This window comes from Molossus molossus, unplaced genomic scaffold (genome assembly GCF_014108415.1).
Source record: "Molossus molossus isolate mMolMol1 unplaced genomic scaffold, mMolMol1.p scaffold_m16_p_2, whole genome shotgun sequence".
Lineage (NCBI taxonomy): Eukaryota > Metazoa > Chordata > Mammalia > Chiroptera > Molossidae > Molossus > Molossus molossus.
Window position 1 is genome coordinate 75,951,352 of NW_023425355.1, and position 144,179 is coordinate 76,095,530.

A 144,179-nucleotide genomic window follows, 5' to 3' on the forward strand; every position below is an offset into this window, starting at 1 on the left:
CCAAGCTGCTTTTGGTTGCCTGTTCCTGACGATTTGTCTTTATTTTTGTTGTAATTCCTGTTTGGTCCTGGGAGATAGTCTGTGTAGCTTCCATTCACTCCGCCTCCATTTTTTCTCTCTCCATATTTGACTCTTAAGGAAGAATACATCCCTCCTTTCCTAGGTGAAACACTACCACCACCACCTTCAATAGGTGTTTTTGTGCCCTTCCCTCTTCTAGAATTTAAGTTGTTAATTCTTATTTTTTTTCACCCTCTTCCCTTCCCCCTTCAAATTCCTCTTCCTCTAGCATCCTTCTCTTGGCAAACACACTTAATTCTCTTAATTAATGCTTAATTCTCTCTCAGGCTAAAAACACTTTTCTGCTTCTCTGACACTTCTTCACAATATCTGGTTCTCCTCTCTTTCCAGGGGCATAGAGTCTGCACTTTCCACTCCCTTGCAGTTAGGTAGACTCATGGGACTAGTTCTGTGCAATGAATTGTGAGCAGAAGTAATGTGTAATTTTGAGGCAGATGCTTAGAAGAGTAGATGTGAAATTTCTATGGATTTTTTCCTTAAAGCAGCAACTAAGAAGACCTTCTGGTCCAGAAGACATGGTAGCAAAATGATTGAAGCCTTGTCAGCCAAGTTAAATAGGACTTCCCTACTGGCTTATGATGGTCATACACTATGAATGAGAAGTCAGTATTTCTCACTGAAAAATGGGTCAAAAACACTGAGATTTGGTGGTTGTTAGTACAATATTTTCTATCCCATTCTGATCAGTAATCTTCTTTCTCTTCCACTTTACAGTACTACCAATTTTCTTCAAAAAAAAAAAAAAATCTAGTAAGTGGTTCTCAAATGTTCCTATACAAAAGAAACACCTGGAGTGCTTTTTAAGAAATCAGATTTCTAGCCCTGGCCGGTTTGACTCAGTGGTTGGAGCATTGGCCTGCAGATCAGAGAGCCCCAGGTTCAGTTCCTGCTAGACCCTAGCAGCAAGGGGCACATACAAAAGAAAACAGAAATCAGATTTCTAAAAGATCTCTTATCTTTTGAGATGACATGGAGGGACCTGTAGACTGTTGTGCTAAGAAAAATATGCCAATCAAAAAACAAAACAAAACAAAACAAAAAAAACACCAAATATCACATTTGTTGATATTTATTTGTGTCATTTATTTGTGGAATATATTGAACAAAATAAGCTGATGAACAAAATAGAGCCAGAGACATGGAAGTAGGAAACAGACTGAAATCTGAGAGGAAAAAGAGGTGAGAGGGCAGGAAGAGATAAACCAAAAAATTTATGTGCATAAGCCCAGGCTCATGGTGGCACAGCCTGCCCAGGCTCATGGAAGCTCTTGCATGGCATGAGCACCAGCTTGGGAGCCTGGCACCCCCCCACAGCAACAATGACTGGGTGGGAGTAGAGCCTTAGCCCTAACAGGCATTAGCAGCTCTTATAAGCAGATGAAACCCATCCCCAGCAGCATCAGCAAAGCCTGATCAGGAATGGTGCCCCAGCCCAAGCAGCAGAGCTATGGCAGCTGAGACCTGCCCCTAAAAACTGCAGCAACAGAGTTAGAGTGGCAACGCTTCTCCCAGCAGAAGCAAAATTCCAGGTGTGGAGCATCCTCAATCCCTAACAGCAGTAAAGAATTGGGACCTGAGAGCACCTCCTGGCAGCAGCAGCAGCAGTAGCAGTGTGAACCAATAGCAGACATTTGCCCCAGCAGCAACTGATCAGGAGCTGAACCCCACCAGGCAGCAGGGTACCCAAACAGCACACCAGTGGAACCCACACACACCAGCAGAATACCAGAGGGACCCACATACCTCAGCAGCATGCCAGTGGAACCCATGAACCCTACCAGCATACCAGAGGGACCCATGAAACCCAGCAGTGTGTCAGTGGAACCAACACACCCCAACTATGTACTAGCAGAACCCCCACACACCCCAGAAACATACCAGTGGGACCCACGCACCCCAGCTGTGCACCAGATGGACCCACAGACCCTAGGTAGCAGCAGCACATATCAGCAGCTGACACTCATCCCCAGCAGCATCAGCAGAAGCTGATCAGGTGTGGTGCCCCAGCCCAAGCAGCAGCAAGTCTTGGGGAGCTGAGATGTGCACAACAGACCAATACCAGCCGCCAGGTGTCAACCCTCCAGGACCCACAGCAGACAAGAGGAGCCATACAGCAAAACAGGCTGGAAAGCACAGCAGCCTTAGTTAATACACACCGACCTGCCTATACACTTTAACATCCCTCATCAGGCTCAGAATTACCAGATTGCTAAAATGGTGAGACAATGAAAGAACACACAAATAAAAAGAGAGAGAGAGAGAGAGAGAGAGAGAGAGAGAGAGGAATCACCAGAAAAGAAACTACAGGAGCTAGAAGAAAGCAACTTGTCAGATAAAGAATTCAAAGCAATGATTATAAGGATTCACAAACAATTTGGTGAGAACAACAAGCAACTTAATAAGAATAATGAAGAGCTCACTGGGAAATACTTCAGCTTAAAAAAAGAGGTAGAAGCTACGCTTAAAAATCAAGAGGAAAAAAAAAGAATGACATAAATGTTATGAAAAATATGTTAGAAGGATTCAACAGTAGACTAGAAGAAGCTGAAGACCAAATCAGTGACTTAGAAGACAAGGTAAAACAAACAAACAAACAACAACAACAAAAAACACAATAGAGCAGAAAATGAAAAAAAAAAATTAAAAGCAGGAGGAGAGTTTAAAGGAGTGGTGGAACAATACAAAATGTAACAACATTCGCATTATAGGTGTACTGGAAGGAGAAGAATCAGAGAAAGGAATAGAAAACCTGTTTGAGGAAATAATAACAGAAAACATCCCTAAACTGGTGAAGGTAAAAGTCATACAAGGCCAGGAAACACAGAGAGTCTCAAGCAAGATGAACCCCAAAAGACCCACAGGTAGACAAACCATAATAAAAATGGCAAACATTAAAGACAAGAAATAATCTTAGAGGAAGCAATAGAGAGACAGAGTTACCTACAAAGGAGCTCCCATTAGACGGAAAGCTGACTTCTTAATAAAAACACTGAAGGCCAGAAGACAGTGGCATGAAGTGTACAAAGTAATATAAGGCAAGGGTCTGAATCCAAGACTACCCTATCCAGCAAGACTATCATTCAAAATTGAAGGAGAAATAAAGAGTTCCACAGACAAAAAAAAAAAAAAAGCTAAAGGAATTTACCACCACCCAACCAGCACTGCAAGAAATGCTGAAGTGACTCTTGTAAGAAGAAGAAGAAACAGAGAGAGAGAGAGAGGAACACAGGCATAAAATAAAAATGGCAACTAATAACTATCTATCAATAATAACCTTAAATGTAAATGGCTTAAATACTCAAAGCAAAAGACATAGGGTAGCTGATTGGATAAGAAAACATGACCCATATATATGTTGTGTAGGAGAGACCCACCTCACAACAAAAGACTCACACAGGATGAAAGTAAAGCAATTGAAAAAAATTTTCCAGGCAAATGGAAATGAAAAAAAAAAAAAAAAAAAAGAAAAAGCTGTTGTAGCAATACTCATATCTGACAAGATAGACGTCAAAACAAGGACCATAATAAGAGTTAAAAAAGGTCACTACATAGTTTTAAAAGTATCAATTCAACAAGAAGATATAACCCTGGAGAACATATATGCACCAAATATTGGAGCACCCAAGTATATTTAAAAACATCTGGAGGGTTTCAAGGGAGAGATCAATAGCAATACTACTATAGTGGGTGATTTTAACACCTCACTTACACCATGGGATAGATTTTTCAGACAAAAACTTAATATGGACAAAGAGTCCTTAAATGATGACCTAGATCAGTTGGGCTTAATTGATATTTACAGAACATTTTACCCCAAAGCTGCAAAATATACATTCTTCTCAAGTGCACATAGGACCTTCTCAAAGATAGACCACATGTTAGAAAACAAAGTAAGTCTCTACAAATTCAATAAGATTGAAATCATGTCGAGCATCTTCACAGATAACCATGACGTGAAACTAGAACTCAATTACAACAAAACATTCAAACACTTGGAGGTTAAATAACATGTTATTAAACAATAAATTGGTTACCAATGAGATTAAGGAAGAAATTTAAAAATTTGTGAAAACCAATGAAAACAAACATACAACACAAAGTCTATGTGACACAGTGTAAGCAGTCCTGAGAGTTTAGTTCATAGCACTACGGGCCTACCTCATGAAACAAGAAAATTTTGTAATTGGTTCTCTAACCCTACAACTTAAAGAACTAGAAAGAAAACAAAAATAAAATGCAGAGCAAGTAGAAGAAAAGAAATAGTAGAGGTCAGAGCAGAAATAAATGACACAGAAACTAAAAAAAAAAAAAAATCTTCAAAAGATCAATATAACAAAAAGGTGGTTCTTTGAAAAGATAAACAATAGCAATGGACCTTTAGCCAGACTCACCAAGAAACAAAAAGAGAAAACCTAAACAAACAAAATCAGAAATGAAAGAGAAGTAAAAACTGACACCACAGAAATACAAAGGATGATCAAAACATACTATGAACAATTATACGCCAAAAAATTGGACAATCTAGGTAAAATGAAAAAATTCCTAGAAAACCACAGTCTCTCGAAACTAAATCAGGAAGAGATAGAAAACCTGAACAGACCAATAACAACAAAGAAAATTGAAGACGTAATACAAAAACTCCCAACAAACAAAAGCCCAGGCCGGGATGGCTTTACTGGGGAGTTTTACCGAATATTCAAAGAAGACCTAATACCCATTCTCCTCAAACTATTTCAAAAAGTACAAGATGAGAAATGTCCAAACTTATTTTATGAGGCCAGCATAATCCTAATTCCAAAACTGAATAAAGACATTCCAAAGAAAGAAAACTAAAGGCCAATATCTCTGATAAACCCATATGCCGAATTCCTTAACAAAATATTAGCAAATCAAATCCAGCAATACATTAAAAAAATTACTCACCATGACCAAGTGGGATTCATCCCAGGGATGCAAGGGTGGTACAATATTCGCAAATCAATAAATGTTATACACCACATAAACAAAATAAAAGATAAAAACCATATGAGCATATCAATAGATGCATAAATTGCATTCAACAAAATCCAGTACCCATTTCCAATAAAAATGGTCAGCAATGTGGGAATAGAGTGACCATAACTCAACACAATAAAGGCCATGTATAAAAGACCTATAGCCAACAACATACTCATAGACAAAAACTAAAAATATTTCCCTAAAGAACAAGAATAAGAAAAGAATGTCCACTTTCATCACTCTTATTTAACTGAGTACTGGAAGTATTAGCCACCGCAATTAGACATGAAGACAAAATAAAAGGGATCTAAATAGAAGAAAGAAGTAAAATGGTCATTATATGCAGATGACATGATATTGAACATAAAAAACTCTATAAATTCCATAAAAAACTACTAGAAATAATAAATTAATTTGGCAAAATAGCAGGATACAAAATTAATGTCAAGAAATCAATGGCATTATTATACACCAATGATGCACTCACAGAAAGAGAAACTAAAAAACCATTCCATTTACCACCATGGCAAAAAATATTAAGACAGCTAGGAATAAACCTAATGAGAGAAGTAAAGGATCTCTTCACAGAAAACTACAGGTCATTGAAAAAATAAATAGAGGAAGATTTTTAAAAAATGGAAGCATATATTATTTTCATGGGTTGGAAGAATTAATATCATAAAAATGGCCATACTACCCAAAGCTATCTACAGATTTAATGCAATTTCTATCAAAATACCAAAAATATCTTTCAAAGAACTAGATCAAGTACTCCAAAAGTATATATGGAACCAAAAAGTCCCCAAATAGCGACAGCAATCTTGGAATAAAATAACAAAGTTGGAGGGATAACATTATGAGATCTCAGGTTATACTACAAAGCCACTGTACTCAAAACACCCTGGTACTGGCACAAGAACAGACACATAGATCAATGGAACAGAATAGGGAACCCAGAAATTGACATAAGAAAATAGGCTCAACTAATATTTGACAAAAATTGCAACAGCATACAGTGGGGTCAAGACAGCCTCTTCAATAAACGGTGTTGGCAAAATTGGACAGCTACATACAAAAAAAAAAAAAAAAAAAAAAAAAGGAAGCTAGACAACCAATTTACACCAACACAAGAATAAACTCAAAATAAAAAAAGACTTAAATGTGACTTGTGAATCTATAAAAATCCAAGAAGAAACTGTAGGCAACAAAATTTCAGACATCATACACAGCAGAATTTTCACAGATATAGCAACTAATGCAAGAAAAACAAAGGAAAAAAATGAATACATGGGATTACAATAAACTAAAAAACTTCTGCACAGCAAAAGAACAACCTCCAAAATGGAAAGGAAACCCACTCTATGGGAGAGCATCATTGCCAATGATACATCAGATAAGGGATTAATTTTCAAAATATAGAGAGTACTCACAAAAGTCAAGAAAAGAAAGATAAAGAACCCAATTGAAAAAGGGGTAGAGGAACTAAGTAGACACCTCTCTAAACAGCACATACAAATGGTCAAGAGACAAATGAAAAAATGCTTAACATCACTAATCATCAGAGAGATGCAAATTACAAAACTGGTATCTGTGAGTAAAAATATAGAAATATTGAAAGCCAACCAAGTGGAAATAAATTATGACATAGCAGAAATAAAGAACATATTGGAAGAACTAACCAGCAGAGTAGAAGAAGCTGAGGACAGGATCAGTGAATTAGAAAACAGGGTATAAATAATCAACCAATCAGAAAACCAAAAAGAAAAAACAATTAAACAACAGGAAGACCGCTTAAGAGAACTGTGGGACAACTGGAAACGTAATAATATTCGGATCATAGGAGTCCCCAAAGAGGAAGAAAATGGGCAAGGGCTAGAAAATATATTTGAAGAAATAGTGACAGAAAACTTTCCTAACTTGGTGAAGGAAGAAGGCATTCAAGTTCAAGAAGCACAGAGAGCTCCAAGTAAGAAGAACTCAAACAGGCCAACACCAAGTCACATAGTAATATAAATGTCAAAAATTAAAGAAAAATAGAGAATCCTAAAGGCAGCAAGAGATATGCAACAGGTTACCTACAAAGGAAACCCCATAAGACTCTCAGCTGACTTCTCAACAGAAACACTAAAGGCCAGAAGGGAGTGGCATGAAGTAATTAAGGTCATGAAAAAAAAGGATCTGAATCCAAGAGTACTCTACCCAACAAGGCTATCATGCAAAATGGAAGGTCAAATAAAGAGCTTTCCAGACCAAAAAAAAAAAAAAAAGGCTAAGGAAATATATTAACAACAAACCTGCACTGCAAGATATGCTAAAAAGACTGCTGTAATTAGTAGAAGAAATAGAAAGAAAAATAGAACTACACTAAACAAAAATGGCAATAAATAAGTACATATTATTGTCACGTTAAATGTGAATGGTTTGAATGCTCCTATAAAAATACACAGAGTAGCTGACTCGATAAGAAAGCATGACTCACATATATGTTGTTTACAAGATACCCACCTCACAACAAAAGACTCACATAGTTTGAAAGTGAAGGGATGAAAAAAATCTTTCAAGGAAATGGAAAGCAAAAAAAAGCTGGGGTAGCAATACTCATATCTGATAAAGTAGATTGCAAAATGAGGACCATAACTAGAGATAAAGAAGGCCACTACATAATATTGAAAGGATCTATCCAACAGGAAGATATTACCTTGGTAAACATATTTTCACCCAATGTAGGAGCACCATCATATATTAAAAATCTTTTGGAGGAATTCAAAGGAGAAATCAACAGCAATAAAATCATACCAGGGGGCTTCAACACCCCACTCACATAACTGGATAGATCATCTAGAAAAAAATTAGCAAGGAAACACAGACTCTAAATGAATCACTACACCAAATAGATTTCATAGATATCTACAGAGAATTGCACCCAAAACTTAAGAATTCACATTCTTCTCAAGTGCACATGGAACATTCTCAAAGATAGACCACATGTTAGGGCACATATTAAGTCTCTACAAGTTCAAGAAGATTGAAATCATATCAAGCATCTTCTCAGATAACAATGGTATAAAACTAGAAATCAATTGCAACAAGAACATGCAAAGACATTTGAAAACATGGAGGTTAAATAGCATGTTATTGAACTATAAATGGGTTACCATGGAGATCAAGTAAGAAATTAAAAACTTTCTGGAAACCAATGAAAATGGACACACAAAATTAATGGAATGCAGTTGTGAGAGGGAAGTTCATGGCACTACAGGCCTACCTCAAGAAGCAAGAAAACTTTCTAGTAGACTATATAACCTCACAACTTAAAGAACTAGAAGGCAAACAAAAAGAAAACCCCAGAGCAAGTAGAAGGAAGGAAATAGTAAAGATCAGAGCAGAAATAAATGACATGGAGACCAAAAAAACAATTCAAAGGGTCAATGAATCAAAGAGCTGGTTCTTTGAAGAGACAAACAAGATTGATGGACGCTTAGCTAGACTCACCAAGAAACAAAGGGCGACATCCTAAACATACAAAATCAGAAATGAAAGAGGAGAAATAATAACTAATACCACAGAAATACAAAGGATTGTTAACAAATATTATGAACAATTATACGGCAACAGATGCAACAATCTAAGCAAAATGGACATGTTTCTCGAAACACATAGTCTCCCAAAACTGAAACGGAAAGAGATAGAAAACTTGAACAGACCAATAACAACAGAAGAAACTGAAGATGTAATCAAGACTCTCCCAGCAAAAAAAAGCCCAGGCCCAGGTGGGTTCACGGGGTGTTTTACCGATCATTCAAAGAAGAACTAACACCCATTCTCCTCAAACTGTTTCTTTTTTTTTTTAATCCTCGCCCGAGGACATTTTTTCCATTTTTTGTTCCGGTAGAGTGGGAGGGAGAGAGGAAGAGAGAGAAAGAGAGAAACATCGACGTGAAAGGGACACATCGAGTGGCTGCCACCCGCACGACCAACCAGGGCCGGGGACAAACTACAACCGAGGTATATGCCCTTAGCGGGAACCAAACCCGGGTCTCTCTGGACCGCAGGCCGATGCTCTAACCGCTGAGCCAAACCGGCCAGGGCTCCTCAAACTGTTTCAAAAAATTCAATTAGGAGGGAGAATTTCAAACTCATTTTATGAGGCCAGCATAATTTTAATTCCAAAACCAGAAAAATACACTACAAAGAAAAAAACACTACAGATCAATATCCCTGATGAACGTCGATACCAAAATACTGAATAAAGTAATAGTAAATCGAATCCAGGAATACATCAAAAAAATTATTCATTATGACCAAGTGGAATTAATCCTAGAGATGCAAGGCTGGTACAATATTCACAAAGCAATAAATGTGATACACCACATAAACAAAATAAAAAATAAATATCATATGATCATATCAATAGACTATAAAAAAGAATTCGACAAAATCCAAAACCCATTTCTGATAAAAATGCTTAGCAATCTGGGAATACAGGGATCGTATCTCGACATAATAAAGGCCATATATGAAAGACCTATAGCCAACATCATATGCAATGGGCAGAAACTAAAAGCATTTCCCTTAAGAACAGGAACAAGACAAGGATGCTCACGTTTGCCACTCTTATTTAACATAGTATTGGAAGTCTTAGCCACAGCAATCAGACAGAAAGAATAAATAAAAAAGATCCAAATTGGAAATGAGGAACTGAAACTGTCATTATTTGCAGATGATATGAAACTATATGTAGAAAACCCCAAAGAATCCATTAAAAATTTACTGGACTTAATAAATGAATTTGGCAAAGTAGTAGGATACAAAATTAATGTCAAGAAATTGATGGCATTCTTATATACTAATGATGAATTCACAGAAAGAGAAACTAAAAAAAACAATCCCATTTACCATCATGGCAAAAATATTATCATACCTAGGAATAAACTTAAGCAAAGAAATAAAGGACCTATTCGCAGAAAACTACAGGTCATTGAGAAAGGAAATAGAGGAAGATATAAAACAACAGAAGCACATACCTTGTTCATGTATTGGAAGAATTAACATTATTAAAATGTCCATACTACCTCAAGCAATTTATGGATTCAATGCAATCCCCATCAAAATACCAACAACAGATTTCACAGAACTAGAACAAATACTTCAAAAGTTTATATGGAACCAAAAAAAGACCCCAAATAGCTACAGCAATCTTGAAAAAGTAGAACAAAGTTGGAGGGATCCCATTATCAGATTTCAGGTTATACTCAAAATGGATAAAAGACTTAAATGTGACTCATGAATCCATAAAAATCCTAGAAGAAACTGTAGGCAACAAAATTTCTGACACCATACACAGCAGAATTTTCACTGATACATCATCTAAGGTAACAGAAACAAAGGAGAAAATGAACACATGGGATTACATAGAACTAAAAAAACTTCTGCACAGCAAAAGAAACAACCACCAAAATGGAAAGGCAACCTACTCTATGGGAGAGCATAATTGCCAATGATACAATAGATAAGGGGTTAATTTGCAAAATATAGAGAGGGCTTATACAGCTCAACAAAAGAAAGACAAAGAAACCAATAAAAAATGGGCAGATGAACTAAATAGACACTTCTCCAAACAGGACATACAAATGGCTAAGAGACATATGAAGAAATGCTCAACATCACTAATCATCAGAGAGATGCAAATTAAAACAACTATGAGGTATCACCTCACACCTTTCAGAATGGCCACCATCAACAAATCATCAAACAACAAGTGTTGGCGAGGGTGTGGAGAAAAGGGGACTCTAATACACTGCTGGTGGAAATGCAGACTGGTGCAGCCGCTATGGAAAACAATATGGTGCTACCTCAAAAAATTAAATATTGAACTGCCATTTGACCCAATTATCCCACTTCTAGGAATATATCCTAAGAAACCTGAAACACCAATCAGAAAGAATATATGTACCCCCATGTTCATATCACTATTTACAGTAGCTAAATCTGGAAACAGTCCAAATGTCCATCAGTAGACAAATAGATAAAAAATCTGTGGTATATATACACAATGGAATATTATACAGCTGTAAGAAAGAAAGATCTCTTATCCTTTGAGAGGACATGGAGAGACCTGGAATGTATTATCCTAAGCCAAGCAAGCCAAGCAGAGAAAGACAAATATCACATGATCTCACTTATTTCTGGAATATGATGAATTAAAGAAACTGATAAACAAAATAGACCCAAGTCATAGAAGTAGGGTATAGACTGACAATACTCAGAAGGAGGAGGGGAGGGAAGAGAGAAACCACAGAACTTTTATGCATGTATGCATGACCAATGGACGTAGATAGCGGGGGATGGGGAGTAAGCTGTCAATGGGAGAATCTGTAACAAAATAAATCTATAAAATAAAAAATATAAATAAGAATGTATATGCATATATGCACAACCAATGGACACAGACAGCAGTGTGGTGAAGGTGAGGGGGAGTTGGGTAGGGGTGTCAATTGGAGAAAAGAAGGGTAATCTGTAATAAAACATTAATTAATTTCTTAATCATTTAATGAAAATAAATAATAAAGAAAGATGATTTCTATGCCAAAGACCTGATTAATCTAAATATAATTCTGGGTCTGAGACCTGGAAATCCACATTTTAATTGTCTTCCCAGTTGACTCTGATTTTGCCATTCAGCATGAAGGAACTCCTCATAGTCTGCACTTCCTCACCTCCCATTTACTCATCAACATTTCATAACCTGGTTTCTTCATCCCTTATTTCTTATCATAGGCCATGGAAGACTTCCAGAATCTTCTAATTTCAAAACCATTCAGTCTCTGTTCTACCCAAGTTCTCTGTAGCATTGGCACTGTTATCTGCCACTCCATTTTTTTTGAAATTCTCTCCTCCCTTGGTTTTCATAACAGGACACTACTGTTATTCTTGTTCCAATTCTATGACCAATACATTTTTGCTCTTTCTTATTTCCTTTCTTTTTTCATGCTCAGTAGAAGTGATCCTATTCCTTTGACTTTAGTCTTCTGCTTTTCTCTCCATTATATACTCTCTTCCTCTATTAGTGTGCTAGAACTGACATAACAAATTTCTACAAACTAAGTGGCTTAAACAACAGAAATTTGTCTCACTTCTAGAGGTAAGAATCTGAGGTCAAGGTGTCAGCAGGATTGGTTCCTTCTGAGGCTGTGAGGCAAGGAAGTGTACCAGGCCTCTCTATCTGGCTTGTAGGTGGCTGTCTTTTCCCCACATCTCTTTATATCATATTTCTTCTATGTGAAGGTAGCAGAACATGATACCCCAAAATATGCATCTTTTGCAAAAGGAATTTCTAGAGATTGCTATTTTTAAGAAACACTGGCCCTGGCTGGTTTGACTCAGCTATAGAGCATTGGCCCTTGGACCAATGAGTCCTGGGCTTAATTCCAGTCAAGGGCATGTACCTTGGTTGCAGTTCATCCCTGGCCCTGGTCGGTGTCGTACAAGAGGCAACCAGTCGTTGTGTCTCTCTAAAATTAATGTTTCTCTCTCTCTCCTATCCTCTCTCCCACTCTATCTGAAGATAAGTAGAAAAATATCCTCAGGTGAGGATTAACAAAAAGAAAAAAAAAAAAAAGAAGAAAAAGAAACACCAGACAGGGAAGAATCTCTAAAAACCAAGTAGAACCCTCTTTTGTAAAAGACATTTACATTTATGAGAGAAATATCTCTCTTGGTACCAGGAAGAGGAGGATGACTAAATCTCTAGAGCTTTGCCTGATTACCTTCCATAATTGACTGCCCTTGCCCTAACATCTTCTTTTGTCTTTACCTGTAGATGGTATTTAAGGTATGACTTTGGCCATTTCAGATATTAGTTCACTTTTCTGGGTATCTTCCTTATATACAGGAAGTATACAGGTTATTAAACTTCTGTTTGTTTTTCTTCTATTAATATGTCTTTTATTACATGGAGGTCTCATTCAAGAAACTAGAAGGACAGAGGGGAAATTATTTTTCCTCCCCAACTTATGCATGTCTGTTTCTATGTCAAATTTTTCCTTTTTATGAGAACGTAAGTCATATTGGATTAGGTCCCACTCTAATGACTGCATTTTAACTTGATTTTCCTCTGTAAAGATCCTATCTCCAAATAAGGTCACATTCTAAGGTATTGGAAGTTTGGGCTTCACCCATGAATTTAGAGAGAAAACAATACAACCCATGACACTCCCTCAGTGATTTAGTCTATTTAGTGGCTTGAACAATCACTTTGGTAAGTGTGACCCATCAGTCTTAGCTTTGACCTATCTCCCAGTCACTGATTTTAAAAAGTAGTATTGTAAACCCATGATTTCTCAGTTATACATTGAACAAGCAAAGTTCTTCTCTATACAGTGGTAACCAAAACTCATTATACAAATAGCTGCAAGGGAAGGTAGAATGTATAGAGGTAGGGCGAGTATAGGTATTTATAATAACCTATGACAATGGGATCTACACTATCCTTTTGGGTGTCTCCAGTTAGATGTTCAATCAGAACCACAAACTCAACATGTTCAAAATCAAGCAAATCTCTTTCAAATCAATAATTCCAGTGATTTCTGATAGTGACTCTATTCAATTATTTACCCAAACTTGCAAAGTTGCTGTCATCTTTGTTTCTTCTCCCTTTATTCCCAACAGTCAATCATCACCAAGTCAGAACCAATTTAGCTCTCCAATATGTCTGTCAGTCCTGTCTCCTCTACTCTCTTCCCACTGCCACCAGAGTAGGTCAGACCCACATCATCTCTACCTAGACCAATGCAATGGTCTAACTGTCTTCTACCCTTCCAAGATATTCTAACTAGTACTATACAATGTTAGTACTATCCAACTAGCATTCTAAGTAATAGCTGCTGTAGTTAGCATTGGAGTCTACCACAACATATCTTTACAACCTCATTTCTTGTCACTTCACTTTATTTTCTCCTACTTTATTGGCACTATACCTTGAGTATGACCTATGTTTTTCTATCTTTTTTTATGCTTTCATTACTAAGACGAGACACTTCATATTTCCTGAGCACATGGAATATAATACCTATCTCTAGACCTACCTGACTCTAATATGAATTTTCCATACTTGAGTATTTTTATACTCAAATAAGAATTTAAATACAGCTCAGGAAATATTTGTAGAATTGAAATGTGTGGTGTTCTATGTTTCACAAAGGATATTATATCATTAATCATCAAATTAACCATTCAACATAGGTAATGCATTTGGCAGGCATCTACTAATCCCACTCATATGCCAAAACACACAACTCTTCATAGTTGTTAGCACTTGGCTAAACTAAATGAACCAGGAAATGGGGAAATACAGCTATTCTAGAGCTTTAAGAGTATACCCCTTACCCAGTGAAATATTTCAGGCCATGCAGAGGAAGGCACCAGTTTCAATCCCCTACATCTTGTTCCTCTCTCTATTTGCTCCTTTATGCTTCCCTGGCTTCCAGCTAGTATTGCTCTTCCAGTGTGGTGACCTGCTTGATCAATCTTGTGGCTCTTGAATCTCCTGCTTTCCTTTCCAGATATAAATTTATTTCTTCTTCCATACTAAGAATGTTCTGAGACACTTCCAAAATACCATTAGGCTTGGCCCAAGAAACATAAGACTAGGAAGAGCATAGTGCCATCCTTTTTCAGGAGGGATCGTATATCTAAGGAGCTGTTTTTGAATTTTGTGTTCAAGTTTAATAGCAGTAACTGAAAACCTCCTCCTGTCTTGTTTTACCTTGAGCAGTATAGCTTGCAAATGCCTGGGTGTACCATCTTCCGTCAATTATTCCTGAAATCCTGGGTTCTGTTGTGGAGGTTGTCAGGACCAAAGTTTTGTAGGAAAATCTCCTCTAAAACCACCATATTTATTGACTACAGAGGGACTGTGTGTTGATTTCCCCCATTGTTTGTGACGTCCTTGTCACCTCCCAGCATAAAGCTCCTTGTTGGTACATATTCTAGTCTGAAAAGAGAAAACATTATGTGCTTTCCACCATTCTCACCTGCTGAAAATCCTGTCACGCTTTTATGCTTCTGAGATGAGTGGTAGACAGGTTTTGTCTAAAGGGCTTCAGGACACTAATCCAAATAAATAGAAGATCTGGTATCAATGTGTTTGCTCTGCTTCTCTCTTCACAGTTCCTGAACAAAAACTACAGGACTATGAGGAAAATGTTTACATGTAAATTCCATGAATATCTAAGGAGCACCAATTCAGTGCTAAGTACAGGGAATCCAGAAGTTGCCTCTCTCAAGTAACTCACAGTACAGGAGGGAAGAGCCAAGTCATATTTTCTTGTTTTATTATGATCACTCAAAGCATGTATTTCTCACATTAGGGAGACCCCTGTTTAACCTTTCCTCATCAGCTTCTGCCTTTTTTTCATGCAAGAGAAAATAAGAATTTAATTAGTAACATTTGCATGTATAGTCAGTGGGCAGAAGATAAAATATTTTTATGGCAGTGGTTTATTCTAGCCTCTCTCTCTCTCTCTTTTTTTTGCAGAAATTATTTAACCACAGACAATATTCTATCCACAGGAGGATTTGTTCCATTTTCTATTTTCCTTGTCTTGTGGAAACACTCTCACCAGGTAACATGAACTTGAAAAGTTTCCACCTTCAAAGAGAGATCACTTCCACACATTGTGAGGAGAGCAGAGGTAAAGGTGAGGCCATGCTGATAAAGAAATACAAAGGACAGTCTTGGTACTTGTCCCATGCTGGAAAGTGGGGGTCAGAAAGGACTTCTTATAGGTAATGCTAGAGACAAATCTGAAGGATTGAGGAAGCAGGAGGGGAGTGAGTCAGGCTAAGAGGACCATGGTGAAAGAAGGCCTCATTCTAGGCAGAGCAGATAGTAAAAGCAATGGCATGACGGGAAGAAGACAGCACTGAGGTTACTGGACTACCAGCAAGAGGTGGGAGATGAGGCTGGCACAATAGAATGAGTTAAGTCACCATTGAGCTAGCTTCACTTCCTTGACAAATAGGAACAACAAAATGTCTACAAATTATCTACCTCTGGCATTTGGGAAACCTCTTCAGTGACTGAAAATGATTTCTCCCCATGTTGCTATAAAGAATTTTCCTTTGTCCTCTAACTGTATAGTAATACATTGGATAGAGATTAATTTCCAAAAAGTATAAAGTACTCATAGAAATTATCAAAAGGAAGACAAACAATCCAATTAAAAATGGGCAGAAGACCTGAATAGACACTTCTCAAAAGGGGACAATCAAATGGCTAAGAGAATGTAAAAAAAAATGCTCAACATCACTAATCATGAGAGAGATGCAAATTAAAACATCTATGAAGTATCTATCACCTCACATCTGCCAGAATAACTACTATCAACAAATCATCAAACAACAATTGCTGGCAAGGATGTGGAAAAAAGGGGACTCTAGAACACTGCTGGTGGGAATGCAGACTCGTGCAGCCACTATAGAAAACAATATGGTGTTTCCTCAAAAAAATTAAAAATGGAACTGCCATTTGACCCAGTGATCTCACTTCTAGGAATAAATCCTAAGAAGCCTGAAACACCAATTAGAAAGAATATATGTACCCCTATGTTCATAGCAGCATTATTTACAATAGCTAAGATCTGGAAATAGGCCAAGTGTCTATCAGTAGACGAATGGATAAAAAAGCTGTGGTACTTTTACATAGTGGAATACTATGCAACTGTAAGGAAGAAAGGTCTCTTACCCTTTGTGATGACATGGAGAGATCTGGAGAGTGTTATGCTAAGTGAAATAAGCTTGTTAGAAAAGACAAATATCACATGATCTCATTTATATGTGGAATCTAGTAAATAAAATTGACTGACAAGCCAAATCGATTCAGAGACGTGGAAGTAGGGAACAGACTAACAAACCTCAGAGAGATGGGTGGGGGTATCGGGAAAAGATAAACCAAATAACTTATATGCATATATGCATAACCAATGGATACAGACAGCAGTGCAGTGAAGGTAGAATGGGGGGGACAGGAGTGGGGAGGAGGGTGCCAAATGGGGAAAAAAACGAGGGACATTTGTAATACAGTCAACATTAAAATAATAATAATTAATAATTATATCTCAAGTATCCTGGGTGCCCATGTCATTTGGGAGCATCTTTTAATTCCTGCCGATATGGCAGGTCCTCGAATAATGTCTTGTTATAGGGCTGTTGAGATGCCATAGGAACCTAACTCTTGTTTATATCAATTAGTCTATGGTAAAACTGGTTTTGTTATGTTGTTTCACAGAAAGTCATAGAACCATCCTCAGACTCTCACTTCCAGAGTCCTACTATTTGATGTGGTATCTCTGCTGACCATTTAATATCTAGATTCTTTCCAGCCAGATTACTGAGCTAACATTTAGTTTTTATTTATATTGTGCTTACTGTAAGACAGATGTTTTACATGCATTATCTTATGTAATCCTCACAAATACCATATGAGGTACATACTAATTCTATTTCATGGGTGTCAAGAAGATGAATAAATTACCCAAGAATTTGAGCCCTTGGCCTATCTCCAGAGCTCTGGTTTGTTGTATCTCACCATATTGACTCTCCAATTTTAAAAAGGAGAGTGGCTAATAGGGTTAAAAAGTAAAGAGGGGTTGACCAGAGTGGGTAAGAAGTTGTCTTTGGATTTCATCATTATGAAATCATATTTGTGCTCATTGTACCTAGGACTGCCATAACAATATACCACAAACTGGGGGGCTTAAACAACACAAATATATTGTCTTCCAGTTCTGGAAGCTAAAAGTCTGAGATCGGTGTATTATAATGGTTGGTTCCTTCTGAGTGCTGCAAGAAATAATTTGTTCTATGTCCCTTTCCAAGCTTCTAGTAGCCTCAGTCATTCATTGGCCTGTGGATGGCTATCTTCTCTCTATGTCTCTTCACATTGTCTTTTCTCTGTGCATGTCAGTCACTGTACAAATTTTCCCTTTTTATAAGAACACCAGTTATATTGGCTTAGGGCCCACCTTAATTATGTCATTTTAACTTGATTATCACTATAAATACTCTATTTCTAAATTAGGTCACATTATGAGGTACTGGGTTAGGACTTCAACATACCTATTTTGGAGATCACAATTCTACCCATTACACACACTGAATCAGCACTTTCAGCTCAGTGGTAACCACAAAATACAGGGAAGGGATAAGGGCTGTGATGTAAGGTCACAGGATTTGGCTGGGAGCTAGAGGAAGCTTGAGAATGTTTTCCAGGTGAGAGAAAGGCTCCAGGAAAAGGAGAAAACTTCAAGAACTATGGGGATAACTGATGAAACAGAGTCTAGCAGGGAATGGGAGAGAGTAGATCCTCAGAAAGTAGGTGGGATGCCACTTCTGAAACAAAGGAGGAGGGGAGAGAAGATTTAAATAGCTGATATTTATGTGCATTTTTAGAGACATCTGCATTACCTCAGCCCCAATCTTATCACAGATTCTCCAGGAGCCTGCCTCATATTTCTTCAATAATTTATAGTTTTATAACTATAACCATTTGATTTGCAGCTCTGTAATTCTTAGGTATTGCTTACCATTTGATAGAAAGTATCACAGGAGCTTTCCCATAGTCATTTCTAGAAAAAAATGTTTGAATAATTGAGTGAAAAAATGGATGCATAAACATAAAGAGGAATCAATGTCTCATAAAATTATCAGGTCTTGTAGCACACTGCCTTGAATGGCTGAGGTTAATAAGTGAGTCAAAGGCCTGTGGGCAAAGGCAGGGAGAAAGCATTGAGCAAGGGTGTCAACAAGGGACATGCCTGTGCCAAGACACATGATGGAAAACATCCCTCCATTTGCAGCTGCTCATACTCCAATATCAGGACACTCAGAGAAAAATGTGAAATCTGTCATCTTCATTTTCTCCTAAGGTGAGCAACAGCTACATGTGGACCTGAAAACCTCATCATATAATGAACAGTTTGAATCAAAAAGATGCTTATTGCCTAAAACTTCAGTATTTCAACCCAGTTGTTAAAATCTGAAGCTACTAGATAAGGGGCAATTCCTACAAATTGGTGCAAATGGGCATTTTTGAAAATGGACATTTTGGACATGGTGACTGACCAACCATCAGAGTGCCAGTTATTCCAGCAGTGCTTCATGGAGTCAGCCCTGGCGTGCTGACCTGGGACTTGCTAAAGAATGACTCATGTCATCTTGTCATAGTCATTTCAGCATGTTAAGAAAAGCTCATTAAAGAAAGTTGAAATGCTTTCCCCTGGATCTTTTAGCAAATCAGAGCAAGGGTACAAAGTGTGACTGGAGAGTCCCCTGGGTAACCAGTTTGTCTCCCAATTATGAACTTTGATCCTGAGAATATAGCTCAAAAGGCAAATATGACAGCATTACCAGTATTTCTCTTTCCCTTCCCAATTTATCTTGGACTTATACACGTATATATTCATGGAGCACATCCTCTATAGTCTTTATTCTTTCACTAATTTGACAGTTCTCTTTTGAAATAAAAGGCTCTCAAAACCATCTCCATGCTTGTGTGTGTGTGTGTGTATTATAATCAAAATAATATTTTATTTAAAGCAAACAAGGAACAAAATTTGCTAAGCTTACCCTCCTGCCCCCCCCCCCCCAAAAAAAATGAAGGTTTCAGAAAACCTGACAGGTTCAAACATGAAGCCCTTTCTCTTTAAGGTATGACTCAAAGAAAGTGAATTTTGAAAATGTATATCAAATTACAAAATTTATTATGTAGTCCAACTGCTAGACTGCCTGTTTATAATTCAAATATTTTCTTTTCAAAGTAGGGTTCACATGAACAAACAAACTACAGAAACAATGCCTGTGGATTAATGCAGTCAGATGATTTACTGCTTTGCTTTCTTTCTGTTCTTCTCTCTACCCTTTTGGAAGCTAAGGATCAATTTGTGTTGTCTCTATGCACTCTGGTTAACCATGGAAGAATGCAATTCAGAAAGTCCAACTGTCGCTCACTCACACCAGTCAAAGGGCTCTGTACTTAAATCTGCTCCAGGCCATCTTTCAGAAATGAGTCATTCTGACAAAAATTCTCAGATGGGAAAGGCACTGAAAATTAATTAGTACTATTCCTAAGTACCAGTGAGGATGCTGCAGTGCCACTGTGCTTTAGGAAAGCTCACCTGGGAGTTGAATGCATGCTCAGAATTTACACTAGCTCACTGATATTCTAAAGTGATTCTTACAAATGACAGCTACTGACAGACAAGTGCAGGGAAGGTAAAAGTCAAACAACAAAGAACTAACAGCTGGGCTGAACTTTCCATTCACAGTACACATGGCATGGACCTTCCACTTGAGAAGAGAATTGTACAGTAAGGATGGTTTTTCAAACAAACAAGGATATGAAGTCAGTCTTCAAGCTGTCACTGGTGACATGAAATTTAATGGTGACAGAGGGCATAAACAGTTTTGGAGTCCTCTTTTGTGTGACCTAATGTTGAATGCGAGAATAAATTATGTCAAATGTTCAAATGGTTGGTCTCTCTTGGCTCATCTCTATCCTACCACACCCTACCACACAAATTAAAAAATTGGCAAAGTACTAAGTTGACCTGTCATGTTGATGGAGTGCAGCAATGTCTTAATTATAATATGATGCATTCACTAGAAGAAAAAGTGGCTCTATTACACTATTTGCTTTGACACATCTGTCACTGCTCAATACTGTTACCATCTTGTAACAAAATTATGCGGAAATTATGTCCCAGCAAATTTTAATAATGAGTGAGGAGTCCCCTTAAGTACAGTCAACTCTGAAGCCCCTTCCCCAAACCAAGGGGAAGTGCAGGTCTAACAGAGTGTTGGGGCTCCTGGAAACAAATTTTGTTCTGCATTTATTGTGTCAGTCATACATTTGAGGTCTCCCAGATAACCTAACTGGCATCTCTGTTTTAGTCACCTTTGCTAGCTCTTCCCCATCTCTCTGACTGCCAAATATTATTTTGTTTTACTCCACAGTGCTTACTACCGACATACTGTACATTTTAATTATTGTTTAATTACATCCCCCCCTGACATTTGAATGTGTATTCTATGAGGTCAGAGATTTACTCTTGTCTTCTTCTCTTCTTTATCCATAGAATCTAGAGCATTACCTAGCACATAGTGGGTGCTCAATAAATATTTTATATATGTGTATTTATAATTGGTTACATATTGGCTTCATAATCAGGCATCACCAGTAGTAGTTGGTATAGTTCCACATGTAACCTTAGAGATCAAGTTCTGTTTGAAAATTAAAGGCATTTCATCTTCACGTGTTTTTCTTGAATAAGCATAGTCATAGGAAACTATATGTATGGATTGCCAGAGGTCCCTGCTGCCTCCTCTTGTCATCTGGAGTGGAACAGGGTCAAGGGAGGCAAGGTCAATGTGTGTGGCTGTTGGACTCCAAGGCCTGTCTCTTGCATGCAGGGGTGTAGCAGTTGAGATATCCATTGGTCTTTCGCTTGGACAGCCTTCTGTTCAGGATGTCCTGAATGTGCTGCACGATGAGGTTGATGGCCACTAGATTGTCTACACCTCTAGGAATTATCACACCTGTGTATTTCTTTGTTGGCAAGCAAAATTCCTCAAAGGCAGGTTTGACAAAGGTTATGTACTGGGATAAAATCTGCTCCAGGTCCCTCCATCTTTCGCTAATATTTCTTAATACTTTGCGGGAGAGCCAGTTGTCCCCACCCGTGTCCATGAAGAGCTTTATCTGGAACAGATCACACACCTCCTGAGGATAGAAGTCCAAAATGCCTACAAAGAGAACCACATCCACGGTGTAGACAGTGACCGTCTCCTCCTTCTGGAAATGGGAGACAGTCATATACTGGAATCTGCACGGCTTCCCATTTGGTGATTTCTTTGAGAGTTTTGAGGATGAGTTCATTGTCAAAGGCATCTGGGTGATCAAAATTGAACTGGGCCCTGGCGGGTTTGGCTCAGCGGTTAGAGCATCAGCCTGCGGACCGGAGAGTCTCCGGGTTTGATTCTGCTAAGGGTACATACCTCAGTTGCAGTTTGTCCCCGGCCCTGGTTGGGGCCCTGTGGGTGGCAGCCAGTAGATGTATGTCTCTCTCACATCAGTGTTTCTCTCTCTCTTCCTCCTTCTCTCCTGCTCTATCTGAAGATAAAAGAAAAAAAAAATGTCCTCAGGTGAGGATAAAAAAAAAAAAAATTGAACTGGCCTTTCAGGGCTTTGGCCTTTTGCACCAAAGTGAGGACTTGATAGAATGTTTTCTGTCCCAGGAGGACCACCTGTTTTTGGCAGTAGTCCACCTCGTTCTGCTCCAGGAGCTGCAAAATCTTCACACAAACAGAAAACTAGCCACTGGTCATGCCCTTGCGGATGCTGATAAGGGATGACTGGAAGCCGTTGGGCTGATCAATGTCTCCCATCCTGGCTTGTGCTGCCCCTCCTCCGCCACCTGTGCATGCTCATGTAGAAGCACATGCCCTCAATAAATATTTTTTGAATAATATAAAATTTCAAGGCAACTAGTCAATTCAGGAAAATAAGGTAAATATATTAGAAAAGCCAGACATTGAATAAAATGTTCACTCCAGCTAATTATTTGTGGAATACGTGTGTGTGTGTGTGTGTAGGGAGAAAGAGAAACAGAGACAGAGAGAAAGAGACAGAACCTACATCAGTTAGTAATGAAGCAATAGAGACAGAAATGGGGATGGGGTGGCTAAGCATAGATGCTCCCAGCCCCTGGAGCCCCACCAAAGCCAAGGCCGATTTTGTGGGCCTAATGGTTTATAAAAATAATTTGCAAAATTGTGATGAAGTATTATTGAGAATTCAATAAGCCATACAAAAAAGGCAGATTCATCCAACCCCGGTTAATTTTTTTTTTCATTTTGCTGCATAAAATGGTTAAAATCAGTTATAGCTATAAACAGAATTACTAAGTCTGGTTATTTTTTTATCTGATAGTTCATCATCAACAGAAAAACATACTAGACTTAAAACAAGAAAAATGATAGATGTTATAAGAAGTAAATGTGGTTTACTAACAAATTAATAATCATGTTTGCCCTTTCTACTGTAAAGCTTTGTCACTCACTGCTATCATTTGAGTAGGAAAGCAATCTTTGCGCTCTCTCTCTCTCTCTCTCTCTCCATATATATATATATATATATATATATATATATATATAATTTTTATTATTTTTTTTAATCAGGCACTTCATCTTAACCTGCAATTTTTTTTACCAGTTGATATTTTTCTTCCCAGGTATATTTTACAGGATTTCTTTGATGACAGCTCAGTTCAAGATAGGTTACTATACATATGTCTAATTAATATTTGAGAAAATAGGTCTTTTGATCCAGCAAAAAAATCATAATTTTACTTATTTACTTTTTTCCAGTAAAAGGGAAGTGTGAGGATTTAAGATGGCTGAACAAACAATAAATAAGCTGGTCTGAACATAAACTCAGCTTCTGGTATAGCAGAATTGGATAAAGGCAAAAAAAAATGGCCAGAAATTAAGAGCTTTGGTTTCCATATCTGTAGGACAATTCTCTTTCCTGCCTATCTCAAAGGGTTTCTGTTAAGACCCAAATATGAAAATGAATGGAAGTGGGCTCTGTCAGTTTTTTTTTTTATCCTCACTCAAGTACATTTTTGCATTTTTCTTCAGATAGAGTGGGAGGAAGAGAAGAAAGAAGAGAGAGAGAGAGAAACATTGATGTGAGAGAGACACATCGAGTGGCTGCCACCCACACAACCCCAACTGGGGCCAGGAAAAAACCACAACCGAGGTACCTGCCCTTAGCGGGAACCGAACACCGGACTCTCTGGTCCGCAGGCCGATGCTCCAACCTCTGAGCCAAACCTGCCAGGGCAGCTCTCTGTCAATTTTACAATGCTGTCCACATATAAGCCAAAGTAATAAACAAACTGGAAGGATGTTGCTTCTACTTGATTCCCAAGATGGGAGAGCAAATGGAATTCTTAAAATGCAGAAACTTTTGACTCCCAAAGAAAATGAAAAGCTTTAAAAAGCAAAAGAACATTGTTGTCTTGAATCACTCAAAAATTTATTCTGCTATAATATATTATCTTTGGAGGCAACATGATTCTTCTCTTCTAAAAATGTCACAGCTTTGAGAATAATAATTTAAGAATTTCAGACAATCCAATGAGTTTCTCTTAAAACATCCTTTCTGAAAAAAGACCAAGTATAAATCATTTATCCACAATTTGTCTCATAACAATCGATAACCAGAGTGGCTGGCTGACTTATAACTGGCTATATCCTACCAATACGGCTCTTGATTCTATAAAGTAGAGTAGGGGGTGTAGGCAGCCACTTTTTACAAGAATCAGAGATACATATTGAAAGCCAGCTACTTATATGACACTACTTCCTTATATGTATATCAAAAACCTTATTACCTAAATTGGATACAATGGTGTCCTCTCTACTACCTTTTATCCATGTAGTCTTGTGATGATGTACAATTATATCTCATTTTCCCTGGGCTCCTTTTCTCTTTTGCAGATTCTTACACAGAATAGATGCCAAATAATTATCACAGCACCCTCCAGTTTAAATTTATTAAGAGATTAAGTATAATTTAACATGTTTCTACAGCTGAATTATGAGAGTGTTTATTTCATAAATCATTCACTGGTGCAACCTAAATCTCAACACCAAAAAATGAAAAAAAGTTAAATCCTCATGCTGTCAGTTACAAGTCTGAACATCAGTAAACCTGTGTATGTAGGTCAGTCAGCTCAACATTCCAGCTCTATAGCCTTCCCTGATACTTTCTCTTGCTCCTTTATTCAAAAGCAGACCAAATGACTGATAATAGGTGTATTCTACTATGATATACAGTTGACAGGAATCAAAGAGGAAAGTAAAGTACCATTTATTTTATCAAGTGCCTGTGATATGACCAGTAATTTATAGACATTATTCCCACTTAATCATTCATTTATTAATTTATTCACAAATGACCTATAAATGTCAGACAACCCAAAATAAGTACAGCAGACAACATTCCTACCTTCATGTAGATGACAATCAAGTTTAAGAAAAAGGCATTTAAAAATAATCATACACCTGCTGCTGCCAGGTAGAACATAATACATCACAACAAATAAATAATCCTGCTGTAATAACTAATTAAATATGGATACATCACAAAAATCATATTTTAAATGCCTGAGAAAGCTTCAATAACAACTAGGATTAGATGAACTACAATTTCAGAGAGTATACAACCATTCCAATCCCTGTGTGGCTCAGCATGGGTGGACCTGAAGATTATTATGCTAAGTGAAATAAATCAGTCAGAAAAAGACAAATACCATATGATCTCACTTATATGTGGAATGTAATGAACAAAATTAACTGACAAACAAAATAGAAACAGAGGCATGGATACATAGAATAGACTGACAGCTGTCAGAAGGGGAGAAGGAGGGGGAACTGGATAAAAGAAGGTGAAGAAATTAGCATACACACACACACACACACACATATATATACAACTCATGGACACAGACAACAGTGTGGTGATGGCCAGAGTGAAAAGGGGATGGGGACAGGTGGAGTTGGGTAAAGGGGGGATAAATAGGGACAGAAAGAGCCCTGACCAGGTTGGCTCAGCAGTTGGAGCATTGGCCTGCAGACCAGAGAGTCCTAGGTTTGGTTCCTGCTAAGGGCACGTACCTCAGTTGCAGTTTGTCCCTGGCCCTGGTTGAGGCCATGTGGGTAGCAACAACTTCATGTGTCTCTCTCACATGGATGTTTTTCTCTCCCTCCCTCCCTCCCTCTCCCTATCTTGCTCTATCTGAAAATAAATGCAAAAATGTCCTCGGGTAAATATTTAAAAAAAATAGGGACAGAAAGATATTATGTTTGGAGTAATGGGTGCAGATGATGTTTTGATGAGTTGTACACTTGAAACCTGTATGATTTTGTGAACCAATGCCACCCCAATAATTTTTTTCTTTTTAAAGAAAGAAAGAAGGAAGTCCTTGAGAAAGAAGAAAAGAATCCCAAACAGAAACATGGAAATGCAGGAAGAAAAGAAAAACATGAGAATGAACTTATATCTGGATGAATATAAATAAATATTGACTTCACAAAGTAATAATACTGCCTTGTAGAATTTACATTAAATTACAATAAAAACAATGAAAAAAGGACAACAATATAAAACCAAACCAAGTAGAAGGAAGGAAATAATAAATATCAGAGCAGAAACCAATGATATTAACAGCAAAACAATAGAGAAAATTAATGAAAAGAAGCTGGTTCGTCAGAAAAATTGCCAATATTGGAAATAAAGTAGAGTCTATTATTACAGATCCTGCAACCACAAAATATAATGAGGAAATACTATAAAAAACTTTACCCTCCTAAATTCAACAATTTGGAAGAAATAAGTTCCTTGAAAACAACAAACCAGCAAAACTAAAAAAAAGATGAAGTAAATAAATAGCCCCACAACCACGAAAGAAATTGAATTAATAAAATTAAGAAGTTCCCCAAAATAAATCTCCATACCCACTTTATGTCACTCAAAAATTATACCAAACATATGAAGAATCAATTTTACATAAATTGTTCCAGAAAATAAAAGATGAGAGAGCATTTCCCAACTCATTTTAGGAGACCAGTATTACCATAAACCAAAATCAGACAAAGATAGTATAAAGAGAAAGCTAGAGACCAACTATTATTTAAGAAACTACATACAGAACCAGAAAATGGCGGCAGAGTTAATGGAAGCTACACAGACCATCTCCCAGGACCAAACTGGAATTACAATGAAAACAAAGACAAATCTCAGGAAAAAGCAACAGAAAAGCAGCTTGGAGGACCACATAACCAGAGACACTGACTAAATACCAGTAGGCTTGCAGAGATGCAAAAGGGGGGCTGGGAGGCCATGGTCTACAGCTGCCTTAGCTGTGAGGAGCGGCTTGAACTGTGAGCAGCTGCATGAGTTGTGACCAGAACCCTCGGGATAAACGCCCAAGCAGCTCCACAGTGCAGCGCCGGAACAGAGGCTAAAATAGTCACAGCCACTTACTTTGGGCTCTGGCAGAGGGAGGGCAGACTGGACTGGAACTGTGTGGGGACACTCAGGATTTGGAGGTTGCTCAGAGCTTTTGCTGACTTGAAACCACGCAAGACTGTGGTCATCTTACTCCTTCCCAGGGCTCTGTAGAAAGGCGGTAGCCCTTTCCTCAAAGATACAACCAAACCCGGTAGCCATTGAAATGAAAATTGAGGCCCATTAACAACCAGCACCTGCCACCCTCGGGAAATTTGATTACTAAAAGCACCTGAGGGAGTTTTTCATTCAACTGAGAAACCAAGGCTCTTCAAGTAACCCGTACTGATAGCCTCCAAGCAAAACGCTAGAGGATAACAGTACCATTCCCTGGGCTAGCAACTCTAACCAGAAAAGTAAGACTTGACAGTGGTGTTTAACAAGTGTCCTCCCTGACTCATCCAAACCCAGGAGAGGACGCCATAAAAAGCAGAACACCAACACACATGGGGAATATTTGACAGGCTCCAAAGCCCACTGTGATAGCTACAATGGTGAAACACAGAAACAAGAGCCAAATGAAAGAACAAGAGACCTCTACCAAAGATGAGATAAATGAGGTGCAGTTAAGCAACTTAACAGAACTAGAATTCAGAACCATGATCTTGAGGAAGCTCAACAGGATGTGTAAGGACATGAGCACCATGAGTAAAGAAATAGAAATGTTGAAAATCAACAAGTTGGAAATTTAAAACCACCAAGAAGAAATGAAGAATGACATATTAGAAATAAAGAACATATTGGAAGGTCTACACAGCAGAGTAGAGGAAGCTGAGGACCGGATTAGTGAATTAGAAGATAGGATAGACAAAATCAACCAATAAGAAAATCAAAAAGAAAAAACAATTAAAAAACAGGAAGACAGCTTAAAAGAACTGTGGGACAACTGGAAATGTAATAACATTCACATCACAAAAGTCCCTGAAGAAGAAGAAAATGAGCAAGGGTTAGAGAATATATTTGAATAAATAGTGACAAAAAACTTCCCTAATTTGGTGAAGGAAGAAGGCATTCAAGTTCAAGAAGCACAGAGAGCCCCAAGGAAGAAGAACCCAAACAGGACCACACCAAGACATATAGTAATCAAAATGCCAAAAATTAAACACAAAGAGAAAATTCTAAAAGCATCAACAGGTAGGCAACAAGTTACCTACAAAGGAAACCCCATAAGGCTCTCAGCTGACTTCTCAACAGAAACACTACAGGCCAGAATGGAATGGCATGAGGTCATGAAGGTCATGAAAAACAAGGATCTGAATCCAAGACCACTCTACCCAGCAAGGCTATCATTCAAAATAGAAGGTCAAATAAAGAGCTTCCCAGACAAAAAAAAAAAGAGCTAAGGGAATATATTAGCACCTAACCAGCACTGCAAGAAATGTTAAAAGGACTGCTGTAATTAGCAAAAGAAATAGGAAGAAAAATATAACCACACTAAACAAAAATGGTAATAAATAAATACATATGAATAATCACCTTAAATGTAAATGGATCGAATGCTCCAATAGAAAGACACAGAGTAGTTGATTGGATAAGAAAGCATGACTCATCTATATGTTGTTTACAAGAGACCCACCTCACCAAAAAAGACTCATATAGGTTGAAAGTAAAGAGATGAAAAAAAAATCTTTCAAGCAAATGGAAAGCAAAAAAAAAAAAAAAGCTGGGGTAGCAATACTCATATCTCATGAAGTAGATTTAAAAATGAAGACCACAACTAGAGACAAAGAAGGCGGCTACATAATTTTGAAAGTATCTAGCCAACAGGAAGATATAACCTTGATAAACATATATGCACCCAATATAGGAGCACCAACATGTATTAAAAATATTTTGAGGACTTCAAAGGAGACATTGACAGCAAAACAATCATAGTAGGGGACTTCAACACCCCACTGACATCACTGGACAGATCTTCTAAACAAAAAAATAACAAGGAAACACAGACTCTAAGAAGCACTAGAACAAATGGATTTAGTAAATATCTACTAAGAACTATACCCCAAAACTGCAGAATTCACATTCTTCTCAAGTGCACATGAGACATTCTCAAAGATAGAACACATGTTAGAATACAAACTAAGATTCTTCAAGTTCAAGAAGATTGAAATCATAACAAAATCTTCTCAGATCACAATGGCATGCAGCTAGAAATCAACTGCAACAAGAACATGCAAAGACATTTGAACACATGGAAGCTAAATAGCATGTTATTAAACAATGAATGGGTTACCGAGGAGATCAAGAAAGGAATTTGAAAATTCCTGGAAATCAATGAAAATGAATACACAATAATACAAAATCTATGGAATGCAGTGAAAGCAGTTCTGAGAGGGAAGTTCGTAGCCCTGTAAGCCTACCTCAAGAAGCAAGAAAAATTTCTAACAGATATCAAACCTCACAACTTAAAGAACTGTAAGGCAAACAACAACAACAAAAAAAAAAACAAAAAAAAAACAAAAACACCAGAGCAAGTAGAAGGAAGAAAATCATAAATATCAGAGCAGAAATAAATGACTTGGAGACCAAGAAAACAATTCAAAAGATTGATGAAAGAAAGAGCTGGTTCTTTGAAAAGATAAACAAGAAAGATGGACACTTAGCTAGACTCACCAAGAAACAAAGAAAGAGAACCTAAATACACAAAATCAGAAATGAAAGAGGAGAAATAATAACTGACACCACAGAAATACAACAGATCATTAACAAATATTATGAACAATTATAAGACAACAAATTCGACAAACTAAGCGAAATGGACCAATTTCTAGAAATACATAGTTTCCCAAAACTGGACCTGGAAGAGCTAGAAAACTTGAACAGATCAATAACAACAGAAGAAATTGAAGATGTAATCAAGACTGTTCCAGCAAACAGTAGCCCAGGCCCAGATGGCTTCCCGGGGGAGTTTTACCGAACATTCAAAGAAGAATTAATACCCATTCTCCTCAAACTATTTCAAAAAATTTAAGAAGAAAGAAGACTTCCAAACTTGTTTTATGAAGCCAGCATAATTCTAATTCCAAAACCAGAAGAAGACACTACAAAGAAAGAAAACTATAGGCCAATATCCCTGATGAACATACATGCCAAAATCCTGAACAAAATACTAGGAAATCGGATCCAGACATACACCAAAATAATTATTCACCATGACCAAGTGGGATTCATCCCAGGGATGCAAGGCTGGTACAATTTTCACAAATCAATAAACGAGATACACCACATAAACAAAATGAAGAATAAAAACCACATGATCATTTCAATAGATGCCGAAAAAGCCTTCAACAGAATCCAGCATCCATTTCTGATAAAAACACTCAGCAATGTGGGAATAGAGGGATCATACCTTGACATAATAAAGGCCATATAGAAAGACCTACAGCCAACATCATACTCAATGGGCAAAAACTGAAAGCATTTCCCTTAAGAACAGGAACAAGGCAAGGGTGCCCACTTTCACCACTCTTATTTAACGTAGTACTGGAAGTCTTAGCCACAGCAATCACACAGGAAGAAAAAATAAAAGGAATCCAAATTGGAAAGGAGGTAGTGAAACTGTCATTATTTGCAGATGACATGATACTATACATAGAAAACTTCAAAGACTCCATCAAAAATTTACTTGACTTAATAAATGAATTGGGAAAAGTAGCAGGATACAAAATTAGCGTCAAGAAATCGATGGAATTCTTATACCCCAATGATGAACTCACCAAAAAGAAACTAAGAAAACAATTCCATTTGCCATTGTGGCAAAAAATTAAGATACCTAGGAATAAACTTAACCAAATAAATAAAGGACCTATTCCAGAAAACTACAGGTCATTGAAGAAAGAAATAGAGGAAGATATAAAAAAGTGGAAGCACATACCCTGTTTATGGATTGGAAAAATTAACATCATTAAAATGTCCATACTACTCAAAGCAATCTATAGATTCAATGTAATCCCCTTCAAAATACCAACAACATACTTCAGAGAACTAGAACAAATACTTCACAAGTTCTTATGGAACCTAAAAGACCTCAAATAGCCAAAGCAATCTTGAAAAAGAAGTACAAAGTTAGAGGGATCACATTACCAAATTTCAGATTATATTACAAAGCCACTTTATTCAAAACAGACTGGTACTGGCACAAGAACAGGCTTGTAGACCAGTGGAATAGAACAGAGAACCCAGAAATGGACCCAAGGCAATATGCTCAATTAATATTTGACAAAGGTGGCAGGAGCTTACAGTAGAGTAAAAATGGCTTCTTTAGTAAAAGGTGCTGGGAAAATTGGACAGCTACATACAAAAAAAATGAAACTAGACCATCAACGTACACCATACACAAGAATAATCTCAAAATGGATAAAATACTTAAATGTGACTCATGAATCCATTAAAATCTTCTAAGAAAATGTAGGCATCATAATTTCAGACATCATATGCAGCAGAATTTTCACTGACCCATCACCTAAGGCAACAAAAAGCAAGGAGAAAATGAACACATGGGACTACATCAAACTCAAAAGCTTCTGCACAGCAAAAGATACAATCATCAAAGTGGAAAGGCTACCCACTGTATGGGAGAGCATAACTGCCAATGATATATCAGTTAAGGGGTTAATTTACAATATATAGAGTCCTCATACAACTCAACAAAAGAAAGACAAATAACCCAATTAAAAATGGGCAGAGGAACAAAATAGACACCTCTCCAAATAGGACATACAAATGGCTAAGAGACATATGAAGAAATGCTCAACATCACTAATCATCAGAGAGATGCAAATTAAAACAACAATGAGGTATCACCTCACACTTGTCAGAATGACCGCCATCAAGAAATCATCAAACAAGTGTTGGCGAGGGTGTGGAGACAACGTGACTCTTGTACACTGTTGGTTGGTATGCAGACTGGTACAGCCACTATGGAAAACAATATGGTGTTACCTCAAAAAATTAAAAATTGACCTTTTATTTGACCCTGTAATCCCACTTCTAGGAATATACCCTAAGAAGCCTGAAACACTGATCAGAATGAATATATGTATCCCCATGTTTGTAGTAGCACTATTTACAACAGCTAAGATCTGGAAACAGCCCAAATGTTTATCAGTAGACTAATGTATAAAAAAGCTGTGGTACAATTACACAATGGAGTATTATGTAGCTGTAAGAAAGAAAGATCTCTTATCTTTTGAGACGACATGGAGGGACCTGGAAATTATTATCCTAAGCAAAATGCAGAAAGAAAAGTATCATATGATCTAACTTATTTGTGAAATATAATGAACATAACTGTCTGAGGAATGGGGTAGTCCCAAAGTCATGGAAGTGGGGTACAGACTCACAATCCCCCAGAGAGGGGGTGATTCGGGAGAGATAAAGCACAGAACTCATATGAATGTATGCATGAAAAATGTACTTGGAGAACAATGCTGGGGACAGGGTGGGGAGAGGCGGTGGGGGGAATCAGTGGGGTGAAAAGGAGAAACATCTGTAACAAAAATAAATTAACTAAATAAAAAAAATAAAGTGAAAAGACAAGCTGCAGTCTTGGTAAAAATATTTGCAAACCATACATTTGACAAAGGACTCATATTTGCAATATATCGAGGACTCTGAAAATTAAAAAAAAATGAAAAACAACAAACAATCAGTCTAATTGGAAATCAGTCAAAATATGTAACAGACTTTTCAATGAACAGGATATACAGATTGTAAATAAGTAAATTGTAAGGTATTCAACATCATTTGCTATTACGGAATTACAAATTAAATAATGAATTATTGCATATACATATCAGAATGTCTAAAATAAAAAAAATAATGATGATACCAAATTCTTTCGAATGATGAGTAACTTGGTCTTGTATTCATTGCTGGTGGAGATGTAAGGTGGCACAGCCATTTCAAAAAATCAGTTTGGCAATTTATTTAAGAACTAAACACTCAAGAATGCTGAGCAGGAGCATGGCAGTGGGCAGGACTGGAGCGAGTGTGAGTGTGTGAGAGTGTACACGAGTGTGAGAGAGAGAGAGTGTGAGTGGATGTGAGTGTGGATGAGCAACCATGCAGCTGTGCAGAAACTTAGGACAGATGGTTCTGGTACTGTAGATAGGGGAGTAGCCAGCTACCACTATGCCCTATTTGGCAGGGTGCTTTTTCCTGCTTGGGGCTGGAAGAATCTGCAACTTTGGAAGATTCCTGGTCTTCTCTGGGAGGAGGCAGTGGGGAACAGTTAGGGCCCAGCAAACCTAGCCACCAGTGCATCTTGCACCTTTGGACCCGTGGCCCCCACTGCTCCATCATGGGCCAGTGCACAGTATCCTGTCAAGGCACCTGCTCCCTGCAGCAGCAGCAGCAGCACTGGGGCTGGGGAGCTGAGCCTCACCCCAAGCAGCAATAGAGGTTTGGGAGCCAAGACCCGCCCCCAGCAACAGCTGCACCAGCTGTTTGGGAGCAGAGCCCTGTCTCCAGCAACAGCAGAGGCTCCGGAGGTGAGACCCATCCCCTGGCAGCAGCAGCAACAGCAGCAGCACCACAGATAGAAAGCTGAGCCTCAGCAGCAACAGCAGAGTATCGGGAATTGAGACCTTCCCTTGGCAGCAGCAGCAGCTGATCAGGAACTGAGCCTGAGTCACAGCTGCAGTGAGGCTAGGGAGCTGAGACCTCCACCCTTCCCTTCAAAGCCCCCCCCCCAACAGCAGCAGCGGATCAGGAACAAGCCTCACAACAAGAAGAAGCAGAGGCTGGGAGCCCAGATGATCAGGAGCTCACCCATCTCCCAGCAGGAGCAGCAGCAGCAATGCGGATCCAGAGCTGAGCCCTGCCAGGAAGCAGCGGTACCTAGGGACTCACACACACTAGCAGTGCACCAGTCAGACCCACATACCCCAGCAGTTTCTATGACGACAAATACAAGCCACCAGCCCTCAATCCTTCCAGACCCCCAGCAGAGGACAGGCGCCAGTGGGAAGGCCAGGCACTAGAACAGACTGGGAGGAATAGCAGTCTTATCTAATACACATAGATTTGCCTATACATCCTAACATGCCTCACCTGGCCCAAACTACCAGACTGCTAAAATGGTGAGACAAATATCTCTAAATGAAAGAAAAGGAAAGGAGGAATCACCAGAAAAGGAACTATATGAAAGGAAGGCAAGCAGTTTGTCAGATAAAGCATTCAAAGCAACGTTTTAAGGGTGCTCAAACAACTTAGTGAGAACTACAAGCATCTTAATGAGAACTATACGAGCATACACACAAAAAGGTAGAAGCTATGAATAAAAATCAAGTGAAAATGAGGACTGACATAGCTGACATAAAAAACCCTTTGGAAGGCTTAAATAGTAGATTAGAAAAAGCTGAAGACTGAATCGGTTAATTAGACAATAAGGTAGAAAAAAACACCCAATTAGAGCAAGAAATGTCAAAAACAAAACAAAACAAAAAAACTTTTAAAGCAAGAGGAGAATTTAAGGGAGTTTTGAGAAAACAAGGAAGATAAAATTTGCATCATATGAGTAACAAGGAGAAGAATCAGAGAAAGAAACAGAGGACCTATTTGAAGAAATAATGACAGAAAACTTCCCTAACCTGGTGAAGAAAATAGTCACACAAGTCCAAGAAACACAGAGAGTAACAACCAAGATGAACCCCAAAAGATTCACATCTAGACACACCATTATTAAAATGACAAACATTAACGACAAAGAAAGAATCTTAACGGCAGCAAGAGAGAGTCAGAAAGTTAACCACAAGGGAGCTTCCATTAGACTGTCAGCTAACTTCTCAATAAAACACTGCAGGCCAGAAGGGAGTGGCATGAAGTGTACAAAGTAATGGAAGGCAAGGGTCTGAATCCAAGACTACTCTATTCAGCAAGGCTATCATTCAAAATTGAAGGTGCAATAAAGAGCTTCAAACAAACAAACAAAAAAGGACTAAAGGAATTTACTACCACCAAACCAGCACTGCAAGAAATGCTGAAGGGACTGTTGTAAGAAGAAGAAACAGAGAGAAAGAGAGGAACACAGGCATAAAGAATAAAAATGGGAACCAATAAGTACCTATCAATAATAACCTTAAACATAAATGGTTTAAATACTCTAATCAAAAGACATAGCATAGCTGATTGGTTAAGAAAACATGACCCATATATATGCTATCCACAAGAGACCCAACTCAGAACAAAAGACTCACACAGGATGAAAGTGAAGGGATGTGAAAAATTTTCCATGGAAATGAAAATTAAAAAAAAAAAAAATCTAGTGTAGCAATGATAATATCTGATAAGATAAACTTCAAAATGGAGGCATAAAAAGAGGCAAGGAAGGTCACTACATAATATTAAAATGATCAGTCCAACAGGAGAATATAACCTTGATAAACATACATGCACCCAATATAGGAGCACCAAAATATATTTAAAAACTTCTGTGAGAGAGAGATCGATTGAGAAATACAATCATAATAGGAGACTAACACCCCACTGACATTCCTGGATAGATATTTCTAGACAAAAAATAAATGAGGAAAGAAGGATCCCAAATAATTCACTAGATCAGCTGATTTTTATTGATATTTACAAAACATTTCATCCCAGATATGCAGAATGCACTTTTCTCAAGGGCACATGAAACATTCTCAAAGACAGACCACTTGTTAGGACACAAACTAATTCTCTACAAATTTCAGAAGATTGAAATTATGTCAAATATCTTCTTGGATCAAAATGGCATGAAACTAGAAATAAATTGCAACAAAAACATTCAAACAGATGGAGGCCAAATACCATGTTATTAAATAATGAATAGGCTACCAATGAGACCAAGAAAGATATAGCAATGCAGTAAGGGCAGTCTCTTCAATAAATGTGTTGGGTAAATTGGACAGGTACGTGCAAACAAATAAAACTAGACCACCAAGTTAAACCATGCACAAGAATAACTTCAAAATGGATAAATACTTAAATTTAATTTGTCAAATCATAAAAATTCTATAAGAAAATGTAGGCACAAAAATCTCAGACATCCCACTCTCTTGGAGAACATATTTGCCAATGATACATCAGATAAGGGGTTAATATCCAAAATATATGGAGTACTCATACAACTCAACAAAAGAAAGACAAAGAACCCAATCAAAAAATGGGCAGAGGACCTGAATGGACACTTCTCCAAACAAGACAAACAAATGGCCAAGAGTTATATGAAAACAATTCTCAACATCACTAATCGTCAGAGAGATGCTAATTAAAATGACTATGAGATATCACCTCACACCTGTCAGAATGGTTGCTATCAACATATCCTCAAATAACAAGTGCTGGGAAGTATTTGGAGAAAAGGGTTCTCTAGTACACTGCTAGTAGGAATGCAGACTGGTGCAGCCACTATGGAAAACAATATGGTGCTTCCTCAAAAAAATTAAAAATTGAACTGCCATTTGTCTCAGTGATCCCACTTCTAAGAATATATCCTAAGAAGCCTAAAACAACCTATGTTCATAGCAGCACTATTTACAATAGCTAAGTCCTGGAAACAGCTCTAATATCCATCAGTAGATGAGTGAATAGAAAAACCTCTGGTACATATACACAGTGGAATACTATGTAGCTTTAAGAAAAAAAAAACACACAATTTCTTATCCTTTGAGATGGCATGGGAGGACCTGGAGAGTATTATGCTAAGCGAAATAAGCCAAGCAGAGAAAGACAAATAACACATAATCTCACTTATTTGTGGAATATAATGAACTAAACAAACTGATGAACAAAATTAACCCAGAAATACAGAAGTGGGGTAAAGACTGACAAACCTCAGATCTAAGGAGGGTAGGGGATGAGAAGAGATAAACCAAATAACTTATATGCATATATACATAATCATTGGACACAGACAATAGTGCAGTGAATATGGGTGCAGGGTGTGAATAGGGAGGAGGGTGTCCAAGAGTGAAAAAGAGGAACGCCTACAATAAAAAAAAAAAAAAAAATTAAGTATTTAAAAAACTAAATAAAAATAATGTGAACATTAATAAATCTGATCTGATACAAATTTTTTTTACATTTTTTATTAATTAATTTATTTATTTTTGTTACAGATGTTTATCCTTTTTCCCCCACTGATTCCCCACTTCCCCTCCCTCCCTGCCCTGCCCCCAGCTTTGTTGTCCATGTCCATTGTTCATGCATACATGCATATAAGTTCTGTGGTTTATCTCTCCCCCACAACCCCCTCTTCGGGGGATTGTCAGTCTATACCCCACTTCCACATCTCTGGAACTGTCCCACTCCTCAGACTGTTATGTTCATTATATTCCACAAATAAGTGAGATCATATGATACATGTCTTTCTCTGTTTGGCTTGTTTTGCTAAGGATAATACTTTCCAGGTCTCTCCATGTAGTCTCAAAGGATAAGAGATCTTTCTTTCTTACAGCTGCATAGTACTACATTGTGTATATGTACCACTGCTTTTTTATCCATTCGTCTACTGATGGACACTTGGGCTGTTTCCAGATCTTAGTTATTGCAAATAGTGTTGCTACAAACATGAGGGTACATATATTCTTTTTGATCGGTGGTTCAGGCTTCTCAGGGTATATTCCTAGAAGTGGGATCACTGGCTCAAATGGAAGTTCAATTTTTAATTTTGAGGGTAACACTATATTGTTTTCCATAGTGGCTGCACCAGTCTGCATCCCCATCAGCAGTGTACCAGAGGTCCCTTTTCTCCACACCCTCATCAACACTTGTAGTTTAATGATTTGTTGATGGCGGCTATTCTGACAGGTGTGAGGTAATACCTCATTGTTGTTTTAATTTGCATTTCTCTGATGATTAGTGATGTTGAGCATTTCTTCATATGTCTCTTAGCCATTTGTATGTCCTGTTTGGAGAGGTGTCTATTTAGTTCCTCTGCCCATTTATTAATTGGGTTCTTTGTCTTCCTTTTGTTGAGTTGTATGAGCACTCTCTATATATTGGACATTAAACACTTATATAATATATCATTGGCAATTATGCTCTCCCATACAGTGGGTAGCCCTTTCATTATGATGATTGTATATTTCGCTGTGCAGAAGCTTTTGAGTTTGATGTCATCCCATGTGTTCAATTTCTCCTTTGTTTCTATTGCCTTAGGTGATGTATCAGTGAAAATTCTGCTGCATGTGATGTCTGAAATTTTGTTGCCTACAGTTTCTTCTAAAATTTTCATGGATTTATGAGTCACATTTAAGTCTTTTATCCATTTTGTGTTTATTCTTGTGTAGGGTGTAAGTTGATGGTCTAGTTTCATTTTTTTTTGCATGTAGCTGTCTAATTTTCCCAGCACCTTTTACTAAAGAAGCTGTTTTTACTCTATTGTATGTGCCTGCCACCTTTGTCAAATATTAATTGAGCATATTGCCTTGGGTTCATTTCTGGGTTCTCTGTTCTATTCCACTGATCTACAAGCCTGTTCTAGTGCCAGTACCAGGCTGTTTGAATAAAGTGGCTTTGTAGTATAATCTGAAATTTGGTAATGTGATCCTTCTAACTTTGTACTTCTTTTCCAGGATTGCTTTCGCGATTTGAGGTCTTTTTATGTTCCATAAGACCTTTTGAAGTATTTGTTCTAGTTCTCTGAAGTATGTCGTTGGCATTTTGAAGGGGATTACATTGAATCTATAGATTGCTTTGGGTAGTATGGACATTTTAATGATGTTAAATCTTCCAATTCCAGAACAAGGTATGTGCTTACACTTTTTTATATCTTTCTCTATTTCTTTTTTCAATGACCTGTAGTTTTCTGCGAATAGATCATTTATTTCATTGGTTCAGTTTATCCCGAGGGTTCTTAAATTTTTTCTACAATGGAAAATGAAATTGTTTTTTTAGTTTCTCTTTCTGTGAGTTCATCATTGGTGTATAAGAATGCTGTCGATTTCTTTGCATTAATTTTGTATCCTGTTACTTTGCCAAATCCATTCATTAATTCTAGTAAATTTTTGATGGAGTCTTTGGGTTTTCTACGTATAGTATCATGTCATGTTCAAATAATGACAGTTTGACTTTCTCCTATCCAATTTGAATCCATTTTATTTTTTCTTCCTGTCTGATTGCTGTGGCTAAGACTTCCAGTACTATGTCATATAAGAGTGGCAAAAGTGGGCATCCTTGCCTAGTTCCTGTTATTAAGGAAAATGGTTTTAGTTTTTGCCCATTGAGTATGATGTTGGCTGAAAGTCTTTCATATATGGCCTTTATTATGTCAAGATATGATCCCTCTATTCCCACATTGCTGAGTGTTTTTATCAGAAATGGATGCTGGATTCTGTTGAAGGCTTTTTCGGCATCTATTGAAATGATCATGTAGTTTTTATTCTTCATTTTATTTATGTGGTTTATCACGTTTATGGCTTTGCAAAACTTGTACCAGTCTTGAATCCCTGGGATGAATCCCACTTGGTCATGGTGAATAATTTTTTTGATGTATGGCTGGATCCGATTTGCTAGTATTTTGTTCAGGATTTTAGCATCTATGTTTATCAGGGATATTGACCTTTAGTTTTCTTTTTTTGTAATATCTTCTTTTGGTTTTGGAATTAGAATTATGCTGGCTTCATAAAATGAATTTGGAAGTCTTCTTTCTTCTTGAATTTTTTGAAATAGTTTGAGGAGAATGGATGTTAGTTCTTCTTTGAATGTTCAATAAAACTCCCCTGTGAAGCCATCTGGGCCTGGGCTTGTGTTTGCTGGGAGAGCCTTGATTACATCTTCAATTTCTTCTGTTGTTATTGGTCTGTTCAAGTTTTCTATCTCTTCCAGGTCCAGTTTCGGGAGACTATGTGTTTCTAGAAATGTTTCCATTTTGCTTAGATTGTTGAATTTGTTGCCAAATAATTGTTCATAGTAGTTGTTAATGGTCTTTCATATTTCTGTGGTGTCAGTTGTTACTTCTCTTTTATTTCTGATTTTGTGTATTTGGGTTCTCTCACTTTGTTTCTTGGTGAGTCTAGCTAAGGGTCCATCAATCTTGTTTATCTTTTCTAAAAACCTGCTCTTTGTTACATTGATCCTTTAAATTGTCTTTTTGGTCATTTATTTCTTCTCTGATCTTTACTATTTCCTTCCTTCTACTTGCTCTGGGGTTTTCTTTTGGTTTGCTTTCTATTTCTCTAAGTTTTGAGGTTAGATACTCTATTAGAGATTTTTCTTGTTTTTTTTTTTTGTTTTTTTTTTTTCCTCACCCGAGGATATTTTTCCATTTTTTTGTACAGATAGAGTGGGAGGGAGAGAGAGGAAGGGAGAGAGAGAGAGAAACATCGACGTGAAGGGACACATCGAGTGGCTGCCACCCACACGACCAACCAGGGCCGGGGACAAACTGCAACCGAAGTACGTGCCCTTAGCAGGAACCGAACCCGGGTCTCTCCGGACCGCAGGCCGACGCTTTAACCGCTAAGCCAAACTGGCCAGGGCTTTTTTTCTCATTTTTTGAGGTAGGCCTGTAGTGCTATGAACTTCCCTCTCACAACTGCTTTTGCTGCATCCCATAGATTTTGTGTTGTGTGTTCATTTTTATTGGTTTCCAGGACGTTTTTTATTTCTCCCTTGATCTCCTCAGTAACTGGTTCATTGTTTAATAACATGCTATTTAGCTTCCATGTGTTCAAGTGTCTTTGCATGTTCTTCTTGCAATTGATTTCTAGTTTCATGCCATTGTGATCTGAGAAGATGTTTGATATAATTTTAATCATCTTGAACTTGAACTTAGCTTCTGTCCTAACATGTGGTCTATCATTGAGAATGTCCCATGTGCACTTGAGAAGAATGTGAATTCTGTAGTTTTGAGGTGTAATTCTCTTTAGACATCTATTAAATGTATTTGGTCTAGTGCTTCATTTAGGGTCTCTATTTCCTTGCTCATTTTCTGTCTAGAGGATCTATCCAGTGATGTCAGCGGGGTGCTGAAGTCCCCTGCTATGATTCTATTGCTATCGATTTCTCCTTTGAAGTCCTCCAGAAGATTTTAAATATATTTTGGTGATCCTATATTGGGAGTATATATGTTTATCAAGGTTATATCTTCCTGTTGGATAGATCCTTTCAATATTATGTAGTAGCTTACTTTGTCTCTAGTTATGGACTTCATTTTGAAATCTATTTTATCAGACATGAGTGTTGCTACCCCAGCTTCTTTTCCTTTTCCGTTTGCTTGGAAGATTTTTTTCTATCCCTTTGCTTTCAACCTATGTGAGTCTTTTGTTCTGAGGTGGGTCTCTTGTAAACAACATATAGATGAGTCATGCTTTGTATTCCAATCAGCTTCTCCATGTCTTTTTATGGGAGCATTCAGTTCATTTACATTTAAGGTGATTATTGATATGTACTTATTTATTGCCATTTTTGTTTAGTATGTTCATATTGCTCTTTCTATTTCTCCTGCTAATTACAGCAGTCCTTTTAACATTTATTGGAGTGTTGGTTTGGTGCTAATGTATTCCCTTAGCCTTGTTTTGTCTGGGAAGCTCTTTATTTGACCCTCTATTTTGAATGATAACCTTGCTGGGTAGAGTAGTCTTGAATACAGATCCCTGTTTTTCAGGACCTTGATTACCTCATGCCATTCGCTTCTGGCCTGTAGTGTTTCTGTTGAGAAGACAGCTGAGAGCCTTATGGGGTTTCCTTTGTAGGTGACCTGTTGCTTCTCTCTTGCTGCTTTTAGGATTCTCTTTTTGTCTTTAATTTTTGGTACTTTGATTACTGTGTCTTGGTGTGAGCCTGTTTGTGTTCTTTTTACTAGCTGCTCTCTGTGCTTCTTGAATTGAATGCCTTCTTCCTTCTCCAAATTAAGAAAGTTTTCTGTCACTATTTCTTCAAAAATATTCTCTAACCGTTGCTCATTTTCTTCTTCTTTGGGGTCTCCTATGATGCAAATGTTATTACATTTCCAGTTGTCCCACAGTTCTCTTAAGCTGTCTTCCTGCTTTTTTATTGTTTTTTCCTTTTGGTTTTCTGATTGGTTGATTTTTTTTGTACCCTATGTTCGAATTCACTGATATGGTCCTCAGCTTACTTTACTCTGCTATTTAGTCTTTCCAATGTTTGTTTTTTTTTTATTAAGATTATTTCTAATATGTCATTGTTCATTTCTTCTTGGTGGTTTTTATTTTCAACTCATTGATTTTCAACATTTCTATGTCTTTACTCATGGTGCTCAAGTCCTTACACATGCTGTTGAGTTCCTCAAGATCATGGCTCTGAAATCTTGTTCTGTTAATTTGCTTAACCGCACCTCATTTATCTCATCTTTGGTAGAGGTATGTTGTTCTTTCCTTTGGCTTTTGTTTCTGTGTTTTACCATTTTGGCTATCACAGTGGGCTTTGGAGCCTGCCAAATTTTTCCTGTGGGTGTTGGTGTTATGCTGTATGTGACTCCCTCTCCAGGGTTTGGATGAAGCAGGGAGGACCCACTTTAAACACCACTGTCAAGTCATACTTTCCTGATTAGAGTTGCTAGCCCAGGTAATGGTAGTAATCCTTTAGCTTTTTTGCCTTGAGGCAATTAGTATTCGTCACCTGAAGAACCTTGGTTTCTGAGTTGAATAAAAAACTCCCTCAAGACAGAAAAAAATGTTGGTGGAGTGAATGAAAGCTACACAGACCATCTCCCTGGACCAAACTAGAATTACAACGAAAATAAAAACAAATCATCAGTAAGGGGCAACCAAAAGGCAGCTTGGAGGACGACATAACCAGGGACACTGACTCAATTCTGGTAGGCTTGCAAGGATGCGAGAGGGGGCCGGGAGCCCAAGGTCTGTCACAGCCTTAGCTGGGGCCAGTGGACTCAGCTGGAAACTGCGCCCTCAGCTGGGTCTGTGGCCTCAGCTGGGACCAGCAGCTGCCTTGGTTGATTCCTGCAACTGCGGCTGAGAGCAGAGCCCTCGGGTTAAAGTCACAGGTGGCTCCAGGGCACAAAGCCCAGACAGAGGCTAAATTGGCTGCAGCCACTTACCTTGGGCTCCAGCAAAGGGAAGGTAGAATGAACTGGAACTGTGTGGGGACTCTCGGGATTTGGAGGGTGCCCAGAGCTTTTGCTGAGTGCAGCCACACAGGACTGTGGTCAACTTACTCCTTCCCAGGGCCCTGGGGAGAGGAGGCAGCCCCACCCTTGGAGATTCAACCCCACCCAGTGGCCATTGAAATGCTAATTGAGACCCATTAACAACCACCATCTGCCCCACCCTCTGGAAATCCTCTTACACTGAGCACCTGAGGGAGTTTTTCAGTCTACTCAGAAACCAAGGTTCTTCAGGTGACCTGTACTAATAACCTCCAGGCACAAAAACTAGAGGATAACTACCATTCCCTGGACTAGCAACTCTAACCAGGAAAGTTAAGCCTTGACAGTGGTGTTTAAAGCAGGTCCTCCCTGCCTCATCCAAACCCAGGAGAGGGAGCCACAAACATCAGAATACCAACACCCACAGTGAAAATTTGGCAGACCCAAAGCATACTGTGATAGCCAAAATGGTGAAAAACAGAAACAAAAGCCAAATGGAAGAACAAGAGACCTCTACCAAAGATGAGATAAATGAGGTGCACTTAAGCAAGTTAATAGAACTACAATTCAGAGCCATGATCTTGAGGAAGCTCAACAACATGTGTAAGGACAGGAGCTCCATGAGTAAAAACAGAGAAATGTTGAAAATCAACAACTTGGAAATTAAAAACTACCAAGAAGAAATGAAGAATGACAAAGCAGAAATAAAGAACACATTTGAAAATCTAAATAGCAGAGTAGAGGAAGCTGAGGACCGGATCAGTGCATTAGAAGATAGGGTAGAAAAAATAAACCAATCAGAAAACCAAAAAGAAAAAATAATTAGAAAACAGGAAAACAGCTTAAGAGAACTGTGGGCCAACTGGAAACGTAATAACATTTGCATCATAGGAGTCCCCAAAGAAGAGGAAAATGAGCAAGGGTTAGAGAATATATTTGAAGAAATAGTGACAGAAAACTTCTCTAATTTGGTGAAGGAAGAAGGTATTCAAGTTCAAGAAGCACAGAGAGCCACAAGTAAAAAGAACCCAAACAAGCCCACACCAAGACACATAGTAATCAAACTGCCAAAAATTAAAGACAAAGAATTGTAAAAGCAGCAAGAGAGAAGCAACAGGTTACCTACACAGAAAACCTGACAATGCTCTCAGCTGACTTCTCAACAGAAACGCTACAGGCCAGAAGAAATGGCATGAGGTAATCAAGGTCATGAAAAACAAGAATCTGAATCCAAGACTACTCTACTCAGCAAGGCTATCATTCAAAATAGAAGGTCAAATAAAGAGCTTCTTGGACAAAAAAAAAGGGTAAGGGAATGTTATAATCCAGTAATTCTCCATCCGCTAGAGGAAGGAACCTCTCCTGGGTTCCTTGAACCTGGGTTGTTTTTGCAAAAATTCTTGAAGAGGAAGGTATGCATCAGCCATGACCACAAGGGTATTGACTATGAGCTTAACTAATCAGGAGATGCCAGATGGGGCAATGAGACATTCAAGGCTGGGGTCTAGATAATGTTAAGAAATATAAAATAAACAACTTGTACAGCTACTAACTGCTGATATCTGCTTCTGTACATGTAGCTTGCTTGCTCTACTAAACTCTTGAGTAACCCCTGTCCTATATAAGCAACCCTCCCCCTGAGCTTGGGGCTGCAGTTCTTCTCTGTGTAGGTTGGCTGCAGTCCCTGCACAGGTAATAAAGCTCCTAATATTCAAAATTACTCTATGTCCGAGTAAGGTTGATTCTCCTGCGTTACAACATTTGGAGGCCCCAGCGAGATCAACCGTGAGGTCCCCCACTCTAAGAGCTTGACCTCCTCGGAATAGGCGGAGGAAGCCTCCACATCCTCCACCGCTACATTGGGCTTTCAATTCGGTTTGGAGCTTTCTGTTTCATCCCAGGGTTGTGGGAATGTAGGTAAGGGGAGTCCCCTTTTGTTTGTTTGTTTGAGCCTTGAGGCATTTTCATTGGTGGTGATTGCAGGCGGGACACCTCACCAACTGCATCCCACTGGTCAGAACTGGACGCTGTTTTCTTGCTGTTGTTTCGGTTCTGCTCTGCAGTACCGAGTTGGTTTGGTCCCGCTGGTGTAGTGTAATTTTTGTCTGTCTGTTCGTGTTTCTGTGTTTCTTGTTTTGTGTTTTCATTGCCTTCTGCCTTCCAGGATGGGACAAGGAAATTCTTCCCCCCAGACTCCCCTGGAATGTGTGCTTGCTAACTTTCTGATTGCTTTAAGCACTCCTGTGACTATGAAAAAGCCTGAGATCCTGGTTTCCTGAGAATACTCTGTGAACTTGAATAGCCTGCCTAAGGGGTTAATTGGCCACCCGAAGGTAGTTTCAATTTGCAATTGGCTTTTACAGTCTGTCAGGAAATATACAAGAGCCTTAGTCACCTGGAACAAATTCCATATATTAATATTTGAATTGATATAACTACTGACAAACCCAATTATATTAAGAAATGTCAGTATCCAGAGGTTCAAATGAAAGGAAAAACGGTTTTGTTAACAATGCCTCACCCTGCCCTGAAGGACAGTTAACTCCTACCCCCCCCCCAGGAAATTCTATCTTTTCCTTCAGGACCCCTCTTGAGGATATACTAAAATGTTAATTAACCTGAGTTTGCCTACTTTGGGTTCTTATTACAGAAAAGCTAGAACATAAATTTAGATCTGTTGATGATCTATTGATTCAAAAAATGTCTATTGAAAATATGAATATATTTGCCAATCAGAGGAATGTTAATTACTTGTATTTGTCAAAAAAAATTCAACATTTCTAAAAGTTAAAAGTTCAGATTAAGTTAGAAAGAAATTCAGTTGTTGTGTCCCCTACATATAGGAGGACCCAATGTCTGAATAGATATGGATATATTCAGATGTACTGGCTTCTTTGTAGTGAGGTCTCAATGCCTCTCTGCAAGGCTTATTAACATTCTCACAGGCAAAGTGTTTAACCATTGAAGTGCCAGCCCGGTCCAGCTGCAGAAAGGGGCATATTCTTTCCATGCCAGCCTGGGCTACTCCTCCACAGTGGGTTTGGTAGCAGCTAGTTTTCAACAGGCTTCTCTGAACTTTAGGAAGTTAAATATAGGGATCCCAGGCACGGGTACAAAGTGCTCTTGGAGAGTTAAAAAACACTCTGCCCCACGTAAACATATGTGCTAGGATGTTGCTCCCTTTCCTGCATCCTTTTGTAAACCTGGGGTCAGGGGAAATGTTCCCATTCCTCTGACTGCAGTCGGACCCAAATACTGTCAGGGGAAGGGCTTCCTTAGACACTTTTCACCATGTTCTCCTGTTAGGCCTATTGGCCCAATTGGCTAAATTAGCAAAGGTAGTAGTAGCAGACTTAAGGGAAACAGGGCACATGGAATAGGGTCACCCTAGAAAGGGAAACATGAGGAAGGGTCAGGACAACAGGTCTAGGTCCCAATTAGGAATAGAAAAGACAAGGGCAAAGTCAGGTATAGAGGAACAAAATGAAAAGCCGTCCTTAATTTAGGAAAATAACAGGCTAGGGCTCCTTCCAGCTGAGCCCTCTGGAGCCCAGAATAATACAAGACAATAGGGGACAAACTAGTTAGTTTCCTGGTAGATATTGGTGCAGCAGACTCAGTCCTGACCGAGCCAATGGGACCCTAACCTACCCCTAGACTTCAAAGAGGACTATAGACCTTGGGAAAAATACTGTGACTCATTTGTTTCTGTTCCTGCCAGAATGCCCATATCCCCTACTCGAATGTGATCTCCTCCAGAGATCATTCAATTGCTGGCCACTGCCACTCCAGGCCAGTCCTCGCATCAAGTTCCCCAGGACATTGCTGTCAATCCTGCCAGCCTGCCTCCTGCATGATGACCCGGAGAAACCTCTGCAGGACTGCCTGGAGGCAATCGGCACTGTAAAAGGCCACCCAGACCTCAAGGATGACCCACTGCCATCATCAGATGACGTATTGTTCACGGATGGGAGCAGCTATGTCCAGGAAGAAATCAGGTATGCTGGGGCAGCAGTAGTAACTCTGGACCGTGTCATTTGGACTCAGTCATTAAACAGAGAAACTTCAGCCCAATGAGCTGAACTCATAGCCCTAATCCAGGCTCTCTGATGGGGCAAGGGGAAACCGTGGTGCAAATAAGGAAGCTCGACAGATGGCCCTAAAACCATTGGGGATCTCTCCAGATATCAGTCACCTTGCCAAACACAAGTTTGCCTCTGACTCCTACTTACACTAGGTCAGAAAATGACTTAATCACGGAGAAACAAGCCACGAAGAAAAGCAATGGATGGTAAATACTGTCGGATGGGGGGTTGTGTTAGTCCCAGAGGCTCTAGGTCGGACTTTGGTCAACCAGCTGCATCAGACTACCCAGTTAGGTTACACCAAGCTTATTGAACTCCAGTAAGGTCACAGGACAAAGGAGAAGGCAGAGGGAAGCAGGGATGTGTAGGTCTGTGTAAGGAGGAGGAGAAGAAAAGCTAGGGGATGTGCAGACAGTAGATAGATTGAACAAGCTCTCAGGTTCACGTCAGGTGAGGGACTAAGAAAGTCGCAGAGGGTCTGTGTAAGTTAAAGAAGGATTGTATAAGTCGCAGAGGGTCTGTGTAAGTTAAAGAAGGATTATATAAGTCGTAGAGGGTCTATCAGCAAGTTGAAGAAGGATTATAGACAGGGAAAAAATAAAAAGAAAAGGATTATGCAGAGGAAATAAAAAGATAAGGAAGGATAAAAGAAAGGGACATACATATTACAGGAAGACAAGACATTGGAGGAATACTCAAGAAGGGAAGAAGATAGGACACTGAGAGGGGAGAGCTTGTCCCTAGTAATAGAATAACAGTCTGATAAATTAGAAGCTCCATTGTGCTTACTACCCATAGAGTTCTGGGCAGGTAGAGCGCATGAACAGGACCTTAAAGGAAACCTTAACCAAATTTACTTTAGAAACTGGAGAAAACTGGACCACTCTGCTCTCCCTCACCCTCTTACAGTTCTTACAGGCTCTGCAGTCTGCCCAGAAGGCCATCCATAAACACATCTGTGATGCCCTGTCTGTGCCCACCTCAAACCCTGTGCACCCTTTCCAGCTCAGGGATTTGGTATAGGTAAAGAAATTTACCACTCAGGGACTAACTCTGGCCTGGAAGGGACCATAGACTCTCATCCTGCCTGCACCAACGGCTGTCAAGGTCAATGGCATCCTGGTCTAGCTGCACCATTCCTGGATGAAGGCAGAAAAAGCGGAATGGACAGTGCAGGCCTCTCCAGATCCTTAAAAATGAGACTTTTACATTTATTGGGACTCTAATTTTTCTGATTATAACTGTACAGGGGAATCTTTATAGATCTGTACTCCAGTAGAACTGGGAACTTAGAAATAGGATATTGGGAAAAATCTTAAGAGATGTCACCACAAAGGGGATGTAATAACTCCATTCTGACACTCAGTTACTACACGTACACACCCTATCAGACTTTTTTTGTAAACATAAAGGCCTTGAGAAACCCAAAGAAAAATATAATGATAAGGGGTTAATAATAGACTTGGGGAACTCAGAGGAACCATGAGAAAAAAGACATTAATAATTGCCTTGACCTAACTAGCTCCTCTCTCCCCCTTCTCTGTATCAACCCCCATTAACGGTGCCAAAAGCGGCGCTAAGAGAATGTAGTTTTTTCCTGTAGTTTGTGCCTTTAAAAGCAGACAACAAAGAAGGCAGGTTGCTGAGGATTTGGGGAATGCCCTCTCCCCCGGCCCGCCCATGTAATAAAGTGCTCCTTTACAATTCGGCTGTGCATCTCTAGTTATCTTGCTGACACCTTACAGCATTTAGAGCACTAAGGGAAGCTTGCTTTTTTCATGCCAATAGATAGCAGTCATCAGAGGGAGTATTCAGGTTCTTAGGAAGCACCTTGCAGAACAGGCCAGAAGCGAAGAGGCCTCTAGCAGCTAGTTCAAAGGCTTTTGTAACTGGTCCCCCTGGCTCACTACTCTTCTCTCTGCTCTAGCAGGCCCCCTCATACTCCTATTTCTAGGACTATTTCTGTAGACCTATAATGATAAACAAATTAATAGCTTTCAAAAGAGAGAGGGTCCAATCTGTCAACTTATTAGTCCTGGCCTCTCATTACCAAAGGTTATCATTAGATCAAAGATTTGATCTGTACATAAAACCAGTGGGGAATGTTATAATCCAGTAATTCTCCATCCGCTAGAAGAAGGAACCTCTCCTGGGTTCCTTGAACCTGGGTTGTTTTTGCAAAAATTCTTGAAGAGGAAGGTATGCATCAGCCATGACCACAAGGGTATTGACCATGAGCTTAACTAATCAGGAGATGCCAGATGGGGCAATGAGACATTCAAGGCTAGGGTCTAGTAAATGTTAAGAAATATAAAATAAACAACTTGTACAGCTACTAACTGCTGATATCTGCTTCTGTACACGTAGCTTGCTTGCTCTGCTAAACTCTTGAGTAACCCATGTTCTATATAAGCAACCCTCCCCCTGAGCTCGGAGCTGCAGTTCTTCTCTGAGTAGGTTGGCTGCAGTCCCTGCGCAGGCAATAAAGCTCCTAATATTCAAAATTACTTTGTGTCCGAGTGAGGTTGATTCTCCTGGGTTACAACAGGAATACATTAGCACCAAACTGACTCTGCAAAAAATGTTAAAATGACTGCTGAAATTAACAATAGAAAAGAGAAGAAAAATCAAACCACACACCAAAAAATGGCAATAAATAAGTACATGTCAATAATCACCTTAAATGTAAATGGCTTGAATGCTCCCAAAAAAATCACAGACTAGCTGATTGGATAAGAAAGCATGACTCATCTATATGTTGTTTACAAGAGACCCACCTTACAACAAAATAGTCACATAGGTTGAAAGTGAAGGGATGGAAAAAAAATCTTCCAAGCAAACGGAAAGGGAAAAAAAGCTGGGGTAGCAATACTCATATCTGATAAAATATATTTCAAAACGAAGGCCATAACTAGAGACAAAGAAGGCCACTACATAATATTGAAAGGATCTATCCAACAGGAAGATATAACCTTAATAAACATATATGCTCCCAATATAGGAGCACCAAAATATATTACAAATCTTTTGGAAGACTTCAAAGGAGAAATCGATAGCAATACAAGCATAGCAGGGGATTTCAACACCCCGCTGACAGCACTTGATAGATCCTCTAGACAAAAAATTAGCAAGGAAAAAGAGACCCAAATGAAGCACTAGACCAAATGGATTTAATAGATATCTACAGAGAATTACAACCCAAAAACTACAGAATTCACATTCTTCTTAAGTGCACATGGGACATTCTCAAACATAGACCACATGTTAGGGTACAAACTAAGTCTCTACAAGTTCAGGAAGATTGAAATCATATCAAGCATCTCAGATCAATCATATCAAGCATTCTCAGATCACTATGGCATGAAACTAGAAATCAATTGCAAGAAAAACATACAAAGGCATTTGAACATATGAAAGCTAAATAGCATGTTATTAAACAATGAATGGGTCACCGAGGAGATCAAGAAAGAAATTAAAAACTTCCTGGAAACCAATGCAATTGAAAACACAACAACACAAAATCAATGGGATGCAGCGAAAGCAGTTCTGAGAGGGAAGTTCATAGCACTAAAGGCCTACCGCTAAAAACTAGAAAAATCTCTAAAAGACTATCTAACCTCACAACTTAAAGAAGTAGAGAGAAAACAAAAAGAAAACCCCAGAGCAAGTAGAAGGAAGGAAAAGGAAGGAAATAGTAAAGGTCAGAGCAGAAATAAATGACATAGAGACCAAAAAAAAAAAACAATTCAAAGGATGAATGAAACAAAAAGCTAATTTTTCAAAAAGATAAACAAGACTGATGGATCCTTAGCTAGACTCACCAAGAAACAAAGAGAGAGACCCCAAATACACAAAATCAGAAATGAAAGAGGAGAGGTAACAACTGACACCACAGAAATACAAAAGATCCTTAACAACTACTATGAACAATTACATGGCAACAAATTCGACAATCTAATTGAAATGGACAAATTTCTAGATAAACATAGTCTCAAAAAATTGGACCAGAAAGAGATAGAAAACATGAACAGACCAATAACAACAGAAGAAATTGAAGATGTAATCAAGACTCTCCCAGCAAACAAAAGCCCAGGCCCAGATGGCTTAATGGGGGAGTGTTACCAAACATTCAAAGAAGAACTAACACCCATTCTCCTTAAACTATTACAAAAAATTCAAGAAAAAGGAAGACTTCCAAATTCGTCTTATAAAGCCAGCATAATTCTAATTCCAAAACCAGAAAAAGACACTACAAAGAAAGAAAATGACAGGCTAATATCCCTGATGAACATGGACGCCAAAATCCTGAACAAAATACTAGCAAATCGGATCCATCAATACACCATGGTGGATAAAAAAATTATTCACCATGACCAAGTGGGATTCATCCCAGGGATGCAAGACTGGTACAATATGTGCAAATCAATAAACCACATAAATAATATGAAAAATAAAGACCACATGATCATATCAATAGATGCAGAAAAAGCTTTCGACAACATCCAGCATCCATTTCTGATAAAAATGCTCAGCAATGTGGGAATACAAGGGTCATATCTGGACATATTAAAAGCCATATGTGAAAGACCTATAGCCAACATCATACTCAATGTGCAAAAACTAAAAGTATTTTTCTTAAGAAGGGAACAAGGCAAGGATGCCCACTTTCGCCATTCTTATTTAACATAGTACTGGAAGTCTCAGCCACAGCAGACAGGAAGAAAAAATAAAAGGGATCCAAATTGGAAAGGAGGAAGTGAAACTATCATTATTCGCAGATGACATGATACTATACGTAGAAAACACCAATGACTCCATCAAAAATTTACTTGACTTAATAAATGAATTTGGAAATGTAGCAGGATATAAAATTAACGTCAAGAAATCTATGGCATTCTTATACACCAATGATGAACTCAAAGAAAGAGAAACTAAGAAAACAATCTAATTTTCCATTGTGGCAAAAGAAATAAAAAATAAAAAATAAAAAGAAAAAAAAAGATACCTAGGAATAAACTTAACCAACGAAATAAAGGACCTGTTCCAGAATACTAGAGGTCATTGAAGAAAGAAATTGAGGAAGATATAAAAAAAGTGGAAGCACATACACTGTTGTTGGATTGGAAGAAGTAATATCATTAAAATGTCCATACTACCCAAAGCAATCTATAGATTCAATGCAATCCTCATCAAAATACCAACGCATACTTCACAGTATTAGAACAAGTACTTCAAAAGTTTATATGGAACCAAAAAAGACCTCGAATAGCCACAGCAATCAAGAAAAAGAAATCAAAGTTGGAGGGATTACATTACCGGATTTCAGGTTATACTACAAAGCCACTGTAATTAAAACAGCCTGGTACTGACACAAGAACAGGCATATAGACCAGTGGAACAGAACAGAGAACCCAGAAATGGACCCAAGGGAATATGCTCAATTAATATTTGACAAAGCTGGCAAGATCATACAGTGGAGTAAAGACAGCCTCTTTAATAAATGGTGTTGGGAAAATTGGACAGCTACATGCAGAAAAATGAAACTAGACCATTGGCTTACACCCTACACAAGAATAAACTCAAAATGGATAAAAGATTTAAATGTGACTCATGAGTTCATAAAAATTCTAAAAGAAACTGTAGGCAACAAAATTTCAGACATCATACGCAGCAGTTTTCACTGATACATCACCTAAGGCAATAGAAACAAGGGAGAAAATGAACACATGGGACTACATCAAACTCAAAAGCTTCTGCACAGCAAAAGATACAATCATCAAAACGAAAAGGTTACCCACTGTATGGGAGAGCATAATTGCAATTATATATCAGATAAGGGGTTAGTTTTCAATATTCATAGAGTGCTCATACAACTCAACAAAAGGAAAACAAAGAACCCAATTAAAAAATGGGCAGAGGAACTAAATAGACACCTGTCCAAGCAGGATATACAAATGGCTAAGAGACATATGAAGAAATGCTCAACATCACTAATCATCAGAGAGATGCAAATTAAAACAACAATAAGGTATCACCTCATACCTGTCAGAATGGCCGCCATCAACAAATGATCAGACAAGTGTTGGTAAGGGTGTGGAGAAAAGGGGATTTTTGTACACTGCTGGTGGAAATGCAACTGATGCAGCCACTATGAAAAACAATATGGTGTTACCTCAAAAAATTAAAAATTGAAATTCCATTTGACCCAATGATCCCACTTCTAGGAATATACCCTAAGAAGCCTGAAACACCAATCATAAAGAATATATGTACCCCCATGTTCATAGCAGCACTATTTACAATAGCTAAGATCTAGAAGCAACCCAAGGGTCCATCAGTAGACGAATGGATAAAAAAGCTGTGGTACATATTCACAATGGAATACTATGCAGCTGTAACAAAGAAAGATCTCTTATCCTTTGAGACGACATGGAGGAACCTGGAAATTATACTAAGTGAAACAAGCTAACAGAGGAAGACAAGTATCATATGATCTCAATTATTTGTGGAATATAATGAACATAACAGTCTGAGGAATGTGTAGTCTCAGAGACGTGGAAGTGGTTACAGACTGACAATCCCTGAAGAGGGGTTGGTGGGGGAGAGATAAACCACAGAACTTATATGCATGTATGCATGAACAATGGATATGGACAACAAAGCTGGGTACGGTACAGTACATGGATGGAGTGGGAGGGGGAAATAAATGGGGGAATAAGGAGAAACATCTTTACGGAAAATTAATTGATAAAAAATAAAAATCTCCCTCAAGTGCTGAGCATAATAGGATTTCTGGAGGGTGGGGCAGATGCTGGTTGTTAATGGGCCTCATTTTGCATTTCAATTGCCACCGTGTATGATTGAATCTCTGAGGGAAGGGCTTCCGGGTCTTCCCAGGGCCCTGGGAAGGAGTAAGATGATCATAGTCCTGTGTGGCTGCAACTCAGCAAAAGCTCTGAGTGCCCTCCAAGTCCCAAGTGTCCACACACAGTTCCAGTGCAGTCTGCCCTCCCTCTGCCGGACCCCAAGTCGAGTGGCTGCTGCTAATTTAGCCTCTGTCCAGGCTCTGGGCTGTGGAGCCGCTTGGGCCTTTAACCCGAGGGTGCCTCTCCCAGCTAAGGCCGTGGCTCTATGCCAAGGCTGTGGCAGCTCCCAGCAGAGGGCGTAGCACCTAGTCGAGGGCACATCTCCCAGCCGGGCAGCAGGTCCCAGCCCAGGCCGCTGCGGACCGTGGGCTCACGGCCCCCTCTAGCGTCTTCTCAAGCCTACCAGGATTGAGTCAGTGTCCCTGGTTATATTGCCCTCCAAGCTGCTTTTCGGTTGCCATTTCCTGACTATTTGTCTTTATTTTCGTTGTAATTCCAGTTTGGTCCTGGGAGATGGTCTGTGTAGCTTCCATTCACTCTGCCGCTATTTTCCTAGTCCAATAAAAATTTTTTTAAGGTAAACATTCAACTACCATATGACCCAGAAATTGCATTTCTGAGCATTTATCCCTAAGAAATTGAAAATTACATCCTCATAGGAACCTGTACATGAACCCTGGTGGGTTTGGCTCAGCAGCTGGAGTGTCGGTTTGTGGACCAGAGAGTCCTGGGTTTGGTTCCCGATAGGCGCATGTACCAAAAAAAAAAAAAAAAAAAAGGAAGAAAGAAACCTGCACATGAATGTTTATATCACATTACTGCAATAGAAAAAAAAAGAAAAAAAAAAAAAAACTGGCAATGCCCTGGCCAGTTTGGGGCAGCAGTCAGAGTGTCGGCCCATGGACTAGAGAGTCCCAGGTTCAGTTCTCTCACCCAGTTTCTCTCTCTCTCTTCCTCCCTCTCGCCCTCCTACTCTATCTGAAGATAACTGCAAAAATGTCCTTGGGTGAGAATAAAAAAAAGAAAATCTGGCAATGATCAAAACGTCCTTCTTGTAGCTGTCTATTTAAATGGTGGTACATACACACCATGGAATACTACTCAGCAATCTAAATGAATTAACTATTGAAACAAGTGGGAACCTAGATAGTTCTCAACGGCATTGTTGTAAATGAAAAAAGTGAATCTCAGAAGGTCACATACTTTATGATTCTATTTTTACAATATTCTCATTATAGAGACTGAAAATTAATTAGTTGTGCCAGGGGTTAGGAATAATTAGAAGGCAGAAGTGGGGTGTGATTATAAAATAGTAGCACAAGGAAGCTCTTTGTGGTGAAAAAAATTGTTCTGTATATTGATTTTAGTGGTAGTTACATAAATCTACATATGATAAAATCATTCAGTATTATACACATACAATATACCAATGCACATTACCTGGTTTTCATATTATATTATATTTATATAAGATGTATGCATTAGAAATAATGAAAGGTATATGGGACCCCTCTGTACTGTTTTGGCCATTTCCTGAGACTCTATTTCACAAAAAATTTTTGAAAGGTAAATTCCCAACACTTTCCTAATTTTAATAAAAATATAAACCACAGATCCAAGGACCTCATTGAACCCCAAGAATACCTTAGCACATTATAGTCAAATTTCTACAAAATATGTTAGGAAAGTTTACTGCCTTTTCATCAGAAACAATGCATGCCAAAAGGCAATAGGATGGCATCTTTGATACTGAAAAAAGAAAGAAAGAAAATGTCAACCTACAAGTGTTTACGCAGCCAAATTACTTTTTAAAAAAGAAAGCAGCTCAGCCAGTGAGCAGAGGCTCAGTGGATTAAGCTTCATCCCATGGACTGAGAGGTCCCGGTTTGATTCCCAGTCAGGGCACAGGCCCGGGGTTGCGGGCTCGATCCCCAGTAGGGGGAGTGCAGGAGACAGACGATAGATGTTTCTCTTTCACATCAATCTTTCTGTCACTCTCTCCCTTCTTCTCTCTCTAAAATATAAATAAAAAACATTTTAAATAAAATAAAAAGAAGATAAAATAGATACATTTTCAAATAAACAAAAGCTGAGAAAATTCATCAGAAGAAGGCCTACACTATCAAAATTATTAAAGAAAATTCTCAAAGTAATGAAAAATTATAACATTGAAACTTTGATCTACACAAAGAAATGAAGATATCATAATGGCAAAAATGTGGCTAAATATAAAATATTTTTGTGATTTTAAAATTTCTTTGAAAAAATATAGACTACTTATATCAGAAGTAATAATAATTTAATATAAGATTTATAACATTTCAAAACAATATATCACAACAACAGCACAAAGAACGGTAGGTAAATGTTGGTATAATATTATGGGTTTTTTATATTATAGGTGAAGTGGCATAATATGTTAACTTCTATATAATAGTCATTTATTTATTTTTTTATTTATTTATTTTTATTAATTAATTTTTGTTACAGATGTTTCTCCTTTTTCCCCCACTGATTCCCCCCTCCTCCTCCCTCCCTGCCCTTTCCCCAGTTTGTTGTCCATGTCCATTGTTCATGCATACATGCATATAAGTTCTGTGGTTTATCTCTCCTCCACTCCCCCCCATTTAGGGGATTGTCAGTCTGTACCCCACCGCCACGTTTCTGAGACTACCCCCTTCCTCAGACTGTTATGTTCATTATATTCCACAAATAAGTGAGATCATATGAAACTTGTCTTTCTCTGTTTGGCTTGTTTCACTTAGGATGATACTTTTCAGGTCCCTCCATGTAGTCTCAAATGCATAATATATATTTGCATCACATACATACATGTGTTCTGAGACAGGGTCATTATGATTCACCATATGGGTACATGACATAACAAAATTTATAAACTCCTCATTGTAAGAAGGAACAGAAAAGATCCACCAGGTTATTCAAGGTATGTAAGTACTGGGAGGTGTTTTAAGGAGGGTGAACAAATGTGTTTGTACTTTCCATCTCTTTATCTTTAAACTATATGGTAATAATGCTCCCTGACAAGGATAAGTTGGATCCCACTGATGAATTTTACTGCCACAGCAACTGTAGCCATTATAACTCCCCTTATTTTAATAATTTTAAAGACCTACTGAGGGAGATGGACATTGTTTCCCAGAAGTAAATACAGCTCAGCTGTACTTTGGAACAATTGATCAACCTTGCTACTTGCACAATCTACTAACAAAGGTTATGCAGTGCCTGAACACAATCATGGCAGAATCACCAGGCCTTGTCACCATCTGTCTTTTAGGATATCTACTCAGTGCTGAATGTACAGGTATGTTTCCTTTTAAAATATACATTGAGTATGCTTGTCTTTTAGGTATAGAACTGTCTGGTGCTGTTTTGTTTTGGTTTTTTTTCACTAAATAATTACAGGATTTGACAGCAATGTTTAAGATTCTAGTAGATAGCATGTGTGTAAGCAAGTATGGTTCTCTGGTATCTGTGTCTCCCTAATTTTTTAAACTAAATAGATTTACAATGCTTATGGTACATTTTTTAATGGACACCTTTAGACTATGATTTACCTATATGTAATACCTCTTAGAAAATTGTCATCTCTTTGGTTAAAAAATTAAAAGTGGGAAAATGCTTTAACAAGGAAATAGTAAAATATGGATAAAAAATTAACTGTCATTTGGTTACTTTTACTCACCACTTTGAAATCAAAATGGGAAACACTAAAGCCACAAATAATGATTTTATCTGCACAAAAAGTTTGGTTTTAAGATATATGATATATTTCAAATTTTTATAACTATGTAATAAAGCATGCCTTTAATTTTAAAAATCTATAAAATAATATACCTTCAATTTAAAGTTTTAGTTCAAACAGACAAACTTTTCATTTATAAGTTGTTATTTATCACTAACATTTTGTCATGGATCAGGAAAAAACTATTGTATCCCTGATTTTAAACATCTCAGAGTTAATGCATATGGAAATGCAATACTCGAGCTTCTAGGGGAGCAAAGCCAGTCCAATAATTGACATAAAGAGAGAAGTTGGTTAATGCAATTTGGCTCACTTGGTTTTTTCACAGCTTTAGTGACTTTATGCACTGTCTCCAAAGGAAAGCACACAAGAAAGAAATTACCTCATTTAGACAAACAGCATGTTCTCACAGGAAGCATTTATTACACTTACTTGTCAGCCTACTATAATCAAATCTAGTAGTTGACAGTGCCAGGATCAGGGTGGCAACTCTAAGTATTCCCAAAAAGCAGACTGGCCCCATGGTTCCTACTCCAGACATGATGTCAGACTGAAATGCAGAAATAATGATATAAGAATCCAAAGGTTAAATCAAACTAGCAAAGTGCATAGATTCCAAGAATAAAGAAATTTAGCTGGAAAACTTGTAAAGCAGGATATGAACTTAAGTCTTGACAAATACCTCCTCATTGTGAGCTCACCAGGACAAATAATCCAAGCCCTTTCTTCAGGATAATTGGTGAGATAATGGAGGTTTTAAGAGGGCTACTGACCATTTGAAGAACATCAGATATTGAAAAAAAAAGGACAGATATGAATGGAAAAAAGAGGAACTGGGATTTCAGAGCTTGGGAAATAATGACTAAAAGAGAGAAACCCGAAAAGAGGTTAGATATAAGATCCTTGAACAATACTGGGGAGAAAGGCAGTGTGATTCTGGAGTCACTGGAGTCAAAGACAATAGGCTCAATTTTTAACTTTTTGAGGTAACACCATAGTGTTTTTCACAGTGGTTGCACCAGTCTGCATTCCCACCAAGAGTGTACTAGAGTCCCCTTTTCTCCACACCCTCATCAACACTTGTTATTTGATGATTTGTTGATGGCGACCACTCTGACAGGTGTGAGGTGATTACCTCATAGTTGTTTTAATTTGCATCTCTCTGATGATTAGTGATGTTAAACATTTCTTCATATGTCTCTTGGCAATTTGTATGTCTTTTTTGGAGAGGTGTCAATTTAGCTCCTCTGCCCTAGGAATATAACCTAAGAAATCTGAAACACCAATCAGAAAGAATATATGTACCCTTATGTTCATAGCAGTACTATTTACAATAGCTAAGATCCGGAACCAACCTAAGTGTCTATCAGTAGATGAGTGGATTAAAAAGCTGTGGTACATGCAGGTATGCGTGAACAATGGACATGGACAACAAAGCTGGGTACAGAGCAGGGAGGGAGAGAAGGGAGGAAATCAGTGGGAGAAAAAGGAGAAATATCTGTAACAAAATTAAATTAATTAATTAAAAAAATTTTAAAAACCTGTGGTACATGTACACAATGGAATACTATGCAGCTGTAAGACAGAAAGATCTCCTATCCTTTGAGATGGCATGGAAGGACCTTGAGAGTATTATGCTACGCGAAACAAGCCAAGCAGAGAAAGACAAATATCACATGATCTCACTTATTTGTGGGATATAATGAACTAAACAAACTGATGAACAAAATTAACCCAGAGACATAGAAGTGGAGTACAGACTGACAAGCCTCAGAGGGGGAGGGTTTTCTGGGGGAAGAGATAAACCACAGAACTTACATGCATGACCAATGAACATAGACAACAAAGCTGGGGATAGGGCAGGGGGAAAGGGGAGGAGGCTGTCAATGAGGGAAAAAGGAGAAACATCTGTAACAAAAAAAAAATTAATAAATAAATAAATTTAAAAACAAGACAATAGGCTCCTTAGGAGAGAGTCAGGGAAATTTCCCTAAGGTGGGCAGTATTGACACAGCATTCTCTGTTGCTGTTAAATTGTTATTGACTTCTAAAAGCAGTTTTGTTGAATGATTTACTGAGCTGTTGCAATTTCATGGCTGCTGCCCTTATGTTTTATTACATCAATTTGGATTTTGAAATCAAAACTATTCTGTGAAAACAATTCAGTTTTGTAAAGAGCATGGACCAAAACTTTCTTTCATTCAGAATGAGTGAATGAAACGAATGAAAGACGACTTCAATCTGTATACTTCACAAAACTTAAAAAAATTAACTACTATTATTGTGCCAGGTACTGTGGCAAGGTACAAGAGACATGGGAATAAATGAGACTCACCTCTTTGGCCTAAAGCACCATGAGGTAATAAAAGAGAATTCAATATAATGTGTTAAAATGTGTACCAGGCACTAAAGGAGCATGGAAAAAGAAATACATTAACTAGGGAAACACTTGACAAAGAGACAATATTTTGAGCTGGGTCATAACAAATGAGTAGATTCACTCTTCTTAAATGTCTGATCCAGGGCACTGTCTGCAGAGAGGATCACTCATGTGCAAAGATCCAGATCCACAAAGACTGTGAGGGCTTTCAATAACAGAGTGTTCTGAATATTGAATATGACAAGTGAGGCCGGATAGTTAGGCAGGGTCAGATCATCTGATAATGAAAGCCCTAAACTAAGGAGTTTAGACAATAGAAAGCAAAGTGTAGTCATCAGAAGTACAAACAAATACCACTAATGGCTGATTTTGGATATTCAGCTGACTAATTTCTAATCAATTCTTTGAGGAAGGGGTGGCAAGAGCAAGAAAGACCAGTCTTGAGACTATTGCAATCATCCAGGGAAGGCATGAGAACCTGATCCTGGACATTAGCAGTATAGACAGAGGAGGGAGAGGAATTCAAGTAACATTAAGGAAGTAAAAATTATATGACTTAACCATCTGGGTATGGAAGGAGAACAGGTTTAGAGAAAGTATACAGAGTATGTCTTGGGCATATTGTGTGATTACTGGACACAGCTTAGTGCCTAAGAGCATGGACTGTGCAAATGACTGCCAAAGTCGAAATCTTGGCTCTGACACTTTAGTATGTTACCTGGGGCAAATTACTTAACCTCTCTGAACCTCTGTTTTTCTCAGTCACAAAAATGACATGACAGTACCTGTCTCATGGGATTGTTGTGAGGATGGAATGAAATAATGGATGCAAAGCACTAAGCACAGTGTCCAGCACATCAAAAGCATTAAAGAAACATCATCTCCCTTTCTTCACATTTCAATGTACAGTTAGGAAGCTGTAAAGATGATCTGGAATTCAGAATATATATCTGACTAGAGAGGAATATTTGGAATGCACTGTCAAATAATAGTAGTGACAATTATGTGTAAGAGGATCCAGAGAAAGAGGATGGATATTGTGGCACCTAGTATAGTGCCTGGCAGTAGTGACTATTCAGAAAATCACGCTGAAAAGAGTCAGGGCTGGATTATGGTGAGGCATGCAGGGCAAGAAGGGTATGAGTTACTTGCACAAACTGAAAGAGAATGCCACCTTACATTTTCAGCACTAAATACCGTGTTTACCTCACCCCAGTCCTGTCTTGACAAGGATGGTTGGAGTGAAAAGGGAAAAGGCTGAACCTGGAGCCTGGGAGAACTCTGAACATTTAGGTTGCAGGCAGAAGAAGGGAAATGAACTGATTCAAGTGGTGGATGAACAACGAGAGTTAGAGCAAAAACGAGAACCAGAATAGAGTGATTTCACGGAAAGAGTGTCCCAAAAAGGGAGAGAGAAAAAGTCAGGGATGGTTCAGAGCAGTCAGGAAATACGTAAACTTAAAATTATACTTTAAGAGGTCTTCACTGATTCTGACAACCATCATTTCATTATATGGATGGCAGTAAAGAAGGGAAAGAGCCAAAGGGAATTGAGGAAACTCTGAGACAGTGTAAATTTTATAAGCTGATGAATTTAATACCGTCTATATGAGCAGAAACTAACTGGACAGCCAAATCACTGAGTCCCATCAAATTGAGATCCAGTTCCATTTTCCAGGAAGAACAGGAATAAGTGAGTTGATAGGGAAGAAGAGAGATTATGACATATACCAACCTACACATATTATTTTCTCACTGATCCTGTCAAAAACCTTTTGAGGCACATATTCTTTTCCTTTTTTTTTTTTCCTTTTTTCTGCCTTACCTTTATTACTGAAAGTATTACAGATGTCTCTCCTTTTTACCCCCTTTGACATGCCCCACCCTACTCCCACTACTCTCCCCTTTGCCTTCACTGCACTGTTGCCTGAGTCAACTGGTTATGCCTATAAGCATATAAGTTCTTTGGTTTATTTCTTCCCACCTACCCACACCCTATCCCTCAGAGGTTTGTTCGTCTGTTCCCTACTTCCATGTCTCTGGGTCTATTTTGTTTGTTGGCATATTTTGTTTATTATATTCCACAAATAAGTGAGATCATATGACACTTGTCTTTCTCTCACTGGCTTATTTTGCTTAGCATAATACTTTCCAGGTCCCTCCATGTAGTCTCAAAGGATAAGAGATCTTTCTTTCTTAAAGCTGCATAGTACTCCATTGTGTATATGTACCACAGCTTTTTTATCCATTCATCTACTGATGGACACTTGGGCTGTTTCCAGATCTTAGCTATTGTAAATAGTGCTGCTATGAACATGGGGGTACATATATTCTTTCTGGTTGGTGTTTCAGGCTTCTTAGGGTATATTCCTAGAAGTGGGATCACTGGTTCAAATGGAAGATCAAATTTTAACTTTTTGAGGTAACACCATAGTGTTTTTCATAGTGGCTGCACCAGTCTGCATTCCCACCAGCAGTGTACTCGAGTCCCCTTTTCTCCATACCCTGGTCAGCACTTGTTTGATGATTTGTTGATGGGAGCTATTCTGGCAGATCTGAGGTAATACCTCATAGTTGTTTTAATTTGTGTCTCTCTGGTGATTAGCAGGCAAAAGAAACAAAGAAAAAACTAGTAAGTGGGACTAAATCCAACTAAAAAGCTTTTTCACATAAGAAATAACAAGCATCAAAATGAAAAGGAAACACACTGTATGGGAGAACATAATTGCCAATGATAAATTAGATAAGGGGTTAATTTTCAAAATATATAGAGTACTTATACAACTCAACACAAGGAAAACAAAGAATCCAATTAAAAATAGGCAGAGGGCCCGGCCAGTATGGCTCAGTGGTTGAGTGTCGACCCATACACCAAGAGGTCGCTGGTTTCGATTCCTGTCAGGGCACATACCCAGGTTGTGGGCCTGATCCCCAGTCAGGGCATGCAGGAGGCGGCTGATTGATATTCTCTCTCATCAATGTTTTTATCTCTCTCTCCCTCTTCCCTCCCTCACTCTGAAATCAATAAAAAAATAAAAATAAAAAACCTACCTTAAAATAAATAAATAAAAATGGGCAGAGGACTTGAATAAAAACCTCTCCAAACAGGACATATTAATGGTCTCTGTCCATTTTTTAATTAGATAGTTTGCCTTCTTTTGGTTGAGCTGTTATGAGTACTGTATGCATTTGAATATTAACCCCTTATCTGATGTATCATTGGCAAATTTGTTCTCCCATACAGTGGGTTACATTTTCATTTTGATGCTGATTACTTTGGCGGTGCAGAAGCTTTTTAGTTTGATGTAGTTCCATTTATTAATTTTTCTCTTTTTTTTTGTTGCCCTAGGCAATATATCAGTGAAAATTCTGCTATATGTGATATCTGAGATGTTGCTGCCTATATTTTCTTCTAAAATTTTATGGTTTCACAGTTATATTTAAGTCTTTTATCCATTTTGAGTTTATTCTTGTATATGGAGTAAGTTGGTGATATAGCTACATTTTTTTGCATGTACCTATCCAATTTTCCCAACACCATCTATTGAAGAGACTGTCTTTAATCCATCATATGCTCTTGCCTCATTTGTTGAATATTAATTGAGCACAGTGTCTTGGGACAATTATTGAGTTCTCTGTTCTGTTCCATTGATCTATGTGCTTGTTCTTGTGCTAGTACCAGGATGTTTTGATTACAAAGGCTTTGTAGTATAACCTGATATCTGGTATTGTGATCTCTCCAACTTTGTTCTTCTTTTTCAAGATTGCTGTGGCTATTCAGGGTCTTTTCGGGATCCATAAAACTTTTGGAGTATTGGTCCTAGCTCTGTGAAATATGCCATTGGTGTTTTAATAGGGATTGCATTCAATCTGTAGATTGTTGTGGGTAGTATGGACATTTTAATGATGCTGATTCTTCCAGTCTATGAACATGCATCCACTTTTTTAGATCTTCCTGTATTTCTAATTTTAATGTCCTGTAGTTTTCTGAGAACAGGTCTTTAACCTCCTTGCTTAAGTTAATTCTTAGGTATCTTAACTTTTTTGTTGCAATGGTAAATAATATTGTTATTTTAGTTGCTCTTTATGAGTGTTCATTTTTGATGTATAAAACTGCCATTGAGCCCGGCCAGTGTGGTTCAGTGGTTGAGCATTGACCCATGCACCAAGAGGTCACCGGTTCAATTTCTAGTCAGGGCACATGCCCAGGATGTGTGCCAAATCCCCAGTGGGAGGCACGCAGAAGACGGCCAATTGATGTTCTCTCTCATCGTTTTTCTTTCTCTCTTTCTCTCTCCCTTCCTTTCTCTCTAAAAGCAATAAAAAAATTTTTTTTTAAAAATCTGCCATCGATTTCTTGACGTTAATTTTGTATCCTGCTACTTTGCCAAATTCATTTATTAAGTCTAGTAAATTTTTGATGGAGTCTTTAGGGTTTTCTACGTATAGTATCATGTCATCTGCAAGTAATGACAGTTTCACTTTCTCCTTTCCAATTTGGATTCCTTTTATTTTTTTCTTCATGTCTGATTACTGTGGCTAAGACTTCCAGTACTATGTTAAATAAGAGTGGCAAAAGTGGGCATCCCTATCTTGTTCCTGTTCTTAAGGAAACTGCTTTTAGTTTTTGCCCATTGAGTATGATGTTGGCTGTAGGTTTTTCATATATGGCCTTTATTACGTTGAGATATGATCCCTCTATTCCCAGATTACTGAGCGTTTTTATCAGAAATGGATGCTGGATTTTGTCGAATGCGTTTTGAGCGTCTATTGATATGATCATGATTTTTATCTTTCATTGTGTTTATGTGATGTATCACATTTATTGATTTTTGAATATTGTACCAGCCTTGCATCCCTGGAATAAATCCCAATTGGTCATGGTGTATAATTTTTTTAATACATTGCTTGGTTCAATTTGCTAAGATTTTGTTGACAATTTTGGCATTTATGTTTATCAGGATGATAGGCCTATAGTTTCTTTCTTTGTAGTGTCTTTATCTGATTTGGATTTAGAATTATGCTGGCTTCATAAAAAGAGCTTGGAAGTCTTCCTTCCTCTTGAATTTTTTTGAATAGGTTTGGGAGAAGAGGGGTTAGTTCTTTGAATGTTCGGTAAAACTTCCCTGTGAAGCTGACCAAACCAGGGCTTTTGTTTCCTAGAAGTTTTTGATTACTGCTTCAATTTCCTTTGTTGTTATTGGTCTGTTCATGTTTTCTGACTTCCTGGTTGAGTTTTGAAAGATTGTATGATTCTAGGAAGGTGTCCATTTCACCTAGGTGTTCCAATTTATTGGCATTGTATTTTCTTACAATCCTTTTTTATTTTTGTGATGTCAGTTGTTACTTCACCTCTTTCATTTCTTATTTTATTTATTTGGGTCTTCTCTCTTTGTTTCTTGGTAAGGCTGGCTAAAGTTTGATCAATCTTGTTTATCTTTTCAAAGCTGCAGCTCTTGTTTTCATTGATCTTTTGTATTGTTTTCTAGACTCCATATCATTTATTTCCACTCTGCCCTTTACTAGCTCCTTCTTCCTACTTACATTGGATTTTTCTTTTTGTTCTCTTTCAAATTCTTTAAATTGTAGGATTAGAAAGTTCATTACAAATTTTTCTTGTTTCTTGATGTAGGTCTCTAATGCTATGAACTTCCCTCTCAGGACTGCTTTTGCTGTGTTGTGTCCCATAGATTTTGTGTTGTTGTGTGTTCATTTTTATTAATTTTCAGGAATTTTTAAAAAATTTTTTCTTGATCTCATTGGTAACTCATTCATTATTTAGTAACATGTTATTTAGCCTCCATGTGTTTGATTGTTTTTTGACATTTTTATTGTAATTTATTTCCAGACTATGCCATAGTTCCCGGAGAAGATGCTTGATATAATTTTGGGATATATATATATATATATATATATATATATATATATATACCAAAAAAATGTTTTTAATTGATTTTTTTTTTTTTTTGGTATGTGCCCCTAGAGGGAACAGAACCTGGGAGTCTCTGGTCTGCAGGCTGCTGCTCCAACCACTGAGCCAAACCGGCCAGGGCATTTTTATTTATTTTTTAGAGAGAGAGGAAGGGAGAGAGAGAAACACCAATGTGAGAGAGATATATCGACCAGCTGCCTCCTGCATGCCCCCTACTGAGGATCAAGCCCACAACCTAGGCATGTGCCCAGACTGGGAATCAAACCAGGACCTCTCAGTTCATGGGACGATGCTCAAACCACTGAGCAACACCACCCAGGCTGATTTCAATCTTCTTGAATTTGTAGAGACTTAGTTTGTATCCTAACGTGGGGTTGCTTTTTAGAATGTCCCATGCACACTTGAGAAGAATGTATATTCTACAGCTGTATAGTGAAATGTTCTTTAAATATTACTTAAATACATCTGATCTAGTGTGTCACTTAAATTCTCTATTCCCTTGTTTATTTTTTTGTCTAGAAGATCTATCCAGTTTTGTCAGTGGGGTGTTTAATTCCCTCACTATGATTTTATTGCTGTTGACCTCTCCATTGAAATCCACCAGATGTTTTAAAATATATTTTGGTGCTCTTATATTGGGTACATATATGTATACTAGGGTTATGTCCCCTTGTTAGATTGATCATTTTAATATTATGTAGTGGATTTTTTGGTTTCTTATTGTGGTCTTCATTTTAAAGTCTATTTTATCAGATATGAGTATTGCTTCCCCTGCTTTTCTATTCATTTATTTTTAATTTCAAGAAAATTTCTTTCCATCCCTTTACTTTTATCCTGTGTGAGTCTTTTATTTTGAGGTGGTTCTCTTGTAGACAACATAAACATGTGCTTTGTTTTCATATCTGTTCTGGTACCTTATGTCTTTGATTAGAGCATTTAGTCATTTATATATAAGGTTCTTATTAATAGGTACTTACTTTTTGCCATTTTTATTCTTTATGCCTGTGTTCCCTTCTTCTTCTTCTTCTTCTTCTTCTTCTTCTTCTTCTTCTTCTTCTTCTTCTCCTCCTCCTCCTCCTCCTCCTCCTCCTCCTCCTCCTCCTCCTCCTCCTCCTCCTTCTTCTTCTTCTTCTTCTTCTTCAAGTCCTTTTAGCATTTTTTGCAATGTTAGCTTGGTGGTAGAATCTCCTTGAACCTTTTTTTTTTTTTTTTTTTTTGTCTCTTAATCTCTTTATTTCCCTTTCAATTTTGAATGATAGCCTTACTGGATAGAGTAGTCTTGGATTCAGTTCCTTGCTTTTAATTTCTTTGCATACTTCACGCTACTGCCACCTGGCCTGTAGTGTTTCTATTGACAAATCAGCTGACATTCTAATGGGAGCTCCCTTGTAGGTAACTTTCTGTCTCTCTCGCTGCCTGTAATATTCTTTCTTTGTCTTTAACTTTTGCCATTTTAATTATGATGTGTCTAGGTGTGTTTCTTTTGGGATTCATGTTAATTGGGACCTTTTGTTTTTCTTGGATTTGTGTGACTTTTTCTTCACCATGTTAGGGAAGTTTGCTGTCATTATTTCTTCAAACATATTCTCTTTCTTTATGCTACTCTTCTCCTTTTGGTACACTTATGATGTGAATGATGTTGCATTTTGCATTATCCCAAAGGTCCCTTAAACTCTCCTCCTATTTTTTTTTTTCTTTTAGCTCCTCTAATTAGATGTTGTTTTCTACCTTGTATTGTAATTCACTGATTCCATCTTCAGCTTCTTCTAATCTACCATTGTATCCTTCCAGGGTATTTTTTTATTTCAGCATGTCATTCTTCATTTCCACTTGATTGATATTTATACCTTCTACCTCTTTCATGCAGATGTAATTTCCACTGAGTTCTTTATAAGTTGCTTGTAATTATCACTAAGTTGTTTGAACACCCTTATAACCATTTCTTTGAATTCCTTATTTGATAACTTGCTTACCTCCACATCATTTCTTTTCTTTTCTGGCAATTCCTCCTTTTCTTTCATTTGGGTGTTGTTTCTGTATCTAATCTTTTTATAGGTCTCATTGTCTGGGACAAGGTGGGGTGGGCGTGGTCACAGGAGCAGGTCACTGCATCCAGGGACATCAGGTTGCATTGGGTCATGCATGCTTGATCTTTTATCCAGTCTAGTTGTCTAAGCATGCTAGCAGCTCTCAGTGGCTCCAGCAGGGCCAGAGGCTCTTTGCTGCCAGAAGCCTGCTGTGATGGCAGCTTTTGGATGCAATAGGGCTGGTCACTCTGTGTTATTGGCAGGTCTTTTGGGTAAAGCAGGGCCTTCTTCTGCTGGTGGGTCCCCTAGGTGAGGTGGTCCCCTCTGATGCTGGCAGGTCCCACAGGCGAGGTGAGCCCCTCTGGTGGGATGACAGGGACTGTGAGCCCCTCTGCTGTTGGTGGATCTTGTGGGGGTGACAGGGTCTTCTGTTATTGGTGAGTCCACTGGGGCAATGGAGCACTCTGCTGCCAAGGGAGGGGCAGTGGGGCTGGAAGTGTCTATTTGTGACCTAGGTCTCTGGGTCTGTGCAGTTCCCTGCAACCTCCTCCCTAGGAGAACCACATGAATCTCCAAAATGGTGCACTTTCTGATCTGGTGTAGGGAGAAGCACCTGGCTAGAAGTGTGCTTCTGCTGCTGGTAGCTCCCTCCACACAGGGCATGCAAAGGGTTCACCGTGGGTTCAGGCAGCTGTCCACCCACACTCATGTCCGTGCAGACTCTCTCACACATGCTCACCCACTAACACTCACCCTCATTCTAGTCCTGCCCACCACCATGTTGGACTCTCTACTTATTTTTTTCTTTATTGGTTTTTAGAGATAAAGGGAGAGGGAGAGAGAGATAGAAACATCGATGTGAGAGAACATTGATTGGCCACCTCATGTATATCCCTACTGGGAATCTGGCCCACAACCTTGGCATGTGCCCTGACCAGGAATCAAACTGGTGACCTCTTGATGCATGGGACAATGTTCAACCCATGAACCACTGAGCCACACCTTATTAAATTACTGGTATACTCATTTTATATTGAACTAAGTTAAGCTTCAAGAATTATGTGACTTGCCTAAGATCCCACAGCCAGCAGGTTGTGGATTCAAATCCAGATATGTCTGAACTGACTCCAAAACTCTTTTTTCCACTAGATCACATTGTCAATGGATGCTGACGTAGATGTTATTGTAGATATACCCAGAGTTTAGCAAATGAATTTCCCAGCAGGGAAGAGGTCCTGGTGGAATCTGGGAGGCATCAATATGTGATGGCATCCACCCACAGCTTGGGAATTTCCCTCGGTGCTCAGCTGCCTCAGAAGGGAAGGAAGGCAGCAGATGGCCACACTGATCTAATGGTTCGGATTGGAGGATATTACAGCACTGAAGAAAGAGTGAATGGAATTGAGAAAGCTGGCAGGCAAAGAGAAGTCTAAGCTAAATTTAGGAAAAAAAGTGAAACCCAAGAGTATTTGCTGAAAAAAAGAAAAGTGAGGTTGTCAAGGGACTAGAAGGATCCATAATGTAAAGAGCTGCAATGAAAATAGGAGTATATGGTTTAGTTTGTTTCTTTTCTTATTCTTTTTTTTCTAGAGTTATTGAGAAAGCAATCCAAAAATGCCCTAAAAAGTTCATCTTATAAGCACCTGGTCCTGTTGAGATGATATCAGTCCCTTAAAGAAAGAAACAACTCCAGGCAACTTATTGGGTTCCTGTTATTAATTATAGATATGGATATAAATAACACATCTATATCTATTTGTATATCTATATAGAGAGAGACAGAAAGAGAGAGATTAAGATTTGAAAGTGGGGAGGGAAGGAGGGAGGAGGAGAATTAAGTTAGAGAACTCAATCCTCTAGAGCTCAGGTGTGTCTCTATAGGCTAGGCAGTCATAGCTAAAATAAACCACATCCTGAATCTTAGTGAAAGACTTACATCACTGAATTCCTATAATACATGTCAATGAAGGTGTTGCGAATCTAAAAATTAAAAAAAAAAAAAAATGCAGTGGTTTTTCTTTAAAAGTTAGTGATAGAAGCTGGGGTTGCATTTGCAGTAGGACCACAAATAGGCTTCCATTCTTCCAAGAGAAATTTGTTGCAAAATGATTTGGGCAACTGCATCCTAAAAACACAGCCCAGCAAGGGTAATGGATCATCTTGGAAACATCTGCAATTGGCTATTTTCAAATGATGACAGTGTGAAGTTAACTGCTTATTTAAGAACTTTCTTTTTCATCCAAAGTAAATTCAAATATGATTGAAAATCTGACCTTTTATTACAGGGTCTCTTTTGACTAAAAGTATAATTGAATTTTAATTCCGAAATATCTATGTGTATACAGTACCATGAAAACAGCATACATTTTGGCTCCATGCCCCAAAGATAAATTGGCTTTGGGATTATTTGGATTATAACAAAACCTTCATTAAGATGTGTATTTAATTTTCATGATGTCTTCTTTTTCCTAAAGATAAAAAATAGTTCTTTTAAATTTCAGTTTTTCTTGATCGTGAAAATGCCACCAAAATTCTGAATCGGCCAAAGAGATATAATTCAGGTAAATTGGAAGAGTTTGTTCAAGGGAACCTTGAGAGAGAATGTATAGAAGAAAAGTGCAGTTTTGAAGAAGCACGAGAAGTTTTTGAAAACACTGAAAAAACTGTGAGTATTTCCACATAACATTCTTCAGATGCAATGAATAGTAAATGTAAAAAAAGAGAAACTTCTCTTTGTAATTTAAAAATATCTATACATATATGTACATTATAAATACTATAAAAGAGAAGGAACCAAATCCAAAACATTTTAAATACCACCATTAACTTCTTCTCTTTTTCTTTATAGACTGAATTTTGGAAGCAATATGTTGGTAAGCAATTCATTTTATGCTCTAGCTTGTATATGAAACATTTGAGAATTATGTATTGTTTTCTCTGTGTAAGTATATAATATATTAAACTCAGTTAAAAGAGCTGAGCTAAATAATTTCCATTTTTGTATTCAAGATTGAATGGAGATATACTATAGGTTTATGCCAGCATGGGAGATATCAGTTGGCAGATAAGCTTACTCATCCCTGGGGCTTCAAAAAGAAAGCTGGAAGGAAGAAACAGAGATGATTGCATCTTGGAACTGAATGAGAGTTTGCAATCCCCAGTAGAGAATCAGAGAATGTTCATTGACTTAAATGTGTATTACTTAAAGGTCCTCCTCCTTATGATAGCTTATAAGGCCCTCCACAATTGCCTTGTCCATCCCTTCCCATTGCCCCTCCCATTTCATGTCCTATTGCTCTTGCCTCACTTACTAGACTTCAGCCATCCTGGCCTCCCTAATGCTTTTTGTACACTCTAGGAAAGCTCCCAATTCGGTCTTTGATCTAGTTGTTCCTTTAATGTGGAATGCTCTTCTGCTAGGTTTCTCTAGGCTTGCCACCTCACCTCCTTTGGGTCTTTGCCTAAATTTCATCATCTCAATGAAGCCTACCTTAATCATCTATTAATAGTTCAACCTGCCCACCATAACTCCTTCACTTTAGTCACCATATACTTCTCTATTATTTTTCATAGCACTTTTCACTATCTGAGGTATTATATCATGTTCTTACTGATACTATTTATTATTTATTTTCCCCACCTCACTTGACAACAACCTTCATGTTGGTAGGGGTATTCAATTGTTTTGTTTATTGATGCATTCCTACTAGCTCAAAGCACTTTCTTACAAGTAAAGAAGCACCGAGTTAATATTTTTAAAAGAAATTTACCAAAATGAGGAAAATGCAAAACTTTAATGACAACTAAGCTTTAAAGTTAATTTAAAATCCAGCTGCAGGATTTTGTGACAGTGTAAATGTTATAGGTAGATTTACTTGGGCAGCAAATTCACTGAGTTCCAACAATTTGAGATCCAGTTCTAGTTTCCAGTTCCTATTCTGGAGACATTGTTGGACTTGTTCATACTCTCTTAAGTCATAATTTCTCAACTTTTGTTTTTAAATCATGAGGGAAGAAGAGGTTCCCTCCATTACATTTGCTTTATCTGCCTTTCTTTATTCTTGGTAATGAATACTACCATGCCAATTATCTACTGAGTAATTCCCTACAGTTAGTCCAAACAAGTCTTTTCATTCTCTATTTCTACTATATTTAAAATTTCAAATCTTGTGGTATATTTTTAAAGCACACCAATTCCTAAACTTCCCCCAAAAAAGATTCTTGGCTGCATTTAAACTCCCATTATTCCTTCATTGCCTACCCCCTTTACCTGACTTCCCATACCCTAGCAGAGGTAGGTCAGTACCTCTTAAGACCCATATTTTGAAGTTGGGCTCCTGCCTTCTAGGTCACAGGCAGTGGTTATTGTATCTCAGGTAAAGATACCTGGGAAACATTAAGGACATGATTCTGTCACTACAGTTTTGTCTACCGAAAAAAAAAAAAAAAAAAAACACCACAAACAAGAACAGTAAACAAAAATATAATAACTCCATGCCTCTTTTCACTTGCAACTGAGATTCCTAATTACCCCCAAATAGCCTATGCTATTTCTCATTTGTGGGCTGCCACATACATCAGGGACACAGTCCCCTTACTTCTGCCCTACTCTGTACCATCAACTTACCACATAAAGAGCCTGGGTGAAGAAGAAATACTATTCAACCACATTAACCAGCATCTGTCAAGTACTTTGCAGTTTATAGAGTGTTTATCACACTTAACTCTCATACCAACACTGTGAACAAAGTATTATTAACCCCATTTTACAGAGGAGGAAACTGAGGCTTAGGGAGATTAAAAGACTTCCCAAAGATCACCCTGCTAGGGAGTCATGAAGCCCAGGAAAGAACCCACATTTTCTAAAGCCCAAAGCCTTGACTTCAATATTACCCCTCCCAGTCTTCACATTTAAATGCAGTTATTCATTAAACACCAACCTAATAGCGTTAAACAGGAAACTGTCACTTGGCAAGGTCTGGTCCCTTGTCTTTGACCCCTACTGTCTGTAGTTTTGCCTCAGCCCAAAGTACACACAGACGAGCACCCAAAGGAGGACTAAAAGTAGGATAAAATGATACTCATTTTAAAGATATGTCTCAGCAAATAAGTTGCTGTGTAGCTGGCTGCAAGCCCAGACCCTTTCAATGAAACATCCTAAATAATTCAGATCCATTGGTCTATAATATAAAGTGCAAATGTAGCTAGTTTCTTAGACCAGTTCTGAATACCAATAATAATAAACCAGAGAGAACATATTTTGTTTTTATAGAATTGGAACAAATTGAAGTATTTGTACAAAAGCACACTGGATCAAGGGGCAGAGAGGACAAGGTCTAATTTTTATAGGAAGCACACTTTCCAGAGAGGGACTATTTCTAAGAAGGGAGATTATTCCTTGGTCAATGGGACCTGGATACATGCTACTGCTCTCCCCAGAGGTGGTAGGGATCTACATGCTAGATGACAGGGAGTTTTGCTCTATGATGGATAATTAGAAATTATTTGACCCCTTTCTCTCATTCTTTCATTCTTATGTCATCTTCATCTTCTACTGTTTTGTTTCTCATATATTGTCTTGCTGATTTAGCTCCCATTTTTTCCTTAGGACTATTTATCTTAGCTCAAAGTGCATACCAGTCTACCTTCTGGTCCTATTCATCCCTTTCTCATGAAGCTTCCTTAGAAGTATGGGTGGAGGAAGAGCTCTAAGAAACCAAACTTAAAGCTTTCTTTCTCATCCTGACCCTTTCTTCCTCTCTTGCCTATTTCTTCTTCCTGTTTTTTGTTTGTTTTTTACCACTGGTCTCTTCAAAGGCTTTCAAGAACTCTATGAATATAGAAATTTTAGGAAAAGTAGAAAGAAAATATAGCCAATCTATACATAAAAAGGAACGTTTTCAGATTATTTTCTTTTTCAATTCTTTTTATTGAAAGTTATTTCTCACTTTACCTAGACCATTTGGGACCTAACTCACAGACAGAGTATCTTTAAGCAACAACAGATGTTTCTGGCATCTTTTCTATTGTTTTGAACTATAACTGTGTATTATACTTAAAAATTAAATGTTAACCCAAAGAAGAGGATGCATTTGCTTCATGCATTGGCCACCAGTTCTTTGAACTAAAGTGCCATATGTTAGCTGGCTCAGCTTGCAGTGTAAGACCCTATGATAGAGCAGGCCTTGCATGACATATAGATAGTAATTATTGAAGTGATGTGATTTGATTTGAAATTTACTCTGCCACAATTTTATAAGAAAGGACTGAAAATTCTTCTCACTATGTGCATCCTATAAACAGCTGGCTTCCAGGTCAACAGTTCTTCTCTGACCCTAAAATCAAGTTCCCCTCCCACGAGTCAAGTCTGTGCAGGAAGGACTGGGTATTCTAAACAATTTATCTTCTAATTCAACATCTTAATCTATCTCAAAGATGGAGATCAGTGTGAGTCCAATCCATGTTTAAATGGTGGCCTATGCAAAGATGACATTAATTCCTATGAATGTTGGTGTCAAGTTGGATTTGAAGGAAAAAACTGTGAATTAGGTAAGTAACTAATTTTGGATTACTAATGGTTTAAAATTTCCCATTTAAACCAGATTAAACTGGAAAATGCAATATTTATGTATCTTAATTTTCACTCAAAAACATATGCATTTTATTGTGGTAAAGAACACAACATGGGATATATAATTTTAACAAATTTTGAAGTGTACAGCACAGTATTGTTAACCACAGGCACTATGTTGTACAGAAGATGTCCAGAACTTATTTATCTTGCAAAACAGAAACTATACCCATTGAACAGCAACTCCTCATGTTCCCTTCCCCATTCTTTCTTTCTATGTGTTTGACTGTTTTAACCATCTCTTATAATCATGAAGTATTTGTCCTTCTGTGACTGGCTTACTTCATTTAGCATAATGTCCTCCAGTTTCATCCATGTTGTTGCATATGACAGGATTTCCTTTTGAAAGGCTGAATGATGCCCTGTATAAAACATACTTTCAAAGCTTGTAAACATGCATTTTATTTCCAGGATGAGTTCCAGAAACAATATTAAGAGAAATAATAATATTTGGCAGATAATAAGTAATGATGTTCTACTCACTTATTAATCCTCAATAAACCATATGTGGTCAGTACCATTATTATTATCATGATTCCATGAAGATGAGAAAACCACAGCTCAAAATCACAAGGGCAAGTAAATTGTCGAGCTGGGACTTGAAATTCAGTTTGTCTGACCAAAACTCATGCTTCTAACTACTGTCCACAAAATGCAAAGAAAACTGAATCCATCAACTGAACTCATGACTAAATTGCTATCACCATAGGCAGTGGAGGTCAAGTAACTACAGAATTGGGGAATGGCAAATTCATATCTCTCATATAATAGGCACTTCTCCACACATGTCAACCACTTTATATGTTAAATTTGTTGACAAAACTTTGATCTCCTACATTGATTACACTGAAAGAGTTACATAATAAATTTAGGTTCAGTATGCATATTTTTCTCTCAGAGGCTAGAATATGTTTTTCTGATATTTTGGCAATTGGGGCCATAAAACCCAAGTCCTTTAACTACTTGTTTGTTACCTCTGGATGCAAGATTATTGGTATTGTGCTTGTGAAAAGCACACAGTGCTAATGACAGAATCTCTTTCTACTCTGAAACTTCAGAAAAATAGAGATGCAATCCTAGGGAGAGAATTTAACACCACAGGCTTATATGAGAAGGGCAAAATGTAGAAAATTAGCAGGACTCTTACTTAGGGCATTATAGCTATCTACCTGACACACAGATGAAAAAAGCATAAAAACAAAATGAAATGCAGCTGCTGCACTTGTCCTATTGAGAAAGGAGGAAAAGTCACCTGTAATGTTCAGATCATTTCAGTATTAAAGAAAAGTCCATTGATCATCTTCCTCTGAGGTACAAAAAATTTAAAGAATAGAAGATATGCAAAAAAAAAAAAAAGTGGCAGGTACAAAACAGTTTAAAATATAGAAAAGAGTGAATGCAGGTTGATGAGCTGGGACACCTGGCCTGGATTCTATTTCCTCAGATTTCTTAGTGAGGGGACAGACCAATCCCTAGGATGTATTAATTGGTTCAACATCTATGAGGGACTACTTTCATTCTGACTGTGCATCCATCATTTCTGACTGGTCCTTTTTTATGCTCTTGAGGCCCTCATTAAGTTCACTGAGCATCCTTATAAGTAGTATTTTGAACTCAGCTCTGTTAGGTTGCTTATCTCCATTTTGCTTAGTTCTTTTCCTGGAGTTTTGTTCTGTTCATTTCTTTTGGACCTGTTTCTTTGTCTCCTCATTTTGGCTGCCTCCCTGTGTTTGTCTCTGTGTATTACTTAATGAGAGGTATGGGGCTATCTGAGACCAGATGCTGCTTGTTTGAAAGAATTTAGGAAAAACCTGAAGGAGGATACAAGACAGGTCAATCCTATGGTTAAGGAACTGGCAACAGCTTGGGTGGGCCTGGAAGTTGGGTGGGGCAGGGCCTCAGGGCATCAGCAGGGCGGAGCAACCAGTGTGAGCCAGGTTGCCAGAGTCCCAGATATGGCGGCTGTCTGCCGCCCCAGGGAAGGGCTCACCAAAAGAACAAAGGCATCTGACAGCACGTCTGTCCTGGAGAAAGGCCCCTCTCCAGCCCTCGCTCCAATGCCAAACAGCTCAGTTCTTCCCTGTATGTCTCTGGTGCCCCTGGAGCTGCCTCCCTTCCAAGCTTAGAGGGAGTGAGTCCAATAAGTCCATGCACAGGTCCTTTAAAGAGCTGCCTGGGCTCCAGCCACATCAGCTTCCCTGAGCCTCAGTTCCCGCTGCTTTTTCCAGCCAGAAGTTATGGAGACTTCTCTTCCTGGCACTGGAACCCTGAGTGGGGCACCTGGTGTGGAATGGGGAACCCTCAGTCCTCCGGGAGGACCTTCCCAGCCAAGGTATCCTTCTGATATTTATCCGCCACACGTGGGTGTGGGACCAGCCTGTCCGCCTCCGCCCCTCCTACCAGTCTCTATGTGGCTGCTGCTTTAATTTCGTAGTTGTAGGACTTCCATTCAGCTTGATTTCAGGCAGTTTTGAATGATGGTTTTTCTGTAGTTTAGGTGTAACTTTGATGTGGTTGTGAGAGGACGCAATACCGCGTTTACCTACACTGCCATCTTGACCGGAAGTCCTCTTTTTTTTTTTTTTTTTTGGTATGTGCCCCTAGTAGAAACCGAACCCAGGACTCTCTGGTCCGCAGGCCAATTCTCCAACCACTGAGCCAAACCAGCCAGGGTGGGAGATTTTCATTATTCAGATATTTTTGTTTTCCTTTTTCCTTGTCCATGAGGTTCCTCTCCAGGACATGCTTTCTAGTTAGAAGAATAACAATTAATTGGCTATTGTGTCCCTTTGGCTAGAATAAAGGTCACTGTATGTCCCCAGCTACACATCACTCCTGTGTCCTTTTCAGATAGGTGAAGGTCTGTAAGAGCTTGGTCACTTCCATCCTTTCTAATGGTATAAGAGGCATTTCTCAACAAACACTTTTTTTTTTTTCATTTTGCTAACACATTACAGACACTACTGTCCAATTTCCTATGAATTTCTGTGGAATGAGAAAAAAAAGAAAATATCTTTAGGTTAGCATGTTCTGGGGTAAACTTCTTAAACAGAACATCTTTTATCCAAACTTTAGTTTTCATATCAGTGAATATATTAGGGTAGAAGGCAGTACAAAATAAAACATAATGGTAACTTTTGTTATAGAGATGAGAGGAACAAGAAAGAGGAGTAGGTACCAACAAGGAGGGAGAAGAACATATGTTTCAGGCACTGAGACCAGCCTCAGAACCAGGGAGACCCCAAACCCAACAGTGACTGAAAACTAGGTGCTCAATAAATTATTGGTGAATGAGTCCCAGAGTAACTGTTCCTTAGATCCTAGACTATGGACCTTTCCATTGGATATCCTTATGCTACTAAACTATTTCCAGAATTTTAAGTCCTTTATCTGAGGGCAAGAGACTGCTGATTGGACTGCAACATTTCCCACTGCATGTACAAACCAAGCTGGAAAGCAACAGTAACATACTGGGTCAAGAGCAAGGACAAATGAGAAAAATCATGGAGAGGTCTAGTTATTTAGTCAAGGGCACAGAATCAGAATTGGGAAAACCGTACTGAGTTTACTCACTCCTGTTATGTATGCCCTTCCCCAAACCAGGCTGGACATACCACTGTTAACTTATCACAATCTCATATTGAAAGAATATTTTACACCCTGGCCAGTTTGGCTCAGCGGTTAGAGCGTCGGCCTGCGGTCTGGAGAGACCCGGGTTCGGTTCCCGCTAAGGGCACGTACTTCGGTTGCAGTTTGTCCCCGGCCCTGGTTGGTCGTGTGGGTGGCAGCCACTCGATGTGTTCCTTCACGTCGATGTTTCTCTTTCTCTCTCCCTTCCTCTCTCTCCCTCCCACTCTATCTGTACAAAAAATGGAAAAATGTCCTCGGGTGAGGATAAAAAAAAAAAAAAAAAGAATATTTTACATAAATAGTATTTGATTTGGCTCAACACTTTAGTACTGTTTGTAGCAGCAAAAATTATAGCTCGTCCCATGTAGTCACCATGAGTAAGGAAAAAGTTCTTTAAAAAATAAATAAAAAGGACCAAGTGATACCTTTTTGGATCATGCACTTAATGGATTATTGGTAGCAAAGGTTAAAGCTCAGGCTGTTTTCTTTGTCTACTTGGCAACAATTGATTGGTGATTGTCCTCCCCTTATCTCCTGAAGTATCAGTAAGGAACATGAGCTAATTGTTATCTTAGCCTATACTAGCCTATGCAAAATATAATTAAAAAATTTAGATTTGTCACTCAAAACTCCATAATATACTCCAAAACCACATAGTCACTCTGTCAGCCTGGATTTCCCCAGAAAAAAAAAAAAGTCTGTGACACAAGATAATTAATTAAGGAACAATCCTAGGGAGCAAGAGTAAAGGACAGAGGAGACTGGCAGTGAGGAAAGGAAAACCAATAATAAGATGAGTGTTTTCTTCATCTACAACTGACTGATCTCTTGGAACTGTTTTCCAATAAGCCATATGAACTGGCCTAAGGATAGGAGAGGGAAAGAGGTGAAAATATTTGTCCATAAACATTTGTCTCCCATTGGTCAAAATTTCAGCTTATGGGTTGAACACATCTCCAGGCTGTATGTGTTAGGACACCCAGAAAGTTCATGTGGTATCCCATGGCTCAGCATCAACTAGGAAGTGCCAAGGTAGGAAATAAGAGGCATGAAGTGCAATTGTGAGCCAAAGCCATTCAAGGCCATGCCTACTTGAGGTCAGTGAAAGTCTCTGCAGAATTGATCACCACAGTGCTGCGAGAAGACACAGGCAAAGCTGGGAGGAACTGAGGTGGTGCATAGGAGGTGTCTGATACAGTTACTCATTTTCAGACTTTCCATGTTCTAATTGTACTTACGAGTGAGCATTTCTATTGAAAGTTGTACTACCGTTGAGCATATAGATAAGATAGAAGGTGTCTTCTATTAATTGTGTTTGTGTGGTACTCTAAAAACAGAATTAGCCCCTGAGGCAGAGCCTATTTGTCTTAACTCAGCCATCTCAGCTAGCAAGCCCTGAAACATACTACTTCTTGTTACTGAGATGACATAGGAGAAACGAAGGGAAAGCATGGTAACTAGAAATATGAAATAAGATGGTATAAGTAAACCAAATATATCAGGAACCGCAATTAATCTGAAATGGGGTAAATGACAATTTTCAGTCTGAAGTTAAAAATAATTTGGATATTGTTGACAAAAGAGATGCTTAAAATAAAATTACATCAGGAGGCTAAAATAAAGGGATATAGTATGATTTTTTCAGGTAAATCCTAATAAAAAGAAAGGGCAAAGCAATTTTAATATCAGACAAAACAGAATCCAAGACAAAAAGCATTATAAGAGACAAAGAAAGATATCGTATATTAATAAGGGATATTGTATAGGAGAGTAAAAAAATTGTGAACCACTAAAATGCTTATCATTGCTCTGGCCAGTTTGGCTCAGTGGTTAGAGTGTCGGCCTGCTGTCCTGAGAGACTCAGGTTCGGTTCCCGCTATGGGCATGTCATGTACCTTGGTTGCGGTTTGTCCCTGGCCCTCGTTGGGTCATGCGGGAGGCAACCACTCAATGGGTCTCTTTTACATTGATATTTCTCTCTCTGTGTCTCTTCCTCTCTCTCCCTCCCACTCTATCTGAACAACAAAAAAAGGAAAAATATCCTCAGGTGAGGATTTAAAAAAATAAAATGCTTATCATTATCAACACATAATGTCTTTGGCATGTAGCTACCTTGAAGTATCCTATTTCATTCTCTTGTGTTGGTACATACCTACCTCAGCACCTTCAAGTTTTCTTTGATAAACTGGGTTACATTAAAACTATGGACTTCTACTCAGCAAAATACACTATGTAAGGTGAAAAGACAAGTCACAGAGTGGGAGGAGAAATATGCACCACATATATCCAATAACTGGAATTCTCATACACTGCTGGTGGGAATTTAAATGTGTACAATTCAAAACCATAAAAATCCTAGAAGAAAACATAGGCAGTAAAATGTCAGACATCTCTCACAGCAATATTTTTTTTTCTTTTCTAAATGTTTGTATTGTTTTTTAAAATTTATTTATTTATTTTGTTATAGATTTTTCTCCTTTTTCCCCCCACTAATTCCTCCCTCTGCCTCCCTCCCCACCCTGTCTCCAGCTTTGTTGTCCATGTCCATTGTTCATACATACATGCATATAAGTTCTCTCACAGCAATATTTTTGACGATATATATTCAAGGGTAAGAAAAAGATACATAAATTGGTCTATATCAAGCTAAAATGCTTCAGCACAACAAAAGCAACCATCAACAAAATAAAAAAGAGAACCCACTGTATGAGAACACCCATTCACAAATGATATATCTGATAAGGGATTAATTTCCAAAATACATGAAGAACTTACACAACTCAACACCAAGAAGACAAAAACTCCCATTAAAAAATGGTCAAAGGACCTGAATAGACACATCTCCAAAGAGGACATACAGATGGCCAATAGACATATGAAAAAGTGCTCAAGGTCACTAATCATCAGACACATGCAAATTAAAAGGACAATGAGGTATCACCTCACACCTATCAGAATGCTTACCATCAATAAATCATCAAACACCAAATGCTGGAAAGGGTGTGGAGAAAAGCACAATGCTGGTGGGAACACAAACTGGTACAGCCACTATGGAAAACAGTATGGAGTTTCCTCAAAAAAAATAAAAAATGGAGCTGCCATTTGATCCAGTGATCTCACTTCTAAGGATATATACTAAAAACCCCAAAACACCAATCAGAAATAATAATGCGACCCAAATACATAGCACTACTCTTTATAATTGCTAAGGTCCGGAAACAGCCAAAATGTCCATCAGTAGATGAATGGATGAAAAAGCTGTAGTACATCTACACAATGGAATACTATGCAGCTGTAAAAAAAGAAGGATCTATTGCCTGGAGACTGTTATGCTAAGCAAAATAAGCCATTAAGAGAAATAAAATAATCATATGTTCTCATACATAGAATCAAATGAATAAAATAAACTGACAAACTAAATAGATCCAGAGACAAGAAAGTAGGGAACAGACTGATGAATATCAAAAGAAAGGGATGGGGGGCAGGAAGAGATTAACCTAAGAATTTATATGCATATATGGATAGCTCATAAACATAGACAATAGTGTGGTGAAAGCCTTGTGGGGGCAGGAGCAGGATAGAGGGGGTCTACAGGGAAAATTAGGGAGACATCTGTGATGCTTTCAACAATAAAGATGATTTTTTAATGAATTTATTTATTTTTGTTACAGATGTTTCTCATTTTTCCCCAACTGATTCTCCCCTCCCTGCCTTCCGCCCCCATCCCCAGCTTTGTTGTCCATGTCCATTGTTCATGCATACATGCATGTAAGTTTTGTGGTTTATCTCTCCCCCACCACCCCCTACACTGGGGATTGTCAGTCTGTACACCACTTCCACTTCTCTGTGACTAACCCATTCCTCAGACTGTTATGTTCATTATATTCCACAAATTAATAACATCATATGATACATGTCTGTCTCTGTTTGGCTTGTTTCACTTAGAATAATACTTTCCAGGTCCCTCCATGTCGTCTCAAAAGATAAGAGATATTTTTTCTTACAGCTACATAGTACTCCATTGTGTATATGTACCACAGCTTTATTATCCATTTGTCTACTAATGGACATTTGGGTTGTTTCCAGATCTTAGCTATTGTAAATAGTGCTGCTACGAACATGGGGATACATATATTCTTTCTGATTGGTGTTTCAGGCTTCTAAGGGAATATTCCTAGAAGTGGGATCACTGGATCAAATGGCAGTTCAATTTTTAATTTTTTGAGGACAAACCATATTGTTTTCCATAGTGACTGCACCAGTCTGCATTCCCACAAGCAGTGTACTAGAGTTTCCTTCTCTCCACACCATGGCCAACACTTGTTGTTTCATGATTTGTTGATGGCAGCCATTCTGATAGGTGTGAGGTGATACCTCATTGTTGTTTTAATTTAAATCTCTCTGATGATTAGTGATGTTGAACATTTCTTAATATGTCTCTTACCCATTTGTATATCTTGTTTGCAAAGGTGTCTACTTAGTTCCTCTGCCCATTTTTTAATTGGGTTCTTTGTCTTCCTTTTGATCAGTTGTATGAGCACTTTCTATATATTGGAAATTAACCCCTTATCTGATATACCATTGGCAATTATGCTCTCCCATACAGTGGGTTGCCTTTCCATTTTGATGGTTGTATCTTTTGCTGTGCAGAAGCTTTTGAGTTTGATGTAGTCCCATGTGTTCATTTTCTCCTTGCTTTCTGTTGCCTTAGGTGATGCATCAGTGAAAATGCTGCTGGGTATAATGTCTGAAATTTTGTTGCCTACAGTTTCTTCTAGGATTTTTATAGATTCATGAGTGACATTTAAGTCTTTTATCCATCTGGAGTTTATTCTTGTGTGTGGTGTAAGTTGATGGTCTAGTTTCATTTTTTTGCATGTAGCTGTCCAAATTTCCCAACATCATTTATTAAAGAGGCTGTCTTTATGCCACTGTATGCTCTTGCCAACTTTATAAAATATTAATTGAGCATACTGCCTTTGGTCCATTTCTGGGTTCTCTGTTCTGTTCCACGCATCTATATGCCTGTTCTTGTGCCAGTACGATACTGTTTTGATTATAGTGGCTTTGTACTATAACCTGAAATCTGGTAATGTGATCCCTCCAACTTTGTTCTTCTTTCTTGAGATTGCTGTGGCTATTCGAGGTCTTTTTTGGTTCCATATGAACTTTTGAAGTACTTGTTCTAGTTCTGTGAAGTATGTCGTTGGTATTTTGATGGAAATTGCATGGAATCTACACATCGCTTTGGGCAATATAGACATTTTAATGATGTTAATTCTTCCAATCCATGAACAAAGTATATGTTTCCACTTTTTTATATCTCCCTCTATTCTTTTTTCAATGACCTGTAGTTTTCTGCAAATAGGTCCTTTATTTCTTTGGTTAAGTTTATTCTTAGGTATCTTAAGTTGTTTTTCTGAGTTTTTTGTTTGTTTGTTTGTTTGTTTGTTTTGCAGTGATGGTAAATGGGAGTGTTTTTTTAGTTTCATTTTCTGAGAGTTCATCATTGGTGTATAAGAATGCCGTTGATTTCTTGACATTAATTTTGTATCCTGCTACTTGGCCAAATTCATTTACTAAGTCGAGTAAATTTTTGATGGAGTCTTTGGGGTTTTCTATATATAGTATCATGTCATCGGCAAATAATGACAGATAAACTTCCTCCTTTCATGTTTGGATCCGTTTTATTTTTTCTTCTTGTCTCATTGCTGTGGCTAAGACTTCCAATACTATGTTAAATAAGAGTGGCAAAAGTGGGCATCCTTTTCCTATTCCTGTTCTCAAAGTAAATACCCTTAATTTTTGCCCATTGAGTATGAAATTGGCTGTAGGTCTTTCATATATGGCCTTCATTATGTCGAGATATGATCTCTCTATTCCCAGATGACTGAGCGTTTTTATCAGAAATCGGTGCTGCATTTTGTCAAATGCTATTTTAGCATCTATTGATATGATCATATGATTTTTATGTTTCATTTTGTTTATGTGGTGTATCACATTTATTGATTTGCAAATATTGTACCAGCCTTGCATCCCTGGGATGAATCTCACTTGGTCATGGTGAATATTTTTTTTATGTATTTCTGGATTCGATTTGCTAGTATTTTGTTCAGGATTTTGGCATCTATGTTCTTCAGAGATATTGGCCTGTAATTTTCATTCTTTGTAGTGTTGTTTTCTGGTTTTGGAATTAGAATTATGCTGGCCTCATTAAATGAGATTCGAAGTCTTCCTTCTTCTTGAATTTTTTGAAATAGTTTGAGGACAATTGGTATTAGTTCTTCTTTGAATGTTTGGTACAATTCCCCAGTGAAGCTGTCTGGGCTTGGGCTTTTGTTTGCTGGGAGAGTCCTGATTACATCTTCAATTTCTTTGTTATTGGTCTGCTCAAGTTTTCTATCTCTTTCCGGTTCAGTTTTGGTAGACTATGTGTTTCTAGAAATTTGTCCATTTTACTTAGATTGTCGAATTTATTGCCATATAGTTGTTCATTATATCTGTTAACAATCCTTTGCATTTCTGTGGTGTCAGTTATTATTTCTCATCTTTCATTTCTGATTTTGTGTATTTGGATTCTTTCTCTTTGTTTCCTGGTGAGTCTAGCTAGGGGTCCATCTATCTTGTTTATCTTTTCAAAGAACCAGCTCTTTATTTCATTGATCCTTTGAATTGTTTTCTTGGTCTCCATGTCATTTATTTCTGCTCTGATCTTTACTATTTCCTTCCTTATACTTGCTCTGGGTTTTTCTTTTTGTTTGCTTTCTAGTTTTCTAGCTGTGAGGTTAGATAGTCTATTAGAGATTTTTCTAGTTTTTTTTGAGGTAGGCCTGTAGTTCTATGAACTTCCCTCTCAGAACTGCTTTCGTTGCATCCCATAGATTTTGTGTTGTTGTGTGTTCATTTTCATTGGTTTCCAGGAAGTTTTTAATTTCTTCCTTGACCTCCATGGTAACCCATTCATTGTTCAATAACATGCTCTTTAGCCTCCACATTTTCAATTGTCTTTGCCTGTTCTTGTTGCAGTTGATTTCTAATTTTATGGTTTTATGCCATTGTGATCTGAGAAGATGCTTGATATGAATTCAATCTTCTTGACCTTTTATAGACTTAGTTTGTGTTCCAACATGTGGTCTATCTTTGAGAATATACCATGTGCACTTGAGAAGAATGTGACATCTGCGGTTTTGGGGATTAATTCTCTGTAGATATCTATTAAATCCATTTGATCTATCACTTCATTTAGAGTCTGTGTTCTCTTGTTAATTTTTTGTCCAGAGGAGCTATCCAGTGATGTCAACTGGGTATTGCAGTCCCCTGTTATAATTATATTGGTGTTGATTTTTCCTTTGAAGTCCTCGAAAAGGTTTTTAATATATGTTCATGCTCCTAAATTGGGTGCATATATGTTTACCATCATTATATCTTCCTGTTGGAGAGATCTTTTCAATATTATGTAATGGCCTTCTTTGTCTCTAGTTATGGTGTTCATTTTGAACTCTACCTTATCACATATGAGTATTGCTACTCCAGCTTCTTTTTTGCTTTCTGTTTGCTTGAAAGATTTTTTTCCATCCATTTACTTTCAACCTATGTGAGTCTTTTGTTGTGAGGTGGGTCTCTTGTAAACAACATATATGTGAGTCATGCTTTCTTATCTAGTCAGCTATTCAGTGTCATTTTATCGAAGCATTCAGACCATTGACATTAAGGTTATAATTAGCATGTATTTATTTATTACCATTTTTGTTTAGTGTGATTCTATTTTTCTTCCTATTTATTTCACTCATTATAGCAATCCTTTTAGCATATATTGCAGTGCTGGTTTGGTGTTAATATATTCCCTTAGCCTTTTTTTTTTTTTTTTTGGAAAGCTCTTTATTTGACCTTTTATTTTAAATGATAGCCTTGCCAGATAGAATAGTCTTGAATTCACATACTTGTTTTTTTTTTTTTTTTTTTTTATCCTCATGCAGGGACATTTTTTTTGTTGTTGTTCAGGTAGAGTGGGAGGGAGAGAGAGAGAGAGAAACATCGATGTGAAAGGAACGCATCGAGTGGCTGCCACCTGCACGACCGACCAGGGCCGGGGACAAACTGCAACCGAGGTACATGCCCTCAGCGGGAACCGAACCCAGGTCTCTCGGGACCGCAGGCTGATGCTCTAACCGTTGAGCCAAACCGGCCAAGGCAGATCCTTGTTTTTCATGACCTTGATTACTTCATGCTATTTCCTTCTGACCTGTAGTGTTTCGGTTGAGAAGTAAGCTGAGAGCCTTATGGGGATTCCTTTGTAGGTAACTGGTTTCTTATCTCTTGCTGCCTTTAGGATTCGCACTTTGTCTTTAATTTTTGGCATTTTTAATTACTATGTGTCTTGGTGTGGGCCTATTTGGGTTCTTACTTGGGGCTCTCTGTGCTTCTTGAAATTGAATGCCTTCTTCCTTCACCAAGTTAGGGAAGTTTTCTGTCACTATTTCTTCAAATATATTCTCTAACCCTTGCCCATTTTCTACTCTTCCGCGACTCCTACAATCCTAATATTATTATATTTCCAGTCATCTTATAGTTCTCTTAAGCTGTGTTCCTGTTTTTTTAAGTGTTTTTTTTTTGCTTTTAGTTTTCTGATTGGTTGATATTTTTCTACCCTGTCTTCTAATTCACTGATCTGGTCCTTAGCTTCCTCTACTCTGCTGACTAGTCCTTCCAATCCGTTCTTTCTTTCTGCTGTGTCATTCTTCATTTCCACTTGGTTGGTTTTCAGTGTTTCTATATCTTTACTCATGGTGCTGATGTACTTACACATGCTGTTGAGCCTCCTCAAGATCATGGCTCTGAACTCAATCTCTGATCATTTGCTTAGCTGTGTTTAATTTATCTCATCTTTCATAGAGTTCTCTTGTTCTTTCATTTGCGATTTGTTCCTTTGTTTCACCATTTTGGCTATCTCATTGGTTTTTTGAGCCTGCCAAATTTCCCTGTGGATGTGGTGTTCTGCAGTTTGTGGCTCCCTCTGCTGGGTTTGGATGAGCCTAGGTGGGCCCACGTTAAACACCAATGTCAAGTCTTACTTTCCTGGGTAGATTTACAAGCCCAGGAATGGTTCAGTTATCCTCTAGCTTTTTCCTTGTGGCTAGTCTCAGTCACTCAGTGCCTTGTAGTGTAGCCCTGGTGTTCTGCATAAGAGGATTTTTAGAGGGTGGGATAAAAACTGGTTATTAATGAGCCTCCATTTTCATTTCTTTGCCTCACTTAAGAAAGGCTGAATCTTCAGGGTGGGGTGCGGCTGCTGCTTTTCCTCACAGCTTGGGGAAGGAGCACACTGGCCACTGTCCTTTGTGGGCTCAACTCAGCAAAAATTCTGAGTGCCCTCCAAATCCCATGTGTCCCCACAGAGTCCCAGCCCAGTCTGCCCTCCCTCTGCATTAGTCCCCAGGTTAGTGGCTACGGCTATTTTAGTGCTCTGTTCTTCTCTCTGCACTGTGGAGCGGGCTTGGTCTTTATTCCCCAAAGGTGCTGCTCACAGCTAAGACTGCTGCTAACCCTGGGCTCCCATCCCTCCACCCTCTCACTCCTCCTCAGATCCTACCAGTGTCCCTGGTTTTAAGGTCTTGTCCTGCTGCTTTTCTGTTGCTTTTTGTCTGAGGATTTATCTTTATTTTAGTTGTAATTTCCGTTTGGTCCTGGGAGATTATCTGTGTAGCTTCTATTCACTCCACCTCCATTTTTCACATTCTCTATGCCAGTCTTGTGCACAGGTGGGTCGCACAGGCCTTCCTGGTGCCCCTGCACTCTGCAGGTCCCATAGGTAACTGGATCACATAGATCCTTTGGGGACCTGGCTCTATGCCTATGTTATGGGCTGCTGGGTCACACAGGCCTCTCTGGTACGTCAGCACCCCGTAGGTCCAGTGGGTAACTAGATGGCACAGTCCCTGCTGGGTCACACAGGCCTCTCTGGTGCTTCTGCACCACCAGCCCCTATGGGTAACTAGATTGTGCAGTCCCTGCTAGGTGGCACAGGCCTCTCTGGTGCTTTAGCACCCCACAGGTCCCATGGGTAACTGGATGGCACCATTCTTGCTGGGTCATGCAGGCCTCTCTGGTGCTTCAGCACCCCGCAGGTCCCATGGGTAACTGGATCGCACAGTCCCTGCTGGGTGGCACAAGCCTTTCTGGTGCCCTCATACCCTGCAGGTCCCATGGGTGGGCAGCTGCATGGCACCAGTCTCTCTCAGGCTTAGGCTTCCCACTGATCTTGAGCTACTGGACCACACCGGCCTCTGTGGAGCCCCAAGTTTAGCTACTGGAAGCTGGGGCATGCTGCTGCCCTGTGGGGCTCAACTCCTGCTCAGCTATTGTTGTAGTTTTTGGGGATGAGTCTCAGCTGCTGGTCTGTGTTTCTGTTGCCTGGGGATGGATGTCTGCTCCCCAGCCTCTGTTGCTGGGGGTATATCTCAACTCTGATTGGGCTGCTATATGGGGGATGGTGCTGAGCTCCAGGCTGTCTGCAGCTTCCACGACCAGCACCTTGGGAGCTCCACTACTGTGCACTGGTCTGTTTTGTCACAGAGTGTCCCCTGGTCCTATGGTGCCAAGTGTGCTGGTGGGCTCAGGTTGCTGGGCCCTAGCAGCTCCCACTGCCTCCTCCCAGGGAAGACCTGGGAATCTTCCAAAATGGTGGGACTTCCCTGCAGTGCAGGGAGAAGCGCTCTGAAGGGCCGCTTACCACGTTAGTTGGCTTCTCCTGTCCACAGCACAGTTACCTTCTGCTCTGAGTCTCTGCACTGCTCGGGTTTAGTTGTCCACCTTCGCGTCCACTCACACTCTCTCACACACTTGCTCACTCTCTCACACACTCATCCTCCCTCTGATCCTCCCTGCCGCCATCTTCCCTAAGTCTGCTTTCTTCTAAAGATAATTTTTCAAAAAATGGAATTGCCCTTTGACCTAGGAATCCCACTTCTGGGAATATAGCCTAAGAACCTTGAAACAGCAGTCAGGAAGAATATATTCACTAATGTTCATAGCAATGTTATCTACAATAGGCAAGATCTGTAAACAGCCCAAGTGTCCATCAGCAGATAAGTGGATTAAAAACAAACAAACTGTGGTACAGCCCTGGTGGGTTGTGGCGGGTTGGCTTGATGGTTAGAGCATCAGCCATGCAAATCAAATTGTCTCAGTCACAGGTTCAATTATGGTGATGGGCAAGTACCTAGGTTGCAGTTTGGTCCCTGGCCTTGGTTGGGGTCATGTAGGAGGCAACCAATCGATGTGTCTCTCTCACATCAATGTCTCTCTCTCCCTCCCTCCCTCCCTCCCTTCCTTCCATTCTGTCTGATGATAAATGAAAAAATGTCCTCAGATGAAGAATTAAAAAAAAAAAAAGCCGTGGTACATTTACACAATGAAATACTATGCAGCTGTTAGAAAGAAAGACCTCTTACCTTTTGAGACAACATGGAGGGACCTGGAGAGTATTATGCTAAGCAAAATAAGCCAGTCAGAGAAAGACAAATACCATATGATCTCACTAATATGTGGAATCTATGAACAAAATAAACTGACGAACAAATGGAACCAGAAGCATGGTATTTGGAAAAGACTGGCAGGTGCCAGAGGGGAGAGTGGTGAGGGTGACTAGATCAAGAAGTTGAAGGGATTAGCTAAAGAATATATATGCATATCCCATGAACAGGAACAACAGTGTGATGAAGGCCAAGAGAGGGACAGGGGAGAGTAGGTGGAGGTTGGCAATGAGATATGGGGAATGGGAGAAGTCTGCAATAATTTCAACATTAAAAATTTTTTAAATCTTTTTTTTTAAATTATTATAGATGTTTCCCCCTCCCCCACATTGAACATCCCTCCTCCCCGCTCAACATTAAAAATGTTTAATAAAATAACTATGTACAATTATTTTAGAAACCTACTTGGCAATATCTATTAAACCTGAACATGATTCAATAATTGCACTCATAAGTATACACCCAGGAAATATGCATGCATATATTACCAAAAGACATATACAATAATGTTCATAACTGCATCATACAAAAACAAGAGCCCAAAACTGGAAACTCAACTCAAGTATTCAACAACAGTAAAATGAGTGAATAAAGGTAGTCATATTTACACAGTGAAAAACTACACAGCATGTAAATGGAGTACTGCTACACAAAGCAACAGGGATGAATCTCACAGTCAAAATATTAAATGAAAAGAAGTGCATACTCTGAGCTTCTATTTATATAAATTTCATGAACAGGCAAAACTCATACATTTTTAGAAGTTGGGGTAATGGTAATTTTGTAAAGAAGGAATAGTATAGTGATTGAAAGGAGGCATTAGGAGAGTTTCCACAGTGTTGATAACATCCTACGTATTGTTCTGTTTAGGGTTTAAACATGTGAATCCCCTTTATGAAAAATTTATACTAAAGTTCTGAGTACTTTTCTGAATATGTGTTATATTTAATAAATATTTACATTGTAGTCCATGATCTAGTGAAAGTAGAATATCCGAATCTTTTGTGTTACGTCTAATCAAATATATTGCTACCACGATTATATGCCTTATTTTATTTTATCTTTTTACTCTTAGCTCAAGGCTCCTAGGCTTGTCTCAATGAATGTCCCAGCTTATATCTGACCTATACATGAGTCAGTAGTTTTATGTACTTTTTAGAAATGCATGTTAAATGATGCTATTACTGTTTATTTTGCTTTCTTTCAGATGCAACATGCAGCATTAAGAATGGCAGGTGCAAGCAGTTTTGTAAAAAGGGCACAGATAACAAGGTTCTTTGCTCCTGTACTGCAGGATACCAACTTGCAGAAGACCAAAAGTCCTGTGAACCAGCAGGTCAAAATCTAAAAAAAATGTTTTAAATCTTGGCAGATACATTCTCTAAGTCTATATTTGAACCATTAGCATTTTAACTAGCCCACATAATTATCATCCCTACTTTTTTCTACTTTCTTTTGAAATCATAGAAAAGAGTAGTCACATGAATTGGAAAAATTAATTTTTCCAGATGCATCATCATTTTAAAAAGAAATTCTGTAAATGTCCGTAGTCTGAATTATTTTCCATGTGTACATTTTTTACTTTGACTTTTATGTCATAAAGCAATTGATTTGTGTGCTTTATGTAATTCATCCAGTCAAGTTAACGTAGTAAATCTATGCCATGAAAGACATCTAAAGCATTGACTGATAGAGTTGTAGTACAAGTATGGTGAATTTTAACAACATGATGCTGCCAAGGTGTGGCTGGTTTCCTCTGAGAAAGTTATTTCCTGTCCTTGGGTCTCAGGCTGAGTTTACAGCTTTGGCATCAGAATAGTTCTGACAACCACCTGTTTTAAGCTGTGCCAGGCAGCTCAGCACAGTCCATCTATTTAGCAATGGACAAAGCAGTGTTTCCCAGTCATGTTTACCACGCCAACATGTTGACAGCTGACTGGTTTATTCAGAACATCACCATTTCAGATTCATATGGCTATTCTCAGTTAATGAAAGCAATAGAAACTTCAATTTCTAAAAATGTAGGTTCTACGCAGCTGGTGTGGCTCAGTGGTTGAGCATCAACCCATGCACCAAGAGGTCGCTGGTTTGATTCCTGGTCAGGGCACATGCCCAAGTTATGGGCCAAATCCCCAGTGAGGGTATGCCGGAGGGGGCCAATCAATGTTCTCTCTCATTGATGTTTCTCTCTCTCTCTCTCCCTTTCCCTTCTTCTCTAAAAAAAAAAAATTTAATGTAGGTTCTGCAGAATCAGTTATACTTGATAAATGAGGGGCCTAGTTGAAACAACATACAATTAATTTTGCATTTCCAAAGCCTGATATCTTATTAAATTGGTGCATTATATCATGCACCATTCCTCTGTAATTGGGTTCAATACCTATCTCAGCAGAGGAAATTAAAGAAAAGACTGAAAGCCAAGAGTATTCATGCTGCAACTAAAATAAAGAGTATTTAATGCTTCTAGGACCTACTTGTTTGTCCCACCTGGTTCTTCACATACACTGCTTCAAATCCAGCCTACTTGGAAGGAGAATATATATAACACTTATACAAGTGTGCAGTGAGGAGGACATGACAGATCTGAAATGATGTTTCAGTGTAAACAGATGGCATAGTAGCTAAATCCTTATAAATCCTTCTATATTATAAGAGAGAAAAGAAAAGAATTAAGAATCACCTCCAAATATTAAGTGTTATATCTGAATATAGCCTTATCGTTAGTACAATAGCCTTATCGTTAGCACAATAAGTAGGCCAAGACTAAAATAAGCATTTCTGCCTTTCAATAATAATGGTCCTGTTCCTCTAACCATTGATGATTTATATTTATACATAAGTATTTTGAACAAATTTCCTGTTTTCCCAACCACATGCAGTCTTCATGATACTTTGCTGCAGCTGGTTGCTATAGAAATGTCTGTTATAAGGAATGTGGCTGGAAGGAATGTGAGAAATGAAAATGAAATGTAAGGTGACTTTGCTTGACTACAAATTTCCATTCTGGTTGTCCCTAATGCATCAGTAGACAATTTATTTTCTTTGGGAAATAAACCAACCCAAGGTAAAAAGGTGGTCAGTTTCCAGGTGGATATGACTATGATAATCACATTAATACTTTATTTGGTGAATACTTGACAGTCAGATAATTAAATCATAAGGATCCCCAACCCCCAAGAGAAAACTAAAATCCATCTTGGAATCTAGAAGGCATTCTAGAATACAAAAATAATTCTATTAACAATAAGTGGCAGAAATCCTATTTACCTAATTCTAAAGTTAAAATTACAAGGCACCAATAATCAGACTTCTATTCAGGGACAGTACTTGGGAATAAGACTTTTTAGGGGAAAAAAAAATCTACACAGAAAGTCATTATACTTTATAAAAGTCTTACAGAATTGATTCTGGAACTCTTATCTTATTTTCATAAAGATGATGAATTCTTGAGCCAAATGTTCTTTTTATGAAGGGTATGAAAACTTTCCATGAAAATAATGCAATTAACCTTTTAGTTTGAAACTATATTTATTGATTAGATTAAAAAATATTGATGGGCCAAATTTTCAGAAGTGACAAGGATGGGCCTTCTTTTCAACCTTTGTAATAAATGTTCTGTTTGCCAATGAGAAATAGTCAAATACTATTATTTTTCTCATCTTTCTAGTGCCATTTCCATGTGGGAAAGTTTCTATTTCACTCAATTCTCAGAAGCTCACCCGTGCTGAGACTATTTTTTCCAATATGGACTATGAAAATTCTACTGAAGATGAAACACTTGTGGATAATGTAACTCAAAACACCCAACCATTTAATGACTTCACTCGAGTTGTTGGTGGAAAAAATGCCAAACCAGGTCAATTCCCTTGGCAGGTACTCTATATTGATGGTGTGTCAAAACTGGAGGGCAAGGGGCAGGCCAGGTGGGAGGCTGAGGCTTGCACTCTAGGTAGACCTATGTAGATGTGGAGTGTTTAGGCAAGTTTAGCACTATACAATATTGGAAGCCCCCATGGGTGGGATGCTGGTGAAAGAGAAGTTCAGAGATAGTTACTATACAAGGTCAAGGAGAGTTTGGCATCAAGGAAATAGCATAACAGGATTCCAGACAAGCAATAGGGAGGGTTGGATGTGAGGTCACAGGTACTGTGGTTCAGGGTACTACTTTAGCTTCAGCCCTGGCAGAACTGGTAAGAATCAGAAAATCTCTAGGTCCAGAAAAACTGTATTATTTCTAAGGGATCTTAAAAAGGACTCAAGTAGGAAGCATTAAGACAAGAACAAGGCTATTGGAACCAGGTTATACGATAGGGGCTTGGTCCAAGCCTGTGGTTCTCAAAGTGTGATAGTATGAGAATCACCTGGAAACTCGTTAGGAATGCAAATTTTCATGCTACATTCTAGACCTACCAAATCAGAGTCTCTGGGGGTGGGGCCAAGCAATTTGTGCGCAACAAGCCCTTTCGGTAATTAGAATGCACAGTATAATTTGAAATCCAATGGTCCAAAGGAAGCAATCTTATAGAAACTAAGTCCCCAAACCCCAAATAGTGGATTCATTGTACCTAATCGCACATTCCTCCAGGTGTGAACTGTAGACAACCCACATGAGAATCACCTGTGCACATTTTTGAGGTGACAACCAATAGCTAAATTTGTAGCAAAATCTGAGTTATAACTGGTTATATCTAAAGCCTAAGTGATTCCACTTGAGAGGAGTAGGCCCAGAGACAAAGATGCAGGCTGGTCCTTATATAAAGTTGTGCTGTCCAATACGGTAACTATTTGCCACATGTGGCTATTTAAATTTAACTACCATCAAATCAAATTTAAAATTCACTTCCTCAGTCACACCTGCCACATTTCAAGTACACAATAGCCATACTGGAAAGTGGGGATACAGAACATTTTCATCATCACAGAAAGTTCTATTGGACTGTGCTTATAATAGTTGAGTCTAACATAAAACTCCCTAGTGGCCACAGTCATGTGATTTTGTGGTAATCTGCAGGATGTTTCACTAAACCCCTCTACTGAGGTTTGAATATTTGCCATCAGAGACCAATAGCTTTAAAGACTGTTTGATCATCCAACAGGTAAGTTTTAAGCTAGGATCAGGTAAATGTCTCCAGGTTTAACACTACTGGAATTTTCTGGAACTAGCTATGTATCTATCCAGGATTCTTCAGATTACCCACATTTATTCAATACAATGGGTATAAGATATTGAAGCTATTCCTGGAAAATAGGGATTTGGCACAGAAATTCTGAAGAATTGTACTGAAAGGTTGTAGACCATCACATCCAAAACTTTACAAAATCTTATAGACAATACAATACACTATATGTTCATTTACACCCCCTCTGTCCCCTACTTAAGCATCCTGCCAGTGCTGCTTCCTTCACTCACCTACATCTTTGCTTTCATTCTTGACTCTTGATAAGACTCACCTTTGACCTTCATCCACATCTCCTTGAACACTCCCTCTTGGGTCAGCCACTCCAATTATGCTTTACTTTATTTAACATCCATGCATTTAATTCTAATTTTACTATCCGTGTTCTTGTGTATTTTCATTCATTCTGTATCCAACTTCCATGGGTAAGATGTTTAGAACAAAAAATTATACTTTATAATTATTATCTTCCTTGGAACTGTGGGATATAAAGCAGTGCCAAGAGTGAAGGATCCAGTCACCCAGGGGTGTTTCATTAGCTAAGAAGATGACTTCACATTTTTAAAAAAATTTTTTTAAAAATCCCAGAATGCATGCATTGTAGGTTTAGCATGTTCCTTGTCCTCCCAAAAATTAAATGGCATTAAATATATTTAAATGAGAGATAAAAATATAGGATTTTGTAAAGTCTCAATTGAGTCACATAATATCTGTTTCCTACACATCCCCTTTAAGACAGGTGTTTGACAATGTTTTAACAATGCAAGTGTTTCCTAATAGAAGTTTTACTCTAGCAAGCTATTTTTTTCTTTTAAGCAGAAAAGATCTATTAGACGGTGATTACAGTTGTACTGTGAGGAAGAAAATATAAATGACACACATCATTTCAAATCTGTCATGTCCTCACTGCACACTTGTAGTTAATATACCTGTTATCTGTTTCCTATCAAGCTAAGATCATTTGGAATGTTCCAGATCACTTATCCACATGTATGCACACATGTGTGCATACACATTCCCTCCCTATTTTACCCACATGAAGTAAGATTACTGACTGAAGACCCACAGTACTAGGTTTAGTTTTTTTTCCCAAAGGTGAATAACTGAGCTACTTTCTAGGATACTTAAGAATGACCCAGTCATATTTCCACATTGTTTCCATCCTCACCAGATAACTGTCCACACCCACCTCCACCCAGTTTCTCATAAAAGGTTACTTGTTTTTAAAAATATGAGATAAATTGAGTATCCAAAGTCACTTTTAGACAAAGAACAAACATAAATGAAACAAACTAGAATCTCTTATTTGTAGAAGAACCATCTCCACCTCATCACCATTAATATGCAGGGTGAAAATACTTGATTTGATTGCAGGAAAGACTGCCATGCACCTGCTGCAGCCCAAAGCATCAAGAGAAAGTAAGCAATAGCTGGAGTTTCAAAGGTCAAAATATTCTATGGCAATGAAATAGAAAATACTGTTTAGCAATGTTACCTAGAAAAGAGTGATTCAAAATGGTGATGCTTCACAAAATGGAGTGGGGGGATAAAGCAACCACTAAGATGAAGAAATCTCACAAATAACATAGGGAGTTGAATTTCAGCTGGAGTAAAGACAATTTAAATGAACTGGAAATGTTTTAGTCTATTAAATAAATAAAAGGGTTAAGTAAGCTGTTTACAAGAGCTAAAGTGCCACGGGGTGAAGGGGAAGAAGATTATTTTGGATTTATGAGTGAAAGTTACAGGTAGGTAGGCAGGTTCTGGCCCTGGTTAGAAAAGCCCTTTCTAACCACAGGGTCAGCTACATGTTCAGGGAAACACTGGGAGGAACCGCTGGTTGACTTGAAGAGCTCTTCTGTCACTGAGGACAGCAGTTTCCGATAATCTCATGGGGAGAATGTCGAGGGCATTGGTTTACCTAGGAGGAGATTAGAGTAGGCTAGGGGATATCTTTGAGACCATGAGGAGCTATGTTCACCTTCCATGTGGCCTGTCTGTGGTTGTGTTCATTTCTTACCTCATTCTAGGGCTCACATCTGAGCCTGGCGACAAGGCCTCCTCATCTGCTGTGATTTCAATGGACACTTCCCAGAACCTCCATTGGTTCTTGCCTTCAAAGCCCCACCCGGACCCCCAACTTCAAAGGTCCGGCCTCCCTAACTTGAAACTGGCATCACTATGACAGAAGGACTGAGAGAGGTGGGAGGAGGTGCAAGGCCAAATTCCTTCATTTTCTCTCCAGGTGCCCAGTGGTGGGCTCAGAACCACTTTAGCTTGGGGTAAGGAGGTAGGGACTCTGCAGGGACACTTCAGGAGGGAAGAGAGGAAGCTAAAGGGTTATGTGCATTATGAAGGAACAGAATGGCTATTTTCTTGAGTCAGTACATCCTTAGTCTCCTTGGCGGAGTAGGAACATAAGCAAGACTTGAATTTCATACAGCTGCATAGGGAAGCAATGAACTTTTGAACATTAGAGAAAGGGGAAATTGCAACACCTATTCTACAAGACCAACTTCATCAACAGTTTAATAGTGAGAGATTTGAGGAAGCTAGGTGGTGTTGAGGCTTTCCAAGTTTTTTTTTTTTTTTTTCAGAGCAGATTTTAACTTTTTAAAATTAATTAATTATTTTTTTATTACAGATGACCCTCCTTTTTACCCAATTGACACCCTCTTCCCCCACCTTCACCACACTGTGTCCATTGGTTATGCATATACGCATATAAGTTCCTTACTTCCATGTCTCTGGGTCTATTTTGTTCATCAGCTTATTTTATTCATTAGATTCCACAAATAAGTGAGATCATGGTATACTTGTCTTTATCTGATTGGCTTATTTTCAAAGATTTATTTGGTTTTGGTCCCGCACCCTTGATCCTGTCAGCTGACAATTCTGAGCACATAAACTTACCCCAAAGGTTCCTTCAACCTCTTCTGCCTTGGCTTAGAATATGTCCTGCCCTGTATGCCAAGTATCTGGTCTTCTATTTTTTGTTTTATCATGGGTGGAATAGAATGGAAGCCAGGTCCTCAAGCTTTCCCTGTCCTTTATATTAGGTTGTATCATATGCAATAATCAGTATTTAAGTGTTTAAAAGACATAATATGGCTGTCTTCTTTATTCTATTCTTGGCCTAAAGAATCCTAAAATGTTTTAGCATTTTCCTCAGCCTGGGCTTTCCTCAGCTTTGGCCTGAAGCTATTCTTAAAGGGACCTGAGCTCTTGAGCTGTATAGCTACCCACACAGACCCAATTATTTCCATTCTATTAGGACACACACCCATGGCAGACAGCATGCAAAGTTACCATATGTATGAAATAGAACTCTTTTTTTCTTTTTTGTGGGGTCAGGGGATTGTTAGGAAGATGTTATATCAAGATCCTAAGACTATAGAAACATCTTCACTTGGAAAAGTTAACCCTCTATTTTTTCTAGCTCAGATGATAAAGTTACAATTAGAAGAAATAAAAAGACGACAAATGAAATCTCTCCTGGCCCCACAAAACTATTTTACACAGAACATTTAGACTATTCTTCTCTAGGACGGTTTGACAAAATCTTTATTTCAATGACTATCCTAGTTAACTAGTCACTAAAAACTAAAAGTGAGCATTGCCTTTGTGCTTAGGGCTTGGTGAATTACACCTGTGGGCATAACAAGCTATACATCATGCAGAAATGGTTTTGCTTTTTATATGAGAGAGAATAAGTATGCAAACATAGAAAAATGCTATTGTAAGGCTGGAGGTGGCTAGGTAGGGAGAATAAAGGTTTACTAAAATCACAAGGAAAGGCCAGGTTCAAGTTAAAATGTTAGAAAGTGAACAACAGGGCAACAGCTGTTACTCTGGGTTGGCAATGTTGATGAAGAGCATCAGAACAGTTATGTAAATATGTATTTTGTAGATGCATGTGGATCTATTTGGTGTGTATCTGTGTGTGTCTGAAAAGGAGAAAACGGGCTCCTGTTAGGTCATGACAAACATGGAAATGTTTGACAGGTCAGAACTCAGATGACTTGCTCAGAACATATGCTTTCTTATTTACCCCATTATTCTAATAAGGGATGACTTACAAGAACTTGTCCTCGGCCAAGCAGATAGCTCATCCCCAAATAAGTAATATCTAGATAGCTGTGATCTTGAAGTAGTCAAGCAAACAAATTGTTTGTAATATCTTTAAATGCAAATATATCTTAGGGCTTTTTCATGATGAAGACATTTCCTAAAATTTCTAATACTAATCAGGGATTGGCAGAAAGTGCTCTTTAGGCTTAAAAGAACATAGCCATATTTCTTGATCATCCACCAGAACGTAATAGAAGCTCTGACAGCAAGTTTTTGGATGGAGTCAGATTGGCTACATCATAGTTTCTGTGCTCAGGGGTTATGGGTATCATTTAGTCTGGCCTAACTAGACCATTAAGCTGAAAGATGTCTAATTCACCTCTAATACAGAAGTGAATTCTTAACCCCTGTTACTTGGGAATTCTTAACTCTGGTTACTTGATCAGAGATATTCAGTTGTAACCATTAGGACCAATATAGAACAATATTGCTCTTATTTGCTTTGTGATGAAAATCACTTGGAGTCAGGGCCAGCCTCATGAGCTTGTGACCAGTGCATTTGCACAAGGCTGTGCATTCAGAAGGGTCCCACATTTGAAGTTCAATGCTTTGCATTTGTGTTTTATAACTCAAGTCCAATGATACAAGGGTCACACATGAGCTGGGGACTTGGAACCTCAAATCACTGCAGTCTCATTTCTCAGTAACCCAAGAGAATGGATTCTTGACCTCCTACCCCCTGTCCCCTGGTGCCTTGGCCAGCCCTTCCTCTCCCCTCTCACACTTGCACAGTGGCCACTGCCACCCCCAAACCATGGCACACTGGCATAGTCCTCCTACTTATCCCCATGAGTTACCACTGTCATCCTCTTCCTGCACCGTCACAGGGAAGATTAAGGTTGGGTTCACACAACCTATGCCATCTTTGGAAGGGGCATCTCGGGACCAAAAATGTGTCACAGAACATTTGGAGGGTGAATGGTGGAGGTGAGCTTCCTGCCCACCTCCATTCCAAGTACTGAGCACATCCTGGCATGGAAGTTGCAATCCCTTGGGAATCCCTACTCTGCGGTTGATTGCTGCAGTGGGCCAGTGGAAAGGAAAGATTAATTTATCCTTACTATTGCTTGGGCACAGGGCATCAGTCTGGTGGGAGGAGGGTATGCATACTTGCATGCTAAATTTCAATGTCAGCTCCTGGGCACCAGTGATTATCTGCCCTCCCAGTAAATACTTCCCATGCCTAAGGAAGCATGACATTAAATAATAAATTAAAAACAACCTGATAAAATGAACACATGGGACTACATCAAACTAAAAAGCTTCTGCACAGCAAAATACACAATCATCAAAATGGAATGGCAACCCACTGTATGAGAGAACATCATTGCCAATGATGTATCAGATAAGGGGTTAATCTCCAATATATATAGAGTGCTCATACAACTCCACAAAAGGAAGACAAAGAACCCCATTAAAAAATGGGCAGAGGAGCTGAATAGACACCTCTCCAAACAGGACATACAAATGACCAAAAGACATATGAAGAAATGTTCAACATCACTAATCATCAGAGAGATGCAAATTAAAACAACAATGAGGTATCACCTCACACCTGTCAGAATGGCCGCCATCAACAAATCATCAAACAACAAGTGTTGGCGAGGGTGTGGAGAAAAGGGGACTGTAGTACACTGCTGGTGGGAATACAGACTGGTGCAGCCGCTATGGAAAACAATATGGTGCTACCTCAAAAAATTAAAAATTGAACTTCCATTTGACCCAGTGATCCCACTGCTGGGAATATACCCTAAGAAGCCTGAAACACCAATCAGAAAGAATATATGTACCCCCATGTTCATAGCAGCACTATTTACAATAGCCAAGATCTGGAAACAGCCCAAGTGTCCACCAGTAGACGAATGGATAAAAAAGCTGTGGTACATATACACAATGGAGTACTATGCAGCGGTAAGAAAGAAAGATCTCTTATCCTTTGAGATGACATGGAGGGACCTGGAAAGTATTATCCTAAGTGAAAGAAGCCAAGCAGAAAAAGACAAATACCACATGATCTCATTTATATTCGGAATATAATGAATATAACAGTCTGAGGAATACAGTAGACCCAGAAACATGGAAGTAGAGCACCGACTGACATCCCTCAGAAGAGGGGGCGGGGGGGTGGGGGGGGTGGGAAGAGATAAACCACAGAACTTATATGCATGTATGCATGACCAATGGACATGGACAACTAAGCCGGGGACGGGGCGGAGGTGGGGTGGGGTGGGGGGTGCCAATGGGGTAAAAAGGTAAAATATCTGTAACAAAAAAATAAATAAAAATTCATAAAAAAATAATAATAAAAACAACCTGATAGTCAAGCCGATGTGGCTCAGTGGATTGAGCATCATCCCATGGACTGAGAGTTCCGGGTTTGATTCCCAGTCAGGGCACATGCCTCAGTTTCGGGCTTAATCCCCAGTAGGGGGCATGCAGGAGGCAGCTGATTAATGTTTCTCTCTCACATCGATATTTCTATCAAAAAATCAATAAAACATATTTAAAAATTAATAAAATAATAACAACCTGATAGACTGCCAGAAACCACAGAAGAAAAAAATTTGTATTTTAGTGTCTTCGATGTCATTGTTTTCTGGCTTTTGAACAGGAGGTCCCACATGTTCATTTTGGACTGAGCCCCATAATTTATGTAGCCTGATCTGCCCAGAATGAGCACTTTTAAAACATAAAGGTCACCAACCATTGGGAATTCTGAAATATAATTTTTCAAACTTAATTATGCATAAGGATATTCCACAGATCTTCATTTTCTCTCGTCCCATCCCCTAAATATTCTGATTAAGTCTGGGTGAGCCTCCAAATCTGCATTTTCAAGCATCCTAGATGATTCTACTGCAATTGTTCCACCAACCACACTGGAGAAATACTGGATACTTAGAAGCATAGATTCTGAAGCCAGTCAGACTAGGGTTTGCATCCTAGTTTCACCACTAACCTTAGGGCAATTTAATGTGCATATCTAAAACTCAGCACATTATAAATGGAAATATTAATATCACTCCCCAATGTGTTGTATTAAATGTACATAAAATGCTTAGCACAATGATTAGTCCATAGTAAGTTATCAATAAATGCTCCCCCAAAATTAAGAAGATTGTTAAGTTTATGTAGTAGGTACAATGGAGTTTATTATATTATGTGACTTTTTCTATATTTTTGCAACTTTTCAAAATAAAAAGCAACAGTTAGAATGAGAGGGAAAGCTAGAGTATGGAAAGGGGGTCAGAAACTTTTTTTTTTTTTTTTAGAATTAGGTTTATTTTGTAAATAAATCAGTCTTAACTTGGCTATCTCCTAAAAATGGGGATGATTTTAAAGAGAAAAAATATGTTTAAATAATATACTTTGTATGGATTTTAGGTTGTAGTGCTGGTCATTATTTTTTAAAGTATTTACTTTCTACTTGTAAACTGGACTGAATATTAAATTCTTTTAGTTTCCTCCAATATTGGGCTATGTTCTCATTCTCAGCTTTTTTCCTTAAGAGGTGGATCAAGGTCCTTGCTTACCATGGAAGTGAAATTCTCCAAGTTAATCTAGTCATTGAGGTAGTGAAAATATTCATTGTCCACTCCGTGCAATTAATGTACAGATGAAAGACTGGAGTGGCCTCTTGTCTAATAATGCCCAGGCTCAAAGCAGCTCCTAAACACCTTTGTCCACTGGCCCCCAAATAAGGCATAGCTATATAGACCTTTTAGTACAAAGGTAGCTGACACATTAACCAGGGGCAGTCGGATATGGATGGAGTACATGAGTCTTGCTGTTCCTCATTGCCTAGATGGCCATAAACATAGCCCGTATGGAGGCCATAGGTTTCATTTCATAATATTCTTGTTTAGAAGGAGCTTGAAAAGATCTCCTAAAAAAATCAATAATTTTCCTCTTCAAATAACCTGCAGCAAAAAGGTTTTCTCATTCAGGGACAGGAGACTCAACAATAACTACTGATCTCAAGGAGTCAAGTCAGTGCATTTCTCAATGTACAATTCGTGCCAACAGAGAATCTGACTCACCTGGAAATGGAATCTGAGGACCCCAGATCTCCAAAAGTAGCTGTCCCCTCATATTTGCCTCATCCAGAGCTCCCTCTGGCTCTCACTGTACATTCTCCTCAAGGCAGTTACAGAAATGGCTTTTTTGATTGTGCTCCCGAAACATTAATTCATCTGCAATGAGGACACCTCCCAGAAACACTTCAGGTCTGCCAGCACATAGAAGCCAACCGTTGGCCCACTCTTATAAACAGCACACTTATTTATTTTGCTCTGAATCGAATATGTTATATAATAAGATTCATAACTTTGTTTCCACAGGTCCTTCTGAATGGTAAAATTGATGCATTCTGTGGAGGTTCCATCATTAATGAAAAATGGGTCGTAACTGCAGCCCACTGTATTGAACCTGGTATTAAAATTACCGTTATTGCAGGTAAATAAAAAAGGATAATAGTCTGCAGCACCACTAGACCTTCTGTAAGATTAGTATATTATATTTTACCAAGGTCTAATAAGATCATTATTAAATAAGTTGGGCTACTGATAGGGGGGCCATATTTTCAAAACTCAATTTGCTTCATCCTGCATGCCTCCCAAAGTTCTTTTGGTTACATTTGTCAGCACTCATGTTAGTGGAGAACAATTATTTTTTACAGTCTCCATTTTCCTACCATACTGAGCCTTCCCAAAGGCTGTGTCATAACAATGATCTGTGTATCTATAGTGCCTGGCACAACATGTACTGGGCCCTCAGCTAACATTTGAATAAATCATCAAATCAATGTATTATTTGTGTGCAAAAAGGGGTCAAAATACTTGAAATTGAGAAAGCCTAAAATAATTCATGACAAGTAGATTCATTATCACCTGTGAAGAACATAAGACTTGTAACAGCAAGGATGAACAGAACCATCTCTATGATGGGTCCTGAATCACTTTTTGGTCTGAAAATGCATCAGCCCTTATTACATTTTAACCAAATCATACCAATGTAAGACTGAGATTTTTGATACTTGCCATGTAATTCAGTTATGCCGAGTGGTACTTTGAAAATTGCTTTCTTTGTGTGAAAGAATATGCGTGACTGAAGAAAATTTTGTTTTCAGTGGATGAAATGCTAGTTACGTAATTGATCCTAGGTGGACACTTGGAAAATGTGTGTCTCTATGAGAAACACAGTGACTGACAAAGAAATTTGTTTTCAATAGGTGAACATAACACCGAGAAGGAGGAACATACAGAGCAAAAGCGAAATGTGATTCGTGCTATTCCTCACCATAGCTACAATGCAACTATTAATAAGTACAGCCATGACATTGCCCTTCTGGAATTGGATACACCCTTAACGCTAAACAGCTATGTAACACCCATCTGTATTGCTGACAGGGAATACACAAACATCTTCCTCAAATTTGGGTCAGGCTATGTGAGTGGCTGGGGGAGAGTCTTCAACAGAGGGAGATCAGCTTCAATTCTTCAGTACCTTAAAGTTCCACTTGTTGACCGAGCCACATGCCTTCGCTCCACAAAGTTCACCATCTATAATAACATGTTCTGTGCTGGCTTCCATGAGGGAGGTAAAGATTCATGCCAAGGAGATAGTGGGGGACCCCATGTTACTGAGGTGGAAGGCATCAGTTTCTTAACTGGAATTATTAGCTGGGGTGAAGAGTGTGCAGTGAAAGGAAAATATGGAATATATACCAAGGTATCCTGGTATGTCAACTGGATTAAGGAAAAAACAAAGCTCACTTAAAGAAAAATGTATTTCCAAGGTTGACATATTTGGGAATGAAAATAAACAAGGTGTTTTACTAACTAATCACTTTACCTTCTCATCAGATTTGGATGTATACATTAGGTGAATATTGCTTTTACTCTCTATGGGAAAAAGTCTATCTTGAATTGATATTTTCTAAAATAAGTAGATCAGAAAATAAAATAACTTGAGAAATATTGTGGTAAGAATTTGTGACCATGACAAAATTGTGAGGTTAACATCTTTATCCTGCTCATCAGGCATTACACTTCTCCACTGAGGCGACTTCCTGATTCTCCCTCCTTAGCAGCATTCCATGTTCCAGATCTTTCTTACCTCTCCCACCAAAACATCAACATGTATTAGATCTGTATCCAGGATATCTGGTCTAGTCCATCACAAGTGAAACACCACACTACTCATAAATAAAGAACACAGGAGCAGCTGACAGGTTAAAACTCTTCAGAAATACTACTTCTTTTTCTGTATCCTTATATCTGCATCCTTTATCTTTTATAACTTCTAATCTCCAAGTCAGTTTTTCTCTTTCTCTCCCCTTCTCTCCCCTTTTCCCTACACCTAGAGAAGAGAAGGAGAGCATCACACTGTTTTACTGGTATGCACAATGATATATATCTATCAAACCCAGACTTGCCTTCAACTTAGTCTTCGACTTACTTATCTGAGCATAGGGATGAAGTAAGGCCTAAAGAACATGGGGAAAAATTCCTCTCAGAGAGTCACATAATTAAAATACGTACATGATGGAAGGAATGAGTTATCAGAATAGTTTCCCAAGAGTTTATAATGTGTTGTTATGGAGGTCCAACTAGAGATGGTTCTATGAATTAAACTAACATGTAACTAAAAAAGCTAAAAAAAAATGTTAACAGAAAAAGAACAGTTTGCAATACAGAACTAGTAGAGTCTACAAGGAAAAATTCATCAGTGTGTCTCCAGTGCTAACCAGAGCTAAGGAAGAAGTTGCCCAGACCAGAGAACATGAGCATCATGAGCCCCTAACTAGTGTATTCCCACAGTGAAGAAGGATGTCCCAGGCTCACATACATGAGTCATTCCAATGAGCCAACTAACTCCCCCTTTTCTGGTTTCAAGCCCACAAAGAAATATTTTTTTATTATAATTAGGCCTTCCATATTGAAGTTTCTAGAGGGTTGTTGCCCGACCAACACATATACTTCAATTGGTTAGATAAAATATTTTCCTTTATAAATTAATAAATTGGTGTTTTGGTTCATATCTCAGCTTTTTTAATTTGGTTGATGCGAATCAGTCACCCTAGCCAGGCCACACTATTGCTGATATCTTTCAAGTAATTCCAGTTAATACTTTCAATCATAAATATCAATAAATATATTTTTAATTTCTCAAAAAAAGTGTTTCTTGTTGAATCATTTACAGAAAAGGATCCCAGACACTACATTCAGCAAAACAATCAGAAGAATGTGTTTAAAAGCAATACAACACATCAGAGATTTGATGCTCTGTTATCACTAAGCGTTTATATGAGGCAGTGTGGATCCACCTGTGACAGAACTGAGTTTAAAAAGCTATGAATATGGTCTTGAATAAGTCACTCCATATTTTGGGCTTTGATTTTTTCATTTGTCTAATGAGGAAGCTTGACAGGATGCTGTCCAAAGGCCCTTGTTGACCTTGATAATCTGTGATTATATTCCTTTATTAAAAAATATTCAAGGAGGGATTACTGTGTGCCAAACACCAATAGTGTTCATTAAATTTGAATTCACATTTATATGTTTTATGAGTTAACAAAAATAATGTATGTAAATTGCTTTGTCAGTGCCTACTACATTACTACACAGTAGATGCTCAATAAATGCTAGCTGTATCTGAATCCACATTTACTCCAGAGTAGGAATGAGTCTTGTATTGTGTAATTAAAAAAGGCCATATTTAAATAATGAGTAGGATTGTGATTTCATGAAAAAAAAAATTTGTTCTGCTATTGTCTGCTAAAGGAGGGAAAAAGAGAGAAGACACTGTAATTGTCCAACTTGGGTTTAAGAAAGATACTAATTTATGCATGGAGACATGTTATTTCACATTTGAATGACTAAAGGTCTGCTGACCCAATGCTCTGCAATTGGTAAAGGTGAGCCACTCTGGCCTTATTGCCACCTCTTACAAAGGCAGCAATGGGGGCATTCCCTGTGGCAGAGGGAGGAGCTCCTGGGTGCATGAATCTTTAAGCCATTTTGCCATAGGCTTGTAAATGACTGAATTGATCATGAGCCATGTGTAGCATGCTGCTACATTAAATAAGTGGGTCCTTTAAGCCCACCAAAGAGCCAGCAGCTTCAAAGCCAGGCTCTCACTAAATTCTACCTAGGGTATTTGCAGTCACCATATAAGAATCAGTAGTGCTTTCAAAATCGCCGTATCTACATAACTGAAATGGACTGAAACATGCTGTTGTAACAACGGATATGACAGATTAAAATAGAATTCTTGCTGAATGAAGAAAAGTGTGTTAATGTAATAAAGTCATTTTAACTTGCTGTTTAAGTATAACTGGTTTGGGTCCTTCTTGAATATTAGTTGCTTTGTGATGACAGGAACTAAGTATGGTCCAATTTTCTCTGCCAAGAGAAAAAGGATGGGTTTTCTCCCCTACTCTCCTGAACCATGACAGACCAGTTCACAAAAGTGCTTCATTATAATTTTGTAACAACTTCTGAATGCAATCTAACCACATCCAATCCAAGTATGTCAGAGCTGCAAAGGCCCTTAGACACTATCCAAACCACTCTGCCTCATTTAACACATGAGGACACTGAGGCCAAGATAAGACCAGGCCCAAAGTAACAGTGGCACAGCCAAGACTAGAACTCAGGTCTCCCACTCCATACTATAAAAGCATAGTGCTTTCAATTGGAGCACTGTCTATATTTTTAGAGCAGTTGGGGAATTGTACTTTGGTGGCAATCCTTTCAGCAAACCTGGGACTGAAAACTGCCTGAAATTTATACTAGTAATGCTGACAAACAGGTGATCAAATCAAGAAGACCAACAGATAGCCTGAAAAACACAGTAGCAGTCAAATAACAGACTGGAGCTACAGTCCCTGACTCATAGCAGGCACTCAGTAAATACATATGGAACGAACCTATGCTGCTAGTGTCTGGCTTTTAACCCAGCTGTGAGCACTGAGCCTTTCAAATATGACATTTGACTTCTTGAGCAAGTTTATCAGTGTCATCTGGCATACAGTCATTCAATCAACATTTCAACTCACTTCATTGCAACTCTGCTGGGTAAGATATGTGTAGCACACTGAGACAGCAGGCTACTCCAGAAACTACTGCTTGAGGGCTGAATGAAGGCTTCAAAGATCCACTGAAGCTGGGATTCTGACAATGAAATGCAGACGTGGGTGGCTGGGAAACAGACTTCAGTGGTTGACAGGCCTGTCTGGGCAAAGCATTCAGGAATCAGGGCTCTTTTTGAATCTGAAGCTTATGCCATCTCACAATATCACAATTAAAGGTACAAAAACCAGCATGTTCTGCAACTATGGAGGCTGCTGATGGAGTCACATCAGGCAAAAGACTGTGGTACCCCTACCCTTTTCAACCATCCAGTTACACAGATTACTCTACTCATTTTCTCTAATAGTACTTTCAAGGCAGACCTTTTTTATCCTGTCTTTGGGGCTATGGCTTGCCTTGAGTTTGCCAGAGTTAGTCTTAACCTCTACTATGGATAAAGGTATCAAAAGGGAAGAATAGCAACAGACCCTTTCTTATACAAATAAATAAAGAGGCAACAGCTTCTGTAATAGAACCAAAGTTTTTCCACAACCTCATAGGACAATAGTATTTCAAACTCCTGGCCAGATCATTTTACTCTGATAAGAGACTTACCCTCTTGATTGAGAGATAAATGGAAATAGGAACAGAGATATATGAGATCCTAATCTATAAAAAGTTGCCAACATAGCAAATCTCCTGGATGCTGTCATTCTTAAACTTTTAGAAATCCTGTAGTATATAGCTTCTCCAGATCAATAACCATGAAGTGGCTTAAGGGCTGACCTCATAAAGAAAAAGAGGTCTCATGATTTACACATTACATGCATGGGTTAGTAAATATCTATATATAAAAATCTATTTCCGCCCTTGCCGGTTTGGCTCAGCGGTTGGAGCGTTGGCCTGCGAACCAGAGAGATCCGGGTTCGGTTCCTGCTAGGGACACGTAACACACACACAAAAAAATCTATTTCCTTCTTGGAATATATTACAAAAATAAGCTTGCATTTTCATGATATTAAAACTCAGTTCTAAAGGTAAAAAGTCAAATTAAGAATGCAACAAGTAAGAAACTCAATGCATGCTTGTTAATGAACCAATGTATAAATAAAATGGAAAAAAAAATGCTGTTATTGACCACATCAGTGCAAACCTAAGATAGGAATGTGATAATCATTCTTAACACATAAGGGAATATGCCATAAAAGGGAAGGCAGATAAATATAGAAAGAGAAATCTTCTACATTAATTTCCTCCCAAGGATATAAAAAGGAATTATCACTAATTTCCAGGAAATGTAAAAGAACATTAGCTTAGAAGGCTATAGTTATAGCCCTGGACTTTTCCTCCCTTGTTAACATTTATTGCTTTCCTGTTTGTGTTCTCCAAACTTATATTAACCTCTTGCCTATGTTTGGTATCTTCATTTTGGTAGATATTTTGTTGTTGTACCTTGTTTTTCTGAGTCAGCTTTTGGGTTTAATTTGGATTTTGAATCTGAATGAAACTGTTGTTCTTGGACACAGGGATTTAATTTCTCTCAATACACCTCCCATTTTTACTGTCCATACTCTCTTCCATATGTTGTTTCTAAAGTTGTAGATGATTATGCTTAAGATCACAATCTCTGCTTCCTTAGTTTAAAAAATGTAAATTTGGATAACATATGTGCTAAAAGGATAGCTATACATTACCTAATGGTGGGTTATAATTCAGAAATTTTAGCAAACTTCAAAAAGGAATTTTACTGAACACTTACTGTATCTGTTCATAAGATAGCACTGGTCTATTACTATATCTGTTTCATAAGACAGAATCCATAGTGTGCTGTAACTGGCTTATACCAACTCCAAAATGCCAATTTCGCACATCTCTTTCCAACTTCCAGTACAAAGACTTCATGTTAGTAGTTTGAAATCTACCATGGTAGATATATTTACACCATAGATATTGACAAATGCTATAAATACATATTTTTTAAAAAAATACCTCTTTGTTTAACATTTAACAACATACCATTGGGCACAATCTAATTTTTTTACTAAAAATTTGTCATTTTAGTCTTGCTATTCAATTATTACTGAGTAAACAATAAATACACTGTAAATGGAAATGTAAAGGTTAAGGAAGCTAAATGTTCATGAGTAAAAATACTGAAAATCAGACCTTTAAAGTTGTTCTCAGATGGCAACAGGTCATTATTTTATGTTGTAAAATAAAACATAACATTTCTTAAGTGAAAACATTTCTCCTACACAACACATTCACACATTGTTAAGTTAATGAAGGTTTACTACAGTAGTTTTCTGCTGCTTGGTTAGTTCATAGTAATTTGTAATGTATTTATAAAGACTGCAGAAAAGAGATCTTAACTGTTATTTTCAGCCAGCATAAAGATTTAAAAATTTCCCCCAAGCATGTATGGAAGGTAAATTTGGCACAGGGTTTTACTACACTTCAATCATCAGGGGACAAGCTATTATATTTTACTTTTCTAGTACTGAATTAAAGTGAGCAGAATGTTTTAGTGTGAAATGTTTCAGACATATAAAAATGTACAGAGAATAATATCATGAACTCCCAAGTACCAACACCCATCCATTCCTTCTCTTCCCTCCACCTACCTTTAGAGGTAGCTACCATCCTTAATTTGGTGTTAATCACTATCCAACATATCCATATACTTTTACTCTAAATTTTCCATTATACATTTTGTTTTGCATATTTTAAAATTGTACATATGAGATCATATTGTATCTAGCCTGCAATGTGTTTCTTGTGAGATTCACTTTTGTTGATATGGCTAGCTCTAGATCATTCGTTTTAATTTCTACACAGTATTTGATTGTATAATATGCCATAATCTAGTTACCTATTCTAGTGTCCATGGTCATCATTGTTGTCTCCAAATGTTTTACTCTTGCAAATAATTCTCATATAAACATTCTGGCCCATGTCTCCTTGATCACCTGTGAGTGCTTCTCCAGGGTAGATACTCAAGAGTGGAATTGCTCAGCCACACAATATTCTCTTAGACTTTACTTGGAATTAGCAAATTGCTCACAAAAGAATTGTGCCAATAATGCTCCCTATAACAGTGTGAAAGATTTCTTCTTGCTTCATAACTTTCTCAATACCTAGTTTTTTTTTTTTTAAGCTACTAATACTCATATTTAAAATGTCACCTTTTCATTGAATTCAGCGATTTTAAAACTAGTTGTTAAGACTACATGGAGGGACATGGAAAGTGTCATCCGAAGTGAAACAAGCCAAATAGAGAAAGACAAGTATCATATGATCTCACTTATTTGTGGAATATAATGAACATAACAGTCTGAGGAATGGGGTAGTCCCAGAGACGTGGAAGTGGGGTACAGACTGACCATCCCCAGAAGAGGGGGTGATGAGGGAGAGATAAACCACAGAACTTAAATGGATGTATGCATGAACAATGGACAGGGACAACAAAGCTGATGACAGGGTACGGAGGGAGAGGGAGGGGGGAAATCAGTGGGGGGAAAAAGGAGAAACATCTATTACAAAAATTAATTAATTGAATAAATAAATAAATAAAACTAGTTGTTAATGTACAGGTGCAGTCTTCGGTTCTTCCTGGGGACAGTAAAGAGATCATTTTAGCTTCTTAAACTAAATTCCAAAATATCCACTATGATTTTAACCTTTTTAGCATTTTCATCATGGTTGAAAAGTCGGAGTCCACTTAGTTACTAACACTTTATTTGTTCTCTTTTTTTTTTTCTCTCATAACTTGTCATATTAAAGAACACATTCAATATCCAACTGAGATAAAAACTATTAACTAAGAAAATCCTCAGCACATCTACTTCTCATGCTTCAAATCTTTCTGATTTCCTCCAGCTCTATTATTTTTTTATTAATTTATTATTGTGACAGATGTTTCTCCTTTTTTTCCTCATTGACACCCTCCTCCTCATCCCCACTACCGCATACCCGGCTTTGTTGTCCGTGTCCATTGCTTATGTGTACATGCATATAAGTTCTGTGGTTTATCTATCCCTTCCCTCCACCACCCCTCTTCTGAGGGTTGTCAGTCTGTACTCTACTTCCACATCTCTGGGTCTACCAAATTCGCCAAATTGTTATGTTTATTGTATTCCACAAATAAGTACGATCATATGGTATTTGTCTTTTCTGCTTGGCTTGTTTCATTTAGGATAATACTTTTCAGGTCCCTACAAGTAATCTCAAAGGATAAGAGATCTTTCTTTCTTACAGCTGTACAGTACTCCATTGTGTATATGTACCACAGCTCTTTTATCCATTCATCTACTGATGGACATTTAGGTTGTTTCCAGATCTTAGCTATTGTAAATAGTGCTGCGATAAAAACCGTGGTACATAAATTATTGATGATGGGTGTTTCAGGATTCTTAGGGTATATTCCTAGAAGTGGGATCACTGAGTCAAATGGCAGTTCAATTTTTAATTTTTTGAGAACAAACCATATTGTTTTCCATAGTGGCTGCTCCAGTCTGCATTTCCACCAGCAGTGTACTAGAGTCCCCTTTTCTCCACACCCTCGCCAACACTTGTTTGATGATTTGTTGATGGCGGCCATTCTGACAGGTGTGAGGTGATACCTCATTGTTGTTTTAATTTGCATCATTCTGATGATTAGTGATGTTGAGCATTTTTTTATATGCCTCTTTGCCATTTGTATGTCCTGCTTGGAGAGGTGTTTATTTAGTTCCTCTGCCCATTTTGTAAATGGATTCTTTGTCATCCTCTTGTTGAGTTGTATGAGCACTCTATATATATTGGAAATTAACCCCTTATCTGATGTATCATTGGCAATTATGGTCTCCCATAGAGTGGGTAACCTTTCCATTTTGATGATTGCATCTTTTGCTGTGCAGTAGCTTTTGAGTTTGATGTAGTCCCATGTGTTCATTTTCTCCTTTGCTTCTGTTGCCATAGGTGATGTATCAGTGAAAATTCTGCTGTGTATGATGTTTGAAATTTTTTTGCCTACAGTTTCCTCCAGGATTTTTATGGATTCAAGAGTCACATTTAAGTCTTTTATCCATTTTCAGTTTATTCTTGTGTATGGTGTATGCTGATGGTCTAGTTTCATTTTTTTGCAAGTAGTTGTTCAATTTTCTCAATATCATTTATTTATTTATTTATATTAATTAATTAATTCATTTTTGTTACAGAGGTTTCTCCTTTTTCCCCCACTGATTCCCCCTTCCCCTCCCCCTCCCTCCCTGCCCTGTCCCCAGCTTTGTTGTCCATGTCCATTGTTCATGCATACATGCATATAAGTTCTGTGGTTTATCTATCCCACACCACCCCTTCCTGTGGGGTTTGTCAGTCTGTAACCCACTTCCACATCTCTGGGACTACACCATTCTTCAGATTGTTATGTTCATTATATTCTACAAATAAGTGAGATCATATGATACTTCTCTTTCTCTGTTTGGCTAGTTTCGCTTAAAATAATACTTTCCAGGTCCCTCCATGTAGTCTCAAAGGATAAGAGATCTTTCTTTCTTACAGCTGCATAGTACCCCATTGTGTATATGTACCACAGCATCATTTATTAAAGAGGCTGTCTTTACTCCACTGTATGCTCTTGCCCCTTTGTCAAATATTAATTGAGCATAATGTCTTGGGTCATTTCTGGGTTCTCTGTTCCATTCCACTGGTCTATATGCCTGTTCTTGTGCCAGTACCAGGCTGTTTTGATTACAATGGCTTTGTAGTATAACCTGAAATCAGTTAATGTGATTTTTGCAACTTTGTTCTTCTTCTACAAGATTGCTGTGGCTGTTTGAGGTCTTTTTTGGTTTCATATGAACATTTGAAGTATTTATTCTAGATCTGTGAAGAATGTTGGTGGTATTTTGATGGGGATTGCATTGAATCTATAGATTGCTTTGGGTAGTATGGACATTTTAATGATGTTAAATCTTCCAATCCATGAACAAGGTATGTGCTTCCACTTTTTTATATCTTCCTCTATTTCTTTTTTCAATGACCTGTAGTTATCTGCAAATAGGTCCTTTGTTTCTTGAGTTAAGTTTATACCTCGGTATCTTAATTTTTTTTTTTTGTCACAATGGTAAATGGAATTGTTTTCTTAGTTTCTATCTCTGTGAGTTCATCATTGGTGTATAAGAATACCGTAGATTTCTTGATGTTAATTTTGTATCCTTCTACTTTGCCAAATTTATTTATTAAGTCTAGTAAATTTTTGATGGAGTCTTTAGCGTTTTCTACGTATAGTATCATGTCACCTGCGAATAATGACAGTTTTACTTCCTCCTTTCCAATTTGGATCCCTTTTATTTTTTCTTCCTGTCTGATGTTGTGGCTTAGACTTCCAGTACTATGTTAAATAAGAGTGGCAAAAGTGGGCATCCTTGTCTTGTTTCTGTTTTTCAGAAAATGCTTTTTGTTTTTGCCCATTAAATATGATATTTTCTGTAGGTCTTTCATATATGACCTTTATTATGTCGAGATACGATCCCTCTCATCCCGCATTGTTTAGCATTTTTATCAGAAATGGATGCTGAATTTTGTGGAAGGCTTTTTCAGCATCTATTGGTATGATCATATGGTTTTTATTCTTCATTTTATTTATATGGTATATTACATTTATTGATTTGTGAATATTGTACCAGCCTTGCATTCTTGAGATGAATCGCACTTGGTCATCGTGAATAATTTTTTTGATGTATTGTTGAATTCGATTTGATAGTATTTAGTTCAGGATTTTGGTGTCTATGTTCATCAGGAGTACTGACGTGGAGTTTTTTTTCTTTGTAGTGTCTTATTCTGGTGTTGGAATTATAATTATGGTGGCCTCATGAAACAAGTTTGGAAGTCTTTTTTCATCTTGAATTTTTTAAAATAGTTTGAAAAGAATGGTTGTAATTTTTTTTTTTTTTTTTTGAGTGTTCGGTAAAACTCCCTTGTGAAGCTGTCCAGGCATGGGCTTTGTTTGCTGTTATAGTCTTGATTACGCCTTCAATTTCCTTACTTTTTATTGGCCTGTTCAAGTTTTCTATCTCTTCCTGGTCCAGTTTTGGGAGACTATGTGTTTCTAGAAATTTGTTCATTTTGCTTAGATTGTCAAATATGTTGCCATATAATTGTTCATTGTAGTTGTTAATTATCTTTTGGATCTGTGGTATCAGTTATTACATTTCCTCTTTCATTTCTGATTTTGTATATTTGGGTACTCTCTGTTTGTTTTTTGGTGAGTCTAGCTACGGGTCCATCAATCTTGTTTATCTTTTCAAAAAAAAGTTCTTTGTTTCCTTGATCGTTTGAATTGTTTTTTGGACTTTATGTCATTTATTTCTGCTCTGATCTTTACTATTTTCTGCCTTCTACTTGCTCTGCGGTTTCCTTTTGCTTGCTTTCTAGTTCTTAAGTTGTGAGGTCAGAAAGTCTGTTAGAGATATTTCTTGCTTGTTGAGGTAGGCCTGTAGTGGTATGAACTTCCCTCTCAGAACTGCTTTTGCTGCATGCCATAGATTTTGTGTTGTTGTGTATTCATTTTCATTGGTTTCCAGGAAGTTTTTAATTTCTTCCTTGATCTCCTCGGTAACCCATTCATTGTTTAATAACATGCTATTTAGCCTCCATGTGTTCAAATATCTTTGCATGTTCATGTTGCGATTGATTTCTAGTTTCATACCATTGTGATCTGAGAAGATGCTTGATATGATTTCAATCTTCTTAAATTTGTAGAGACTTAGTTTGTGTTCTAACATGTGGTCTATCTTTGAGAATGTCCCATGTGCACTTGAGAAGAACGTGAAATCGGCAGTTTTGTGGTGTAATTCTCCGTAGATATCTATTTAATCCATTTGATCTAGCGCTTCATTTAGAGTCTGTGCTTCCTTGTTAATTTTTTGTCTAGAATTTCTATCCAGTGATGTCAGCGGGGTATTGAAGTCCCCTGCTATGATTGTATTGCTGTTGATTTCTCCTTTGAAGTCTTCCAGAAGACTTTTAATATATGTTGGTGCTCCAATATTGGGTGCATATACGTTTACCAAGGTTCTATCTTTCTGTTGGATAGATCCTTTCAATATTATGTAGTGGCCTTCTTTGTCTCTAGTCATGGCCTTCATGTTAAAATCCACTTTACCATACATGAGTATTGTACCCCCGTTTTTTTGTTTGTTTGTTTGTTTTGTTTTGTTTTACTTTTCATTTGCTTGGAAGATTTTTTTCCATCCCTTCACTTTCAACGTATGTGAGTTTTTTGTTGTGAGGTGGGTCTCTTGTAAACAACATATATGTGAGTCATGCTTTCTTATCCAGTCATCTACTCTTTGTCTATTTATTAGAGCGTTCAAACTATTCACATTTAAGGTGATAATTGATATGTACTTATTTATTTCCATTTTTGTTTAGTGTGGTTCTATTTTTCTTCCTACTAATTACAGCAGCCATTTTAGCATATCTTGCAGTGCTGGATTGGTGATAATACATTCCTTCAGCCTTTTTTCGTCTTGGAAACACTTGTTTGGCCTTCTATTTTGAATAATAGCCTTGCTGGGTAGAGTAGTCTTGGATTCAGATCCTTGTTTTTCATTACCTTGATTATTTCATGCCACTCCCCACTGGTTTGTAATGTTTGTAGAGAAGTCAGCTGAGAGCCTTATGGGGTTTCCTTTGTAGGTAACCTTTTGCTTATCTCTTGCTGCTTTTAGGATTCTCTCTTTGTCTTTAAGTTTTCGCATTTTGATTCCTATGTGTCTTCGTGTGGGCCTGTTTGGGTTCTTCTTACTTGGGACTCTCTGTGCTTCTTTTTATTTTATTTTATTATATTTTATTTTATTTTATTTTATGAATTTTTATTTGTTTATTTTTGTTGCAGATATTTTAACTTTTTACCCCATTGGCACGCCCCACCCCACCCCCCCTCCACCCTGTCCCCGGCTTAGTTGTGCATGTCCATTGGTCATGCATACATGCATATAAGTTCTGTGGTTTATCTCTTCCCACCCCTCCACCCCCCATCCCCTCTTCTGAGGGATGTCAGTCTGTGCCGTACTTCCATGTGTCTGGGTCTACTGTATTCCTCAGACTGTTATGTTCATTATATTCCGAATATAAGTGAGATCATATGGTATTTGTCTTTTTCTACTTGGCTTCTTTCACTTAGGATAATACTTTCCAGGTCCCTCCATGTCATCTCAAAGGATAAGAGATCTTTCTTTCTTACCGCTGCATAGTACTCCATTGTGTATATGTACCACAGCTTTTTCATCCATTCGTCTACTGGTGGACACTTGGGCTGTTTCCAGATCTTAGCTATTGTAAATAGTGCTGCTATGAACATGGGGGTACATATATTCTTCCTGATTGGTGTTTCAGGCTTCTTAGGGTATATTCCCAGCAGTGGGATCACTGGCTCAAATGGAAGTTCAATTTTTAATTTTTTGAGGTAGCACCATATTGTTTTCCATAGCGGCTGCACCAATCTGCATTCCCACCAACAGTGTATTAGAGTTTCCTTTTCTCCACACCCTCGCCAACACTTGTTGTTTGATGATTTGTTGATGGCGGCCATACTGACAGGTGTGAGGTGATACCTCATTGTTGTTTTAATTTGCATCTCTCTGATGATTAGTGATGTTGAGCATTTCTTCATATGTCTCTTGGCCATTTGTATGTCCTGTTTGGAGAGGTGTCTATTCAGCTCCTCTGCCCATTTTTTAATGGGATTCTTTGTCTTCCTTTTGTGGAGTTGTATGAGCACTCTATATATATTGGAAATTAACCCCTTATCTGATACATCATTGGCAATGATGTTCTCCCATACAGTGGGTTGCCTTTCCATTTTGATGATTGTTTCTTTTGCTGTGCAGAAGCTTTTTAGTTTGATGTAGTCCCATGTGTTCATTTTCTCCTTTATTTCTGTTGCCTTAGGTGATGTATCAGTGAAAATTCTGCTCCGTATGATGTCCGAAATGTTGTTGCCTACATTTTCTTCTAGAATTTTTATGGATTCAGGGGTCACATTTAAGTCTTTTATCCATTTCGAGTTTATTTTTGTGTATGGTGTAAGTTGATGGTCTAGTTTCATTTTTTTTGCATGTAGCTGTCCAATTTTCCCAACACCATTTATTAAAGAGGCTGTCTTTACTCCACTGTATACTCTTGCCACCTTTGTCAAATATTAATTGAGCATACTGCCTTGGGTCCATTTCTGGGTTTTCAGTTCTGTTCCACTGGTCTATATGCCTGTTCTTGTGCCAGTACCAGGCTGTTTTGGTTACAGTCGCTTTGTAGTATAACCTGATATCTGATATTGTGATCCCACCTACTTTGTTCTTCTTTTTCAAGATTTCTGTGGCTATTCGGGGTCTTTTTTGGTTCCATATGAACTTTTGAAGTATTTGTTCTAGTTCTATGAAATATGTCGTTGGTATTTTGATGGGGATTGCATTGAATCTATAGATTGCTTTCGGTAGTATGGACATTTTAATGATGTTAATTCTTCCAATCCATGAACAGGGTATGTGTTTCCACTTTTTCATATCTTCTTCTATTTTTTTTTTTTAATGACCTGTAGTTTTCTGCAAATAGGTCCTTTACTTCTTTGGTTAAGTTGATTCCTATGTATCGTAATTTTTTTGGAGCGATGGTAAATGGGATTGTTTTTTCAGTTTCTCTTTCTGTGAGTTCATCATTGATGTACAAGAATGCCGTCGATTTCTTGACATTAATTTTGTATCCTGCTACTTTGCAAAATTCATTTATTAAGTCTAATAGATTTTTGATGGAGTCTTTAGGGTTTTCTATGTACAATATCATGTCATCTGCAAATAATGACAGTTTCACTTCCTCCTTTCCAATTTGGATCCCTTTAATTTTTTCTTCATGTCTGATTGCTGTGGCTAAGACTTCCAGTACAATGTTAAATAAGAGTGGCGGAAGTGGACATCCCTGTCTTGTTCCTGTTCTTAATGGAAATGTTTTTAGTTTCTGTCCATTGAATATGATGTTGGCTTTGGTCTTTCATATATGGCCTTTATTATGTCGAGATATGATCCCTCTATTCCTACATTGCTGAGCGTTTTTATCAGAAATGGATGCTGGATTTTGTCGAATGCTTTTTCAGCATCTATTGATATGATCATGTGGTTTATATTTTCATTTTGTTTAAGTGGTGTATCACGTTTATTGATTTGCGAATATTGTACCAGCCTTGCATCCCTGGAATGAATCCCACTTGGTCATGGTGAATAATTTTTTTGATGTATTTCTGGATCCGATTTGCTGATATTTTGTTCAGGATTTTGGCGTCTATGTTCATCAGGGATATTGGCCTGTAGTTTTCTTTCTTCGTAGTGTCTTTTTCTGGTTTTGGAATTAGAATTATGCTGGCTTCATAGAACGTGTTTGGAAGTCTTCCTTCTTCTTGAATTTTTTGAAATAGTTTGAGGAGAATGGGTGTTAGTTCTTTTTTGAATGTTCGGTAAAACTCCCCCGTGAAACCATCTGGGCCTGGGCTTTTGTTTGCTGGGAGAGTCTTGATTACCTCTTCAATTTCCTTAGTTGTTATTGGTCTGTTCAGGTTTTCTATCTCTTCCGGGGATAGTTTTGGGAGACTGTGTGTTTTTAGAAATTTGTCCATTTTGCTTAGATTGTCGAATTTGTTGCCATATAGTTTGTTCATAGTAGTTGTTAACTTTCTTTTGTATTTCCGTGGTGTTGGTTGTTACTTCTCTTTCATTTCTGATTTTGTGTATTTGGGTTCATATAGTTTGTTCATAGTAGTTGTTAACTTTCTTTTGTATTTCCGTGGTGTTGGTTGTTACTTCTCTTTCATTTCTGATTTTGTGTATTTGGGTTCTCTCTCTTTGTTTCTTGGTGAGTCTAGCTAAGGGTCCATCAATCTTGTTTATCTTTTCGAAAAACTGCTCTTTGTTTCATTGATCCTTTGAATTGTTTTTTTTTGGTCTCTATGTCATTTATTTCTGCTCTGATCTTTACTATTTCCTTCCTTCTACTTCCTCTGCGGTTTTCTTTTTGTTTGCTTTCTAATTCTTTAAGTTGTGAGATTAGACAGTCAATTAGAATTTTTTTTTGTTTTTGAGGTAGGCCTGTAGTTCTATGAACTTCCCTCTCAGAACTTCTTTCGTTGCATCCCATAGATTTTGTGTTGTTGTGTGTTCATTTTCATTGGTTTCCAGGAAGTTTTTAATTTCTTCCTTGATCTCCTCGGTGACCCATTCATTGTTTAATATCATGCTATTTAGCCACCATGTGTTGAAATGTCTTTGCATGTTCTTGTTGCAATTGATTTCTAGTTTCATGCCATTGTGATCTGAAAAGATGTTCGATATGATTTCAATCTTCTTGAACTTGTAGAGATTTAGTTTGTGTCCTATCATGTGGTCTATCTTTGAGAATGTCCCATGTACACTTGAGAAGAATGTGTATTCTGTAGTTTTGGGGTGTAATTCTCTGTAGATATCTATTAAATCCATTTGGTCTAGTGTTTCATTTAGAGTCTCTGTTTCCTTGCTAATTTTTTGCCTAGAGGATCTATCCAGTGCTGTCAACGGGTTGTTGAAGTCCCCTGCTATGATTGTGTTGTTGTCGATTTCTCCTTGGAAGTCCTCCAGAAGATTTTTAATATATTTTGGTGCTCCTATATTGGGAGCATATATGTTTATTATGGTTATATCTTCCTGTTGGATAGATCCTTTCAATATTATGTAGTGGCCATCTTTGTCTCTAGTTATGGTCTTCATTTTGAAATCTATTTTATCAGATATGAGAATTGCTACCCCAGCTTTTTTTTGCTTTCCATTTGCTTGGAAAATTATTTTCCATCCCTTCACTTTCAACCTATGTGAGTCTTTTGTTGAGAGGTGGGTCTCTTGTAAACAACATATAGATGAGTCATGCTTTCTTATCCAATCAGCTACTCTGTGTCTCTTTATGGGAGCATTCAATCCATTTACGTTTAAGGTGATTATTGATATGTACTGATTTATTGCCATTGTTGTTTAGTGTGGTTCTATTTTTCTTCCCATTTCTACTGCTAATTACAGCAGTCCTTTTAACATTTCTTGCAGTGCTGGTTTGGTGCTAATGTATTCCCTTAGCCTTTTTTTGTCTGGGAAGCTCTTTATTTGATCTTCTATTTTCAATGATAGCCTTGCTGGGTAGAGTAGTCTTGGATTCAGATTCTTGTTTTTCATGACTTTGATTACTTCATGCCATTCCCTTCTCTCCTGTAGTGTTTCTTGTGAGAAGTCAGCTGAGAGCCTTATGGGGTTCCCTTTGTAGGTAACCTGTTGCTTATCTCTTGCTGCTTTTAGGATTCTCTCTTTGTCTTTAATTTGTGGCATTTTAATTACTATGTGTCTTGGTGTGGACCTGTTTGGGTTCTTCTTACTTGGGACTCTCTGTGCTTCTTGAACTTGAATGCCTTCTTCCTTCACCAAATTAGGGAAGTTTTCTCTCACTATTTTTTTTGAATATATTCTCTATCCCTTGCTCATTTTCTTCTTCTTCGGGGACTCCTATGATGCGAATATTATTACATTTCCTGTTGTCCCATAGTTCTCTTAAGCTATCTTCCTGTTTTTTAATAGTTTTTTTCCTTTTGTTTTTCTGATTGGTTGATTTTTTCTACCCTCTCTTCTAATTCACTGATCCGGTCCCCAGCTTCCCCTAGTCTGCTTTTTAAACCTTCCAATGTGTTTTTCATTTCTGATATGTCATTTTTTATCTCTTCTTGTTGTTTTTTAATTTCCAATTGGCTTATTTTCAGTGTCTCTATGTCCTTACTTATGCTGTTCAGCTTCCTCAAGATCATGGCTCTGAATTCTAGCTCTGTTAACATGCCTAATTGCTCCACATTGATCTCATCTTTGGTGGAGGTGTCTTGCTCTTTCACTTGGCTTCTGTTTCTGTGTTTCACCATTTTGGCTATCACTGTGGGCTTTGGAGCCTCTCAAGTTCTCCCTGTGGATGTTGGCGTTCTGCTGTTTGTGGCTCCCTCTCCTGTGTTTAGATGAGCGAGGGAGGACCCACGTTGAACACCACTGTCAAGTCTTACTTTCCTGGTTAAGGTTGCCAGCCCAGGAAAGGTACTGTTATCCTCTAGCTTTTTGCCTGGAGGCTAGCAGTCTAGGTTAATTGATCAGTTTTGGGTTGTCAGTTGATTGAAAAACTCCCTCTGGTGCTCAGCCAAGGGGCTTTCTTGAGGGTGGGGCAGATGCTGGTTGTTAGTGAGCCTCAATTAACACTTCAATGACCCACAGGGTGGGCTTGCATCTCCGAGGGAGGGGCTGCTGCCTCTCCTCAGAGCCCTGGGAAGGAGCAATGTGGCCACCGTCCTGAGTGGCTGCACTCAGCCAAAGCTCTGAGCGCCCTCCAAACCCCGAGTGTCCCCACACAGTTCCAGTCCAGTCTGCCCTCCCTCCGCCGGAGCCCAAGGTGAGTGGCTGTGGCTGTTTCAGCCTCTGTCCCGGCTCTGCGCTGTGGAGCCGCCTGGGAGTGTAACCCGAGGGTGCTGCTCCCAGCTAAGGGTGCTGCCGAGCTGCGGACCGTGGGCTCCCAGCCCCGTTTCGCGCCTTCGCAAGCCTACCGGGATGGAGTCAGTGTTCCTCGTTGTATGATCCTTCAAGCTGTTTTTCTGTTGGTTTTTCCCGTCGATTTGTCTGTGTTACAGTTGTAATTCCAGTTTGGTTCTGGGAGACGGTCTGTGTAGCTCCGTTCACTCCGCTGCCATTTTTCCGTTCCTCTCTGTGCTTCTTGAACTTGAATGCCTTCTTCCTTCACCAAGTTAGGAAAGTTTTCTGTCACTATTTCTTCAAATATATTCTCTAACCCTTGCTCATTTTATTCTTCTTCTGGGACTCCTATGATGCAAATATTAGTATGTTTCCTGTTGTTTCACAGTTCTCTAAGCTGTCTTCCTGGTTTTTAATTATTTTTTTCCTTTTGGTTTTCGGTTTGTTGATTTTTTTTCTACTCTGTCTTCTAATTCACTGATTCAGTCCTCAGCTTGCTCTAGTCTGCTCTTTAGTCCTTCCAATGTGTTTTTTTTTATTTTTGCTATGTCATTCTTTATTTCTTCTTGGTGGTTTTTAATTTTTAATTGGTTGATTTTCAATGTTTCTATGTCTTTACTTGTTGTGCTGATGTTCTTACTTATCCTGTTGAGCTTCCTCCAGATCATGGCTCTGAATTCTAGCTCTGTTAACTTGTTTAACTGCATTTTATTTATCTCATCTGAACTCTCTTTTTCCTTCATTTTGAATTTGTTTCTTTGTTTCACCATTTGGGCTATCTCCGTGAGTTTTGGACCGTGCCAATGTTTTCATGTACGTGTTGGTGCTCTGCTGTTTGTGGCTCCCTCTCCTTGGTTTGGATAAGCATGGGAGGACCCACGTTAAACACCACTGTGAAGTCTTACATTCCTGGGTAGAGTTGCAAGCACTGCAATGGTTCAGTTATTTTCTATCTTTTTGCCTGGGGGCTATTTCTCTCAGTTACTTGAAGAGCCTTGGGTTCTCAGTTTAATGAAAAACTCCCTCAGGTGTTCAGAGTAAGGAGATTTCCCAAGGTTAGGGCAGATCCTTATTGTTAACGAGCCTCAATTTGCATTTCAATGGCTCAAAGGGTGAGGTTGAATCTTTGAGGGAGGGGCCACCCCTTCTTTCCCAAGCTCTGGGAAGGAGTAAGATGGCCACAGTCCTGCGTGGCCACAACTCAGCAAAAGCTATGAGCACCCTCCACATCTAGAGTGTCCCCACACAGTTTCAGTCCAGTCTGCCTCCCTCTTCTGGAGCCCAAGGTGAGTGGCTTGGGTATTTTAGCCTCTGTCCTGGCTCTCTGTGCTGTGGATCCTCTTGAGAGAGTAACCTCGAGGGCTCTGCTCACAGCTAAGACCACTGCTGTCCTTGGGCTCCCAGCCCCCTTCTCATGCCTCAGCAATCCTACCAGGATCAGTTCAGTGTTTCTGGTTATATGGTCCTCGCAAGGTGCTTTTTGGTTGCTTTTTCCCTACGATTTGTCTTTATTTTAGTTGTAATTCCAGTTTGGTCCTGGGAGATGGTCTGTGTAGCTTCCATTCACTCTGCCACCATTTTGCAATACCTACTCTATTATATTTTAATTTCTTCTGCAGCCTGGTTGTATTTAGTTGGTTATTTTTGTAGTAATTGAGTAAGTTACTCTATCTCACAAATATTAAACAAAATATATCTCTTAATTGGTTTACATTTTATTTTGGTTTGAGTTTAAGGAAAGTTTTGTTTAGCATAAGAAATACGTCCTCACCAAGTCCAACTTCACTGGCCCTACTCAATATACCTTTTTACTCCTACTTGTGAGTAAAATTTAATGTGCTAATTTGTACATGTGATAATGAGGTCATCAACAAATATTATGTATACCTTTATCAAGTGCAAGGTAAAACAAAACATGAAAATGTCATAAGCCTTAATACAGATAATAGATTTTGAACTAAAAATGAATTATGTTTTTTTAAATGTGCCTGTTGCTAGTATTATTAATTTCCTGTTGAACAATACGAAGGGTTTAGGTTTTGTCTTTAATACTGTTTTGTTCCTAAGCATTTTGCTGTCCTTGAGCAGGCCACATAAGTCTAATTTCAAACTGACCATTCAAAATCAATGTAGGGCCCTGGCCAGTTTGGCTCAGCGGTTAGAGCATCGGCCTGCGGTCCACAGAGACTGGGGTTCAGTTCCCGCTAAGGGCACGTACCTCGGTTGCAGTTTGTCCCCGGCCCTGGTTGGTCGTGTGGGTGGCAGCCACTCGATGTGTCCCTTTCACATAGATGTTTCTCTTTCTCTCTCTTCCTCTCTCTCCCTCCCACTCTACCTGAACAAAAAATGAAAAAATGTCCTCAGGTGAGGATAAAAACAAAACAAACAAAAAAAAAAACAAATCAATGTAGGGAAGGGTACTGAAATGTAACAAAAAATGACTTTGTTGGCAATTAAATGCTTGAGACTTGATTTATTAAGCACTCTAGAATCTACTGTTTCTATGGGAAGCAGATTCCTGCAGTCTAGTATATTAATAAGCATTATTGTACTTAATAATAAGCACTTTTTTTCTCAGAGAAAGTGTGAAATTAGATTGATTTCTGACTAAATACAAAACAAAATTATTAATTTAATTTTTCTTTAAGTGGAACAGTTCTTATATTCCCTTAGACTATTAGAAATATACTCTGAAATTTTCTATTTTCATAACAGAATGCGGTAGCCCAGATGTCAGGGTGGTTTTTATTACAACTATATATTCTACATTGTGAGATTTATACATAATTTTGTAAAAATGTCAACAATAATATTATTCCTCAGACAACATAGAAATAAACACGAAATACATTTTAATTTTCAAGATACTCTTTGGAGATGGATTTAACTAGTTCATTGCTGTGCTTCCTTCAAAGAGCTCAAAATAAATTTAAAGGCAAAAGAAATAGCTGACCCTGTGATGCGATGCTCATTAAGACATCTGAAACAATCTCAGTTGTTGAATAATGAAAAATTCAATCAAACTAACTTGGTAAATTTTGTCTCCTAACAAATATTAATACACAAGTTCTGGAACTCAAATAAACTATGGAAGAAATAATTAGGTCTGGCAAACTCAACTAAGATTTCTTTGCAAGCAATGACTCAGAAAACAACTACCAACATCTAGATACTTTTCAGGTTTCCATGAGCTCCATTATATGGAAGCAGATTTTTTTAGTGTGGGAAAATATCTGCTCATAATCCTGGCTATCTAACCCCTGAAATCTCATTTATTGCTATCCTAGATTTGGGTGAAGAAAACTTTTGAGCTGGACATTTTACCCTAGTTCTAGTCAGATATCTCTGTATATCACTATCTCCTTTTGTCTCTGTCTCTCTCAGAGATCACCTAGTTAGGCTGAAGGTAAACATTTAATTCACAATACTCGTGGTGCCTTTAAAGTATTACTAGTAAATTAGGGGGAAAGAGTTTTTGACATATAATTGATATTATACTAAGCTGGATATTTTTAATGTGGAATTAAGGCCAGTACATTTACATTGTAAGTACATTTATAATATAATTAAAATTTAAAGACTTAAAGGGAAATTGATGCTGTTATAGAGTAACAAATTTATAGACCAATAAAATGAATAAAGTGCAGCTACATATACAAATATAGCATTAATTGTACAGTGGTTAAAACACTAAAAGGTTATAACTATACATTTGAATCTATATAATTCAGTATTGTCTTAAATGATTAAAATCCCTGGTTTAATACCATGAAATTAAAAGGTTTTGTGCAGACAGGCAACACTATTCAAAAATTTTATCTCCTAATTCTCTCTTATAACCATAGGATTAACACACAAAGATTTATTTTGTTGTTATGCTTACAGAAGCATTAAGTGAATATCCAATATATGGGCATTTTCATGAGTAAGTTATGAAGCAATCATTATAAATTTCAGCAACTGTATATTAGATTTATATTTACAGTTATCTTTGAATAAAAAAAAAGCTCAGTTGTGCTTTTCAGACAAAAAAGGGATAAGGGAATACATTAGCACAAAACCAGCACTGCAAGAAATGTTAAAAGGACTGCTGTAATTACCAGAAGAAATGGGAAGGAAAATAGAACCACACTAAACAAAAATGGCAATGAATAAGTACATATCAATAACCACCTTAAACGTAAATAAACTGAATGCCCCCATAAAAAGACACAGAGTAGCTGATTGGATAAGAAAGCATGACTCATCTATATGTTGTTTACAAGAGACACACCTCAAAACAAAAGACTCACATAGATTGAAAGTGAAGGGATGGAAAAAAATCTTTCAAGCAAATGGAAAAGAAAAAAAGCTGGGGTAGTAATAATTATATCTGATAAAATAGACTTCAGATTGAAGGCCATAACTAGAGACAAAGAAGGCCACTACGTAATATTGAAAGGATCTATCCAACAGGAAGATATAACCTTGATAAACATATATGCACCCAATATAGGAGAACCAAAATATATTAAAAAAACTTCTGGAGGACTTCAAAGGAGAAATCGATAGCAATACAATCATAGCAGGGGACTTCAACACCCCGCTCACATCACTGGATAGATCCTCTAGACAAAAAATAAGCAAGGAAACAGAGACTCTAAATGAAGCACTAGACCAAATGGATTTAATAGATATCTACAGAGAATTCCACCCCAAAACTACAGAATTCACATTCTTCTCAGGTGCACATGGAACATTCTCAAAGATAGACCACATGTTAGGGCACAAACTAAGTCTCTACAAGTTCAAGAAGAATGAAATTATATCAAGCATCTTCTCAGACCACAATGGTATGAAACTAGAAATCAATTGCAAGAAGAACATACAAAGACATTTGAACACATGGAAGCTAAATAGAATGTTATTAAACAATGAATGGGTCACCGAGGAGATCAAGGAAGAAATCAAAAACTTTCTCAAAACCAATGAAAATGAAGACACAACAATACAAAATCTATGGGATGCAGCGAAAGCAGTTCTGAGAGGGAAGTTCATAGCACTACAGGCCTACTTCAAAAAAGAAGAAAAATCTCTAATAGACTACCTAACCTCACAACTTAAAGAACTAGAGAGCAAACAAAAAGAAAACCCCAGAGCAAGTAGAAGGAAGGAAATAGTAAGGATCAGAGCAGAAATAAATGACATAGAGCCCAAAAAAAAAAAAACAATTCAGAGGATCAATAAAACTAAGAGCTGGTTTTTCAAAAAGATAAACAAGATTGATGGACCCTTAGCTAAACTCACTAAGAAACAAAGAGAGAGAACCCAAATACATAAAACCAGAAATGAAAGAGGAGAGATAACAACTGACACCACAGAAATACAAAAGATCGTTAACAACTACTATGAACAATTATACTGCAACAAATTCGAAAATCTAAGCACAATGAACAAATTTCTAGAAACACATAGTCTCCCAAAACTGGATCAGGAAGAGATTGAAAACTTGAACAGAACAACAACAACAGAAGAAATTGAAGATGTAATCAAGACTCTTCCAGCAAACAAAAGTCTAGGCCCGGATGGCTTCACAGGGGAGTTTTATCGAACATTCAAAGAAGAACTAATACCCATTCTCCTCAAACTATTTCAAAAAATTCAAGAAGAAGGAAGACTTCCAAACTCGTTTTATGATGCCAGCATAATTCTAATTCCAAAACCAGAAAAAGACACAACAAAGAAAGAAAACTACAGGCCAATATCCCTGATGAACATAGATGCCAAAATCCTGAACAAAATACTAACAAATCGAATCCAGCAACACACCAGAAAAATTATCCACCATCACCAAGTGGGATTCATCCCAGGGATGCAAGGCTGGTACAATATTCGCAAATCCATAAATGTGATACACCACATAAATAAAATGAAGAATAAAAACCACATATAATATCAATAGATGCTGAAAAAGCCGTCAACAAAATCCAGTATCCATTTCTGATAAAAACACTCAGCAGTGTGGGAATAGAGAGATCATATCTAGACATAATTAAAGCCATATATGAAAGACTTAGCGCCAACATCATACTCAATGGGCAAAAACTAAAAGCATTTCCCTTAAGAACAGGAACAAAGCAAGGATGCCCACTTTTGCCACTCCTATTTAACATAGTACTGGAAGTCTTAGCCACAGCAATCAGACATGAAGAAAAAATAAAAGGGATCCAAATTGAAAAGGAGGAAGTGAAAATGTCATTATTTGCAGATGAGATGATACTGTACATAGAAAACACCAAAGACTCCACCAAAAGTTTACTAGACTTAATAAATGAATTTGGCAAAGTAGCCGGATACAAAATTAACGTCAAGAAATGGCATTCTTATACACCAATGATGAACTCACAGAAAGAGAAACTAAGCAAACAATCTCATTTACCATTGCGGCAAAACAATTAAGATACCTAGGAATAAACCAAAGAAATAAAGGACTTATTTGCAGAAAACTACAGTTCTTTGAAAAAAGAAATAGAGCAAGATATTAAAAACTGGAAGCACATACCCTGTTCATGGATTGAGAGAATTAACATCATTAAAATGTCCATATTACCCAAAGCAATATATAGATTCAATGCAATCCCCATCAAAATACCAACGGCATACTTCACAGAATTAGAACAATTACTTCAAAAGTTCATATGGAACCAAAAAAGGCCTCGAATAGCCACAGCAATCTTGAAAAGGAAGAACAAAGTTGGAGGGATCACAATACCAGATTTCAGGTTATACTACAAAGCCAGTATAATCAAAACAGCCTGGTACTGGCACAAGAACAGGTATATAGACCAGTGGAACAGAACAGAGAATCCAGAAATGGACCCAAGGCAATATGCTCAATTAATATTTGACAAAGGTGGCAAGAGCATACAATGGAATAAGGACAGCCTCTTTAATAAATGGTGCTGGGAAAATTGGACAGCTACTTGCAGAAAAATGAAACTAGACCATCAACTTACACCCAACACCAAAATAAACTCAAAATGGATAAAAGACTTAAATGTGACTCATGAATCCATAAAAATCCTAGAAGAGACTCTGGGCAACAAAATCTCAGACATCATATGCAGCAGAATTTTACTGACACATCACCTAAGGCAATAGAAACAAAGGAGAAAATGAACACATGGGACTACATCAAACTCAAAAGCTTCTGCACAGTGAAAGATACAATCACCAAAACGGAAAGGCTACCCACTGTATGGGAGAGCATAATTGCCAATGATATATGTGATCAGGGGTTAATTTCCAATACATATAGAGTGCTCATACAACTCCACAAAAGGAAGACAAAGAATCCAATTAAAAAATGGGCAGAGGAACTAAATAGACACCTCTCCAAACAGGACATACAAATGGCTAAGAACATATGAAGAAATGCTCATCATTGCTAATCATCAGAGAGATGCAAATCAAAACAACAATGAGGTATCACCTCACACCTGTCAGAATGCCCGCCATCATCAAATCATCAAACAAGTGTTGGCGAGGGTGTGGAGAAAAGGGGACTCTAGTACACTGCTGGTGGGAATGCAGACTGGTGCAGCCACTATGGAAAACAATATGGTGTCACCTCAAAAAATTAAAAACTGATCTTTTATTTGACCCAGTGATCCCACTTCTAGGAATATACCCTAAGAAGCATAAAACACCAATAGGAAAGAATATATGTACCCCCATCTTTGTAGCAGCACTATTTACAATCGCTAAGATCTGGAAACAGCCCAAGTGCCCATCAGTAGACGAATGGATCAAAAAGCTGTGGTACATATACACAATGGAGTACTACGCAGCAGTAAGAAAGAAAGATCTCTTATCCTTTGAGACTACATGGAGGGACCTGGAAAGTATCATCCTAAGTGAAACAAGCCAAACAGAGAAAGACAAATTTCATATGATCTCACTTATTTGTGGAATATAATGAACATAACAGTTTGAGGAATGGGGTAGTCCCAGAGACATGGACTGACAATCCCCTAAGGAGTGGGGAGGTGGGGGAGAGATGAACCACAGAACTTATACGCATGTATGCATGTACAGTGGACATGGACAACAATCTGGGGAAGGGGCAGGGAGGGGAGGGGGAGGGGGAGGAAATCAGTGGGGGAAAAAAGGAGAATCATCTGTAACAAAAATTAATAAAAAAAAAAGCTCAGGTGTTATAAAAATTGTTACATCAAATGATATGACTGGAGTAAACTATGATCTTCTTGATATGACACACAAATCTATTTGAAAGATAAAATATTTATGTATTATATAGTAGTTATTAAATTTATTGTTTATTGTAAAACATTTCATCAAAACACATGCACCTAATATACCAACTTGATAATAAAACACAAAATCCATGATTCAAAAGGCAGCAATTTCAAACCATTGTTTTCATTGGTTCTTGATATAAAATACTGTAAGCATAAATTCAACACTGCATGCAAGAACAAGTCATCACACTGTTTGCATATGTAAAATAAAAACATCTACACATGCATAATCAAAAAAAAAAAAAAAAAAACTAGGAAGAAACACAATATAACTAAAGAAAACTTTTACTAGAACAGTTTTTCCAGAAAATTCAAAAGCAAGTAAAGAATGGAAAGTAGAGATTCGTTACAGAAACACCTCTTGTACATATCTAAACATTTAACTTAAAGCTGTGACGTGTATCTAAATTGCAATGCTAAAAATGTAAATATCAGATCAAAGGCTCCCAGTTTTGAAATTAAAAGCTGGAAAGTTGCTAATTTATGAGACTGCTAATGCTGACAGATTATGAACCTCTACTGACACAGATGTTTCTGAACCACCAATACAGGACTTTACCAAAGACAGTGCAACATCAGTACTGTTTACAAATGTGTTGCTTCAGAAGAGTGCAAAATGGCGGCGGAGTAAATGGAAGCTAAGCAGACCATCTCCCAGGACCAAACTAGAATTACAACTAAAATAAAGAAAAATTGACAGGGAAAAGCAACAAAAAAGCAGCTTGGGGGACATATAACCAGGGACACTGACTGGATTCTGGTAGGACTGTGAAGGTGCAATAGAAGGGCTGGGAGCCCACAAACAGCAGCAGCCTTAGCTGTGAGCAGGACCCTCAGGTTAAAATCCCAAGCAGCTCCCCAGTGCAGAGTCAGGACAGATGCTAAAATAGCCACAGCCACTGACCTTTGGCTCTGACAGAGGGAGGGTGGACTGCACTAGAACTGTGTGGGGACACTCGGGATTTGGTGGGCACTCAGAGCTTTTACTGATTGTGGCCACCCAGGATGGTAGTCATCTTACTCCTTCCCAGGGCTCCTAGGAAGGACAGTGGCCCCTCCCTCAGAGATTCAACCCCACCTGGAAGCCATTGAAATGCTAATTGAGGCCCATTAACAACATGCATTGGCCCACCCTCAGGAAATCCCCTTATGCTGAACACCTGAGGGAGTTTCTCATTCAACTGAGACACCAAGGCTCTTAAGTAACCACTACTGATAGCCTCCAGGCAAAAAGCTAGAGGATAACTGTACCATTACTGGGCTAGAAACTCTAATTAGGAAAGTGAGACTTGACAGTGGTGTTTAACATGGTTCCTCCCTGGATCATCCAAACCAAGTAGAGGAAGCCACAAACAGCAGAACACCAACATGCACAGGGGAAACTTGTCAGGCTTCAAAGCCCACTGTGAGAGCCAAGATGGTGAAATACAGAAACAAAAGCCAAATAAAAGAACAAGAGAAATCTACCAAAGATGAGATAAATGAGGTGCAGTTAAGCAAGTTAACAGAACTAGAATTCAGAGCCATGATCTTGAGGAAGCTAAACAGCATGTGTACGGACATGAGCACCATAAGTAAAGGCATAAAATGTTGAAAATCAAGCAGTTGGAAATTATAAACCACCATGAAGAAGTGAAATAAGATATAGCAAAAATTAAGAACACATTGGAACATCTAAATAGCAGAGTAGAGGAAGCAGAGGACTGGATCAGTGCATTACAAGACAGGGTAGAAAAAATCAACCAATCAGAAAACCAAGAAAAAAAATAAAATAAATAAAACAATTAAAAAACAAGAAGACAGCTTAAGAGAACTGGGGGACAACTGGAAATGTAATAATATTCACATCATAGGAGTCCCCTAAGAAGAAGAAAATGAGCAAGGGTTAGGAAATATGTGTGAAGAAATACTGACAGAAAACTTCCCTAATTTGGTGAAGGAAGACAACATTCAAGTTCAAGACGCACAGAAAGCCCCAACTAAGAAAAACCCAAACAGGCCCACATCAAGAAACATATTAATTAAAGTGGCAAAAAATAAAGACAAAGAGAGAATCCTAAAAGCAGCAAGAGATAAGCAACAGATTAACTACAAAGGAAGACCCACAAGGCTCTCAATGGACTTCTCAACAGAAATACTACAGGTCAGAAGGGAATGTCATGAAATAATCAAGGTCATGAAAAACAAGGATCTGAATCCAAAACTAGTCCACAAAGTAAGGCTAACATTCAAAACACAAGGTCAAACAAAGAGCTTCCCAGACAAAAAAAAAAAAAAAGGCTAAGGAAATACATTAGCACCAAATCAGCACTGCAAGAAATGTTAAAAGGACTGTGGTAAATAGCAAGAGAAATAGGAAGAAAAATACAACCACACCAAACAAAAATGCAATAAATAAGAACATAGCAATAATAACCTTAAATGTAAATGGACTGAATGTTCCCATTAAAAAACACAGAGTAGCTGATTGGATAAGAAAGCATTACTCATCTACATGTTGTTTACAAGAGACCCACCTCACAACAAAAGACTCACATAGATTGAAAGTGAAGGGATGGAAAAAAAATCATCCAAGCAAACAGAAAGGGAAAAAAAGCTGGGGTCGCAATACTCATATCTGATAAAACAGATTTAAAATGATGGTCATAACTAGAGACAAAGAAGACCACTACATAATATTGAAAGAATCTATTCAACTGGAAGATATGACCTTGATAAACATATGCACCCAATATAGGAGCACCAAAATATATTAAAAATCTTCTGCAAGACTTCAAAGGAGAAATTGATAGCAATACAATCATAGTAGGGGACTTTAACACCCCGATGACATCACTGGATAGATTCTCTAGACAAAAATTAGCAAGGAAAAAGAGACTTTAAATGCAGTACTAGACCAAATAAAATTAATAGATACCTACAGAGAATTACACACCAAACTACAGAGTTCACATTCTTCTCAAATGCACATGAGACATTCTCCAAAACAGACTACATGTTAGGACACAAACTAAATCTCTACAAGTTCTAGAAGTTTAAAATAATATCAAGCATCTTCTCAGATCACAATAGCATGAAAGTAGAAATCAATTGCAGTGAGAACATGCAAAGATATTTGAACACATGGAAGCTAAATAGCATGTTATTAAACAATGAATGGGATACTGAAGACATCAAGAAAGAAATTAAGCCCTGGCCGGTTTGGCTCAGCGGTTAGAGCGTCGGCCTGCGGTCCTGAGAGACCCGGGTTCGGTTCCCGCTAAGGGCGCATACCTCGGTTGCAGTTTGTCCCCAGCCCTGGTTGGTTGTGCGGGTGGCAGCCACTCGATGTGTCCCTTTCACATCGATGTTTCTCTCTCTCTCTCTGTTCCTCTCTCTCCTTCCCACTCTACCTGAACAAAAAATGGAAAAATGTCCTCGGGTGAGGATAAAAAAATAAAAAAGAAAGAAATTAAAAACTTCCTGGAAACCAATGACAATGAACACACAACAACACAAAATCTATGGGATGCAGCAAAAGTAGTTCTGAGAGGGAAGTTCATAGCACTACAGGCCTACCTCAAGAAACTAAAAGAAATCTCTAGTAGACTATCTATCGACAAAATTTATAGAACTAGAAAGAGAAAAAAAGAAAAAGAAAATCGCAGAGCAAGTAGAAGGAAGGAAATAGTAAAGATCAGAGCAGGAATATGTGACATAGAGTCCAAAAAAAAAACAATTCAAAGGTTCAATGAAACAAAGAGCTGGTTGTTCGAAAAGATAAACAAGGTTGATGGACCCTTAGCTAGACTCACCAAGAAACAAAGAGAGAAAAGTCAAATACACAAAATCATAATGAAAGAGGAGAAGTAACAACAGACACCACAGAAACACAAAAGATCATTAACAACTACTATGCACAATTATATGGCATCAAATTCGACAATCTAAGTGAAATGGACAAATTTCTAGAAACAAATAGTCTCTCAAAATTGGACCAGGAAGAGAAGAAAACTTGAACAAACCAATAACAACTAAGGAAACTGAAGACATAATCAATACTCTCCCAGCAAACAAAAGCACAGACCCAGATGACTTCATAAGAGGGTTTTACCGAACATTCAGAAAAGAACTAACACCCATTCTCCTGAAACTATTTCAAAAATTCAAGAAGATGCAAGACTTCCAAACTCATTTTATGAGGTCATCATAATTCTAATTCCAAAATTTAAAAAAAGGCACTACAAAGAAAGAAAACTACAGACCAATATTCCTGATGAACATAGATGCCAAAATCCTGAACTAAATACTAGCAAATTGGATCCAGCAATACATCAAAAAAATTATCCACTATGACCAAGAGGGATTCATCTCAGGAATGCAAGGCTGGTACAATATTCACAAATCAATAAATGTGATACACCACATAAATAAAATGAAGAATAAAAACCACATGATCATATCAATAAATGCCAAAAAAGCCTTCATAAAAATCCAGCATCCATTTATGATAAAAACGCTCAGCCATGTGGGAATAGAGAGATTATAACTCAACTTAATAAGGGCTATATATGAAAGACCTACAGCCAACATCATACTCAATGGGAAAAAACTAAAAGCAGTTTCCTTACAAAAAGGAACAAGACAAGGATGCCCACTTTCACGACTCTTATTTAATATAGTACTGGAAGTCTTAGCCACAGCAATCAGACTGGAAGAAAAAGGGATCCAAATTGGAAAGAAAAAAGAGAAACTTCATTATTTGCAGACGACATGATACTACACGGAGAAAACTTCAAAGACTCCATCAAAAATTTACTAGACTTAATAAATGAATTTAGCAAAGTAGCAGGATACAAAAGTAACATCAAGAAATCGATGGCATTCTTATACACCAATGATGAACTCACAGAAAGAAAAACTAAAAAAAAAATCCCATTTACCATTGCGGCAAAAAAATTAAGATACCTAGGAATAAACTTAACCAAAGAAATAACGAACCCAGTCTCAGAAAACTGCAGACCACTGAGAAAAGTAATATAGGAATATATAAAGAAGTGGAAACACATACCTTATTCATGGACTGGAAGAATCAACATCATTAAAATGTCCATACTACTCAAAGCAATCTATAGATTCAATTCAATCCCAATCAAAATACCAATGACATACTTCACAGAACTAGAACAAATACTTTAAAAGTTCATATGGAACCAAAAAGGATCTCAAATAGACACAGCAATCTAAAAAAAAAGAACAAAGTTGCTGGAATCATATTACCAGATTTCAGGTTATACTACAAAGCTACTATAATCAAAACAGCGTAGTACAGGCACGAGAAGAGGCATATAGACCAGTGGAACAGAACAGAGAACGCAGAAATGGACTCAAGGCAATATGCTCAATTAAAATTTCACAAAGGTGGCAAGAGCATACAGTGGGGTAAAGACAGCCTCTTCAATAAATGGTGTTGGGAAAATTGGACAGCTATATGCAAAAAAAAAAAAAAAAATGGCCCTGGCCAGTTTGGCTCAGCGGTTGGAGCTTCGGCCTGCAGTCCGGAGAGACCTGGGTTCGGTTCCCACTAGGGGCACGTACCTCGGTTGCAGTTTGTCCCCGGCCCTGGTTGGTTGTGCGGGTGGCAGCCACTCGATGTGTCCCTTCACGTCGATGTTTCTCTCTCACTCTCCCTTCCTCTCTCTCCCTCCCACTCTATCTGTACAAAAAATGGAAAAATATTCTCGGGTGAGGATTAAAAAAAAAAAAAAAAAAAATGAAACTAGACCATCAACTTACACCCTACACAAGAATAAACTCAAAATGGATAAAATACTAAATGTGACTCATGAATCCATAAAAATCCTAGAAGAAAATATAGGCAATAAAATATCAAACATCATACGCAGCAGAATTTTCACTGACTCATCACCTAAGGCAACAGAAACAAAAAAGAAAATGAACACAAGGGACTACATCAAGCTCAAAAGCTTCTGCAAAGCAAAAGATACAATCATGAAAATGGAAAGGCTACCCACTGTGTGGAAGTGCATAATTGACAATGATATATCAGATAAGGGGTAAATTTCCAATATATAGAGAGTGCTCATACAACTCAACAAACGGAGGACAAAGAACCCAATTAAAAAACTGGGCAGAGGAACGAAATAGACACCTCTCCCAACAGGACATACAAATGGCTAAGAGGCATATGAGGAAATGCTCAACATCACTAATCATCAGAGAAATGCAAATTAAAAAAACAATGAGGTATCACCTCACACCTGTCAGAATGGCCGCCATCAACAAATCAGCAAACAACAAGTGTTGGCCAGGATGTGGAGAAAAGGGGACTCTAGTACACTGCTGGTGGGAATGCAGACTGGTGCAGCCACTATGGAAAAGACTATGATGTTATCTCAAAAAGTTAAAAATTGAACTTCCATTTGACTCAGTGATCCCACTTCTAAAAATATACCCTAAGAAGCCTGAAACACCAATCAGAAAGAATATATGTACCCCCTTGTCTATAGCAGCACTATTTACAATAGCTAAGATCTGGAAACACCCCAAATGTTTATCAGTAGATGAATGGATAAAAACACTGAGGTACATATACACAATGGAGTACTACGCAGATGTAAGAAAGAAAGATCTCTTATCCTTTGAGACTACATGGAGGGACCTTGAAAGTGTCATCCTAAGTGAAACAAGCCAAACAGAGAAAGACAAGTATCATATAATCTCACTTATTTGTGGAATATAATGAAAAAACCAGTCTGAGGAGTGGGATAGTCCCAGAGATGTGGAATTGGGGTACAGACTGGCAATCCCCAGAAGAGGGGGTGGTGGGGGAGAGAGAAACCACAGAACTTATATGCATGAATGCATGAACAGTGGACATGGCAACAAACTGGGGACAGTGTGGGGAGGGAATAGGAGGGGGAAATCAGTGGGGGGAAAAGGAGAAACACCTGTAACAAAAATTAATTAATAAAAAAGAAAAAAAAAGAATGCAAAGGGTTCCAGCATTAAAAATTTGAGCACAGCTGGTCTAGACCATTAAACCTGGGCAAATCTCTTAGCAACACCAAATCTCCGTTTCCTTCTTTGTCCATTGGAGATAATAAAACCTGCTATTCATCTTAATAATACTATGAATATTAAAAGGGAAATCATACTGTATACTGTAAACTACCATACAACTATTTTTATGGCCATTGTATTATTAGTAGAAAGAACATTCTGTTACATTTTAAAGACAGCATTCAGGACAATGCTCTGCAGCTTTGTGGTTATCCATGCCAATATTCCTTTACTTCGATATTAAAACTGACAAATTGATTTTGTTGCTCTGAAGGGCACCAAGCAGCAGTCCACTACAAAGCATCATTCCCATTCTCCAAGATATTGACTTCAGACAATTGGAGATATATCCTAAATAGTCCAAATATCCCTCTAATAATCCACTAGGATCCAGCAACATTGCAAACTACCCTAAAACACTTACTTTTACCCTAAAGTAACCTCATTTTATTTTATGGGGTGACTCTCTTGCTTGAATATGCTGATATTTGGTATCATTAGCACATTTTTGATAGCCCACTAAAATGTATTCCCCAGATGTTATTAAAGAGTTTTTTGTTTTGTTTTTTTTTTTTTCACTTCAACTGTAGTCATTTTATTTATTTTTATTTTTGTTACAGATATGTGATGTTCATTGCCTATATTTTTCAATCTGGAAAATAACCTGATTTTCAAAGTATATTTGACCTTCCTTTGTTCTTTGATTTTATTTCACATGCTTCAATTGAAAACACAGTGATGAAGTTTAATTAAAGATAAAACTGGTCAATGTATTGAGACTTGGAATGACTGACTATTCATCTCATCAACTTCAGTAGAAACTCCATGTATAGTTCAAATAAGCTCTACTTACAGAAAGAAATGCTTATTGAATGTTCCAAATCTTTTGGCCATAAAATATACCTAATAACCTCAAGGGTACTGACAAAAGAATGTCCCTATGTACTTCACCTATTTCATCATTAAATTCCTCAAGAGTTTCAATTTTTTTATTTTAATATGTCATTACTAACCATTAGGGGTATTTCTTCTTCATTGTCAACATAGGAAGAATAGAAGTAGTTGTTTGACCATGTCTCAGGCCCTTCAGAGATTTATTCAGTCCAAACTATAAGAAAAACATGGAGCACGGCAGTTACTTAATGGTGAGGGTCCACCACAAGAAAAGAAGTAAAACTTACTGCAATAATCAAGGCTACAGTGGTCCCAGAATATTATCTCTCTATAATAAAACCACCAATTAGATTGCACTCTTTTGAAGTAGTTGGTATTTTAGATATATCACTTTTTACTTATTAGGATGATTTCACGTTTGGGTTGGTGGGAGAGTTATTAAAAATAATAAATTAACAGGGGAAGATGGCTGAAGCCTCAGGAAGTTCTGTTTTCTTGCTCTTAGCACAGGACCAAATTTGAGGCTAAACTGCAGAACATTCAACTTAAAAAAACAACAGAAAATAGTGGGATTGAAAATTCTGTGATCAGGGAGTTTGGAGAGGGAACAGGAGAAGTTGCAAAGTGAGTAAGACAATTTGCGCAGCTGCGCAGCATGGCTGGGAAGACAGAAGGAAGGTGAGGCAGTGCAGCTCCTGCCCCTGGAGCAGGGAGATTCAGCCCCAGACAGGGATCCCCAAATGAGAGCAATAGAAAAGAGAAGGGGAGCTCATGTAGCATCAGACAGTGGGAATTAGAGGTTATTCAGCTCACTGGGGGGACACAGACAGCACTATCCCAGGCTGAAAGCAAGTGCTTTGTAATAACACCAGCCTGAAAAGCTCACTCTGATTGTGATAGTAAGAAGGGGCCACAAAGTGAAACTGTGGACCTGAGGAGGGGTCTGAGAGGATCACCCAGCAGTGAATCTGAGGGGTAGATTATTTGTTGAAGGAACTTTTACAGGAGCTATACAGAGTGCCCAGGGAAAGAGGCACAATATTCCTGACCTCAAGGGAAGAGGACGCATCCCTTTCCCCACCCATGTAACAGTTCTGAGCTTGAAATCAGAACCCCAGTGGCTGGTGCTGGGGATTCAGATGTGTGGCCTCATGGGAGCCTGGGGAGAAGGCCCACCTAGCAAGAGCCAGTCATGCTGAAAGATTAGAGAGCCAAGTAAGGCATTGTTTTTTGTTTGTTTGTTTGTTTGTTTTAATCCTTATCCGAGGATATTTTTACATTTATCTTCAGACAGAATGGGAGGGAGGGAGGGAGGGAGGGAGGGAGGGAGGGAGAGAGAGAGAGAGAGAGACAGAGAGAGAGAGAGAGAGAGAGAGAGAGAGAGAGAGAAACAACAATGTGAGAGACACATCAAATTGTTGCCAACCTCATGACCCCAACCAGGGCTAGGGATGAACTGCAACCGAGGGAATCGAACCTGGAACTCTTTGGTCCGTAGGCCGGTGCTCTAACCGGCCAAGGCTTTTTTTTTTAATCTTTTTTTCTCCCCTGCTAGGGATGGTGACCAGGGGGTGCCAACAACCCATTCAGAGCTGAGGCACTGGAAGGAGAGGGAACGACTGCTTGCCCCTCCTATAATCTACAGGCACCACCCCCAACATAAATCTGTTTAAACCATCCTGACGGGACCTGATACCCTGCAGAGCCAGTGCCATAGGGGAAGGGAAAGCAACTCAGAACAAGTACATTCAAAGGGAGAGCTGCAAAGTAGAGCCAGACTCTGGGCTAGGGAATCCTCACCCACCAGACTACTTGGGGTCCCAACCTGTAGGTCTTCAGTCAGTTGGTTCAGGGCCAGGCAGAGACAGCAATTCACATTGACCTACACCAGAGAACTGCCCAGGAGGGCAGAGACTCATACACCAAGGAGCCAGATCCAACAACATTGGAGCAAAATCTGGTGAACTACAAAAATAGCAAATCCAAGGTGTTTTTTATCATTTCAATTGCTTGTGTATGTGTGTGTTTAATTTTTATGTGTTGATTGACTTTAGAGAGAGGGGAAGGGAGAGAGAAAGACATAGAAACATTGATAAGAGAGAATATCAATTGGCTGTCTCCTGCATGACCACCACTGGGGATTTGGTCCACTTCTTGGGCATGTGCCCTGACCGGGAATCCAACCAATGACCTCTTGGTGCATGGGTCAATGACCAACCACTGAGCTACACTGGATGGCTGGTTTTTTTTTTTATTTTTATTTTTAATTCAATTTTTGTCTTCGTTTCTTTTTCCATTTTTTTATTTTCCTATTATATATTTTATTTTATTTAGCATTATTAATTTCTATAAGTATTATTGCTATTTCATTCATTATTTTCTACATTTTATTTTTTATACGTACCTTATTTCTGGTTTCTGCCTTCTTTGCTTTCATATCCTTTCTTTTCCACTCATCTAATTGTTTTGGTCTTGCACCTTCAAATAGTCTTTGTGCGTGTGTGAGTGTGTTTGTGTGTGTGTTTGTCTCCTTATCTTTTAAACTTTTTCTTGAGGTTTATGCGTTTATCATTGCTGTTGCTGACATTTATTTTAGGTTCTTTTTGGTATGGTCAGATTTTGCCTTGCTTCCTTTGCTTTCATATACATTTTTCCTCTCCTCTAATAATTTTGGTCTTGGACCTTCTAGTATTCTCTGTGCATGTGTGTGTTTTGTTTGTATTTTAATCTATTTGTTGAGGCTGTTGCTTTTATTATAGTTGTTGCTATTTTTTTTTTCAGGTTCTTTTTGACCTGGTCTGGTTTTGCTTTGTGTTGTTCTGTCAGCACCCATATAACAGTTGGTACGAAAGGGTCGGGGTTGAGACTCATAGTCAACAACACTGAGGGCTGAGCCCCTATAAATGGATAACAGCAATCAAGACCCAAATTCAACAGGAGAACCCACAAAACACATACAAGGGTCATTCTTACAGCAACCAGCTCAAAAGATCAAGAAGACTGTTACACTAGGGCCCACAACAAGACTGCCCAAAAAAGACTGGGAGGAAGAGCAGTCTTATTTGACACATACTGACCTGCCTACACATCTCATTGTGCCTCAGCTGGCCCCAAAACACCAGACTGATAAAATGGTGTGACCAAAAAACAAACCCCAAATTAAAGAATAGGAGGAATCACCAGAAGAAAACCTAAATGAAGTGGAGGCAAGCAGTTTGCCACATAAAAACTTCAAAGTGTTGGTATTAAGGATGCTCCAACAACTTAGTGAAAATTAAAAATAACTTAATGAAAATTTTAAAGAATTCAGTAGGAACTACATCACCATGAAAAAAGAGCTAGAAGCTATAAATAAAAATCAATAACATAGATGAAATGAAGAATGACATAGTTGAAATAAAAAATACCCTAGAAGGATTCAAGTTAAAGACCAAATCAGTGAGTTAGAAGAAAAGGTAGAAGACAAAAAATAATTAGAGCAGCAAATGGAAAAATAAAATAAAAAGCAGGAGGAGAATTTAAGGGAGCTTTGGGATGATATGAAACATAGCAATGTTTGCAATATAGAGATACCAGAAGGAGAAGAATCAGAGAAGAAAACAGATAATCTGTTTGAAGAAATAATGACAGAAAACTTTGTAACCTTGTGAAGGAAAAAGTCACACAAGTACAGGAAATACAGAGTCCCATCCAAGAGGAACCCAATAAGACCCGAACCTAGACACGTGATAATTAAAAAGGCAAATATTGGATTCTTTTTCTTCCTTTTGTGGAATTGTATGAGCACTCTATATGTATTGGAAATTAACCCCTTATCTGATATATCATTGGCAATTATGTTCTCCCATACAGTGGGTAGCCTTTCCTTTTTGATGATTGTATCTTTCGCTGTGCAGAAGCTTTTGAGTTTGATGTAGTCCCATGTGTTCATCTTCTCCTTTGTTTCTATTGCCTTAGGTGATGTGTCAGTAAATATTCTGCTGCGTATGATGTCTGAAATTTTGTTGCCTACAGTCTCTTCTAGGATTTTTATGGATTCATGAGTTACATTTAAGTCTTTTATCCATTTTGAGCTTATTCTCATGTAGGGTGTAAGTTGATGGTCTAGTTTCATTTTTCTGCAAGTAGCTGTCCAATTTTCCCAGCACCATTTATTAAAGAGGCTGTCCTTACTCCACTGTATGCTCTTGCCACCTTTGTCAAATAAAAATGGGCAGAGGAACTAAATAGACACGTCTCCAAACAGGACATACAAATGGCAAAGAAACATATGAAGAAATGCTCATCATCACTAATCATCAGAGAGATGCAAATTAAAACAACAATGAGGTATCACCTCACTCCTGTCAGAATGGCCGCCATCAACAAATCAGCAAACAACAAGTGTTGGCGAGGGTGTGGAGAAAAGGGGACTCTAGTACACTGCTGGTGGGAATGCAGACTGAGGCAGCCACTATGGAAAACAATATGGTGTTTCCTCAAAAAATTAAAAATTGAACTTCCATTTGACCCAGTGATCCCACTTCTAGGAATATACCCTAAGAAGCCTAAAACACCAATCAGAAAAAATATATGTACCCCCATGTTTGTAGCAGCACTATTTACAATAGCTAAGATCTGGAAACAGCCCAAGTGTCCATCAGTAGACGAATGGATCAAAAAGCTGTGGTGCATATACACAATGGAGTACTACACAGCTGTAAGAAAGAAAGACCTCTTATCCTTTGAGACTACATGGAGGAACCTGGAAAGTATCATCCTAAGTGAAACAAGCCAAACAGAGAAAGACAAGTTTCATATGATCTCAGTTATTTGTGGAATATAATGAACATAACAGTGTGAGGAAGGGGGTAGTCCCAGAGACGCGGAAGTAGGATACAGACTGACAATC

At 38.2% G+C, this 144,179-nt stretch overlaps 1 protein-coding gene, 1 long non-coding RNA gene and 1 pseudogene across 3 annotated transcripts; 2 read left to right on the top strand and 1 right to left on the bottom strand.

Annotated features, from left to right (window-relative positions):
* Window positions 1-21,499: 21,499 nt before the first annotated feature.
* On the bottom strand, window positions 21,500-33,113 carry LOC118635350 (annotated as a pseudogene).
* Window positions 33,114-44,938: 11,825 nt separating this feature from the next.
* On the top strand, window positions 44,939-48,303 carry LOC118636574. The gene is made up of 3 exons (XR_004960666.1): window positions 44,939-45,179; window positions 46,984-47,553; window positions 48,266-48,303. It is a non-coding gene; the product is annotated as an uncharacterized LOC118636574 (long non-coding RNA).
* A 9,143-nt stretch (window positions 48,304-57,446) lies between these two features.
* F9 (coagulation factor IX) lies at window positions 57,447-105,562 on the top strand. 2 transcript variants are annotated; one of them, XM_036271071.1, is made up of 8 exons: window positions 57,447-57,535; window positions 70,817-70,980; window positions 71,164-71,188; window positions 74,751-74,864; window positions 91,315-91,443; window positions 93,775-93,980; window positions 103,756-103,870; window positions 104,646-105,562. In XM_036271071.1, exons 1-8 carry the CDS (start codon window positions 57,448-57,450, stop codon window positions 105,191-105,193), a joined length of 1,389 nt encoding a protein of 462 aa, XP_036126964.1. In that variant the 5' UTR covers window position 57,447; the 3' UTR covers window positions 105,194-105,562. The 2 variants fall into 2 exon arrangements, with proteins under 2 accessions (XP_036126964.1, XP_036126965.1); XM_036271072.1 differs by lacking the exon at window positions 74,751-74,864 and having other exon boundaries at window positions 57,448-57,535; window positions 104,646-105,193.
* Window positions 105,563-144,179: the final 38,617 nt, after the last annotated feature.

Bases quoted from the DNA above. Each gene is read 5' to 3' on its own strand.
- F9 (XM_036271071.1), top strand. From the start codon at position 57,448: ATGCAGTGCCTGAACACAATCATGGCAGAATCACCAGGCCTTGTCACC. The intron at 57,536-70,816 runs GTATGTTTCCTT...TTTAAATTTCAG, and splicing joins ACTCAGTGCTGAATGTACAG to TTTTTCTTGATCGTGAAAAT. The intron at 74,865-91,314 runs GTAAGTAACTAA...GCTTTCTTTCAG, and splicing joins AGGAAAAAACTGTGAATTAG to ATGCAACATGCAGCATTAAG.